Source organism: Ovis aries, chromosome 16, assembly GCF_016772045.2.
Source record: "Ovis aries strain OAR_USU_Benz2616 breed Rambouillet chromosome 16, ARS-UI_Ramb_v3.0, whole genome shotgun sequence".
NCBI classification, from domain to species: Eukaryota; Metazoa; Chordata; class Mammalia; order Artiodactyla; family Bovidae; genus Ovis; species Ovis aries.
Genome location: NC_056069.1, coordinates 30,594,424 through 30,738,602, shown reverse-complemented (window position 1 = coordinate 30,738,602; position 144,179 = coordinate 30,594,424). Strand labels below are relative to the sequence as shown.

Sequence of the window (144,179 nt, the reverse complement as noted above, 5' to 3'; positions counted from 1 at the left end):
TGAAAAAGGAGAGTGAAAAAGCTGGCTTCAAGCTCAACATTAAAAAAGCTAAGATCATGGCCTCTGGTCCAATCACTTCATAGCAAATAGATGGGAAACAATGGAAACAGTGAGACACTTTATTTTTCGGGAGGCTCCAAAATCACAGAGGATGGTGACTGCAGCCACAAAATTAAAAGATGCTTGGTCCTTGGACGAATAGCTATGACAAGCTTAGCATATTAAAAAGCAGAGACATTACTTTGCCTACAAAGGTCCGTCTAATCAAACTATAGTTTTTCTAGTAGACATGTATGAATGTGAGAGTTGGATCATAATGAAAGCTGAGCATCAAAGAATTGATGCTTTCGAACTGTGGTGTTGGAGAAGACTCTTGAGAGTCCCTTGGACTGCAAGGAGATCAAATCAGTCAATCCTAAAGGAAATCAATCCTGAATATTCATTGGATGGACTGATACTGAATCTGAAGCTCCAATACTTTGGCCACATGATGCAAAGAACTGAATCACTGGAAAAAGACCCTGATGCTGGGAAAGTTTGAAGCCAGGAGAAGAAGGGGATGACAGATGATGAGACCATTGAATGAGATCACTGACTTAAAGGATATGAGTTTGAGCAAACTTTAGGAGATGGTGAAGGACAGGGAAACCTGGCATGCTGCAGTCTATGGGATCACAAAGAGTCAGACACAGCTGAGCAACTGACAACAATTAGAAGATTGGAGTTACAGGGAAATTCACTTTCCCTGTATCTGGGGAGAGAAATGGATCCAGACATCTACAGTCAAACAGAATAACCCAAAAAATATACATGTAAATGTATGCTATTCAAAATGCAAAAAACCAAAAGCAAAGAAAACATCCTGAGAGATGTCAGAAGTAATAAACCACCTTAAATATAGAGAAGCAAGATAAAAATTTTAGAAAACCTCTTATCACAAGCCATGAAAGCAAGAAGAAAGTGGGATAAAATATTTAAAATGTTAAAAAACTCATCAACCTAGAATTCTACAACCAGTAAAATATCCTTCAGCAATGAAGGAAACATGAAAGCCCCTTCAGTGTCTCAAATTCACAGCCAAGTTTGAGAACAACTGATTTAGGTAAATTTGTTTAGATGGCAAGAATATATGTAAGTGTTCTTATAAAATATTTTAGTAAAAAATGTTTAACTTAAATTTGTCCACAGGTTCCCTCTACTACTGGCCTTGTGAACCTAGAGAGGTGGAATGTGGTGGGAGGTGGGAGGGAGGTTTAAGACAAAGGGACCATATGTATACCTATGACTGATTCATGTTGATGTATGGCAGAAACAAACAAAATATTGTAAATTAATTGTCCTCTAATTAAGAATAAATCAATTTCAAAAAATGGGATTCATTCATATTTAGAGCACTTACTCTATATCCACTTAATGGTATTCAAATGATTTTAGACATAAGTTGAGGTGGTGTTGTTATTTAGTTGCTAAGTCATGTCTGGCTCTTCTGCAACCCCTTGGACTGTAGTCTGTCAGGCTTTTCTGTCCATGGGATTTCCCAGGCAAGAATACTGGAGTGGGTTGCTATTTTCCTCTCCAGGAGATCTTCATGACCCAGGGATTGAATGTGTATTTCCTGTTTGTCAGGCAGATTCTTTACCACTGAGCCACCCAGGAAGCCCATTAAATTGAGTTACCTTTTACTTATTGCTCTGTGTTCTATCTCTGTTTTAACACTGGACCAGCAGGTTATGGCTCTATAATCTTTTAGTCAAGATATATCCCAGTGTAATTCTCACAAGATTTTCTCCTAGTTTGTTGAAACCATCACATGCTTATTAAGATTGCTATAATTGTACAGTTGATATGGATGAACATTTTGAGTGTAGATTGTGATAGGTTCAGGGATGTCTCTACTTGTTTTTACAAGGACATAGCAAAAACATTTCTTGGAAGTAGCTGCTTCACATAACTTAATATATCATTTGCACCATGTTTATTGCCATAATAGTTTGACCACAGGAATGTCAACAGATTACTCAAAATGTTTCTAGAAAAATCGGACAGTTTTGAAAAAATTATTTATCTCACAAGATGGATTATACTATCATTTTATCTTTATCCAGTTGTACAAATTTATCAGAAAGCTAAAAATACGCCTTGAACTTCAAAGGATCAAAAAATAGACGAATTTCAGCAACTAGTCAAGCACAGTTTCTTTTTCTCTTTTATTCTTTATGATTTAACTTTTTTCCAGTGGATAGCTTGTAGGATTATGGAATACACTGGGCTTGTTTACCTTCAGAGTTTTAAACTTACATGATTTTCTATTTGCTTCTCTTTTTGTGGGAGGGATTGGAGAAACAAAAATACTGAGCTCCTTCCTGGTGATAAAGCTTTCTGTTTGGCTTTTTCTTTATCTTAACCATAGAAAACAGAAGCCCTACCCAAGATACCAAGCTAGAGCAGGCCGAAGAACTGGATCTCTTAGTAGGGGTGGTGCACTGCTAGAATGTCATATTGTCGTCATTGAGCCTTAATCCAGATGGAACTTTTTTTCTCATCACTCAGTATTATCTCAGTACATGATTTATTGAGATAAATTAAGTTGGAGGAATCTGGGAAGTCTGGCCGTATGCTCACTCCCTCTCCATATGTGTGACCTTAGTTGCTCAGATGGGTCCAACTCTGCAACCCTTTTGGACTGTAGCCCACCAGGCTCTTCTGTCCATGGGATTTTCAGGAAAGAATACTGGAGTGGTTGCTATTTTCTTCTCCAGGGGATCTTCCTGACTCAGAGATCGAACCTATATCTCCTGTGTCTCCTGCATTGCAGGTGGGTCTTTACCCGTTGAGCCATCTAGGATTAAATCATGTATTAAGAGAACAACTAAATCTTCTAAAGTGCATAGACACACATACACTCATAATCTTATTTAATTTTTAAAAACTGTTAAATTATATAATTAATATAAACTAAAGAATATATGTGTGAAATAGATTAATTACATAGCTTAATAATAAAGTGCTCAAGTATGAAATCAGAGTCAATGAAGGCTAATGTATTCCTCTCCTATCACAAAACCTTGCTCCTCCTACAAGCACTATCCTGAATATTATCATTACCTTGCCATTGAAAATAGTTTTTCTGCTACGTATGAATCCCCAAACCACTTGAGCTTTATAAAAAAACAATGTTATCATCTATTGTCTTCTAGGATTTTTTTATTCTGTCAGTATTGTATTTCTACAATTTTTGTGGCTTTGTGTGTAGCTGTAAATTCATTCTATAGTGTTCTACTGACTGAGTATGGCATAATGTACTCATTCAACTGTTGATCCTGAGGGGCATTTTAGTTTCTGCTGTTTTGCAATTATAATTAATATTGTTTCTCTGAAGATTCTTGTATATATTTTCTGGAATATATATATAAATATATGTATCCTGGTACTTAGGTGCAAACATTTTTCTCTGGGAGATCACTGTTTTGAGACTAAAAAGTTCCACTTTAAAAGGTGGTGCTTATTATTTTTCAAAAATGTCATAACAGTTTGCTTTCCCATAGGTAATATACATGAGTTCCCACTGATACATCCTGATTACACTCTAATACTTGATAATATTTGACTTCTTAAGTTTTGACAATTTAGTGGATGTAAAAAGATGTCTCACTGTAGTCTTTTTTTAAATGTATGCTATTATTACTGAGGATGTGTACTTTCTTTTTCAATATATATTTATATTCACTATTGTGGGGAATGTCTTATTTTTGATGATTTTTTATTGGCCATTGTATCAATTTATAGTCTTTTGTATATTATGACTATACTATTTCTTTGTTAGTTTTATGCTGCGTAACTTGTCTCAATTCTACTCAGTATTTTTTTTACTGTATTTCTTTTGATTAACAGAAATTATTAATCAGTGTGATCTTATTAATCAACCTAATTTCTTTGTTAATTTTTTCCCTTGTATCTAATTTAATAAATATTTCCTACATCAAGGTTATGGGTATTCTACTATGAAAGTGAAGGGAAAGCCACTCAGTAACGTCCAACTCCTTGCGGCCCTATGCACTATACAGTTTATGGAATTCTCCAGGCCAGGATACTGGAGTGGGTAGACTTTCATTTTTCCAGGAGATCTTCCCAACCCAAGGATTGAAACCAGGTCTCTTGCATTGCAGGAGGATTCTTTATCAGCTGAGCCACAAAGGAAGCCCATTCTACTATTGTTTCTTTAAATTTTAAAGTTCCTTTCACATTAGTCTTTAACCTGTTAGAAATTAACTTTTATAAAGAGCACAAAGTAAGAATTAAATTTTGTTTTCTCATCTTCAGTGGTCCTAGTTATTAATTTTTAAGGGCTCAACCTTTTCTCGTGGAGTTATAATCTACTTCTGTCATTTATCTCATATTTTCATATCCTTATACCTAGGTGTCTGTTTCTGTCATCTCAATTTATTTGTGCTAGTCATTTTGTTTACTTTATGCCAATATCACACTGACTTAATTATATACAGTTTTGAAATAAACATTGCTATTTCACATACTATGTTCTTATTCTTCTTTAGCAATAGTTTGATTAGTTTTTGTTCACATAAACTTCAAATCAGCTTGTCAAATTACTTGTAAAATCCTATTACAAAATAGAAAAATCCAAAAGTCAATTTAAGAAGTAAAATCTTTAAGTCATTGAGAATTCTTATCCAAAAAAAGAAGAAAAGGTTGTCACAGAAGTTCTGATCCAAAATGTTTGTATTGTTGCTTTACATGAAATTGTTGACTTTAAATTGTGTTTAGTGGAGTGGAATTGATTCAGATATTAAAAGCTTATACTAAAAAATTCAAGGAAGAAATAATGTCAATTTTACACAAACTCTTCTAGAACAGAGAAAAGGTGCGAGAACACTTCTTGATTCAACTTATGAAGTCAGAATTACTTTTTGAACAAAACAAAGGCATTACAAGGAAAGAAAGCTGTAGACTGGTATTTCTCATGAACATAGATGCAAAAATCCTCCACAACATTTCAAATTAAATTCAAGAACTTAAAAATATTACAAGACCAAGACTGAGTGGGATTTATCCTGGGAATGCAAGGCTGGTTCAACATTCAAAATCAATGTTATCAATAAATACATCAGCAAACTAAAGAAGAAAATCCATATGATTTGTATTTATACAGAAAAGGTATTTTATAAAAGTCAACATCTGTTTGTGTTGAAACTCTTACTAAACTGGGAATAATTTATTGTTTTAAACCCAATAGAGAAAGGATCAACCCAGAAAATATGGCTAGCATAATACTTACTTGCGAAAGACTGAAATAGTTCCAAGATTGGGAAACAGAAAAGTATGCTTATTCTCACCATAACTCTTATTTAACATCATATTGGAGGTCCTAATTGGTGCAGCAAGGTAAATAAAGAAGGAAGAAAATAAAAAATAAATACCATACAAAATGGAGAGAAAGGAATAGAGCAGTTAGCTCTTCACAGATGAGATTATTGTCTTTGAAGAAGCTACAAAGAATCAACAGTAGGTTGTTAGAATTAAAATGTGAATTTAGCAAGGTATCAGATACAAAGTCAAGATACAAAAATCAATTGTACCGATATATACTAATAATGAACAATTTGAAATTGAACTGAAAACTTATTTTTCTTTGTAAACGATGTTATTAAGAAGTTTGATTGGATGATTTGGGAGAATGACATTCTAACATGTATACTATCATGTTAAAATTGAATCGCCAGTCTATGTCTGATGCAGGATGCAGCATGCTTGGGGCTGGTGCATGGGGATGACCCAGAGAGATGTTATGGGGAGGGAGGTGGGAGGGGGGTTCATGTTTGGGAATGCATGTAAGAATTAAAGATTTTAAAATTAAAAAAATAAAAAACTAAAAAAGAAGAAGTTTGATTGGAATTTTGTGTGAATTTTCATAGACCCCCTCAAGGAAAATCACTTATTTATTGAGTTGGACTCCTCATGTTTCAATATACCCTTAATCTTATTTCAAATCTCTGATGATATAGTGACAACTCAACAATTAAGTAACACAGATTGACAAGAACTATTATTTTCAACAATAGATCAGAAACTGCTATGGTTGAATTCAAATCAATTGTGGATAGAAAAAGCTTGTGACCTGTGTTATGGCATCTTATCACCCCCAAAGCATATGCTTAATAAGTTATGATGAAGGGACAGCAAACAGAATATTTCCTGAATAGGACTGTTGATGGTGACTGTTGAAGGGACCTTTATAGCTCTTGGAACCCAACATGCCACTATGCATTTCATTAAAATGGTCTGTCTTTCTGATTAGCTTATAGGGTGAACCTATTATGCAAGTAAAACAAAGATATGACCTGGTTCATGATATGATATGGTTCAGTTTTTGTTTACTTTTAACTTAACTGTTAAATTTTCTTCAAATCACTGACTTGAAACATGATGAGCTCCTGTCTCCATAATATAGATTTTTCTGTCTGTGTTTTGCAAGGTGCATCACACAATATGGCATTGTCATGTTTGTCACCTGCTAAGCTGGTGTTTCTCTTAAGTTACAATGTTGACACATGTACCATTAAATGTGTTTCCACTAGTCATATGAGGGACTGAAATTTTCTTCTTGGCCACAGGTCTTTAAGGCCCTCAACAGAGGAAGTAATTATTTTCAGGCCACCACAGTGACCTAAATAAAAAACATCTGGTACTTCTACATCCACTATTAAAACAGAGAGGTAATAACAGTAAGACCTACCTATTTGCTGATTAAATAGTTATTTTCAAATGCCATTACATATTCTATATTGATATGGTTGTGATTTTTCTTGAATATTTCCCTATATACATTTTTTCATTTGTTCATTCATTCTTCAAATATGTGAGTACTGAATCAAGATACAGAAATAATTGTACAGGAAGTACTGTAAAGCAAAACAAAATTGTATGGAATTATTTATAAGAACTAGTCAATCCAGAGGCAATGAGGTCTTCAAACCCAGAAACAATGAAAATTCAGATTAGTTCTTTATAGCTATAACCAAGGTTTCCTTTCCCTTCTGTTGTCTAGCTGGGAGAGAATCCATATAAAAGGCTTTTGTCACATAGTCTAAAACCATAACTATTCCAAGATTTTGAATTCCATGGCTAACTTTACTCCCCAGTTCTTTGTTTCAAAGAATAAAAAATTACATATATAAACCGCTTAAAATATAAAATTTTGCCAGAAAGGTAAAAGAATATGTAGCCTCCTGCTGATCTGTCAAAATAACCTAAAGGTAATGTATTTGAGCTGGAAGAAAGTGACCTTGAAGGTTTGTATCAGATTATTACTTATCCGCTGGAGTGGTAGGATCAGCTCAGAAATAGAAAGAAAAGATTCAGAAAGTAAAGTCTAAGAACTTTATGTCAGCAATAGTTTGTATTCATGTCCTTGAATTCTGTTTACCCAAAGGAAAACAAGGTCAAAAAGCCCAGCAAGTTTTTGTGGGCAGCTTTTATTAGTTCAAAGCGTTTATTTGCTTTGGTGGCTAATTCTTTGTGAGCAAATTCTCATGTTTTTCTGTCCACAGTAGCCACTCCATTGTTTGGAGAAGTATACTTTCTGTATTGTAATATTAATAACTAAAAGTAAATTGTTACTGCAGATGTGGAAAGGAGAAGAAAAAAGTTTCATGTTTCTTTGTATGAATGATGCCATTGGAAAAAGGATTTTATAAAATCAGAGGCAAGACTTGGTGCACATAAATGGCATCTATTAGTTTTTACAAGGTTGTTTTGAACTCACACTTTAAGTTTGGAAGTCTTGTTAGAGGAGTGCAGTATTAACAAGCTACAATCTGGTTCTCTTGATTCAGATAAAAATCAATAAAAACATATGGAAATACTAACAGAATATTACTGTTTAAGTATTTGAACCATCTTAGCAGATATGAAGGAAAAGGACATCACTTTGACATTATTTCTTCAGACTAAGGGGTCTTATGTGGCCTAATGGATGTATTTAAATTTCCAGAAATCTTGTAATGGCTAAGGGAAAATATTTTTATTGTTAATTTTAGCTTCAATGAAACAGAATTTGAATCAGCTTAAGTTGTGCCTTAGATCTCCTGTAACACGATGATTCTTAATTTGTCAAAACACAAAATATGAGGTTAATTATATCAAATTATATCGTTTCATTAACCATGAAGCTTCCCAGTTAGCGTTAATGATAAAGAACCCACCTCCCAGTGCAGGAGACATAAGAGCTGCGTGTTCAGTCCCTGAGTTGGGAAGATTCCCTGAAAGAGGAAATGGCAACGCACTCCAGTATTCTTGCCTGGAGAATCCCATGGACAAAGGAGCCTGGCAGACTACAGTCCATAGCATCTCAAAGATTTGGACACAACTGAAGTGACTTAGCACTCACACATACATTGATCATGAGAAGAAATTTTAGTAAGTTAAGAACATCAAAGAATATCTAAGCTCAGGTAGTTCTTTTACATTATGCCAGAGGATATGCCAGGAGATAAGAGGAGGAGGGACAACAAAGAGACTGATGGAAGAGGCAGTATAATATGGGATAATCAGCATGATGGTATTTGGGTTCCATAATTATATGTTGTAGTGTTGGACTGGCCAAAAAGTTGGTTCGAGTTTCTCCACAGTAACTTATGGAAAAATTCTAATGAACATTTTGACAAACACAACATAAGTGTTGACCATGAAATGTGGGTCCTGAGAATACCAGTTCTTGCTTTGGGAAGATATTCTGCCTCTGTAAATACAGAATTGTGTACAGCAAGACCATGAAAGTAAATGATTCAACATATTCATTGGAAGGACTGATGCTGAAGCTGAAACTCCAATAATTTGGCCACCTGATATGAAGAACCGACTCATTGGAAAAGATCCTGATGCTGGGAAAGATTGAAGGCATGAGGAGAAGGGGATGACAGAGTATATGAGATGGTTGGATAGCATCACTGGTGCGATGGACATGAGTTTGAGTAAGACCCCAGGAGTTGGCTATGGACAGGGAGACCTGGTGTGTTACAGTCCATGGGGTCATGAAGAATAGGACACTACTGAGCAACTGAACTGAACTGAAGAATCAAAGATGTGCTTAACTGCATGGATCCTTGCTCCAAAAAACCTTTGTAAGCACTGTATGTCAAACTGATTTTCCTTCTTTCCCATGCTGCCGCATTAGCAAACAAGGTCACCACCAGTGACTCTCCAGAACGCAGAGTTTGCTTCCATTATGTACCAGGCAGTCCTAGCCCCCAAGCAGAGAGATGAATAAGACAGCTAAGGTCCCTGTTGCCATGTCACTTACATTTCAGATGGGGTCCTAACATCAGATGGAGACCTGATTCACCTTTTGTTCTCTGTTTGACTTGTCTAAATCTTGTCTCCATTCTTTCTCTTCCCCAAAAGACTAACAGTTCCATGAAAATAGAAAATTGTCATATACTTCTTCCATAACACTAACACTTGCTAGGAACATGACTTGTTGACTGAACAACAGGAACGCGTGTAAAAGCAGAAGAAAAACTAGTAGTTGGGTAAAACAGTCTGTTTTGAATTCACTGTTCTCTGTCTCATCACTCTGTGTCACCTGCATAGATCAATTGCAAGAAATAGAAATGAGTTATTTAGGCATATTCTTAAACAGGGATGGTTGGAGAAATTGTTAAGAGAGAAATCATTAAAAATCAGACAAAATTACTTAGTGCCAAATAGACAGTAGGTGTTCAATTGATACTTCTCCCAAAATAATGGGTTGTCTTAATTATTGGTGGACTGTACTGCATTCACCTCATATCACACTGTGAGAGAGGTTATAAGAAAAATGGTATTTTTGAATTCTAACTAGTGAATGAATTGATCCACTGAAATTCCAAGATCTAAAGTGGTCCTAACTATTCTACAAGCTATTGAGATACAGCTAAACTCAAATTATGATGGAATGACTCATGGTCTAGAGATTTTTAATTTCATAGGCTACTCATTTATGGTAAGAATGTTTTACAATGTAAAAACAAAACCCAAAACACAAAATTATCTGATAATCACTAAAGTTACTTGGTAATTTTAAATCCTAAAATTCATAAGATTCCTGACAGACTTAAAACACGGAAGCAAGGAATTCCCTGGTGGTCCAGTGGTTAGGACTCCATGCTTCCACTGCAAGTGGCACAGGTTCTATCCCTGGTGGGGGCACTAAGGTCCCACACGCCATTGTGGCTATAAATAAGTAAATAACATTCAATTTGAAAAAAACAGAAGTGTAATGTAATCTTAAAAATCCAAGAAATATTTAAGAGTACTTATATTACTTCAGTGGAAGTTACAACACCCCCATAGATTAGGTTTTGCTCAGCCAATAAGATTTGCTTCCTTGTGGTTTATGTGTGTTTGTGTTTAAATTGCTATAATTCATACAAAGGAATCACAAATGACATAATTAAACACTTTCTATAATAAGATGTTTTGATATAATATGTAAAAGTACAAAGGATATTATTACTTCTTTAATATGTATGCTCATATCATCAGATAGGAAAGAAATTCAATAATTAATTCCATATCTAGTTTTAACTGGTAATGTTTAATAATTTGGGTTGAAATACAAAATACTCAAAATTTTGAAAAAATGACTTCTCTTACAGGATGCTGGAAACAGACTAAAAAGACTGCTTTACTAAATTAAACATAAGACAGATATCAGATGGGTTAGTATTTTGAAAAGAGGTTATGAGGATGGTCAATTTGAAGAAACACATCAGCACCTCACATTAATTACTCAGGGCAAGAGAGAGCTATAGCTTTTTTTATTCTGTTTCCTTTCATTGCCCCTTTAATCATGGGATAATACACTGTTTTCAAAATAAATTATTCACCATGGAAGAAACTCTAGAGGTTGAAGCTGAACATTGGAATTCCTGGAACACAATTGAAACTCTAGTTTTGACTCCTTGTATAAAAGACTAGCATCTGTGAAGGCAACCAAAATAATTACTTGAAGTTACAGGAAATGTCATCTGCAAGAGTAGACAGAAGATGAAGTACTAAGAGGTTTCCCATCTCTTCTTATGGTTTAGGGGAAAATTTGAATTTGAGGAGAAGGAGAATTTGGGTGAAACATATTTCTGCTTCCAGTGTATGGAAATGATCCTTTATGTTGAAAAAAATGTGTAGAGGATGAAATTGAAATGATGTATATAAATAACACTTTCAAATTATATATTTTTAATATTAAATTATATTAATGCAGGTGTATAATAGTGGTTCACACTATTTTAAAGGGAAAGCAAGTAAAAACCAAAACAAATGGCAAGCTTTAAGAAGCACTTACACTCTGGCTTATGGAGGGGAATGGCTCACCACATAAATTGCCTTGACTTAATGAGGGCAGCTAATTTGTATGTAAGGAATGATATGATCATACCTGAAAAATATTTAAATTGGTGGCAGCATTTCTACTGACTCAATTATTTCTTTTCACCTAGGAATTACTATTTATTTTCACTACTTTAATTGAAATGGTGAGTTAAACACATTTCCTTTTTTATTTAAATCATGTATATTAAATATAATAAAAAATACAAATGGGATCTATTCAAATGGTGAATATATAATATCTATTGGCTTCTCGGACTTTGTGGATGTTAAAACACCTGAAGATTATCTTCAAAATGTAAATTCAAAATATCAGCATTCTACACAATTTTTAATTAATCAAACAAAAGTGAGGAAAGGTAATATACTATAATATGATTGCATGAAAAAGGGAAGGAAGACGTGATTGCAAGGATCTACCACAGGGATTTAATGTAAATATTTTAAAAATAATTTTTTGGTATGTAGTTTAAATGGACCCAGAACATGAAAAATGGGTTGTGGTGGAGGAATTAATAATAGAAAGTACTGCATATTTGAAGACATGGAGGCGACAATATTCATGGCTCCTTCAGATTGTTGTTCAGTCACTCAGATGTGTCTAGCTGTTTGCGACTCCATGGACTGAAGGATGCCAGGCTTCCCTGTCCTTCACCATCTCCCAGAGTTTGCTCAAACTCATATCCATTGTGGAGAAGGCAATGGCATCCCACTCCAGTACTCTTGCCTGGAAAATCCCATGGGCGGAGGAGCCTAGTAGGCTGCAGTCCATGGGGTCGCTAAGAGTCGGACATGACTGAGCGACTTCACTTTCACTTTTCACTTTCATGCATTGGAGAAGGAAATGGCAATCCACTCCAGTGTTCTTGCCTGGAGAATCCCAGGGACGGGGGAGCCTGGTGGGCTGCTGTCTATGGGGTTGCACAGAGTCGGACACGACTGAAGTGACTTAGCAGTAGCAGCCGCATATCCATTGAGTCAGTGATGCCATCCAATCATCTCACCCTCTGCCATCCCCTTCTCCTCCTGCCTTTAATATTTACCAGCACCAGGGTCTTTTCCGATAAGTTAACTATTCACATCAGGTGCCCAAAGTATTGGTGTTTGAGCTTCAGCATCAGTCCTTTCAATGAATGTTCAGAACTGATTTCCTTTAGGATTGACTGGGTTGATTTCCTTGCAGTCCAGGGGACTCTCAAAAGTCTTCTCCAATACCATAATTTGAAAGCATCAATTCTTTGGTGTTCAGCCTTCTTTATGTTCCAACTCTCACATTAATACATGATGACTGGAAAAACTATAGCTCTGACTATATGGATGTTTGTTGACCAAGTAACGTCTCTGGTTTTAAGGTGCTGTCTAGGTTTGTCATTGCTTTTCTTCCAATTAAAAGAGCAAATGTCTTTTAATTTCATAGCTGCAGTAACTGTCCACATTGATTTTGGAGCCCAAGAAAATAAAATCTATCACTATTTCCATTGTTTCCCTATTTATTTGCCATGAAGTGATGGAACAAGATACCATGATTTTAGTTTTTTGGATGTTGAATTTTAAGCCACCTTTTTCACTCTTTCACCTCCATCAAGAGGATCTTTAGTTCCTCTTTGCTTTCTGCCATTAAGTGAGTCACTCAGTCGTGTCTGACTCTTTCAGACTCCGTGGATGGTAGCCTACCAGGCTCTTCCGTCCCTGGGATTTTCCAGGCAAGAGTACTGGAGTCGGTTGCTATTTCCTTCTCCATGGGATCTTCCCAACCCAGGAATCAAACCCAGGTCTCCCACATTGCAGGCAGACACTTTACCATCTGAGCCACCAGGGAAGCCCTTCTGTCATCAGGGTGGTGTCATTTCCATATCTGAGATTATTGACATTTTTCCCAGCAATCTTAGCTCCAGCTTGTGCTTCATCCAGCCTGGCATTTCACATGATGTACTCTGCGTATAAGTTAAATAAGCAGAGTGACAATATACAGCCTTAATGTACTCTTTTCCCAATTTTGAACCTGGTATAACAGGCAAGTTTGGCCTGCTTCATTTTGTACTCCAAGGGGCACCTTCAGAAACCTGAATAAGTTCATTGTGGCTAGGACCTATGTTTGATTTAACAGGATATTAAGGATGATTCCAAGTGGATATAGAGCAGAATATTATGACTGTTTTATATTATGATTTGTAAATATTTGTGTGATTACAAACTACATTTTTCTTAAATAACAATTAATAAATTAATCTTAAATTGCTTATCAAAATTTAAGAAGTTTAAGGGTAAGCTCATGTTACCTGGGCATTTTTCTAGTTAGAAACAAATATTTTTATAGATCCAGTATTAATGATTAGGAAAACTGAAGTTAAATAAGAAACATATTCTACTTTGTTTCTACTGAATCATTTATTAATACAACCTTAAAAGATTCATAGCAACATTTTCCAAATAACATTAGTTTGGCTTTCAAAATTCTTGGTTCCCTAAGAAAAATAGATTTTGCTGTAACACTATTCACTGTTTGATAGAATTCACATAATGCTGTTTGACTCTTCATTTATTCACTAGTGTAAGAAATAGTTGTTGAGGACAGACCTTATGTCATGAATGACCTATATACATAGGAAGTGCTAATCTGTATTAATAATTGTGGAAATAATTTAATAAATAATTTTCCATGATTATTAATGGCAATAGTACGTTACCATAAATGCTAACAATGAGTTACCAAGACACAGATGGGTTGTTAAAATATTTTTTAACGTTCTGCAAATATGAAGTGTTGGTGAGGGTATGTTGTGATGAGAACACTATGGAAATGTAGTTATTACCATAGTGTGAAAACCAATTAAGGAGTAAATGTTCATTTCCAAGCAATTCTGCTCTTAGGTGTGTGTATAGTAGAAGATATGTTTACAGGAGCCAAAGACTGAAATAAATAAACAAATAAAACAAAGTCCTTTACTACTAGAATAAATAAATAAAAAGTGATATCTTCATAGAACTATACAACAATGGATATGAATTAATTGTGGCCAATTTATCAACATGGATGAATCTCAAACTGAAATTTGGGGGAAAAAGTAAAAAGGTACATACAATTTGGTTCCTTTCATACATCAAAAGTAAGCTTAACTACACAATAAGTTGCTTGGAGATACATTTATATGTGGTGAAACTATTGGGAAAAATGAGGCCCTGATTACCCCAACATTCCTTTCTCTTAGTTTTTTTCTCTTCCTTCCTTTGGTGGTACTATTATTCTTTTTGCCTTTCCTCTTTCTTTTCTTCTAATAATAGCCTGTTCAAATCTTACTTGTTTTTAATATCCTTTCACCATATTCCAGAATCTATCCAGACTTTTCTGTAATAAGTCTTTATACAATTATTTATCACATTATAACTTTTGCAAGATTATCTTGTTGCCTATGGTTTATTTATTTATTTTTATTGCTAATTTCTCAAAGACAGAGATCATAATGCCTTAATTTTGATTGCCTCAGAGCCTTCAGCAAAGGATAGAGAATATATCCAAATGCTGATACATTTTTATTGAATTATATTTTGACTGAAAGTCACGTATAAAATTATAAAACCCTTAAAGAAAGTCTCATAATGAAATTACAAGTGGGAAGAATTCTTTGTTGTGTGTCTTGTGTCTTCAAAATTTAAAATATAAAGAGAATCATATCAGAGCTAAAGGTACGAAAGTTAAAATAGTGAAGATGGAATTAAGAAAAAGCATTCACAGTGTGTGTCTAGGCATGTGGGCGTGACTTGTTAGAACTAAGTAAAGAAATTTGACATGTGTTGTCTTTATCCTGAAATATTTATAAAAATCATTAAAAACCATGTATCCATCTTAGAGTTAAATTAAAACTAGATAATATAACCTGTAATTCTACTTAATTGGCCACTTGTAAATTCTACAGCATGCTAATATTTTAAAAGCAAATACATTTTCAAGGTTTCACTGTCCATCTTCTTTCTCTGAGGGCACCTCACAATGTAAATGCTTATGACCAATGGACAAAGGGCACTGGGGAAGGTTGACAGGGTCTGTTAGATATTAGGAAACTCAGTTTCTGTTTTACTTTTTCATTTAAAAGATATACCACACAGATAATTTTGTGGCTTGTATGCCCACTTTTGAGAGCTTTTGAATTAATCTAGTGATTGTCAGTGGAGGATGGGGAGAGGAGGAATTACCCAAGAAAAATGTTTATAGTTGACATGCACATACCCTACCACTACCCTTGGTGAGAATTGTGGTAATATATTGTAATGGTCTTTTACTCATATACAGAGAAAAAGAAAGCTCCATTAATGTAAAGACAATTATCCATCTAGAACTGAAGATTATAAAATACAATAATTCCCCCCAAAGAATATACTTTTTCTGTATTCCTTCAATTCCATTTCTTCTTCTCTCACTTATTAAATTACAGACTTTTGAAAAAATCTTGCAAAATTATATGTAGTCTATAATTCCAATACATGAGAAGAAATATCCACGTGAAAAGACTTGGGAAAAATAATATCAAAAAATGAAAGTGCTATGTCATAGAATTATGGATTTTGTCTATTATGAACTTTTCATTATAACTATAAAGACAGGCTGCCAACATCTGATCCCCTGCATTACTTAATTTCTCAGAGCCTCTGTTTTATTTTACTAAAACAAGTGAGTTGAAGTAATTGATGTTTAATGTATTCAAGTGTTAACATCACAGTAAGTTGCATGTGTCTGAAAAATTTAGGGACCCAAATTTTCATTTGAACCAAACACTGGTCAAAAAACAAAAAAACTTGTAGATGTTCTCAGAATTCTTTTGATTTTGTATTTATTGAGCTAGGAGTTTGCATGTGTTACTTCCAATCTTTATAATACTGTTCAAGAACAGAATTACAACCCCTCTTTTATTATAAGCTAGTTGACATTCAGTTCAGTTCAGTTCAGTTACTCAGTCATGTCCAACTCTCTGCGACCCCGTGGACTGCAGCACACCAGGCTTCCCTGTCCATCACCAACTCCTGGAGCTTACTTAAACTCATTTCCATGGAGTCAGTGATGCCATACAACCATCCCATCCTCTGTCATCTCCTTCTCTTCACACCCTCAATCTTTCCCAGCATCAGGGTCTTTTCAAATGAGTCAGATCTTTGCATTAAGTGGCCAAAGTATAGGAGTTTTAGCTTTAGCATTAGTCCTTCCAATGAACATTCAGGACTGATTTCCTTTAGGATGGACTGATTGGATCTCCTTGCAGTCCAAGGGACTCTCAAGAGTCTTCTCCAACACCACAGTTCAAAAGCATCAATTCTTGGGTGCTCAGCTTTCTTTATAGTCCAACTCTCACATCCACACATGAAAAACCGTATCTTTGACTAGATGGACATCTGTTGGCAAAGTAATGTCTCTGCTTTTTAATATGCTGTCTAGGTTGGTCATAGCTTTTCTTCCAAGGAGCAAGCATCTTTTAATTTCATGGCTGCAGTCACCATCTGCACTGATTTTGGAGCCCCCCCGAAGAAGTCTGTCACTGTTTCCATTGTTTCCCCATTTATTTGCCATGAAGTGATGAGGCCAGATGCCATGATCTTAGTTTTCTGAATGTTGAGCTTTAAGCCAACTTTTTCACTCTCCTCTTTCACTTTCATCAAGAGGCTCTTTAGTTCTTCTTCACTTTCTGTCATAAAGGTGGTGTCATCTACATCTGAGGTTATTGATATTTCTCCTGGCAATCTTGATTCCAGCTTGTGCTTCATCCAGCCCAGCATTTCACATGATGTGCTCTGCATAGAAGTTAAATAAGCAGGGTGACAATATGCAGTCTTGAAGTACTCCTTTCCCAATTTGGAACCAGTTTGTTGTTCCATGTCTGGCTCTAAATGTTGCTTCTTGACCTGCATACAGATTTCTTAGGAGGCAGGTAAAGTGATCTGGTATTCCGATCACTTGAAGAATTTTCCACAATTTGTTATGATCCACACAGGCAAAGGCTTTGGCATAGTCAGTAAAGCAGAAGTAGATATTTTTCATCTTGATATTGAATTCAGCTAATAAATGACTGAGCAGGGATTTGACTATAGGTATGGCAGACTCTAATGTTTATATTCTCTCTACTACTTTGAGATTGTTGAGGCTAGTTCTTTAATTATGTGTATGTGGTCATTTGTGCCTGACTCTTTGCAACTGCATGGATTATAGCCTACCAGGCTCCTCTATCCATGGAAGTTCCTAGGCAAGAATACTGGAGAGGATGGCTAGTATTCCAAGGGATCTTCCCAACCCATGGATTAAACCTGAGTCTCTTTGATCTCCTGCATTGGTAAGTGGGTTCTTTACCATTGCACCACCTGGAAAGTTCTTTAACAGGACTGTAAAATAGATAATGAAAAACTGTATTCTCTTTCTTTATTTTGGGTGTGTGTGTTGGGGGCAGAATAATGAGAAGATGCAAAAAATGGTAATGATTTTCATCACTATACAGTATACAATTATATTACTGAAATGAATGAAAGATAGTTCTTTCTCAAACTTGGCTACTAAGTTTGGTTTTAGGCTGACCTGCATGACAAGTAACATGAAAAATATTTCCTACAGGTGTTTTTATTTTCCTATATCTTTGTAAACTATTGTATATGTGTGTATACTCTCATATGTACTTATTTTTGAATCTGTAATTCTACATAGGTGGCAACAAATCTGTTGCATATTTCATGCTCAATTAAAAAGAAATCTTACATGATTTCCATGTATTATGGAAAGATAGGCATCTGTCCCCTATTTAATTATGTCCATCCTGATTATGTTAAATGTGTTCTGGCCCCCATTAAGAAAAAAAAAAAAAAACTTTGTTAAAAATGAATTCCCAGCAAGAAACAGAAGGGACTTAAACAAAGGAATTCTAAGGAAAGCTTAACAGAGAAATATCTCAAATCTGAATTCTTAGACTGAATAAAATAATAATCCTTCCCTTCACCTCTCATGACTAATCCATACCAAAATGCAAATGTAACTTGAAACCAATTGTTTTGGAGGCTTCAGAAGTTTTGGTTAATTTTTCCTTCCTGTTACTTTTCACTTTGAAACACCTTTTGGCTTCTGGAATCTGACTGGAGCTAGGAGGGGAAATGCCAAAATTCTATGGGGAAGGCTTGTTCTTGGGGTAAATTAGACCTGACTTGAGGAAGTCAACTTTTGTTATAAACTTTATGTTAAAAAACTCTGAAATTTCCAGGGATTGAAAAAATGCAGAAATTGCAAATAATAAAACAAAATTTCAGTAATAATGCAAAAGTAGGAAATTGTCAGAAGCTCCATGAGGGTGAAGGGTGCAGTTTAAGCTTTAGAACTTAAAGCTTGGGTCCTCTGCTCTGTTTGACATTAATTCTGCTATCGTTTTCAAACTTTTCCTCTGAACTGCCCCAACTTAAAAATACGAAGCAGTAAGATCTCTTCATGCTCAATCATTAAGGACATACAAAAATTTTCAGTTCAGTTCAGTTCAGTCACTCAGTCATGTCCAACTCTTTGCAACCCCATGAATCGCAGCATGCCAGGCCTCCCTGTCTATCACCAACTCCCGGAGTTCACTCAAACTCATGTCCATCAGTCAGTGATGGCCTCCAGCCATCTCATCCTCTGTAGTCCCCTTCTCCTCCTGCCCCCAATGCCTCCCAGCATCAGAGTCTTTTCAAATGAGTCAACTCTTTGCATGAGGTGGCCAAAGTACTGAGTTTCAGCATCAGCATCATTCCTCCCAAAGAACACCCAGGACTGATCTCCTTTAGAATGGACTGGTTGGAACTCCTTGCAGTCCAAGGGACTCTCAAGAGTCTTCTCCAACACCACAGTTCAAAAGCATCAATTCTTTGGCACTCAGCTTTCTTCATAGTCCAACTCTCACATCCATGCATGACCACAGGAAAAACCATAACCTTGACTAGACGGACCTTTGTTGGCAAAGTAATGTCTTTGCTTTTCAATATGCTATCTAGGTTGGTCATAACTTTCCTTCTAAGGAGTAAGCGTCTTTTAATTTCATGGCTGTAATTACCATCTGCAGTGATTTTGGAGCCCCCCAAAATAAAGTCTGACACTGTTTCCTCATCTATTTCCCATAAAGTGATGGGACCGGATGCCATGATCTTTGTTTTTTGAATGTTGAGCTTTAAGCCAACTTTTTCACTCTCCTCTTTCACTTTCATCAAGAGGCTCTTTAGTTCCTCTTCACTTTCTGCCATAAGGGTGGTGTCATCTGCATATCTGATTATTGATATTTCTCCCAGCAATCTTGATTCCAGCTTCTGTTTCTTCCAGCCCAGCATTTCTCATGATGTCCTCTGCATATAAGTTAAATAAGCAAGGCGACAATATACAGCCTGGACGTACTCCTTTTCCTATTTGGAACTAGTCTCTTGCTCCATATAGGTTTCTCAAGAGGCAGGTCAGGTGGTCTGGTATTCCCATTTCTTTCAGAATTTTCTACAGTTGATTGTTATCCACACAGTCAAAGGCTTTGGCATAATCAATAAAGTAGAAATAGACATTTTTCTGGAACTCTCTTGCTTTTTCCATGATCCAGCAGATGTTGGCAATTTGATCTCTAGTTCCTCTGCCTTTTCTAAAACCAACTTGAACATCTGGAAGTTCACGGTTCATGTATTGCTGAAGCCTGGCTTGGAGAATTTTGAGTTTTTGAATTTTGGGTTTTGAATTAAACCCATTACCAAGGAGGAATTTTGGACTTTCTGATCCTATGTTGTGGGAAGCTTCCCCTAGGGTATATGCGTGGCTCAACCACTGATTTCCATCAAGTTTCTGCCTAAAGGTCACTTTTCAAAAAGGTCTATCCTAACCACTCTGTATAAAATATTTCTGTATGTAGATTTATTTTTCTACATGGCACTCAATAAAATCTAACATATCATATATTTAGTTCTTTGATTTCCATTGGAATTTAAGGTACATGAGCGCAGATTATTTTCTTTTTTTCCCTATTATATACTCAGAACTTAGACTAGCTCTTGGCATGTAGATTGCAAGCAAATATTTGCTGATGGAATGAAAAAAGTATATGCAGGTCAGGAAGCAACAGTTAGAACTGGACATAAAACAACAGACTGGTTCCAAATAGGATAAGGACTATGTCAAGGCTGTATACTCTCACCCTGCTTATTTAACTTATGTGCAGAGTACATCATGAGAAACACTGGGCTGGAAGAAGCACAAGCTGGAATCAAGCTTGCTGGGAGAAATATCAATAACCTCAAATATGCAGATGACACCACCCTTATGGTAGAAAGTGAAGAGGAACTAAAAAGCCTCTTGATGAACATGAAAGAGGAGAGTGAAAAAGTTGGCTTAAAGCTCAACATTCAGAAAACGAAGATCATGGCATCTGGTCCCATCACTTATTGGAAATAGATGGGGAAACAGTGGAAACAGTGTCAGACTTTATTTTTGGGGGCTCCAAAATCACTGCAGATGGTGACTGCAGCCATGAAATTAAAAGATGCTTACTCCTTGGAAGGAAAGTTATGATCAACCTAGATAGCATATTAAAAAGCAGAAATATTGCTTTGCCAACAAAGGTCTGTCTAGTCAAGGCTATGGTTTTTCCTGTGGTCATGTATGGATGTGAGAGTTGAACTATAAAGAAAGCTGAATGCCAAAGAATGATGCTTTTGAACTGTTGTGTTGGAGAAGAATCTTGAGAGTCCTTTGAACTGCAAGGAGATCCAACCAGTCCATTCTAAAGGAGACCAGTCCTGGGTGTTCATTGGAAGGACTGATGCTGAGGCTGAAACTCCAATACTTTGGTCACTTCATGTGAAGAGTTGACTCATTTGAAAAGACCCTGGTGCTGAGTGTGATTGGGGGCAGGAAGAGAAGGGGATGACAGAGGATGAGATGACTGGATGGCATCACTGACTCGATGCATATACGTTTGTGTGAACTCCAGGAATTGGTGATGGACAGGGAGGTCTGGCATGCTGCAATTCATGGGGTTCAAAGAGTTGGACACGACTGAGTGACTGAACTGAACTGAATGGGTTTAAGAAGCCTTGAGAACAGCGTGCTGGGTAGGAGTGAGCATAAAGCAGAGTGATAAAAGACATGGTCAGGGTGTGAGCAAGAAAAAGATACTCAATTTTGAGTCTAGAGTACATGCATATACAGGAAAGTAGTAACCAGCACATTGACTGAAATTTTTAGTATTCTACTGTGATTTAGGAGCACAGTTGAAAGGGAACTGCTACTTGAGTTTAGAACTTCAGTCTTCTCTTCAAATTTGTCAGGACAATTGGCAGGAATGTAGTTTAAAAAGAGGGAACTGAAACACACAGAAAGAGGTAGACAACTTGTTTAAACAAGAGGAGAAGACAATTGGGAAAAATTAATTCCAGCTTAATTAAGCTATATATTTTGAACAGTTCAATCAAAATTCCAAAATGATGCTTCTAATTCCTCTTCTCTTTCTGTTTCCTTCCCTAACATCCCTTCCTCTTTACCTCTCCTCACTTTCCATTTCCTCCCCTTCCAAAAGGTACATACTGTATGATTTCATTATATAGCATCCTTGAAATGACAGAATTATAGAGAAGGAAAGGATATAGATGAGAAAAGTGAGTGTGGTTCTAAAAGGGCAAGAAGAGGGATGCATGTGGTAATGAGATGTTCTCTCATAGTGACTCAATTCCAGTATCATAGTCGTTATATTTTGTACTACAGTTTTGCAAGACACCCCATTCAGGACAATTCAGTAAAGAGATGCATGTTATGTCTGTATTACATTTTCTACAACATCCAAGTGAATCTACATGTCTCTGAAAATAAAGTTTAAAAATTTTAAATAATGAGCATTATGATGCTAGGGAACGACTGACACTCTTCCTCTAGCATCTTCCTGTTAAGGCTGTCCTGACACCAAATATTCTACGCATGTTTATTCCTAAATGCAATAAAGCAATATTATCCGTGACTTAAATTCGCTGGTACTCTCCTAGGTAAGCAAGTTGTGATGTACCTATTTGAGAGTAGAAAAAACATCCAGAAGAATCAAAATAGTTTTTAGAGGAACAAGATAATCTGAAAATTTATATAGAATAGAAAAGGGACACAAGGTACCTTGAAACATTTTTGATGAAGAACTTAAACAGATCTCTGTTTCCTTCCTCTGTCTGCCAAAAGACCAGAAGCAAATGAGAGTGTCCATTACACCAACTCTTCTCTAACACTTTGTGTTATCAGAATTTCTAATTTTTCCTAATTTGATGGGTGTGAAGTGGTCTCTTTTTGTTTAATTTTCTTAGAAAATCTTAGGAGTTTTTAAAATATATTCTGCATACTAAACTTCTCAGTGCTATGTGCTGCATGTTTCTCCATCTGAAAAGTTGAGATTATGTGAAATAGTTTCCATGCTACACATTTTACCTTGCTTAAAATGTTGTTAAAACTTGCCTGAAACTATCAGGCATTCTAAACTTTTAATCATTATGATTGTGCTGCAGTTTTAGGAATAAACAAAAGTTTTAACAGAGAAGGTAGTAAAAAAATAATACACACACATATTTAAATTTTATTTATGATTAAAATGAGGGTATGTCTCAGTTTGCCTGGGACTATTCCTGAGACTTATGCCTATGGTCCAAGTATAATTGTTAATAATGTCCTTTTCAATTTCAAACACTTTTTTGGTTTGGATGAAAAATATATAAAGTCATCCTATGTAAGTAAGATAGGTGGACCTAGAAGTAAATAGAGATATCATTGGCTATCCATATTAAAGAGAAAAAATTTTATCCATATTTGACACCAGAAATATATTCCGTATGAACTGAAAATCTAAATATGAAAGAAATCTTCACAGTTATTAGAAATAATTATGAGAAAATCGTCACAGTATTACGAGAGGGACGAATTTCTTTAAAATGACATGAAACTACAAATCACATTAAAATAAAAAAAAATTCTTCTGAAGAAATTTAGAGAGCAACTTGACAATGTGTGTAGAAGTTCAGAGATGCTCATACCCACCTCCAGATACACAATGAAGAGATCTTTTGGCTTTGTGCTCTAAGGGATATGTATGGCAACAGTTTGAGGATGGATAAATATGTTGTGGTATTTTCATAAAATGGAATGCCATATAGCAAATAAAACAAATAATATACCAAATAAAACTTTGCACAAAATTGTATAGGAGGGGGATATCTGCCTTTTGAAATTGACTTGGTCACTTGTTTCTGTTAATGCATCTGCATCTCAAGGTTGCTGAAGACAAATGCACATCTCATCAAACATTATTTTTGTGAAAGTGAGAAAAAAGGGACATTGTATATTTTTATATTTTAAAATCTATTAGCAAACTCAGAATTAAGAAAAAAACTCTGTGTATAGCATGTAGTATTTTAGCCACCCAGGGTTATCTTAGACATAACAAAGAGTGAGGTCTTCAAAAAATTCAAGGGCACATATTAGAACTTAAAACATTGCCAAAATTGCTAGCTTATTCTATGTTGAACTCATTAAGCAGTATTAAAATATAGTAGTTCATAAAGTATTTTAGAGCCCTCATAAAAGAAACATTGCACATATAAGGTGAGTTAAATATATACTAAGTTTTCTTGGATCAAACTGTGAGTTGTACCATGTGACTACATCTAAGACTCGTTTTAATCTAAGTTTATTTTTACATCAAAAGGCTTTGTAATCCCTATGTCTATTTCTGGCTTTTGCTTATTGAAATATTTCCTCTAATCCATTAAATGAATAAATCCATTAAACTAATATTTACCCTTGGTCTCATGGAGGGTTGTGTATTTCCACTGGGCTTGAGGAGTCTTTCGATTTTTCATCTTTGGTTTCACTACAGGCCGCTGTAAGTTTACCTCAGTGTTAAAACTGTCTAAAGGAATTTCAGTCCTGAAGCATTTGCTTCCTGAAATTGGCAATTTGAATTTGAGGAACCAATCCAAGGACTAAAACTCAAGGATCTGGGTCAGTATCTAAGGTGAAGGGGAGTGGTAGTCTTGTTCTTTGTCAGTTCTGATTTTGCTTCTTCATCTCTGAGCTGAATATCTGTGTCACGTGTCCCCTTATTCCTCCTTTGACCTCTTTTCCTGCCCCACAGATGGTCGAGTGGTAGAGTTAATGGGAGGGCCTTGGGGCAGGGATGATGGTGATGAGGTTTTCAGTAGAATAATTAAGGGCCTATTTCACTCAATTCTCATTGAAATACTTCATATTTCAATGAGAATTGGATTATATTGCTGATACTATGAATGGTTCTTTTTGAGACCAATTTGAATAATTTCTTTAAACATGTCTTCCATAGCCATAACCATACTCTGCATGTTTTGTATTTCTTCAGAGGCATGCAGGGTGTGCTCATCAGAATATAAATATAAACTGACAAATACCAACATGCTAAATAACAGTGTGGAGTGCCCTTTGACTTGTGAGAAGCGCTGTACCTCATTTCTTTGACTGGATTTGCTGTGTGGTAATTGTTACGGAAACATCTGGTTACTGTCACATATTTTAGTATCCGATCTCATTGCATGACATTTTGTTCTGTGACATTTAGTTCCCACTTGGGACTTGGAACTGGAAACCTAAAATTAAGTTTCATTTCCAACATAATAATAGGGAATTGTCCTGGGTAATGATGTTTGAGGTTACCAGTAATGGAATTTCAACATAGCACATTGGAAAAAATAATAGTAAATTGTTATCAGTGATTTTCTTTACAAAGATACAAATACTTACACAGGTTCCAGAAACTGTTTGGAGGGGCTGCTCTGAAAATTTTCTTAGTCCTGAGGCTATAATCCTTGGCTTTTTGAACTCGTAGTAAATAGAAATGAACTGTCTTATGGTGAGGTTCATATACCTACATATCTCTCATTTACCCTTTGTATGGCCTTTTTTGTTTCCTGTAAGGAAACATTTAGAAATATTCTTTTTGAAGTGTTTGGGTATATTTTTCTAAGCTTTAGGTTTTCCACAACAGAATACTGTCTATCATCCTTTCTTTCTGCTAGTTCTCTCATAAAATAAAAAGACTTTAGACAAATTCCCATTTTGCCTCCTCTCAGTTTTGGCAATTAGCTTAGTGCCCGTGCGCCTCTAGTTCATATCCTGGGCTTGATGAGAAACCTGTTCTTATGTTCCTATGCTGTTGACTCAAGCTGGTCCTAAATATTGCTGCTTTCCTCCTCATTTTGTTCCTTGTAAGTGTTGAGTCCTTCACTATTGGACTTACTAGACTCACATGTTATTTAAGTTAAACTGATGCAACCATACTTCAGAAGAAGGGGTAGCTGGTTTGTTGATAGTTTTGTCAAATAGTCTACACCTTGAAAACAAACAAAATGTGCTGACAGGTGTTTTAGATTTAGTTGAAGAGAAGATAGACTCTGTGATGGAGATTTGCATGTAGGGAGTTCATTGGGGAGTGTTCATGGGCCATCTTCGAGAGGTGAAGGAAGCAAGGTTAGCCAGAGGGGAAAAAATTTAATCTGAGATAAAGTCACAACAAATGTTTCAGCTGATGACCCCGCTGAATTATTCCAAACTGAGCAAGAGGACAAGACTTTTATACTTGCATTGAGCTGTCACTGAATGTGGCTGCCACAGTAGGGGCATGCAACTTGCTTTCAGCAGCCGGGGAATGAGTGCCTAGGTACTGAGAAAGGGATCATGGCAGTGCTCCACTCATTCACTATGCAGGATTCTAAAAGCTGAATTGTCTTGGAAACAAAGATGATAGACGTATTTTTCCTCATTTCCCAATTATTTACAAAAGTATTAAGAATTTATCAGAAGATAAGTGACTACACAGTGCAGAATATGTATGATATTCTTATGTGTGTGTGTGTGTGTGTGTGTGTGTGTGTGTGTGCATGCCGTGTTCCCTATACATTTAAGAGCTATCACTTTCATTTTCTAAGAAAATGAGGCTTTGATAGGGGGAAAAAAGCTGAAATATTGCTAAGCTATTGCTTTGGCCACCTGATGTGAAGAGCTGACTCATTGGAAAAAACCCTGATGCTGGGAAAGATTGAAGGCAGGAGGAGAAAGGGGTGACAGAGGACGAGATGGCTGGATGGCATCACTGACTCAATGGACATGAGTTTGAGCAAGTTCTGGGAGATGGTGAAGCACAGGGAAGCCTGGCGTGCTGCAGTCCATGGGGTCCCAAGGAGTCATACACAAACTAAACAACAACATTGCTATGCGAAGACATATATAACTTTTCTAGACACTTATGCTCACAGTGTGTATCCTTACTTCCAAATGAATATTTTAATACATCAATCCCTCTTGATTGTTAAACCAAACTTCCCACAGACAGTGTCATCTCCAAAACTGAAGTAAGACAGCTATGTCCATGCTTAAGTTATCTTGGCCGCCTTTGTTCTGATTCCTCAGATAGCCCATCTTTCCAGAGGAGAAAATTGTGGTTTAAAACCAAACTACCTTTTCATGAGCTTGCCCAGGGCCTGGTAATCCACGGTGCTGAGAGAAGCATGATTTTGGTGTACATTGATGGTCTAGTCAATGGTCAGAAAACGATTTTCTGGGAAGAAAAAAATAATACTCAAACCGAGTCTGAAGTCCATGTAGTGAAGTAATCTCTTGAGTAAACATAGAGATTTTGAAGGTGACACAGACATTATTTACAGACACAAGGAAATTTTTTACAAATGTTCACAATTGACCAATAAGAGGGCAGAAAATCAACATATACTGAGTACTTATGACTTGCCAGTCATTATACAAAACAATTAACTAATATAGTAGCATTCAATTCTTACTACTGTCCCAAGTGTATGAATAATTATCCACATTTTTTGTTCATTCATTTTTATCTTAAATGAGGTAAATTTTGTACATTTGCATTGCTAGAAAGTGGCAGAGCCAGGATTAAAACATGATCTCTTTGATTCAAAAGTACATGCTATTTCTCCCCAAAAAGTATCTATGAAGAGAGATGTGTCATTTAAAATAAAACATCTTAGAATTTCATTTCTGAAAATAATTGAAAAATAATATTGGGCTGTAAATGGTGTGGTTCTGATTTTAATTTTTTTTTTAATTTTGGTAACGTGCCAATGTAATAGAGGGAAGCCCTGGAGTAGGAAATGTCAGCCCACTACAGTATCTTTCCTTGGAGAATCCCCATGGTCAGAGGAGCCTGGTGGGCTTCAGGCCATGGGGTTACAGAGTCAGACACGACTGAAGTGACTGAGCACAATAAGAGTAATTTTGGAATCAGGAGACCTGCATTCATTTCCTGGCAGTAAGCTCTGGGAAAGAAAATTAACTTCGACTTCTCACTTATAAAATTAGGATGTAAAAGTAGTATGTAAATGTAGAATTTAAACTAAGTTACTACAGTCAATCCCTTCACAAAGCTTGAGCAAATCAGAGCTATGGTGTGTCCCAGAACCCATCTGTGATGTTTTGAATGTAAGTACTTCTGTGGTTACATGAATCACTGGGTTAGCACTGGGTTATCCCAGAGTGATTTTATCTCTGTAGCAGATGTCTATTTTGTTAAAGGCTGTTAGCTCCTTGCTTGTTTATTTACTAGTTGTACAAAAGAAGACGGAAGTTCAGATGGTAAAGGAAGCAGGGTAAAATCCTGAGCTCTGTAGAAATCCTGGAAATTATTGGCTTCACTGGTAAGAGAGCAGAGAAGGGAGGATAAACAAATGAATGAAGGGTTGGCAAATGTGACGGTAGTTACAAAACATCCTTGTTGTTTTTTGGTGCATAACACAAGTAGTCCATTGTTTTATACATCATTGGTTCTAGAGATGGATTTACTAAAATTTTTGGAAATGGGACCCTTTATACCCATCAATCTTGTAGTTGCATACAAGTAGGATGACAAGAACAAATTCAGTCATGGATTTGGATTCAAAAGTTGATTCTGCAGTTCTACTGGAAAGATTAAGATTTAAAAGTGGAAGCTAAGATTATAAATTAGAATGCATCTAGGTAACAACCTCTGGTGCAAACTGCTAGGATAGCATGAAACAGAAAGTCACTTGGATCAAAACATGCCCTGGAAGGAGGTAGGATCTGGATAAGAGAACAGCTGATGTCTAAGGTGAATAATATCAGTAATGTAAATATAGTCTCCTAATGTTCTATTCTGAGGTGAGCAATATTCCCTTTAAATATAAATTTTGATATATTAGCCAATTCCATTATTTGATAGTCATATCTCCTTTATTGTTTAATTCCAATTTTTTTGAAATAAATATAATTATGTAGTTGTTAACTCATAAAATTTGTTATAAATTATCAGTAATTAATGGAGGCTAGCATAAATAGGTTTATATTTGTATGTTCTAGTTTTTTATTGTCCCTTTAGTTATAAGGTGTTGATTTAAACAATAAGAACTCCCAGTAGAATATCTATTCATCATTATAGTTTTGGCCTACATCAAGAGATGGGAATACCAGACCACCTGACCTGCCTCTTGAGAAACCTATATGCAGGTCAGGAAGCAACAGTTAGAACTGGACATGGAACAACAGACTGGTTCCAAATAGGAAAAGGAGTACATCAAGGCTGTATACTCTCACCCTGCTTATTTAACTTATATGCAGAGTACATCATGAGAAACACTGGGCTGGAAGAAGCACAAGCTGGAATCAAGACTGCGGGAGAAATATCAATAACCTCAGATATGCAGATGACACCACCCTTATGGCAGAAAGTGAAGAGGAACTAAAAGCCTCTTGATGAAAGTGAAAGAGGAGAGTGAAAAAGTTGGCTTAAAGCTCAACACTCAGAAAACTAAGATCACGGCATCTGGTCCCATCACTTCATGGAAAATAGATGGGGAAACAGTGGAAACAGTGTCAGACTTTATTTTTTGGGCTCCAAAATCACTGCAGATGGTGACTGTAGCCATGAAATTAAAAGAGGCTTACTCTTTGGAAGGAAAGTTATGACCAACCTAGATAGCATATTGAAAAGCAGAGACATTACTTTGCCAACAAAGGTCCGTCTAGTCAAGGCTATGGTTTTTCCAGTGGTCATGTATGGATGTGAGAGTTGGACTCTGAAGAAAGCTGAGCACCACAAAATTGTTGCTTTTGAACTGTGGTGTTGGAGAAGACTCCTAAGAGTCCCTTGGACTGCAAGGAGTTCCAACCAGTCCATTCTATAGGAGATCAGCCCTGGGTATTCTTTGGAAGGAATGATGCTAAAGCTGAAACTCCAGTACTTTGGCCACCTCGTGCAAAAAGTTGACTCATTGGAAAAGATCCTGATGCTGGGAGGGATTGAGGGCAGGAGGAGAAGGGGACGACTGAGGATGAGATGGCTGGATGGCATCACCAACTCGATGGATGTGAGTTTGAATGAACTCCGGGAGTTGGTGATGGACAGGGAGGCCTGGCGAACCGCAATTCGTGGGGTCGCAAAGAGTCAGACACAACTGAGCGACTGAACTGAACTGAAACTCATCTAAATTGCATATCGAGACTTAGATATAGTTATTTGATTTCTGTCATATTTGGGGTCATTGAGCAAACAATAAAATACATTTTTGGAGAAAAATGTGACATGATTCTGGGGCTATTACAGAAATCTATGGGTTAAGTAAAGATTTACTAAGAAAAACTGTATATTGGATTTTGTGGTGATATGACTTAGGAGTTTGTTGTGATTGTGTGATGTGAAGGTTAGAGTCAACAATTCTGTTGTATTGTTATGATTCCCACATGTGCCTGAGCACCTCCTAAACTTGAGTTCTATGGGTCTTAAGTTCAGACTATATTAGTTTCCTCTGGCTACCATAACAAAGTACCACTGTCTTGGTGTATTAAACAACAGAAATTTATTGTCTCACTGTGCTGAAGACTAGAAGTCTGAAATCAGGGACTGGCAGAGTTGATTCCTTCTGAAGACCATGAGAGAGAATAGCTTCTATGACCTCTTGGCAAAATTTGGTGTTTCTTGACTTGTAGACTCATCACCCCAGTCTCTGCCTTCATGTTCATATTGTGTTCTCCCTATGTATGTGTGTTCAAGTTTCCTGTTTTTATTAGGATATCAGTCATATTGGGTAGGTGTCCACCCTAGTCTAGTTTGACTTCATCTCTACTAATCATATCTGCAAGGACTCTACTTCCTAATAAAGCCACATTCTAAGATACAGGGACTTCAACCCTTCCTAGGGCCTATGTTTAAATTTTAATTTTTTTCCCAGTGGTAGGAATGAACAACTCAGATTTCTCAGAACTATTAAGTTTTCACTAGGGAATATTTATAAGCATGGAAGAAATGTAACTTAAAAAACATAGAGGAATATAACAATAATTTCAAGTACTCAATTGCCTCCAATAATCTCTACTAATTTTACTGTAGAGTCTATACTCATTTGATACAGTTGAAGTAGGTATTAGTTTAAAGTCCATACTTTGTAAGTCATAAACTTCTGCAGTTGAAATGTTGTGATTTGACTGTTTTTTTAGGAGATCCTTGAGGGTGGAATGCAGAACTTTCCTAGGGTAGGATGTGGAGGAAGGATGGCAGATACTGACTTTAAAATACTAGTATTTAAAAAATAATAATAATACTTAATTTCATTTGTTTTCTTTAAGAAGGTAAGCTTGCATTGTAAAATGCATTTTATTTCAAATTTTCAATTTATCAGAAAAGCAAGTAAGATGTTTGAATATTTATTTGCAATACGATTTGTCAGTGTTTCTCTTTCATTTTTCCCAGTTGGAAATCTCCCAAATAAACAGACATTTTTATATCATTTTTATAGATATTGGCTAAATATCATTGTCTAACATATTTATTGATCATGTCTCTGAAAAAAAAAAAAAAGGTAGTTGAAAAGTCTAGTGTTTTGGAGAAGGAAATGGCAACCTACTCCAGTACTCTTGCCTGGAAAATCCCATGGAGGGAGAAGCCTGGTAGGGTACAGTCCATGGGGTTGCAAAGAGTCAGACACAGCTGAATGACTTCACTTTCACCTTTTATTCACTTAAAGTGCAAGTTTTACTGCTTTTGTCCTTCACTTTTTAAATTTAAATTTAAAAATAAAGATACTTGACTAAAAACAAAGTCTACTGTTTAAATACCAGATGTTAAAATATTTATGATGTTGAGTTGATAAGTGACCCCTCACCTAAATGCCTCCTGTAGCCATAAAAAATAGCCTTTTTTGATTTATAACATCTTATGAAATACTGATTTTAATTTTCTGTTCCTTGAAAGACCTCTCCATGAATATTTTCATTGTCAGCGTCTTAAATTGACCCAGAAATGATCATTAAATAATTTCAAAAATTGTAAGATTATCTGTGCATTTAAGATGTGTATAAGGTAATTAAAACTAAACTTCAGGAGGGTTAAGACCATACCATGGTTGGTTATTCTACAACTAGGGTCACTGCCTAAGTTGTACAAAGGCATATGTTCAATTTACAGTTGTAGTGAAGAACATGGGATGTTTTGATTCTTCATTTGCTGTTCTCCTCTCTGGAGGATACAGTTGCCTATATTAAATAATGAACACAGGCTCTTTTGTGGAGTATAATAAAAATGTGTAAGATAATACAGGCCACATGCATAGACGGTTGGTATAAGGCTTTTCTCTTTGTGTATGGAATTGTTGCTCTTATCATAGAACAGCCACTATCATGGAACAGCCACATGGAAATATTCAGTATTAGGCACTTAGGAATGAGACCAGCTCCTCTGATCTCATTAGTTTGATCATGATTATTCCATTTTAATGTGGTGTTTGTAAAGGTGTTTCCAGTAGATTGTGCACCTGCAAGTGCATTTTGTGTTTTATTATTTTCTAATTAGCAGCAGAAAAGAGAAATTCATGTTATAAAGCTTTCTTTTCTCTTATATTGAATATATGTAAAGCCTAATGAGAGATATAGAGCAGGTTTTTACTTTTGTCCTTTTTTATTTTACAATTTTTGAAAATTGAATGACATTTGAGTTTCAGATTTTCCTCTTCACATTGACATATTTGAAAATACTAGTACATACTCTTGGGATAAATATAAAGAAATATTTACAATGTCATGCTGTTGTAATATAGACTGATACTTAGTATGAGAGCTATGTTTTGACTTAGTGCAAACTTGCAAAAGTGAAAGAGGAGAGTGAAAAAGTTGGCTTAAAGCTCAACATTCAGAAAACGAAGATCATGGCATCTGGTCTCATTACTTCATGGGAAATAGATGGGGAAACAGTGGAAACAGTGTCAGACTTTTATTTTGAGGGGCTCCAAAATCACTGCAGATGGTGATTGCAGCCATGAAATTAAAAGAGGCTTACTCCTTGGAAGAAAAGTTATGACCAACCTAGATAGCATATTGAAAAGCAGAGACATTACTTTGCCAACAAAGGTCTTTCTAGTCAAGGCTATGGTTTTTCCAGTGGTCATGTATGGATGTGAGAGTTGTACTGTGAAGAATGCTGAGTGCTGAAGAATTGATAATTTTGAAGCGTGGTGTTGGAGAAGACTGAGAGTCCCTTGGACTGCAAGGAGTTCCAACCAGTGCATTCTAAAGATCAACCCTGGGTGTTCCTTGGAAGGAATGATGCTAACACTGAAACTCCAGTACTTTGGCCACCTCATGCAAAGAGTTGACTCATTGGGAAAGACTCTGATGCTGGGAGGGATTGGGGGCAGGAGGAGAAGGGGACGACCGAGGATCAGATGGCTGGATGGCATCACTGACTCAATGGACTTGAGTTTGAGTGAATTCCAGGAGTTGGTGATGGACAGGGAGGCCTGGCATCCTGCAATTCATGGGGTCGCAAAGAGTCGGACACAACTGAGCAACTGAACTGAACAGAACTGAACTGGAACTTGCGTTCATCTCAGTGACCAGTTGCAGAATTATGGTGAGCATGCCTGTATTCAGGACCCTATTCTTGGCTTTGATACAAAAAGAAAGAAAGAATGTTATTTCTCTCTTTTAAAAAATGCCTTTAAAAATCTTGAGATCTCTGATTTGAAGGAAAGGATGAAGCCTAGTTAGCCTTAGCAAATAATGCACGATTAAGTCAGTAGTCTCATTTATTTTTATTTTTTTTTCCATCAACATATCTTTATTTTTTTAATTTTTTTTTTAAGTCTCTTTATTTATTTATTTACTTACTTATTTTTAGTTTTTTATTTTTTAAATTTTAAAATCTTTAATTCTTACATGCATTCCCAAACATGAACCCCCCTCCCACCTCCCTCCCTACAACATCCCTCTGGGTCATCCCCATGCACCAGCCCCAAGCATGCTGCATCCTGCGTCAGACATAGACTGGCGATTCAATTCACATGATAGTATACATGTTAGAATGTCATTCTCCCAAATCATCCCACCCTCTCCCTCTCCCTCTGAGTCCAAAAGTCCGTTATACACATCTGTGTCTCTTTCCCTGTCTTGCATACAGGGTCGTCATTGCCATCTTCCTAAATTCCATACATATGTGTTAGTATACTGTATTGGTGTTTTTCTTTCTGGCTTACTTCACTCTGTATAATCGGCTCCAGTTTCATCCATCTCATCAGAACTGATTCAAATGAATTCTTTTTAACGGCTGAGTAATACTCCATTGTGTATATGTACCACAGCTTTCTTATCCATTCATCTGCTGATGGACATCTAGGTTGTTTCCATGTCCTGGCTATTATAAACAGTGCTGCGATGAACATTGGGGTACATGTGTCTCTTTCAATTCTGGTTTCCTCGGTGTGTATGCCCAGCAGTGGTATTGCTGGGTCATAAGGTAGTTCTATTTGCAATTTTTTAAGGAATCTCCGCACTGTTCTCCATAGTGGCTGTACTAGTTTGCGTTCCCACCAACAGTGTAGGAGGGTTCCCTTTTCTCCACACCCTCTCCAGCATTTATTGCTTGCAAATTTTTGGATCGCAGCCATTCTGACAACTAATCTCAAAAATATACAAGCAACTTCTGCAGCTCAACTCCAGAAAAATAAACAACCCAATCAAAAAATGGGCCAAAGAACTAAATAGACATTTCTCCAAAGAAGACATACGGATGGCTAACAAACACATGAAAAGATGCTCAACATCACTCATTATTAGAGAAATGTAAATCAAAACCACAATGAGTAGTCTCATTTAGATAGATGACAGGGATGCCTGGCATGCTGCGATTCATGGGGTCGCAAAAAGTCGGACATTACTGAGCGACTGAACTGAACTAGCTAAGAATTGTTTCTGATTTTGTATATGCCCAGCACCACCCTCTTTTGGTACACCGTTTTTCACCAGTTCCAGTAGAATGGGCTGCCAAAATCCACACCATGAAACTGTGGGACACGTGACTAAAGCTTGATCAATCATGGTGCCCATATGCTTTGTCCTACTGATTGCTCTAAAGGTTAGTACCTCACCCAAACTTGGCATACCTTGGATGCTCCCATTTTGGAATCCTGAGAAAAAGAGACTTGGGATTTGGGGCCTTTACAATTAGAAAGACATAAAATGGATACAGGCAGTAGTCAAGCAAATAAAGCCAATCAGAGGTAAGAGGAAATGAGTGCCTAGGAGGAAGAGGACTTTAGTTGCTTCATCTCTCAGTTCTGGTGGAACAAAATTGCCCTTTTGTTTCCAGTATCTTTCCAAAATACCCCCATTCCCCCCTTAAATCTTACTTTAAGTTAAAAAGAGTCTTGTCTAGCGAAACTGACAAGAATCCTTAATCAACAGGATACTTGTTCTCATGTAACTGTGTTACTACTTCTAATACTCTAGGAATCTCCTCTTAAATATTTCATGACTTCTACAAATAACTTTATTTAAACAAAGCTTAGATAAGCTAAAATCTTTGCTGATAAGGCAAAGGGAATTTTAATTTTTGCTGAATGATCATAAAACCTGAATTAAGAAACATCCAAATTATAAACTGTGTATATTAGTGATGATATATTTAAATGGTGTCATAACCTTGCTTGGAGCTTCCCTGGTGGCTCAAATGGTAAAGAATTTGCCTGCAATGTGGGAGATCAGGGTTCAATTCCCGGATCAGAAGGATATCCTGAAAAAGGGAAAGGCAACCCACTCCAGTATTCTTGCCTGGAGAATTTCATGGACAGAGGAGTCTGGTGGGCTACAGTCCATGGAGTCACAAAAAGTCACACAACTGAGAGACTAACACACACGTGCACGCGCGCACACACATACAACCTTGCTTGGATCCTGGCCCCAACTTGCAATATTATGTATTTTTTTCTCTCTACTTTTCAAATCAAACTCATTGGCTTACTCCATCCCCTTGAAATCAGATTTTGCAGGCTCCTGGCTTTCCTCCAAAAGTCTTTCATTGTTTCACAAGCCATCCTTGTTTTCAATTCATCCTTCTTTATCCACTGTGTAAACTAGGTGGACCTGAATACTTAGAAAAAATCGAAAAGCATTTGGTTGTTATTAGAGTAAGGATAGCTGACTCACACATGTAAAGCATTAAAGAAACCTTACAAATGTTTAAGTGACTTTTTTTTCTGTTGTTGTTTGGGGCTGTGGGGCATTTAACCACATCCTGCCAAGCACACAACACGTGAGCGTCTCTCTTAATTACCAGGTATAGTTTTAGGCTAATAAAACAAACAAGGACAATATTTTTATTTTCTTTACCCAGTATTTTTATTGATTTATTTAAATGTAACATACTATACACTGTTCAGCCTTTTGGGAGGTAGGAGGAGGGAGGGAATCTATATCTTTATGAGGAGTCTCCTTGAAATCAACACTCAGATGGATACACATTTGTGGCTGATGCACCTTGACACTGTAGTCAGGGCTCACACTTCCTACAGAGGCAGAACTACCAATCTCATGATTAAACAAACAAACAAAAAAAAAATTCAGGACTGGAGCCGCTTTTCCTTCAGTAGCACAATCCAGCTGCAAGGGGACCAGAATTCTATCTCCACATCAAGCAAATATGCCATTTTAAACGCAGGAGAATCTCACTACTCTTTACCAAACTGTTTCTATCTTTTTTTCTGTCCATGTGTTTATTCTGGGGGTGAGACAGGGGAGAGGTATAGGAGATGTTTTCTATTTTTGGCTTCTGCAAGCTTTGATATATTTTGCTAGAAGCTGTTTTAGTGTTTTGAGTACTAAGATGATGACTGTTTACACATAGTCTCTTGGTAATCTAAATGGCTATGTGAAATACGAATCCAGTTTGTGCCCTATTTGCTGTTACCATGGTCATCTAATACTATATTTGTCTCACCAAACATTTAATTTTGGTTGCGGGTGGTCCATGTTCATGTGTCAGGTGCAATTATTATTTTAAAATAAAACAACAAAGATAATCTAGTTCTCATAGGAATGCATTACAGTATAGCTTTCAGACTCAGTTACCAATTAAATTTTAACACACAGATTCCAACCACAAAATTAAACATTTTTAGAATCCCATTTGTCAAAAAGCAAGTTGGAAGCCAAGTACCATAAAAATGCAAGTTTATCATAAGCCAAAACATTCTGCCTCAAATGCATTTCCTTTGAAATCCCAACTTGTTTAAGGAATGAAAAAAATATGATCTTTAATGGAATTACTTTATGGGAAAGTTTCTTAATAAAGCTAATTTTTCAATAACAGATTAACTGGAAGTGCTGGTTAAGCATCGACACAATTAAGTTATTAGAGAAGATGATAAAACACCAGACTTTCTAGAGCTTAAACTTTAGTAAAAAGACACATTTAGTAAGTCTTTCCTTTGTACCAAAATACTGTGTCAAATAATAAAAATAAACAGACCTTTTCAAAACAAGAAATATTAAGATAAAACTGCAGTATCAGTATAATCTTATAGTTATCACTTAAAGTATTTAGAACAGATAGTATTTTTCTACACTTTTAAAAATCACTACAGACACTGCAAATAAGGTTTAAGTATTTATTTAGTGGAATACAATGTGATGATGACTGGTATGCTTTTCTGTACTGTTTTCTATACCTGCTCTAACAAAATGAATTTCAATAAGGTTACATTATGGAACCTTCCAAAGCTCTTAAAATTTACAGAAAATAAGTTTTATTTGGTTTTGCAAAGACTAGATCATACCATTTGAACAAATTTCAGCATATAGTTACACATATACCAGGATATATTTGCTCAGTTTAAGCCCCTGTGGGGGAGGGGGGTTGCACTTCATACCAAATTCCTTGATAGTTCCTGTGGGAGAGATACACTATGTGAGACTTGTAAAGTGTTCTTATATAGGCAGACAGCCTCTTCATCATTTACCACTGGGACATATGGCAAAAAATCATTAGTAAGTAATGAGCCTATGCTACTAAAACATATTTGACAATTAATTTTCTTTCTTTTACTGTACTTTTGGAGGCCCACTGATTTATTAAAAGAGAAGAATTTGGTTTTTTGGTCTATTGCTTAGGAAAGGAAGCCTTAGGAGTGAGGTATGTTTTAAAATGATGGCAAATATCTCTCACTCAGGCCATGTCGTAGTATTGTCATGTTTATTGTGGATGGTTCTTATGGCAGAAGTGCAGATGAACTCAACAGACAGCGCATGGGGCACTCACACTCTTTCCCCAATTTTATTTCCTATTCTTGAAGTGTTTGCCAAGTTTTAAAAACACTTTGTCATGAATATGCATGTGGTGTGCTAAAGAAATAGAAAAGGTAAAACAGAGAGCAGCTGCTGAGGATACTCTTTAAAACCCCAAAAGATATTTAACATCCTATTAAATAAATAACTTAGAAGGAAATAGAAAAGGATGAAGGCAGAATGCACAAGCATACCATTACTATTTGTTTGGTTAGAACAGTTTTACACTACCATGTTTATATTTTATAATCCTATCTGATTCTTCCATGACGTCACACGCAAAGCTCCTTTGGTTGTGCATATGATATGACCCAAGTGCTTTCCAGTAAATGCTTGCATGTCTTACTGCTCATTGAATCATTAGGCTTGAATGAGCAATGAAAGTCTTTGATACGAGTTCGTATTCCATAAATAACTTTCCCGAAGATCATTCAACAGATTGTTCCTTGTCCTTTAAGTTCTATCTCAGAGGATAAAAACAAAAACATAAACAAAAACTTAACCCCTAAACTCAGCCACAATATTGTTCACTTGGGAATAAATTCCATCCATTTGATCTGTTTATATTGTGATCACAAGGCAGGACACAGAACTAATTAAGAGAACATCGTATGTCAGTAGAGAGTACAAAAACCTTCAAAGGCCTCCTTTCTTTCAAGCAAGCAGACATTTGCAGTGTGTCTTTGCCTTGTGAAGTACTGTCTTCATAAAGAATACCAACTATGCCTCATAAAGAGCCTTTGGTTATACTGCATCTGCAAACACTGCCTTCTTCTATGAGTGTACCACCATTGGAAGAAAATGAGCTGAGGTGTTTTTCCTTCGTGTTTTCTGTCCTCTTCTAGGAGCTCCTTTTCCATTCAATGCCACATACATTTGCCTCCCATTGTGCTGCCAGTTAAAAGATGCATAGGTATTGTATCCGTTTTCCTCTATCCTCTCCTTCAGCTTACAGTCATTGTTAAATTCTTTCTGCAAGGGAAAAAGAAAATCTTTTATTTCTGTGGTGATGACACTTGGCTCCATTTTACACAAACCATCCAGAAAACTCCATTTTCTGGGTTTTATTTGCTTTTGTCATCTGTACATAAGTTGTGTGCTTATACAAAACATCAACAACAGAAGAGTAAAACAAAAGGACAAAACATTCTACATTAGAAGGCACATGATTTACTTTAATTGATCACCATAACCACATTTGGGGCCCTTTTAAGGAGCTGATGTGCTTTGAGTACGACATGTTTAAGTGCCTAGAATGATTATTAAGAAACAAGCATTCTAGTAACAATGTTTATGATGAATGAATAATAAAGAATGTTATTATCATCCTTTTCTTTTTCAGAGTAATAATTGAGGTTCCATGGGAAAAACAGAATTACAGGGAAAAGGTGGGCTTATCAAGTTTGCAAATTTTATTTACCTATAAATCCACAATAAATATACATACATTGCTAAGAAAGCAGATCTTAAAACCACAATAGCTCCAGATAAACAAGAGACCCTGGGAGTGGGGGATATCCTTTTCTTTTCCAAATACCAGATTTCTCAATTTTGTAAATTATTCACAATTTTCCATAACTTGGAATTTTGACCAATTTTATTCTGAGGTTTAGGAATAGTTGAACAGTAGGACATGAGACAACCTTGCTTTATGAATTCCTGTGTCAGAGAAACTACAAATCTGGTAACTAGAACAGCTTATATAGTATAAGTCTGAAGACTTGAACCCTGAGAAATTCCACTTTGGAATTTGGCTTCATTTCAAATGGCAAAGTTTTTTTAAGGGGATCTTTTGTGACAAAGATTGATATCTCATTCATTTTAGAAATCTGGACTGCAGAAATCCAGATTTTCTCTCAGGAGGGAATAGCAAAAAGGAGATACCTTACTAATTTCAAAACTCTGACTTTAGAAATATTCTTTTTCCTTTATATCCAATCTAAAGCAGTTAAAAAGGAACTCGGGCTTTTTTCCTTCTGGATCTATCTTCTCTATGGAAACCAAGGGCATCTATATCTATATATATATGGAGACTATAGGCATCTTTCAGTTGAAACCTCTACTGCAGTTCAGTATTTCTCACTTCAGGACTTTTGGAAATTTTGACTATGTGTATATTTAAATAATTCAAGTTTTCTGCAGAGTAGATCCTAATTTTGAACATCATCAGAACCATAATGAGTAGGTATAGTTTAATGTTATCAGTTTAAGCTTTGTTTTCTGGAATCTATCCTCTATGTTTCTCCTCTATAAAGAATATTTAAATGTAATGTTCAAGTGATGACTTATTTGGCTGAAAGTAAGAGGAAAAGGTAAATTATTAAAGGTAATGATTTTAACATAACAAAATATTATGCATTAGAGATGATCTGAATTCTTAATTTGAGTTTATTTTTTCTCTTAATTCATCCTAGTCTGTCTGAAACTATATGGATTTAAAAGCAAAGAGGATTTTTTACATGAGCAATTATATTTTTTCAATAAAGAAGGTATAGTTTAGAGACTATGGAAGAATTTATATTTGAAATGGAGCTATATATAAAAAAGTATGAAGGGATGCTAAATTTATTTTTCCTTAAAAATTAATTTATTGAGAAATGTTTCTGAAAGTGAATTATACTTGTATCAGACTCCTCATCTCTGGTGTTTAGACCACTGAATATTTATACCATTGGTCAAATTTTTCTATCAGAATCTCTGGAGGAGACCTAGGAATCTATAGTTGTTTACAGCATTTAGGTAAATAATAAATATTAAAGGTTTTCAAAAAAATCTAGGCTAAAGCAAGATCTCAAAAGTAGAGTTTTGATAGTTTAAAAAAAGATTTTTAGATTTTCTCAGGATTACCTGGGAAATTTCTTCAGTTTTTAAACCATGCCCTATAAGCACTTATTCTATATAATTCAGTTTTATAATCTATCAGTATTTACTTAAGTCCATCAGTCAGGAGAAAACTCGATATACAATATAATACAATAGACACATTGATCAGAAGGCAAATAATGAAAATATAAGGGAGATATATGTTTCCCAAAAGGGAATCAAGGAAAGTATTTAAGAGAATAGAATTTATAGAGTTGGTTTAATCAATCACTTTGGGCTTTTACCAAATTGCTATTTTCAAGAAGGCTATGGAATCAGTGGAAATTGTCTGGAAAAAATACAGAGGGATTACAAGAGTTGTTACCTGATGAAAAGTGAAAATGAAAATTAGTTGCTCAGTCATGTCTGACTCTTTGCAACCTTAGGGACTGTTGCCTGCCAGGCTCTTCTGTCCATACAGAATTATATAGAACATGTACTCATGAATAATTTTGGTAGCTCCTAGTCCTAGTCTACCCTGAATAAGACATTGAATTTTAGTAGATTTTTAATTTAGTTTTGAAAAAGCATGCTTTTTTACTCTTCTTGGTGGTAACGCAAAATAGAAACAAACAGTGCACAATGGTTAGAGAAAGAGCTCATTTCTGAGACAGGCTAAAAGTGGAGTGTATTAGCTGTGATGAGTTAAACTACTTGGAGAGGTAGTTAGGTTTATGCATTGTACTATCTGTTTATTGTACGGTTCCAAGTGCTGAAAAAAATCATGTGGGACAAGGCAAACCTTCTCCTCTCAAATTTCACAATCTACTCTGAGAAGACAGCCAACAACAAGCACATTATTGAGAGAACTATCTGATAAATGCCATTGGAGATCATTAACATGGTATGATGTGATAGAAAGCAACTGGGCATCTACGTTAGAAGTAGAGAATGAAATAAGTCACAGGCCTTAGAGCTCAAGAAGAGGCATAGACTCAGGGCATGAGCTGTGTTGGAATAGAAGAAAAAGTGGGGGAATGGAAGGAAAAGTACTAAATATTTTTAGGACATTTGACAGTTATCCATTTTTCCTTGATGTCACTTTTTAAAAGAAGCATACTTTATCAATTAAAAATCATTTTAATCTGTTATTGTAATTAAAAATTTTATACTTGCTCTCAATCTAAATTTTTATTAGGTTTTACTTTAAAGCATTGGTTTTGACTGTGTATTAGTATGTCTTCAAAGAATATACACCTGGACCTCTTGCTCAGTAATTCTGATATAGTAGATTAAGGAGGGATGGGACCTCTGCAGGTTTATTGAAAAGAAAAACAGGAATATCTCCGAAGTGGTTATGCTCTGAACCCCCAAATGGAGCCTCATTTTTAAATGGTCCATTAGTTTTCTAGGTTCAGTAGTAGAGCTACAGACAATGAAAAACTTTAACTAAAATTTTTCTGACCCATTCACTCAAAGAGCATTTACTCTAATCAAAGAAACTGACCCAAAATATGCCTGATTCTCCAATTATAAGTGGGTTTTACAGGAATGAAATACAAAGCTATTGTATATCCAGACCAATGACAGGACCAATTTCCAGTGATTCTCAAATTGGGGGTACCAATCAGTAAAACCTGGAAACTCGTTAGAAATGCAAAGTCTTACAGACTTAACTGAATCAGAAAATCTGGGAATGTGTTTTAACAAATTCACCAGGTGATTCTGACACTCAAGTTTGAGAGCTGCTGGCCCTAGGGAGGCACTGCAGTCATCCTTATACTAATCAACAAAACAAGTTTATTTACACATTTTAAAGTAATATTCCCTGATACTTGCTATGGACCACAGGGGCGTATGTACCCAAAGCACTGGCTGGGTAACAGCTCCATCAGTGGATTAATAATTATTGTTCAGATAAATAAAATTTTGAAGTCGACTGAACAGCACAGAAAATTATGAATTTCTTGACTTGTCTCTCCATTTCAGATTTTAACAGAATACAAAACACTTATGCCCCTGTTTTATCTCTTGCTGTAACACACAAACATATATAGCATGTGGTTTTCTGCTCAATCCAAGATCTTTATTTTCAGTGATTCTTCAAGTTGTCTGCAGCATCCATGGCAATTTGGCCAAATGCTTCCGTGAGAGTCTGACTGGTTAGCTCAGAATATTCAGAATATTAGCATTCAAAACTTTGACTGATATGAGTGCCAGCCTGTGTGGTAGACTAATGAGTGAACAACAGAGGGGATTATAGAGTTGGAAGAGCTGCCTTGCCAGCCCTTGAAACTCCTGGTGACCAGCCCTTTGTGGTTCTATTTACTAGCAACAGAATGATAACAAAGCTATTTAATGTCTGGGGAAACATTGCAAAACTATGGTAATAATTTACTGAACTGGATTTTTCAATTAAAAGCAGAATACTTACCGAGCCATAGAGTTTCCCCTTCTTGTTCATGGCTAAATAATAGTTGCTGTTAATAGCTTTCACAGCAACAACTCCGATTTCCACTGAAGTTATCTCCAGGATACCTAAAACATACAATTTAAAAAGGCTGAACTTAAAGAGTCACATATACTTAATTGAAAGAAATAAAGGTCAGAAGAAGCTATTGTTCATTTTTAATGGTTCCAAAATCAAAAAGATGGGGGGAGGGGCAGGAAACACACCTTTTTCACTGTGCCTAAAAACACAGTCACTATATGGGAAAAAAAAAATAGTCTAAATGAATTCCCCTGCATTTTACTCTGAGCATATAGGGGAAAATATTGTTTCAATTAAAATACTTCCTTTGCTAACTCTGCATTTTCAACCCTATAAATATTGAAACAACTCTACTCATCTTAGCCTAGATTTCACAAAAAAATTATCAGAGCACACATCTGTACTATGGTATTAAACTAAATCTATAACATATGTCAATAATATGTCAGATTTACTTCAATCTGTAAAAACACTGGTAAACTATTTCTTCTTTGTAGGACTCAGATAAACTAAATCTCTTGGCTGTATTTAACTGATAAATTTATTTTTCACAAATGTGTTGACATTCTAAAATACAGAGAGACTAATCCCAATGTCCACATTGTCTTTAAAATAGCAGAATTAGTAGTCTGGGTTGGGAGAGAATCCATCAGTACTTTTGAAAGATTTAGTTTCTTTTTTTCTTAGAAAGAATGAAAAACTAAGGGAACTGGGAACTGATAGATAAGAGATCTTTTCTCCTAATACACAAGTTTTGGTTAGTACATCTAAAGATAATTTCCTCTTAAAAGCTGGCAGGTAAACTATCTACTTAAAATGCCGCACTAGCTTAGGCAAAGAGACCCCAGGTATTATACCTGCTTCTTATTTTTAAACTCTTGGGAAAACTGTCTCAGGAAAGAGAAGTACACTGTGATTAGCAAAGGCCTCTGAATCCAGACCGCATATGAAACCTGGCTTTGCACTTAGTGAATGGCCACAGGAGAAGTCACTGAACTGCTTGTGTCTCAATTCCATTTGTAAAATGAGCAGCATATTAGTCCCACCTTTCTAGTTTTATGAGGATTAAATGAGAGTACATATAAAACAATTAGAAGTTGCCTAGAGCTCAGTGCTTTCTTAATTATTATGATAGGAAAGTTTTCCTCTAACAGTCACAGAGTTTGAAACTTCTTCTTCAACAGGCTAGGTAAATCCTGAATAAGACACACAAATTCCCACTGGCTTAGCCTATAAAATCAGAAAGCTGATATAAGTTAGCATTTATCCTGTACTTCCTATCATTAGAAACACCATCCTAAATGTGGTCAGCATATTGTGTGCTTATACTTTTCCCAAAAACAAAGAGTGTCCTTTAGACACGGACACCTGTTTTTCTTTCTTCATATGCTGACAAGCCATGTCATGGCCAGTAGAAGGGCTTTCATGCCCCAGAGCAAAGCTGACATCATTAGAGAGACTTGCACCAGACTACATGCTGTAGACGATTCTGTTCTTATATCCTATAGGAAGCCTGTGACCTAACACAGCACACCTCCTTATTAATAGAGCTAGACAGATTTCTTTTGGCAAGCTCAAACAAGGAAAGAGTGTGAAGAGTGAGGGAGACACTATCTGTACTTTTGTTCTGTTTTGCTTTATTGAAGTGTAGTTGATTTCACAATGTCACATTATTTTCAAGTATTCAGCAAAGCAATTCATATAAATATGGTGTTGCAAAGAGTCAGATACGACTTAGCAACTGAACAACAACAATATATATGCATATGTGTGTGTGTGTGTGTGTGTGTGTCAGATTCTTTTCCATTATAGGTTATTTTGGGCATCCCTAGTAGCTCAGACAGTAAAGAATCTGCCTGCAATGCAGGAGACGCGGGTTTGGGAAGATCCCCTGGGGAAGGAAATAACTACACATGTACATGTGTGTTTTTCAGTTTCTTTTCCATTATAGGTTATTACAAGATATTAAATCAGTATTTGTATTTTTGATATCCCATTCCTTATGCTAGTAGTTGTCCTCAAAGGACAAACACATACATTTATTTGCACATGTTAAAAAGTACTTTTTTTTACTTTATTTCTTTAATTTTCACAATGGTCGTCTAAGAGGCTGGATTATTCTCAATTACAGATGAAAAACTGGATGATGATACTGAAGTTTTATAACTTACACACGAGGTGAGAAAGTGACATAGGTCAATTATGAGGGACCCAATACCTATGTCCTCTCACTTTCAGATTGTTTTTGCCTCTGTCTCTGACTGTGTTGCCTCTCCATCAGATTTCTTGCTTCTTTCCTGTTTCCACAAGGGAATTCTGCTGGAAAAACAACTGACAAAATGACTCATCAAGATAACAGTCTTTAACAACTTAATAATGTGCTTTTCCTCCCAGTGATTTGGCATGCCATGGACGATGATGTCTGAGTCTCAGGGAAGGGAATCTAATATGCTTTATTTATGTCACAAGCAGAGGATATAGAACAAGGCAATGATAGGAATCTGGGACAAATATTTAGGCTGCTATTTGTTTTACCTGCCAAAAAAGGCAAGTAAGTACTATCAGTAAATTATATGATAAGCCCTTTGTTGGCTTTTTAACTGGAAATCGTTAGAATGAAAAAGGTTGATTTCAGCAAAGAATTAAAGTTTTTAAATGAGAACAAGTAGAATTAAGCTCTAGTAACAGACTGAGTTGGCAGAAGCAAAAATGTTCTGGTGAAATAAATATTGGCAAATCCTTGACTGATTATTTCTGAGAGTGCACTGCACATGGTAGATTGTATTTATGCTCAGAAACTCTTGGGTTTCTTTCTGTTTTGCACAAAATAGGAACACAATATTCAAAGAATTCATCAATCAGTTAACCTTTTTTCTTACTCTATAATCAGTTAGGGCAAGCTTGAAAAGCTTCAGTATGCTTCAAAATACAAAGAGGAAGACCTGGATGATTTAAGTTCTTTTGAGTTCTGAAAATAAACTTTTGGATATATCATATATCAGTAAGTCAGAATTCGATAATTTTGTGGGTAAAGGACAGTTCAGTTCAGTTCAGTTGCTCAGTTGTGTTCAACACTTTGTGACCCCATGGACTGCAGCACACCAAGCTTCCCTGTCCATCATCAATTCCCAGCTCAAACTCATGTCCATTGAGTCAGTGATGCCATCTAATCATCTCATCCTCTGTCGTCCCCTTCTCTTCCCACCTTCAAACTCTCCCAGCATCAGGGTCTTTTCAAACAAGTCAGTTCTTCGCATCAGGTGGCCCAAGTATTGGAGCTTCAGCTTCAGCATCAGTCCTTCCAATGAATATTCAAGACTGGTCTCCTTTAGGATGGACTGGTTGGATCTCCTTGCAGTCCAAAGGAGTCTCAAGAGTCTTCTCCAACACTACAGTTCAAAAACATCAATTCTTCGGCACTCAGCTTTCTTTATAGTCCAACTTTCACATCCATACATGACTACTGGAAAAACCATAGCTTTGACTAGAAGGACCTTTGTTGGCAAAGTAATGTCTCTGCTTTTTAATATGCTGTCTAGGTTGATCATTACTTTTCTTCCAAGGAGCAAACATATTTTAATTTCATGGCTGCAGTCACCATCTGCAGTAATTTTGGAGTCCCAAAAAATAAAGTCTGTCATTTTTTCCCCATCTATTTGCCATGAAGTGATGGGACTAGATGCCATGATCTTAGTTTTGTGAATGTTGAGCTTTAAGTCAAATTTTTCACTGTCTTTCACTTTCATCAAGAGGCTCTTTAGCTCTTCTTCACTTTCTGCCATAAGGGTGATGTCATCTGCATGTCTAGGTTATTGATATTTCTCCAAGCAACCTTGATTCCAGCTTGTGCTTAAAGGACAATGACTTGTTATGCATTTCTTTGAATGTGCGAGGGACTTTCTAAACTTTCAAGTCTAAAGGACTTGTCTATTTTTTAAGAAAGAATCTCTCCCATGTTCTCTGTTCTTTATTAAGGATGATCAAGTTTGCCTACAAAATACTTTTGGAAAGTATGTTTCAGAGTTGTTGCATTAATAACTTATTGTTCTACAGGTATATGTTTTAATGCAAAATTGAATGCCAATTCGACAGCCTCCTAGGGGAAAGTGAGAAACAAGGCAGGAAGCTGTAAGAAGTAAGGGTGGGGAGTTGTTAGAGTCAAGGTATCAACCATCTTCTACTGACTCCAAGGATTCTGGCAAATAGGAAATATTTTATCTAAAAATATGTAACAGTTTAAAGAACATATTCAGTTCAGTTCAGTCACTCAGTCACGTCCGACTCTTTGCAACCCCATGATTCGCAGCACCCCAGGCCTCCCTGTCCATCACCAACTCCCGGAGTTCACCCAGACTCAAGTCCATCGAGTCAGTGATGCCATCCAGCCATCTCATCCTCTGTCATCCCCTTCTCCTCCTGCCCCTGATCCCTCCCAGCATCAGAGTCTTTCCCAATGAGTCAACTCTTCGCATTAGGTGGCCAAAGTACTGGACTTTCAGCTTTAGCATCATTCCTTCCAAAGAAATCCCAGGGCTGATCTCCTTCAGAATGGATTGGTTGGATCTCCTTGCAGTCCAAGGGACTCTCAAGAGTCTTCTCCAACACCACAGTTCAAAAGCATCAATAGAAAAAGCTAATTTTAAAGCAAAAATTCCTTCAAGTAAATAATAGCAACATATGGTTTATTTTGAGTGATATGTGAAATCTTAATCAAGTTTGATAATCTAAGAAGAGTTATTGTGACAAAAAAATTAGCTCCTATTAATTGGCAAATTCTACCTAATGGTGCAGCATCGCTGTAGTAATGGGGAGGATTTTGAAAACTGATGAACTCCAAATGGAAATAATCTGGACATCATAATTTTCATGTAAATCAGTTTTTTTTTAACTTTAGGGCAAGAGTTATGTTTTAATGAATCACTGAGTTGTCAATCTGTGGATGCAGCCATTCAGAAACATTATTCCCAGCTTCTGTCTCTCATCCATCTCCAGAAAAGAAGCATCTAACCTGTTTTTTCTCCAGCAATTACACTGGGCCAAGACTACTCTTTTTGGTCCATGATAATACACAAGCTATTGGCCTAGATGGTAACTCTCTCCTTAAATAACTTTTCATGGGTATAACAGGAAAAGGAAAGTAAAAGTGATTTATTAATAACAGAATGGATATATACAAGGGGGCAGTGAAATGCAAAAAATGGATGCGAAATCTGATTATCCTCTCCTGGCTAAACAGAGCTTGCATATATAAATCAATCCTGGAGATTATTTGAGTAAATTAATTCTGCTAGAATATTCAGTTCAGTTCAGTCTCAGTCCTGTCCGACTCTTTGCATCCCATGGACTGTATCACGCCAGGCTTCCCTGTCCATCACTAACTCCTGGAGCTTGCTCAGACTCATGTCCATTGAGTCGGTGATGCCATCCAACCGTCTTATCCTCTGCTAGCATGTACTAAGCACCCATGTGCAGGGCTTGTGATAGCTGTCACTATGGAGGATGAAAAGACAGATGAGACACAATCTTGACCTGCAAGGAGTTTTAAAACTGGTTAGGATAAAGATAGGAAAAATTTAAGTAATTACAACACAAAGTACATATGTTAAGTGCTCTATTAGAGATAAAATATGCTGCCATGGTTTTTAGTAAAGAAGTCATCCTGAAGAAGATGGTTGGTATTTGAGATGAATCTTTCAAGGGGTAGGATTTTAATAGGTGGGAACTGAGAGGTTGAGGGGAATATTTTAGAGGGAGAAAAGTGAATGAGTGATGAAAGGCATGGAGGAGCGGAAAGAGCTCGGTGCGTACCTGAGCCGCTGTGGGGTCTCCCCACTGATTGCACTTTGTGGGGGACACTCAGTACATGTAAGGGTTCTGCTTGAGTAGAAGTGATGCTCTCCTGGATGAGGAATGGACTTTTCAAAATATGATTTGTGAAACATGGAAGCAGCTCAATAAATGTCAGAGACTTATGAATTCAGAATTAGTCATGTATAATTTTTTTCTAAACATTTTAACACAAAATAGATCATAATGCTGTATATGTAGTTTGATAGCTTTAGTCAGTGTGCTGAAGCATGTCATGATTAGTATGTTACACAAATCCCATCCTCTCTAAACTAAACCTGTCTCTTTCTTTCCCATGAATTGTTCAGTGGCCCAGACAGATCTATTATATCCTACTACAGAAAAACCTATAGACCTCCTTGGCTTGTTATCACATTTATACTGCATTTCTCTGAGATTATGGGCCATACCCAATAGCATGGGCCTCAGCCTAACTGGCTCCAAATATGGTATTCAGTTTAGGATCACTCTGGGTCTATCTCCTTAATTGTGTATATTACTCAAAGAATCATAGCAGTCATAGTGATCTTTTTAAAAAAATTATTAGAAAAGTATATAGTTCATAATGTATGTTCAATATGTATTTATTGAATGAACAAATAAATCATAAGTGGTTAGTCCATTACTGGCTGATTAGATAAAATCTGGATATGTATTAAATATATTTTTTGTTTGACAGTAATCTTTGTAAAATCTTGAGATGAATTAGTAATTCCATATCCAAATAAAATGAAAATAAAAGTTAGATGATGTGCCAAAATGTATGCTTCAAAGGAAAAGTTGGTGAATTATAAAATGTAAATGTTTAATATTACTTTTAGGCAAATTATAACAAACAACAATAAAAGTTGTTTTATCTATTTAGATACTTTTCTCCATATTCTAGCAAACACTTGATTATTAGATTTCAAAAGTATTTTAGACAAGCATACCATTTAGTCTGCACAAAGGGATTCACTTCCATATAGAATAATTTTCTTGATAACTAAAGTTTCTAACTTTATTAAAAAAAAAACTTGGGGCCCCTATATCTTCATGTTCTTTCATTTCCTTCTTCATATATGGAGATTGTGTGTGTGTGTATGCGTGCGTGCTCAGTCTTGTCTGATTCTTTGAGACCCCGTGGACTGTAGCCTGCCAAGCTCCCCTTCCATGGGATTCTCCAGGCAAGAATATTGGAGTGGGTTGCCATGCCCTTCTCCAGGGGATCTTTCTGACCCAGGGATTGAACCTGCATCTCTTATGTCTCCTGCATTGGCAGGCAGGTTCTTTAGCACTAGTGCCATGCCAGGCAGTGAACACTGGATTTACTGTCTGCTGAGTCAGAATGGTGCCAAGTTAACTAGTTTTTCAGAACTACACCTGTAGTTCTAAAACTTGAGCATTTGCACCAGAATCATTTGGAAGTCTTGTTTAAACACAGATGTTTTGGATTTTTTATTTGGTAGATCTGGGGTTGCTGCTGCTAAGTCGCTTCAGTCGTGTCTGACTCTGTGCGACCCCAGAGACGGCAGCCCAGCAGGTTCCCCCATCCCTGGGATTCTCCAGGCAAGAACACTGGAGTTGGTTGCCATTTCCTTCTCCAATGCATGAAAGTGAAAAGTGAAAGTGAAAAGTGAAAGTGAAGTCGCTCAGTCGTGTCCAACTCCCAGCGACCCCCATGGACTGCAGCCCACCAGGCTCCTCTGTCCATGGGATTTTCCAGGCAAGAGTACTGGAGTGAGGTGCCATTGCCTTCTCCGAGATCTGGGGTAGGACCAGAAATTTTAAATTTCTAGCAATTTCCCAGGCAGTGCTGATTTTGCTGGTCCCAGAACCACACAGTGTTCACATTCAGAGACAGAGCAGGACTCTGATAGAAACACATGCAGAGAAATAAAATTGCAAAATAATGGTAACAACATCAAAGCAAATTGTTAAAGAATGTGGAAAGAAGTACTGGGTTTTTCTTTTGCTTGTTTTTGATAGGTGTGGGATTCAATGTCTGCATAAGTGAGATAATGTGGATTTAGAGTTTACAAACAGATATAGTATACTGTTGTCTGTGGCCAGTTTTTTGACTTATAACAACATTATTAGCAGAATCTTTATTTTCTTCTCCTCAATAAGGGTATGGAATGCTGGTGGAAACTTAAGGAGAGGGAGAGGGTGGGATGATTTGGGAGAATGGCATTGTAACAGGTATACTATCATGTAAGAATCGAATCGCCAGTCTATGCCCGCCACAGGATACAGCATGCTTGGGGCTGGTGCACGGTGATGACCCAGAGATATGTTATGGGGAGGGAGGTGGGAGGGGGTTCATGTTTGGGAACACATGTACACCCGTGGTGGATTCATGTCAATGTATGGCAAAAACAATACAGTATTGTAAAGTAAAATAAAGTAAAAATAGAAATTAAAAACAAACAAACAAACAAACAAACAAAAAAACTTAAGTGCCTTAAACTATTCCTAAAGAAGTATTTTATAGGCATTTTCATAGGGTAATTGTGTTGACATTGGGCACTCTAAGAATTAAATGATTGTATTGTTCCCTTAAAATTGTGTTGATGGCCATGAAATTCTTACAGATCTGTAGGGATCCCCTTGATCTCCCACCCTCTAAAATAATCTCACTACCTTTAAAGGGATGATACCAGAGTGGGCTGCTCATTGATCTAAAGCTGGTCCAGCTTGTCCTATTATAGGCTCTGGCTGCCTTTTCAGCATAATGCAAAAGAGATATTTAGTTTCTCTATCAGCCACAGTTCTTTCAAATACCCTTGACATTCTTTTAGAATTGCAGACAGAAACAGAACCTACATTAGCAGAAAATCCTTACCACCCCTATGTAATATAATGAAATATACCTTTGTCAATTTGCTACAACACACAATGACCTTTTACATTCTCACCTGGTACTTCAAGTCAGAGGCTAAACTCTGACTAGCTTGGTCTGATTGATGAGTATGGTGGCAAATTCTAAAACATTTCTCAATTTAAAGCTATATTTTAATTGACTTATGCTGTAATTTAACCACTGTCACTGAGCTAACATCAAAAACGTATCAGAAATAATACAATCTAGACACTTTATTCCCTAGTTATAAATAAATGTTAAAGTGTGTTAAAGATTCATCTCATTATGGTATTTTTACAACAAATGAAACATGACTCTGAAGTTTTCCATATTGATCATAAGTCAATAAATATTTGCAGATGACCATCTAACGTGGCTCTGCATGACACTGTGCTAGATCAATAGATTTAGTAAACTTAATATTTTCTAAGATTTTTCCTCACTATCAGAGGTTTTTTGGCTGTTCTTTTAACTTTATTGAACTGTATCAGGACATGGATAATTATTAATATTTTGTGTTTTCAGATATTACCTTCTGTGTTCTTAGGATAGATCGATAATGAGATAAATTACATGTTTTTAAGGATAAGAATTTATTTGAAATTCCTGAGTATTGTCCATAGCAAGTACTGATATAAATTAAACTAATTTGCAATATGAGGAAAAATAGTAAGCCTAGTAAGCCTAATTTTGCATTAAATAAAGACCTAGAAAAGCTTGTGTGCCCCTTGCTCTACTCCCAACTGCCAGTAATCCTGGAAAAAGAACACTGGAAATACTTACATGTTTGAGTCATTTGCTGTGACCCAAGATAATTGACACTGGATCCCATTTTACAATGGAATAAATGGTGGGAAATAGCATAAAACAGAAAGAGTTTAGAAAGGGAGACTGAAGATACTCTCAGGAAAATCCAGCACGATTCATTTGATTGGTAGGTAATACAGCCAAAATAAGGCAAAGAGTAAACATGGAAAATATTTCTTCTTGAAAGGTAAACTTTATTTCTCTGTCAGAAAATATATATAAAGTTTATAAAGCTATTTATTTATTTTTTATTTTTCCCCCACTTCCTTTAGTAAATTAATTCTTCAAAAAAATTCTTAAGTGTTAGAATTCCTGATTTCTTGCCTGGGCATCCAATAACATCCTTCTTTGGCCCTACTCTATCATGTCTCCTACATTTCACATTTTGGGGAAAAGCCTGAGGGAAACCTCATGTGGTTTATGTCTCTTTACTGAGCATTGGAGGGAAGGAAAGTCCGTCATTCTATGTAGAAATGGTGGTCTAAATACCAACCATATGAAAATAAAGGACAATCACTGCAATCTTACTACTGCTGGATAAATCTACAGACAATGCAAAATAATACTAGAAACATGTTATGCACTAGAAAAGGCCAGCCAACTCCCTAAATTAGATCTATTACAATAAGGAGGCTTTGGTAAGCATATCAAATGTGATATTCCCTTCTCTCACCTCCCAGATGAAGCATCATAGATTATTTTGAGAAATATTTTTGGTTCAAACAAAACTTCTGATTAGTTTAAAGCTTTTAAAGCCTCAAAATTGGCTAAAATTACTAAATAAGAAAGCTTCATGTCATTTGTTTTTGTGAGGAAAGTTCAGGTCCTTTAAGGCTTAAGAAAAAGCTAGGTCTTAGTAAATTGTAGAGTCAGAGAAGAGCTTGATGAAATCTAGAGATTGTCTGGTTTATCTCTTTCCCTTCTGTAATAGATGACACCAGGGGACCTAGGGATATACAGGGACTTATCCAAGCACCTCTAAAAGATTACTTAGAGCCTGAAATAAATAGTTAGTACAAGTTCTTTCTACTACAACATGAAGCTCCTATAAACATTTAAAAACTGTTGGCAGCCAGGCAAAAGTTTTCTATCTACTTAATGTTTTATAGACTAATTTATCTTACTCATTACACAGAAACAATTCATTCTAGTTGAGCTTGACCACTGCATTTTATTTATAAAGTAAGAAAAAATTTAAAAGCCAACATAAAGGATTAGAGGAATTGTTCCATGACATATTTTGCTAAATGATCACCATGTCAATATAGATAATTACTCTACAGTTATTCTTATAAAATTCCCATCACATTTACTAAATTTAATAATTTTCTTTAATACAACTAAATGTAATATCTAAATATATTTTTTCCTCAATTTAACGAAAAGAATAAAATGGGTTAGTAGAGCACATCTTAATGTTGGATTTCTAGTAAGAAATAGTCTCACTTGATGCATTGAAGTGTTCACAAATTAGCTAAAACAGCCCTGAGTAACTTAAGCTACTTACTGTACAACAATTTTTAGAGTTCAAGCTCATGCATCACTTTGAACATGTATTTTGTAAATTAATAAAGCTTTTGCATGATATGGAATAGTATATAATGATTCTTTATTCTTTCAAAGATTCCTCCCATAGTTACTTAGATAGTGGATAGTTATAATACTAAGAAATACAAACATGACTATTTAGTATGTAGATTTTTATTTGATTATGCAAAAAATTTACCTATTTATATATACTTGTTGAATTAAAACATTGATTCATTTGTCATATATAAAATTATGCATATCTGTAACTCATCATATTGCAATAAAGAATTCTGGCTTCTGCTGAAAAGGGAAACTTTAATCAAGATACTCAGGGAAGGTCATGGTTCTGTGGGTTTTGACCAAAAGGACTGATTTATTTTGGTCACATACTAAGGTGGTAGTGGTGGTGGTGTAGTCGCCAAGTCGTGTGCGCCTCTTGCGACCCCGTGGACTGTAGCCTGCCAGGCTCCTCTGTCCATGGGGTTCTCCAGGCAAGAATACTGGAGTGGTTTGCTAATTCCTTCTCCATTTACTAAGGTTGAAGTGATTTCATCTCCAAAGTTCATGAAAATGCCCTGTTATTTTCCACACAACTGACAAAGAAAACAGGTTTCTCTCAGGTTGGAAATAGAGGAAGACAGCGTCACACACTCATTACTAGTCACTAGTAATGCACACAGCCAGTATTTTGCAGAGTACATTGGAAGGAATACTTTCATAGAAATCAATATAAGGGATTTCCTTGGTACTTAAAAAGAGTATTTTGAGACAGTATAAACATAAAAATGAGCATAAAAGTCAGACAGAACATGGGAAAAGCAACATTGGACTAGGAAGAGATGTTTTAAGAACAGATATACCTTCACCATGTTGAGGAGTAGATTATTACTCCTTTAGTGAGATGCATCTGATCATTGATATTAGAACCCAACATATATCCTCTCTTATTCTTTGTATTTATACATGTAAGATAAAATATTATGTAAGGGTTTTGAAACTCTACTTTTATTGTTTCACTGTCTTAAGTTAACAGACTATCTATAAAGGTATTACTAGACAGGATAAATTTTACCTGACACATGATTTATGTTTTCCCATGGTTGACAAAGACCAGGGATTATCTTAATATACATCTTATTTTAAAACCAATGCTTAAATTGGTTTAAAATAGTATACTTTTGAGAAGGAACACACACCCTTTAAATGAAAACACTATCTGATCCAGGTTTGAAAGTGAAAACTGTCAGCTAAGAGAACATTAAATGTAGGTGCTGGTCCCAAATAATCAGCAGGACCTTGTAAGAGAGTTTTAAAAAATGTCGAGAGGCAAATAAGTAGACTAATATATAATGTGTGTATGTATAATATATATGCTTTTCAGACAAGTGTTGTTTCATAGTCATATTGATGCAAGTCTTAGTAAACCGTTCTGAATGAAGCACACTGAATGTTCAGTATTTAAGTGCAGATGATAGCTTATAACTACTATGTACTTAAGTTTTCATGCATATAAGATATGCTTTCTTGTATCCAAATTACAGGGGACAAAAAAAGAGAGAAAATCAAAACTAAAAGTTAATAGAGAAAAACTACTGAATTAAAATTACTGTACTGACTTGATTTTGTATATTTTGCATTAAAATACATATCTAAACCATGCTAATTGCAAGTAGCTCATTTTATTCAATTAAATTTTATCCCAAATTGTTAAAATCTTTAAAAAATTGGAAAAAACATTCAAATAAAAGTTAACTTAAACTTCTTTGTAGGGACTTCCCAGTGGTCCAATGGTTAAGACTCTGCATGGCCAATGCTGGGGGCATGAGTTCGATCTCTGGTCAGGGAACTAAAATTCCACATGCTACAAGGTGTGGCCAAAACTTGAAAAAAGTAAATAACAGGTACATTAAAAAACAAAACAAAACAAAACAAAACAAAAACTTCTTTGTAGTATCCTTCAGTTCAGCTAGATAAAATTCCATATATTATAGTTTGAAGAACTGTTTCTACTTGATGTTTATCTGTTGAAATCTGAAAACATTTCCCCCAAGATGAACACTCATGATATTACTTAATTCATATACTAAATTTCAAGGAAGCATTTGAATGGGTTTGCTCAATTCTGACTAGCTTGTTTTGTCAAATAATTATTAAATTCAACAGAAATAAAATAATTTATAAAATTTATGGTGAGTAAAATTTTAGTGCATGGATATAGGTAGAGAAAAACAGAAGTTTAAAAAGACAATGCAAATTTGAAAATAATTAGTCAAATTGTCATCAGATTGGCAAAACACATTTAGGTAAAGTGGTTGATTGTTATTTAAGCAAGACAGGTTAATAAATTACTGGAAACATCTATAAAGAATGATCAACATTTAACATTTTCATACCATTCAAATTCTATTGTAAATGTTTCTTCTCCCACTAATTTAAGAAGGTCAGAAAAAATAACATGATTGTAATATAATTTGATTTAGTACAAACCCTGAAATATTTCACTGTATATTATTCTTGGGAAAAATTCAAAGTAAACCTTGTTTATTTGTTTTCATATAAGAATTTTTATAAATCATGTCCAAATATATGTCAAATTTAGAGTCATGATTTATGAGGGCATATATTTGATGCTTCTATATTTTACCAAAACAGACTCAGAAATTCAAGTGCCATGAGATGATATATATTTCATAGTAACTGTTATTTAACAGATAAATGAAAAGAAACATATATCTATCTTATATAAATAAACCAGTTAGAAAAACAATTTTTTAAATTTCAAAGAGCTAAAAACTAGCCATGCCCTGAAAAGCTTGAAATTTTTGATTAAACTATGGCAGAATATGGACATGGAACTCAGGATTAGAACTCTCTTAGGAAATTTTCACATATGGATAGGTTACAGTCACCATGGAACTGGACTTCTTTCTTTATGCATTTTGATACAAGGACTAGGCATGTCAAGGCGAAGTTCAGTATGCAGATAAGAACTATGGTGAAGAAAGAACTATAATGCCTTTGGCTGGAGGTAGGAAGAGCTTTAGCTTGCCTTTAATTTTTTGAAAGCATGACTCTTCTATTTCTCCAAATGGGCCACATCTGTACTGCCAGCACCTAGCCCATAACAGGTATCCAACATATAATCATGGAACAAATTAGTAATTTATCTGAAGGAACTCACGTGCAAAGTACCAATTTCAACTTTGGCAAACTTATTTTTCTCTGGAAAGAGGAAAAGAAAGCTCTTCTCCATTGGCAAGTATTCTCTCTTTGAGCATGCCAACTCTCCATAGGTTACACAGTGGGGTAAAATCACAAGCCAGTTCATCTTCACCTTCCATGGCAGGAATACAGAGAAACACAGCACCCTCTGCACCCCAACATCCTGCCCCAGTTTGTCTTCTAACTTCAGCATGGTCTCTATCCTGGAGACTGATGCCTCACATTATTTTTGGATGCACAATCAACAAAGTAAGGCACAGGTACCTTGAGGGACTAATTACCAAATGTAATCCTATGAAAATCACATCGACAAGTATTTGATGTTTTCTGTGTATGAAAGCCATCTACTGAACATAAAGAACCACTGTCAAGAGTAAAGTGGAATCCGAAGCCTAAATTGTTCTCCTCCATCTTTTCATACTAAATTTTATTTGCTTCAATCACAGCAAAACCAAAGATTTCTCTGTTTTCTTTCCCTTCACAGGTGTACAATCATGGGAACCTATTTAAAAGTAAAAAAAAAAAAAAAAAAAAGAATCCCTTTACCACAAAGTCCAATATCTCAGTCGATAACCTGGATGTTTTTTTTACCTCAAAAACTTGGTCAAGGATGTTAAGGTAGTGAGGTCTGCTGCAAATGTCCAAACATAAACAATTGCTTGCTGACTCTAAAACCCTGAGTGTTTTCATCTTGAGTGCTTAACAGCCTTCTGGCTGGTGTGATAGGAGATCCTATCTTTATTCTTCCAGCCAACAAAAAGCCATCTCATCCCTCTTTGCTTCTCAGTCAACACTTGAAGTCTGGAGAGTTTGACAAAATCTTTAAGTTGAGAGTTAAAAGCTACTGAGAAGAGTAAAACCATTTCATGCCCTTCCTCTTTCATCATCATCAGCTCCTCTTTTTATTGTTTCTGTAACCTGCCAGTTGACAAAAACAGCCGCTAATAATTATGTCTGTGGTACTAGGCTATGTGATCTAATTTCATAGACTTGTACCACATGTCTTGTCCTGTTACACAAACTTGATTTTCAAAATGAGAGTTTCAGAGACATTTTCTTAGCTGTCTTCCCATTCACAAACTTCAAGGGATATACACACTATGATGTTAAATGGCTATGCTTGAAAATCATTTTCATGGTTTTTTCCTTTCACCTTCATTCAACCCCTCCAAAAATACTGGCAACCCTGTAGACAGAGCAGTGTACTATTCTTTGGAATATGATAGTTTTCTCTTTTTCAATTGCCCTTGCTAGCAATTGAGGTAGCAAGGTAGCATGTAAGGTAATCGCATGAAAAGTCAGAAATATTTTTGATCTTTAAATTGAAGCAAAATATCGACACACTAACTTTTTTGGTAGACAAGATTTTCTGGCAAATTTATTATAGGCAGAAAAAATATATAATATATATATATACCAGTTACTTGCTTTGCAAGATATTTTTTCAGACAGATTCTTTACATTTCATTTATTTCTTACTACAACCTGAAAATTTCACCTATGCTAATAAATAATTTTTAAAAGTCTAAAAAGGAAAAAAAATACGGAAAATTATTTCCAGTAGATTTTTATCCAGAATAACTTGACATATCTGAGGAACTGATATTATTGAAGATTTTGTTCTCACTGTTGGCAATAAGTACACTGGATTGATTTCTTATACGATTTGGACCATATCTAATTTTCATTGTTTGTTGAAGCAGGTCTCTTCCTAAATGACTGACACATTTTGATCATTGGCTTTTAGCTTGATATCACTGTCTTCTACTTTGACGCTACCAATCTAAACCAATACCCATAACCAATGATGATTCAAATGAAAAACATCACAAAAGGAGCATGTACCCAATATCAGAAACGTTTGCTTTGACATTTATGGCTCAGACGTTCTAAGAAGTTCTGGCAAACTTACCATCTAGTAGTCTCCAACACAAAACAGCTGTTTTAGGTGGCAAATCTTGTCAAGTTAAAGCACCCAATCCCTAAGAATGAATAATTGGCAAGATCTTGTTCCAATTCATCTTTAGTCTCTTCTGAATCTGGACAAACAACTGTAAATTTGCGCCAAATTCCTATTCCTAAACTGGACAGCTTGGCTTCCCACGGAGACATAGAGTTTCAGAGCATTAGTGTCCCCAGGGTAACTGTCAGTACAAAGCTAGTCCAGGATAAGCCACATTAATAGCAGTTTCCTCTTGTCATTCTTAAGTTATTTTTTTTAATTCATGAGCTCATCCATAGGAGTTTTTTTGCTCCTTCAATATTTATCTGGTACTTATTCAAAAATGTAAGGTGCTTCACCCTTTAGTAAACAACTTTTCAACATTTCCCAGAATATTAGATTTTCAAAAGAAAGTTGGCTAAAAAAGCATTATAAACAAGGTGAAAGCAGACACTGGTAGTTGATACTTCTCTTTCTCAACATATGGCTTATGTTACAACTGAACATGTTCCCAGCTTTTATCTCTGGGAGCTGTGAAGTTGACTGCTTATAAGGTCTCACTGTCTAATTAATCCTTACTTAAAATTCACCTAAGTAAGTCTAACATGGATAGGAAGTTGGTTTCTGTTAGTTGTTCCACCTTTCACCCTACTACACATCTGGGAAATATTCAGTTAAAGATCAGGTCCAAGCCTTTTGGCATTAAGTACCTCAAAACATTAAGATATCACCAGCAATTTGTCTCTGCTTCAGAAAATTAAAAGCATATTTGAGATATAAACATGAGCATGCCACTAATATTACTGAGAATAATTGAAGGCTATTATTTTATTATAATGTTTATTATGTATTTATATTCTCAGATAAAATAGGTAAAGTAAGTGCAAATGGTAATATTAACCTCCTAAAATAATGCATATATATTTTAATATGAATACTAAAATATAGTCTATTAAATGCTACTGATTTTATTTATGGTTTTTGTACTATTAATGGTGGAGAAAATACATAGCCTATGCAAGTAGTATATAATTTGCTTATCCCTTAGGAAATCAATATTACAATTTAAGTTGTTTAAATTACAGATTATGGATACTAGCTCACTTGATCAGACATCATCATTCTTTTGCTAAGATTATTTCCTTTTCAGTTTAGAATAGGAAGAACAAAACCTACGTAGGCCATTTACTTCAGAATCTGCTCCAATCTTAGCAGCTATGTTTTGGAGTCATATTCTGGATAATTTAAGTGAGCTTGTGGGTAACTCTCATTATAAACAATCATGACAAAGTTCTAACAGTTGATTATGACATCATGTATATACTGTTGCTAAAAGTAAGAGAAGAGATGAGTAAGTCAGGATTCTTAAACATTTATTTGGGAGCTAGATTTAAATTTCTTTGACAAGGCTGAAATTGAATAAGACTGGACATTCCTTAAAAAATGTATGCTGTTATTTTTGGAGTACTTTTATTGCTCCACTGAAACTCTGCTTCACCACGTTTTCTATCCTGGAACTTTGCTCAAAAACTTAACCTCTGTCTAAGAAACTGCTTGTATTATATCCATCAACAGTCAACTGCTTAGGCCTAATTATTTTAATGTGATGTTGGTTTTTATTAAATAATTGCATCAACACGTTAGAGAAAGAAAAAAGGAAGAGGAAATTGAAAATGTGGCTCTTTGTGCCTTTAACTGGAGATTCAGAAATTCTTCTCATGCAATTTCCATGTTTGGCTCAATGTTTTCTGATAAAGTTATGACATTTAAAGCATTCTTTTAAAGGTCATTTTGAAGACATGTGAGGCTGAGGGTGTTGTATGTGCAATTAGGGTTCCTCTTTCTGTAAAGCCTTTCCAGCTTATTAGATGAATGAAGATCCACCAGCTCAGTTTTCATCACCTTCTGTATCTTTGGGTCTGACATAGTGTTGTTGATCCTATTTTGCATGCAAAAAACATATGGGATTGAGAATTAAAAACAGTTACCAGCTAAGCTATAATAACATACATAACTAAAGACCACCAAGAGTAGAAATGATGCTAGCATCACATTAAAAGGAATGTGAAACTGTGCCATGAATATTATAGTTACTCAGTACTTAGTGAGTGGTTGATATTTACATGTGGACACTTATAGAACTGCAGCTGGAGACATCTATGCTGTGTTCTGATGGTAGTACAACTGAATATAAATAACTGAAGAAGAAAAAAAGACAAGTGCCTCCATTGCTATCCCCTCCCTCTAAAGAAAACAACAGCAATATTAAACCCATCATCTGTGTAAAGTACAAGTATGAACTTCATTTTACCATGGAATACTACAGAGATATGTTTTGCATCTCGTTAAAATCTTGTTTTACTCTTGGTAGGGAGTCTGTTGGTAGTAGTTCCAGATTTGGCTTGGCAAATTGCGAGCTGTATGAATTTGAAAGAAGCAGTTAGCCTCTTGGAGTATCTTTCCTCATCTGTAAAGTAAAGAGGTTGCCCCAGAGGTGATTATCAAAGCCTTTTCCAGCTTTATAGTCCTATAATCTATGAAAGAGAGCCAACATTACAATTTCGGATTTGGCACCTGATTTTATACTAGCTAGTGTCATAGAACTGCTTATTTCATTGATCTCACATGTTGAACTTCTCTATGTAATCTGGTTTGACTTGGTTGTTTTCCTTTAAAGGAACTAGGCATACTACCCCTTTGGCAACTGCAGGTAGTTAATCATACTTGGGGAAATACATGTGGTGCCTAGTGGTGTGCATGTCTTACTGCCCTCTAGTGGGTGAAACCATATCTTCCCTCGGCTACCCACAAGATAGGCTAAAGAAAGAGTTCAAGCTTTATGTAAATCACCTGAGGCTGGGTGCCAACTTCTGCATTATAAACTCCCAAGTGATTTCAATGCTGCCAGTCCTAGAACCACACTCTGAGTAGCAAGAGTTTAAGTGATTAGTGTTCTTTGACACATACTTGGTTGAAGGAAGGAAGGAAGTATGTTGAGAAAGAAGGACGAGGAAAAGGAGGAAGAAAGAGAAGGGCAGGAAGATAAGAAAAAAGGATGAAATCAGTCCACCAGACTGAAAGGTCTCATGTGGCAAAGCCACACTGCTCTTGATCTGGCCATCTCTAGAGAGTTTCTAAGTCTTAATGTGATATTATATGCATTTGGGTTTACATAGTCTCCCTCCTAATATTTTATTGTATTTAGGTTAATTAGCAGAAAGTGAAGTCAGCAGATAGACCTATTAAAAAAACTAGAACTAGTGGAACTTAAGTCAGGATTTTCAATTCTATAATTATGTGAAAACACGCATTAAAGTCAGTCTAGACAGAAAATAGTCACCATATTTATGTAATTTACTGCAGAAGTAAGCTGCATTGATGGAACAATGAATACATATGGCAGATGAACTAAACTCTTGCATAGTGGGATTTCTTTCCAGAAAGCAGAGTGGTCTAAGTTTAGCAGCAAAAAACTACTTATGTGCAAAGCACAGTGCTAGGTACTAAGAGTACAGATCTGAATAAGACAGACGACAGTGGTGTTTTTGTCCAAAAGTTCATTTCATAGACAGGAAGAAAGAAAAATGAATATGTAACTATGATAAACTCCAACTTATAGTGTATCCCCTTGTACTGGACCCTATGTTTAGAACACTGTGGTCATAAACATTTATGGCTCCATTATATATCCTGTTGTATACAACAGGAAGCTAACATTGAAACAGCTTAGCATCAAGGTGCAAACTCTTATATGACATCAAATATGCAGGCTCTTAAGCACTACGTGATGTTGCGTTTTATTGGTTTTCAAAATGTTAACTAACAGACTCCCTCTGTGTGATTTGATTTCCATATTGTCAACAGCTGCCTCCTTACTCTTAGCAATGGAAGGAGATAATGCTGAGCCTGCCAGTTTGAATAATAAAAGATGTGTGTTGGATTCCACTATCTCTATGTTTGTGTTCTATGTGTGGGGCGTGTTATTGTTGGAAGAGGGAGGAGCTGGCAGGAGGAGGGAAGGCACAGCCTGACATTCTCATCTGTGTTTCAGCTCTGGTTTCCCACTCCATCAGAGCTTTCCTTCTTAGTAATTCTTCTTGGTCTCACTTTTTTCCAGAAACTAACAGTCAACTAGTACAAAAGGTGATTCTCATCCCTTCCTCTTTCAACTAGGGCATGCAGCCCAAAGCAGATGGTAAACTCCATTAAAGCTAAATACCAAAAGGGCACTATTTCCTCTCAATAATAGTAAATGTTACTTCAAGTTTTTTTTTTTTTTACCAGTATTTTGCTTTAGTAAACCTCAGTTGCTCGAAACTTTGTGATGCTCTAAACCATTTTTCTGAATGAAGACATAAATGCCTTATTGTTATGTCTACAACTTCAGTCTTTCCATCTTCGCCCACTTTAACTTGTTATCCTTGCATTCTAGAGTGAGAATCCATTTGAAAGATACTGCTTCCACTGGCCTTTCTTCAAGTGTGTTTGGAATATTCCTAGGCCACCTCAATAAAAATTTCACGAAATCCAGCAAGAACAGATGTTTTCTCCCAATTCATTAAAAAGGAATGCTTGTCACTGCCTCACCCCAACTACAAAGGGGAATGTGGTCATTTCATACAAAATGAACTGAATTCAGTAATGTGCTTATCAATAGACATGTTATTAGAGGTCTTATTAAAGAATTTAATAATTTGGATTACACAGAATGACCTAATAGTTAAATGAATTATCTGACTTTACACAACTGATGGTTAGCACAACTGAAATTCCAATGCAGATTTTTTTTCAATCCAGCTGAAATTCTTTTCACCAGCTTTAGAAAACAAAGGTGTTCTGCAGGGTAGCTACCATCTGAAGTGGCAATGCCAGGCAAACAGGAGTGCTAATGCCTGGTATTGCTTAGTTGATTAGAAAATAAAGATGTGGTCATAAACAAACCAGAGAAAGCTCAGTGGAAATTGATCATAAATACTGGGGGTAAATAACTGTCTGTGAGAAAAATTACTATAGCAAAGAGGACCTTTCCTCACTTGAATCATTCTCACTTCAACACTCCCCCCTGTTAACAGTAGAAGATTTTAATCATATGATATTGTATTTGGTTTAATTTAATCTCTTCCACATAGTTCCAGACTCAGAATTTAACTTCAACATAAAGAATAATGAATAGCAAAGGGATAAGTTAAAGACCGAAATAGCTTTTATTTTTCTTACAATAAGTTATAAGAATATACCTATTCTTATATAGGTGGGACCATGTAGATTGCAGCATGATAAGAATTATTCACAACAATGGTTGCTCACCAGAGATACTTAGGCATCTTAATTATAAGAGGAAATGGCCTACTCTATTTTCTCTTTAAGTAAGTGCTATCCCACTCAAAGAGTTTCCAGATTTCTTTTTGGATCAAGAAGTGTTAAAAATGTTAATAATTGTAAAGCCTCCATTTGGCTGCATCTCCAATCCTGTTCCTAGCTAGTGTTCTCCTTAGTATATATCTTAGCACATAATAAAAACTCTCTTTTTATATTAAGGATACTTTATCAAATAAAATTTAAACAAAGGTCTTGGGAATTTTACTGTGAAGAAACATTCAGATTTTATGATCCCAGAGCTACAGGCTAAATATAACTTCTGGCATACTAAATTTATTCAGTGATCTACATCTTGAACATCATTAATAGGAATCAATGAAGTTCTATTTAGGTCACTATTTTAATTCATTGCATAACACAAGCTAAGCATGCAAAACAAATCCTCTATGCAAATTTACATTGCAGTTAAGTTACATGTTTATACTTTGCCTGTATGTTTAGCTTTAATTTACTGTTTTCTTCCGTATTTGCATATTGGAAAATCACATATTGAGAAAATGGAAAAAATTCTGTAAACAAACACTATAGAATATTCTATATTACTTATGCATACCAACTTAGGAACTCATATAACTGTTCACACTCTTGAATACTGTCAGAGTATAACAAATGTTAATAGTGATGAAAGACTTCAACACTAAAAATGACCCTCAAATGTCCTTAGGACCTATATTATTCATCACCTGAGTCAAATTGAGGAGAGGGTCTATTTTTAATAAAATACTACCATTACTACCACTACTACTGTAAAACAATTTCTCCAATCCTAAAAATGGCTCTAATTTCTGCCGGTTATACTTGTGAAAGTTGTTAAATATTCTAAAACATGTTAACCAATTTTGTATTAATAATTCAAATTTATTTTGCAAAAAGAATATATCTCTGATGCCGAAATATGATGAAGAAACATAAAACTACAATTGAATCGTAAATAAACTACTAATTAGCTGATTTTAATAGTATAGTACAAGAAGATGCCATTATGATCAAGCGAGAGTTATTTAGCAATTCAAATGCAGTTTGATATTAGGTAAACTAAACCTGCCTGAGTAACAGGCAAATTTGGCCTTGGAGTACAGAATGAAGCAGGGCAAAGGTTAATAGAGTTTTGCCAAGAGAATGTATTGGTCATAGCAAACACCCTCTTCTAACAACACAAGAGAAGACTCTACACATGGACATCACCAGATGGCCAACACCAAAATCAGACTGATTATATTCTTTGCAGCCAAAGATGGAGAAGCTCTATACAGTCAGCAAAAACAAGACCGAAAGGTGACTATGGCTCAGATCATGAACCTCTTATTGCCAAATTCAGACTTATATTGGAGAAATATCAATAATCTCAGATATGCAGATGATGCCACCCTTATGCAGAAAGTGAAGAAGAACTAAAGAGCCTCTTGATGAAAGTGAAAGAGGAGAGTGAAAAAGTTGGCTTAAAGCTCAAGATTCAGAAAACGAAGATCATGGCATCTGGTTCCCTCACTTCATGGAAAATAGATGGGGAAACAGTGGAAACAGTGGCTGGATTTTTTTTTTTTTTTTTTTTGGCCTCCAAAAATCACTGCAGATGGTGACTGGTAGATGGCTGGTAGTCACAGCCATCAAATTAAAAAACGCTTACTCCTTGGAAGAAAAGTTATGACCAACCTAAACAGGATATTAAAAAGCAGAGACATTACTTTGCCAACAAAGGTCCATCTAGTCAAGGCTATGGTTTTTCCAGTAGTCATGTATGGACGTGAGAGTTGGACTATAAAGAAAGCTGAGTGCCAAAGAATTGATGCTTTTGAACCGTGGTGTTGGAGAAGACTCTTGAGAGTCCCTTGGAGTGCAAGGAGATCCAACCAGTCCATCCTAAGGAAGATTAGTCCTAGGTGTTCATTGGAAGGACTGATGCTAAAGCTGAAACTCCAATACTCTGGCCACCTGATGAGAAGAGCTGACTCATTTGAAAAGACCCTGACACTGGGAACGATTGAGGGCAAGAGGAGAAAGGGAGGACATAGGATGAGATGATTGGATGGCATCACCGACTCAATGGACATGAATTTGGGTAAACTCCAGGAACTGATGATGGACAGGGAGGCTTGGCATGCTGTGGTTCATGGGGTTGTAAAGAGCTGGACATGACTGAGTGACCGAACTGAACTGAAACTAAACCTGTTGACAGAACTAGTATTTACCATTAACTGAGAAGTTCAGGTCAAATGCAACACAGAAAAATTAAACAAAGATTAGAAGGATATATATTGAAAAGAGTAAGCAACATCATCACTACTTTTGAACGACAGGATTAGCTAACTTAAACAACAAAACCTACTGAAAATCTTCATAGTTCTTTAATTTAGATCATTATAAAATATTTAAAATTAATAGTTTTTAAATACTCCAGCCACTATTTGAAAAGAAAATGAAAATAATCCCTTTGTAAAACCATAAGAAATAAAAAAACAAGAAATAATTATGAGACATATACAGAAGCTATAAGAAAAAACAAAATTTTGAGAGGTATAAAGGAAAGATGAGTATTAAAGATAGAAATATTGTAAACATTTCAGTTTTTCATTTATTATGTTTTTAAATTTTATACAGTTTAACCACAATTTCAATGTTTTAATTTAGCAAAGTGGTCTTATGATTCATTAAGAAAAATAAATAATAAAAAATGGTCAAATTTTACCTTTAAATATAAAATTGAGGAGAAAATTTTATTTTCAAATAAAATATATTTTATAGATACAATAATTTTCAAAATGTAAGTGGTACAATGAAATTGATAGATGGGATAAATGGCTCAGACACTAACTTCTGTATGTATAAAAATTTCCCTCTAAGAAGAGGAGACATGGACTTCCATTCAGAAACTCAGCAGGACCCTTTAACACTCTTCTATGTCTCAAGAAGATGTCAGTTTTCCTAACTCTTAAAATTGTTAATTCTTGTTCTGCCCTCAACTAGATGGATTCACTAGTGTCGCCCCCCGCCCTCTCAACGAGGCTGAATACTCTTGAATTATGGCAACTCTATATCTGTCAAAAGCTTGTATAAGAGTATCAATGATTATGAGGGATATGGAATACATTCTTAGAAACATTTCAAAAACTATACTTGAATTAATCAAAAGCCATTGGCTTGAAATTAGCAAGTTAATACAACAAATTTCTTTTTGCATATTGTTCTGTTTGTTATAAAGATAGAGCAAAAATGTATTTCAGCATAGTACACAATATCCTTCTTATTGGTTTCATTGGGTGGATAATTTGTCATTTTAAAAAAATTTGTGATGTTTAAGGTAATTAGTTTTTTTAATATCTGTGAATTCTGATTTCCATAACACACTAAGCTTGTCTCACTAAATTGAAAATCTAAGGGGCACTATTTATGGTCTACTCTTTGCATAGGTATAACATCTGAAGGCAGAAAATTTGCGTTAACTCATTATTGAATCCTAAAGGAGATCAGTCCTGAGTGTTCATCGAAAGAACTGATGTTGAAGCTGAAATTCCATTAAGCTGGCTACCTGATGCAAAGAGCTGACTCATTTGAAAAGATCCTGCTGCTGGAAAAGATTGAAGACGGGAGGAGAAGGGGACCACAGAGGATGAGATGGCTGGATGGCATCACCAACTCAATGGAGATGAGTTTGAGTAAACTCCGGGAGTTGGTGATGGACAGGGAGGCCTGGTGTGCTACAGTCCATGGGGTCTCAAAGAGTCGGACATGACTGAGCACTGAACTGAACTGATTCTTGACTCTATCTATGACTTCATTTTTTTTCTTTGCTTCATTTTACTTATTCTTTTTGACATTTTTTAACCTTTTATATTTCTTTGTAAATAATTTGAAATGACACAGTATAAAGAAAAATAACAGTATATCAAATATAGTTTGCAATTAAGATAGTATATAAATTAGAAATGGGCTCACTATATTTCTAATGGATAATTAGATAATTACCAATTTGGTAATTACTGATTTGGGCAAAAAGATGAATGATTGGATCTCTTTATCTTAAATCAATAATAAACTCCAAGTTAATGAAATATTACCTATGAAGAACAATATCATAATCATAAGTAAAATTATAGGAAAATAGTCTGATCTCAGGTTGTAAGAAACATAAAACACATAGACAAACTCTCAAATTGAAAATTCTGAATTTGAATATTAAAAATTAATGATACTCTACATCAAAATACATAATAAAAATAAAAGATATTTAAAAATAGAACATTTTCTACCACAGGTTTGACAAGGGAAGTAACCTAAGTCTTTTAAGCACTCACAAAAATTGGTGAAAAAATAATAAACTAAAACAACAGAAAACTGAGCAAATGACATAAAAATACAACTTGAAGAAAAACACAGGTTTTAGGCAGTGGGCTTCCCAGGAGGTTTGGTGGTAAAGAAGCCACCTGCAAAGCAGGAAATGTGAGTTCAATCCCTGGGTTGGAAAGATCCCCTGGAGAAGTAAATGGCAACCCACTCCAGTATTCTTGCCTGGAAAATCCCATGGACACAGGAGCCTGGTTGGCTACAGTCCATGGGGTCGCAAAAGAGTCAGACACAATTTAAGGACTAAACAACAACAGTTAATGAAATAAATCCAAATTAAAACAAGATAAAATACTTTGCTTATCAAATGAGCTAACATGAAAAGAGTATGATGATAGATAGTATTGATGTGGATTTGGTGAAACTGCTGATAGGCCTGTGTGTGTGTGTGTGTGTGTGTGTGTGTGTGTGTGTGTGTGTGTGCGTGTGCGCTCAGTCGTTCAGTCGTGTCCAACTCTGAGACCCCACGGACTGTAGCCCGCCAGGCTCCTCTGTCCATGGGGATTTTCCAGGCAAGAATACAGGAGTGGGTTGCCATGCCTGTAAACTGGAACATTTTTAAAACAAGCAGCTTACTAGAATAACCTTCAACCTTTGCCTTTAACCAAATAATTTTAGTTTTAGAAATCTATGCTGAAGTAATGGTTGCTGCTGCTGCTGCTAAGTTGCTTCAGTCGTGTCCGACTCTGTGCCACCCCATAGACGGCAGCCCACCAGGCCCCGCCGTCCCTGGATTCTCCAGGCAAGAACACTGGGGTGGTTTGCCATTTCCTTCTCCAATGCATGAAAGTGAAAAGTGAAAGGGAAGTTGCTCAGTCGCGACCCCATGGACTGCAGCCCACCAGGCTCCTCTGTCCATGGGATTTTCCAGGCAAGAGTACTGGAGTGGGGTGCCATTGCCTTCTCCAGAAGTAATGGTTACAGTTGCCAAAATCAGATTTATGTGTTAAATATACATTGAAATTATTATATAACACTGACAAACTGAAAACAATCCAAATGTCCAACTAAAAGTGTTCATTAAGTCATTCTTCTAACTTAAAAGGATGTGTTTTATTTCCACTGGCAATCATGAAAATGTCAGAAAAATGTTAGAGATACCAATACTTATTGATTTGAGGAATTGCTAATAATGTACTCTTTAAATATGGTACTGCAAGATCACAGTTCTATAAAAATGGCAATTTGGCATATAACATACAGTATACATCAGAAAGGAGGAAGATGATCTAAAATAACTGATTATTTCTGAGTGATGGCCTTATTGGTGATTTTTATTTTTCTTTAAAACCTGTATTTTCTACAACCAGTATTTAAAACTTTTTTCCCAAGCATAAAGTCAACTTTCAGAAAAGATGACTTAATAAAGTAGAGAGATATTAAAAGAAACAGAAATCATGAAGTTCCATGTAGACCCTGTAGGGTTCCTACAGTGACAGGAGCTCCTGTCTGCCTTTAGAGGAGATACGGATCTTCATAGGAAGACAGGGTACAGACACCATACAGGCTGACAAAAGTCAGTCAGTATGGTCCACTATGCTTAGCTTCCTAAGGCTTTGACATGTTTAAAAGATCAGCAGAGCTTCCCCTTTGCTTTCCCTCACTATAGCACAAGTTCAAAGAAACATTTGTTATGAAGAGGCTACATTGCAACAAAACCTCTCTCTAGCTTTGAATTACAATGTAAAGTTGATCCATAACTTTATTTATCAGAAATGCCCCAACAGCTGAGTTAGAGCACTCTATTAATTTTCATTAACCACTTGTAATTTATGTGTTCTGTTTCAAGTATCAAAGACAAATAATAGAGACATTTTATTGTTCTTCAGGGAGGAATGCAAGAAGATAACACAGAGAATTAATGTAGAAATGAAAGCTATATTTAGGTTGAGATTATCTAACCAGCTACTTAATAATAAAGCATGTTAAAAACGTCAGTTAGAATTTGGATAGATGTTCACGTAAAGCCAAATTAATGAATCTAATTTCCTGTTTTTTAGGACCAAGTATATTTAACTTTAAAAAGCCTCTTTCTGTTTACTATTTTTCTTTCAAAAAGTGACCCAAGAAAACAATAAATATGATTTAAATAGGGTATTTTTGAAAATTTCCAAAATATCTAAAGTCTCAAAACTGAGATTAAAATCCAAGCACATAGAACATTTTAAAAATTAATTATTTTTATTTGAAGCTTGTACATCTAAGAATCTACATATTGCAAAGTGATGATCAAAATAGATAAATCATTTTAGAATTTAGTAATACAAGTAAATGTAGATTGGCCCACCCTTCAAATATATCACACATAATCTGAGTAGTGTTTAACTTAAAGTACAAATCATTCTGTCCTTAAAATATATTAAATAAATGTGAGGTTGGGGAAAATAGAAAAACAAAACACAAAATAAAACTTTAGTATAAGGCATTCTATTAGTATCTCTTTTTTAAATGAATGGCTTGTGCTATGCTGTAGCAAAAGAATTTTCCATGTTGTGTATTTGCAAATGATCTAAAATGCAGTGATAACCTACTATCAACACTCTACATGTGAAACTGTAACTTATTAGGCCCATGCTGAGAAATTCCACTTATTTCTTCCTTTTACACTTTGAAATTCACTGAAAGGTGGCCTCTTATCTGAAAGATCTCCTCTCATCATTTGACCCCTATCTTTAATACCTTATTTTCTGCTCTTTGCTCCTCAGCATCCCACTTTCTCACTTTGACTGCATTCTCCCCCTCTTACATACTACTTATTATTTTGAACAAAAGATTCTACTCTACTCCAAGCCATCTGCTCCTATTCTTTTTACTCTCCTATCAACACCTATCTTTGCCTCTGAAGACTTAGGTCTCCATTCTTCCACACTCTTTAAAATAAGGTAAAACTTTTTCATTTCCCTTAACTTTACATGTCTTTCTCCAGTATTTGGTTGATAAGACAGAAAATGGTTAAGAAATCAGAATTCATGGGAAACTGGGAGTAAGAAATTTTAGACAGTAGTCAGGCCTTTGCCCCAGTCCAATTGCTAGTCTTGTCAAAGTAATCATAAAATTTTCCATTTCACACATATTCCTTGTGGCTCAGCTAGTAAAGAATCCACCTGCAATACAGGAGACTTGGGTTCAACCCCCAGGTTGGGAAGATACCCTGGAGAAGGGAAGGGCTATCCACTCCAGTATTCTGGCCTGGAGAATTCCACGGACTGTATAGTCCATGGGGTCACAAACAGTTGGACATGACTGAGCAACTTTCACTTTCACCAGTTCACACAATTAAGGAAGAGTGGCAATAAAAATGAGAAGGATATCTTTTTTTTCTTTTTTAACATTTTTATTTTTACTTTATTTTGCTTTACAATACTGTATTGGTTTTGCCATACATTGACATGAATCAGCCACGAGTGTACATGAGTTCCCAATCCTGAACTCCCCCTCCCACCTCCCACTCCATATCATCTCTCTGGATCATCCCCGTGCACCAGCCCAAGCATCCTGTATCCTGTATCGAACATAGACTGGCTATTCGTTTCTTACACGATAGTATACATGTTTCAATGCCATTCTCCCAAATCATCCCACCCTCGCCCTCTCCCACAGAGTCCAAAAGACTGTTCTATATATCTGTGTCTCTTTTGCTGTCTCACATATAGGGGTATCATTACCATCTTTCTAAATTCCATATATATGTGTTAGTATACTATATTGGTGTTTTTCTTTCTGGCTTACTTCACTCTGTATAATAGGCTCCAGTTTCATCCATCTCATTAGAACTGATTCAAATGTATTCTTTTTAATGGCTGAGTAATACTCCATTGTGTATATGTACCCCAGCTTACTTATCCATTCATCTGCTGATGGACATCTAGGTTGCTTCCATGTCCTGGCTATTATAAACAGTGCTGTGATGAATATTGGGGTACACGTGTCTCTTTCCGTTCTGGTTTCCCCAGTGTGTATGCCCAGCAGTGGGATTGCTGGGTCATAAGGCAGTTCTATTTGCAATTTTTAAAGGAATCTCCACACTGTTCTCCATAGTGGCTGTACTAGTTTGCATTCCCACCAACAGTGGAAGAGGGTTCCCTTTTCTCCACACCCTCTCCAGCATTTATTGCTTGTAGACATTTGGATCGCAGCCATTCTGACTGGTGTGAAGTGGTACCTCATTGTGGTTTTGATTTGCATTTCTCTGATAATGAGTGATGTTGAGCATCTTTTCATGTGTTTGTTAGCCATCCGTATGTCTTCTTTGGAGAAATGTCTATTTAGTTCTTTGGCCCATTTTTTGATTGGGTCGTTTATTTTTCTGGAATTGAGCTGCATAAGTTGCTTGTATATTTTTGAGATTAGTTGTTTGTCAGTTGCTTCATTTGCTATTATGAGAAGGATATCTTAAAAATGGCAGTAGCAGTTCGAGACCAAAATAGTTCAGTTCAGTTTAGTCGCTCAGTCGTGTCCGACTCTTTGTGACCCCATGAATTGCAGCAAGAGTAGGTGCCAGGAAAAAGCAGAAGTATGCATGAACATAGAATTGGAAGGTGACATGAGAGTGATCCAAAGAACAGGAAAGATATACCTTAGATCTGTTTCTTTTCCAATTTCATCAAGGATTACCTGAGGGTTATAAACTTGAGTAAGAGTTATTGACCTTTGAGGTCTACTCTCTATCCATACAGTACTCATCTTTTAGGTTGGTAATTTCCTTTAACTCTTTCAAAAAAACATGCTTCATTCACCTAATATCAAAATATTATGAAACAATAAAATTTTGAAAGTTTAAGAACATATCATATACAGGCATTAAGACAAGGACTGTTAACCCTAGGACACAGTTTCTTTATCACACTGGCTATAGGTATTAACTTTGTCAATGTGATAGTTTTTCTTTTTATTATTCTAGCAATATTAACATATTGACTGCTAGCTTATAGAATTTACTTTATGACTGGAGAGTATCATAAACATGAAATTCATTTAGGCTCCAATGGAATAGCTGTCCTATTTCTAGGATTTGGGATCTACCATCTTGAGTAAATTCAAAAGAACAGAAAAGAAAACAGAATTAGAATACTAAACAAATTTAGTATTCTCCCTTACTGAAAAGGGAAAAGAAAATTTGGAAGGCAAAGGCAGGATCAGCCCAGGAAGAAGAAAATGTACTTCTGTATATAAATCCTAGAAGTTAATATGAGAATCATCCAAATGGGTTTATATGAAGATCTGAAATATATTGTCCATCTAACATGAGAAAAATTTATTCTAAACAGTTCTTCCTTTGCTCTTATTTTTCAGCATCTCTGGGTTCTGTATGATCTCTAAGGTTCCAGAGCAAAAGTTTGTACCTAAGTTCTAGGCGAAATAAATGGCAATAAATGTTTATTAATATGATTGTTTTTGTTGTTATTTAGTTGCTAAGTTGTGTCTGACTCTTTTGCAACCCATGGACTGCCAGGCTCCTAGGTCCATGGGATTTCCTAGGCAAGAATACTGGAGTGGGTTTATATTTCCTACTCCAGGGATCTTCCTGACCCAGGGATCAAACTTGTTTCTTCTGCATTGGTAGGTGGACTCTTTACCACTGAGCTGCCGGGAAGCCCTTATTAATATCATAACTATTAAGTAATGCTTTATAATGGAAGGTATCAATACTTTTTTCTATTTATATTATACAGATTCACTGAACATGTGTTCTTAGAAATTTAATATATGTAATATTAGGCTAGATTAAAATTGATTGGATTTAGCTTTTAAGGAATTCTTAGAAAGAAGCAAAAATTAAAAAAAAAACTATGTCACTCAATTCTACTTCATTAGGTTATGGATATGATTTACCAAATAAATGAAAGATCAACAACATAGTTCATTATTTTACATATCCAGGCAGGTATATGAATTAATAATACAACATTTAGCAGAGTTTATAACTAAGTGAATTACTTTAAAACTTAAGATTTTGGACAAAACAATGAAAGCTCTATGATGTCCACATTACAGACCAACTCTACTATAAGAGAATAATCTTGGAAGAGATTTCATACCATTATTAGAAGACCTAAATCGATGAGGGAACTCTTGGTATTGCTCAGTACAGTCTGTATGTTGGAGGGCTAGTTATAGGAGCCATTGTGGATGCTGAAATCAGCAGATGCTCAAGTCCCATAGTTGTCCCTGACAGTTGGAGCTGATTGTCCTGCCATTCATTGCAGGACCCCAAAAGAAGAATAGAAACAAGTGTGAATATGACCTGTAGTGACTGGGGGGAAATCATGGGATAGGGGATTGAACACAGAAATTAAAATCAGATAGACCTGTCTGCTTTTTATTATTTTGGGTGATATTAAACAACCCTACTTCACAGGGCGTACAGAACAGATTAAATTATTTAATGTGTTCAAAGTGTTCAACAAATAATGGATATTATTTCAATATTCTAACTGATCCGGTGAAAGTGAAAGTGTTAGTCGTTCAGTTGTGTCCCACTCTTTGCAACCCCAGGGACTGTAGCCCACCAGGCTCCTCTGTCCATGGGATTCTTCAGGCAGGAATACTGGAGTAGGTAGACATTCTCTTCTCCAGGGGATCTTCCCAACCTAGGGATCAGATCCAGGTCTCCTGCATTGCAGGCAGATTATTCACCATCTGAGCCAATGGAGAAACTGATTCAGTATTGCAAAACTACTATTTGGTGATGACAAAGGCAGATCTGGGAAGGCAGCATGGTCTAACATAGACTTTAAAAGCTAGGTTTGTATTTCTTGAAAATGAAAGTTGCTCAGTCATGTCTGACTCTTTGTGATCCCATGGACTATACAGTCCATGGAATTCTCCAGACCAGAATATTGGAGTGGGTAGCTGTTCTCTTCTCCAGGGGATCTTCTCAACCCAAGAAATGAACACAGGTCTCCTACATTGAAGGTAGATTCTTTACAACCAAAGCTAGTGGAGGTGATGGAATCCAGCTGAGATATTTCAAATACTAAAAGATGATACTGTGAAAGTGCTACACTCAACATGTCAGCAAATCTGGAAAACTCAGCAGTCGCTACAGGACTGGAAAAGGTCAGTTTTCATTCCAGTCCCAAAGAAAGGCAATGCCAAACAGTGTTCAAACTACAACACAATGGCACTCATCTCACACACTAGCAAAGTAATGCCATAAATTCTCAAAGCTAGGCTTCAACAGTACCTAAACCGTGAACTTCCAGATGTTCAAGCTGGATTTAAAAAAGGCAGAGGAACCAGAAATCAAATTGTCAACATCCATTGGATTATCAAAAAAGCAAGAGAATTCCAGAAAAACATTTACTTCTGCTTCACTGACTATGCTAAAGCCTTTGACTGTGTAGATCACAACACACTGTGGAAACTTATGAAAGAAACGGAAATACTAGACCACCTTACCTGCCGCCTGAGAAAACTGCATGCAGGTCAAGAAGCAACCGTTAGAACCAGACATGGAACAAGGACTGGTTCCAAATTGGGAAAGGAGTAGATCAAGGCTGTATATTGTCACCCTGCTTATTTAGCTTCTATGCAGAGTATATCATGAGAAACACTGGCCTGGATGAAGCACAAGCTGGAATCAAAACTGCTGGGAGAAATACCAATAATCTCAGATATGCAGATTTGACAGCACCCTTATATGGCAGAAAGCAAAGAGGAACTAAAGAGTCTCTTGATGAAAGTAAAAGAGGAGAGTGAAAATGTTGGCTTAAAAAACTCAACATTCAAAAAACGAAGATTGTGGCATCCACTCCCATCACTTCATGGCAAACAGATGGGGAACCAATGGAAACAGTGACAGATTTTATTTTCTTGGGTTCCAAAATCACTGCAGATGGTGACTGCAGCCGTGAAATTAAAAGACGCTTGCTCTTGGAAGAAAAACTATGACCAACCCAAACAGCACATTCAAAAGCAGAGACATTACTTTTCTGACAAAGGTCCACATAGTCAAAGACAATGGTTTTTCTAGTATTTGTGTATGGATGTGAGAGTTGGACCATGAAGAAAGCTGAGTGCCGATGAATTGATGCTTTTGAACTGTGGTGTTGGAGAAGACTCTTGAGAGTCCCTTGGACTGCAGGAAGGTCAAACCAGTCCATCCTAAAGGAAATCAGTCCTGAATATCCATTGCAAGGATTGACACTGAAGCTGAAGCTCCAATACTTTTGCTACCTGATGGCAAGTGCTGACTCATTAGAAAAGACCCTGATGCTGGGAAAGATTGAAGGCAGCAGGAAAAGGGGATGACAGAGGATGAGATGGTTGGATAGCATTACTGACTTGATGGACATGAGTTCAGCAAGCTGTGGGAGTTGGTGATGGACAGGGAAGCCTGAAGTGCTGCAGTCCACTGGGTAGCAAAGACTCAGAAAGACTGTGTGACTGAATGGATGTATTCCTTAATAATCCTATTATATCTTCATATGTGTGAATTTTGTTCTATTGCAAAGTTAGTGAACTTATACCTTCAGTTGATACTACCTTTAGTTATTCTTTAATTAATTGTCTCCTCTATAAAGTTATATTATTTTAGACTTAAAATTTACATTCATAAGCAGCACAGATAAATCAATGACCACCTGTGAAGTAACATATAGGTATTATTTACTACAGGATACAAAGAAATGGAAGTCATATTCTAGCACATAGATCTTTTAATTCACCACTCTAATTCGCTGAACATTGTATTGGGCACATTCTGGGAAAGGGCAAAAGAATTTGTGAAAAGTTCATAAATATTAGATATAGATGTCCATCTGTTATGTATGGTGAAAGTCATTCAGTCATGTCCAACTCTTTGCGACCCCACGGACTATAGAGCCCATGGAATAGTCCAGGCCAGAATACTGGCGTGGGTAGCCTTTCCCTTCTCCAGGGGATCTTCCCAACCCAGGGATCAACCCAGGTTTCCCGCACTGCAGGCAGATTCTTTACCAGCTGGGTTATCAGGAAGTAATATATAGGATGCTAACTAAATCGCGTAAGCAAAAACTTCACTAGGGGTTCAAGAGAATGAGGATTTTGGATTTAGGAATCTTACAGAATGTTTTATGGGAAAAACAGAATCCATTATTCAGAGTATTTACTGACTGCCAGCTTTAGGTCAAACATTCTTGCAAAACACAGGCAGAAGGAGGGAGGCAAAAGATCCCTATGGTAAAGGAAATGAAAATATTATGAAATTCTTTACCACTTCACACAGGTTAAAGTTCATCTACATTTTTTTCAAATATCAATTATATACTTCGAGATATTTCAAGGATTTTAGGTTAGGGAATGTTTCTTAGAGGAGTTCAATGATGTCTGCAAATTTAATGACATCACTTTTTATTTTCTAAGAGTAAAATTGCTGCTCTGTGCAGACAAATCAAGGCAAGACGATGATCAAGGAATCAGAGGTGGAAAGATACAAATCCAGACATAGGGACAAACAGGATGAGCTAAGTTGGGTGGTCAGACATCTGACAGAGAGCAAAGGGACAGCCAAAGAGAACAATGAGAGAGGTGAGCATGAAAACACAGGAAAGTTCTGAGGCTCAAGCAAGTGGCTTTCTCAGCCTAAGTACGTCAATACATTCCATTGTCATAGTCCAGCTTTGAGGCTTAACCAAACTTCATCCCTGCATTGTGATAAATTCAGGCAGATATGACAACATGTCCGGTTTAAGACAAACCATTAACAGAACAGCATTTGGAACAACTGTACTTCGCACTAGATTTGCTATAAAACTACAGGATATATGATTGGAAAAACTTAAAAATATTACATGAATGGTTTTTATTTCTTAATAAAACACAGTAAAAATGACAGATTTAAGTTGAGTGATAATTTGGGTAAAAGTTCATTTTTTTTTCTTTTTAACAAAATTGGAGTTTTATAGGTTTTCTTTTTTTAAGTGACTCCCATTCCTGACTGACTTCTGCTTCTAGGGACAAATATTTTGTATTTTCAGTACTTAGGATTGAGAGATTACAAGTTTTCCTCTAAGCTTTTCTTTGAAACATTTGCTAATAATAACAGTAAGTTTCAGCATTGTTCTGATTTTATGGTATGTGCTGGGTCAGTGGTTTCTAGGGGTCAGTAAAGGAAAGGAAGTTTTTGGACTTTCAAAGGATTTCATTTGAAAAATAACTTTTTGAATTTGGATAAAAGCACTCACATATTCCTAGCAACTTCCCTGATTCAGGCTACAGCAGTATATATAATTATTTATTGACTTCTTTTCATACTGTATATAGTTTTGTCTGTTTAGTTGCTAAGTCATGTCCAAATCTTTTGTGACCCCATGGACTATAGCCCACCAGGTTCCTCTGAACATGGGATTTTCCAGGCAAGAATACTGGAGTGAGTTGTTTCCTTTTCCAGGGGATCTTCACCCAGGGATAGAACCCACATCTCCTGTGTCTCCTGTGTTGGCAGGCAGATTCTTTACCACTAAGCCACTTGGGAAGTCCTAACTTCCCTCCAATCAGTGTGCCTAAAGAATTTCAGTTTTCATGGTCAATGATCACATAACACATTATCTGTAACTTGAAAAAGCCTCATATTGAATGGATATACACTATTCTTCAAATACTTGTGAGTATTTTGCAGTGGTAAAAATTTATTTTAAAGCATACCTACTAGCTTTCTATCATTAGGTAGTTATAAGATTTCATGTGGGAGTCTAAAAATATAGTACCCTTAAACATAGTCTGCAAATGATAAAAGGTTGTGAATTACAATATATTATTTGATTATTGAAAAATAATTAATGATAAAATGAGAAAATTTGATTTGAAGATATTTTGGAGAAAATAAGCAAAGTTAAAATGAACTAAGATTAAATTGTCTGAGAACATTAGATTTCAACCAGATTTTTCTGTTTGTTTGTTTGCTGTTGTTTAGTCACTAAGTCAAGCCCAACTGTTTTGCAACCCCATGGGCTGTAGCCCGCCAGGCTTCTCCGTCCATGGGATTCTCCAGGCAAGAATACTGGAGTGGGTTGCCATTTCCTTCTCCAGGGGATCTTCCTGACGCAGGGGTGGAACCCACGTCTCCTGCATTGGTGGCAGATTCTTTACTGCTTAGCCACCAGGGAAGCCTTCTGTTTATAAGAATATTAATACATTAAAATTTTGCATTATCACTGAACTTCTATTCATGGTAACTAAAGTGAATAACCATTATCATCATCCAAAATTTCTGCCTCAGTACAGGATCATTGTCTATAGTGTGTTTGGGAATTTTTAATCTTCAAATAGTCCTTTGACTTCAAGCTTTTCTCCAATTTCTTTTCATTTTTTTTCCTTCTCAGCAAAACATAATCTGTCTCTATATACCCATTTTTCCACTTTTCATTCTCCTTCTCAGCTCAGTAAAACTGGATTTCTACTTGACATGCTTTCATCAGGTACCAACAGATTGAAAGTGAAAGTGAAGTCGCTCAGTCTTCCATGCTGCTAAATCCCAGTGGTCTCTTCTAGGCTCACCCCTCATCTGCATTTGAAATAACTGTTCCACACTTTCACACTTGTCTTCCAAGAATTCACTCCTGGATTTTTCTTCTATCTTTTTGGCACTCTTTCTAAGTCATTCTTGTAGTTTCTCCCCTTGCTTTACAGAATATGGAGATAACTGGGTTGACTTTGGACTCAGACCCAGCCAGGTATTCTATGCCATCTCCTTGGGGATCTCTCAGCTTCATGACTTTAAGTTCCATACATGTGATGATGCCCAAACATACTTCTCCAGTGCTGACTTCTTTCCTAAGCTCATAAACCTCTAACTACTTGCCAGCTGCTCTTAAATTTTAATAGTGATCTTAATATCTCCAAAATTAAACAAACAATTTTTCCACCCAAAGCTGTTCCTTGCCCCCACAGATTTCTTCATCTCAGTACAAAGCAATACCAATCACTCTCTCGCATCTCTTCACCTTCCACCCCCATTTACTGTCAAGCACAAAGAATTGTTTGTTCTTCCTCCAAATTGTGTCTGGATCCTACTACTTCTCCACAGCTCTGTTGTTAGTGCAATCCAAGGCACTAACATTTTTTTCCATCAACATAATGCTTCCATTTCCCTCCAACTATTTCTTGTCCCCAAAATAAAGTGATTAAAATAACCATAAATCCCATCATGTCATAATGTATATTAATTCCTTCATGGGCTTCCTCCTAAGTTAGAATAATTGTCAGGCTTCCCAGTATGGTCCTTGGGAACCACAGACTACTTTTTAAACTTTTCCCACCACTCTCTCCTTCACACACCATCCTCCAGTCCTATTGGCTCTCTTTCTTGAAAATATTGATTTAATTCTTCAGGACTGTTGCACTTGCATCCTCTGCCTGAGGCTTTATTTCCCCTGATTTTGACATGGCTGACTTGATCCCATCATTCATGTTTCTCTACAAATCATAGATAAATACTTTTATATAAAGAAACTGCCTTGAGGTAGCTCCATCCTGAACTTTTTGCAGTGACAGAAACGTTTGATAATCTATATTGTCCAACATATTAATGTAAGTGAGCGCTTAACATGGGGCTAGCGATATTCAGAAATGGAATAATACAATTTTCATTAATTAATCTAATTAAGATAGCTACTTATGGCTAGCAACTACTGTATTGAATAGTGCAGTTCTAGCACAGAACTTTGCTCTATTTTTTAACATACAATTTCATATCATAGTATTATTCTTAAACTTATTGATATACTTTTGAGAAAATTTTTTCCTTCTATGCAGTGTAAGCTTCACAGAACAGGAACGATTGGGTCTGTTTGCTCCTCTGTACTCAAAGCCTGGAAGAGGGCCAAGCACATAGTAAGTACTCAATAAGTATTTCTAGAAAACATAAATGAATGAATGATGAACCCATCTCCTCTGTTGCTGGTTGAAGTTAGGCCTGTGGTATAGTATCTTTAGTTCAGACTATTGGTAGTAGTGTCCTCCCTGGCACCCTCATTCTACTTCTGCCCCAACTTGAATCTCTCCTTCATGTCACTAAGTGATCACTTGGAATTACTTCTGTGATCACGTGATGCCCTCCTTGAAGTTCTTTCTGGTGCAGGTCACTATCATGAGCATCCCTTAATGATATGGTGACTTCTACATACAAGGCTCTCCCTGCCTCTCATCTAACACTCAAGCAACACTGAGGAACTAGCAGTTTTCACACATCTTGAAGTGAAGTGAAGTTGCTCAGCTGTGTCCGACTCTTTGCGACCCCATGGACTGTAGCCTACCAGGCTCCTCCCTCCATGGGATTCTCCAGGCAAGAATACTGGAGTGGGTTGCCATTTCCTTCTCCAGGGGATCTTCCCGACCCAGGGATCGAACCCGGGTCTCCAGCATTCCAGGCAGATGCTTTAATCTCTGGGCCACCAGGGAAGCCCTGCTGTAAACAACCATTCCTTTTCATGTTTGGCAAATCCTTATGTATCCTTCAAAAACCCAAAGAAATGTTTCAATTTGGGTGATGATTTGCCCACGGCACATGTTGATTTACCCATGGCAAATCTTCCTTCTCTTGCTGAGAACAGCTCTTGTGTGTGTATGTGTGTGTGTGTGTCTGTGTGTGATCTATATTTAATACCTTATTGGTGGCTCAGGCTGTAAAAGCGTCTGCCTACAATGCAGGAGACCTGGGTTCGATCCCTGGGTTGGGAAGATTTCCTGGAGAAGGAAATGGCAATGCACTCCAGTATTCTTGCCTGGAAAATCCCATGGATGTAGAAGCCTGGTAGGCTACAGTCCATGGAGTCTCAAAGAGTCGGACACGACTGAGCGACCTCACTCATGCTTTTATGGCTACATGAATATACGGTGCTTGGTTAGGGACTGTGGTTTACTTTTATAGCCTTAGCACAGAGCAAAATTCTAGCTGTAGCACTTAGTAAGTGCTCCACTGATGGTTGTTAATTAAATTCAGCTGGTGTCTTTACAGTAGGATTCCATTGTACTGATGGGTGGGACTCAGTGGCTCTGACTCTAGGCTTTTGTTTTTCCCACAGAAAAGTAATTTCTTTCATTCCATTTTTATTATATAGAACAACATGATTTTATGTATGTTAGGGCTGTATCATATTTTTATTGAATGTAGAAGGTAAATATAGGAGTCTTCCATACAACCACTCTGCAGTATGCCATTTTTTCTCAAGACTGTCAGATTTTGGTATAAAATGTATATAGAATCTGTCAAAGTGAAAATATTTTACAAATATGAGGATAGTTGACAGAATTCTACCTACCTTGTAGCTGTACCATGGATGAAGTGGTTAGTAAGGCACGGATAGTCTTGCAACATTTCTTTAAGAAAATGTGTGAACTATTCCAAAGGTGGGTCAGCAGTTAACTATAATTTTAATTATATTAAAAATATAATTTTCTTATATGCAATCACTGGTGATAGAAGGATGAAATATTCTGTGAGTATTAAACAAAACTAATGCTAATAAAATGTACTATTGGAATAATCCTGCCACAGTGAAAGGAGATTTAGAGACAGAAAAAAGGACACTGTCTTACTCTGGTCAGGCTGCTAACAAAACATTACAGCTCTGGATGGCATATAAACAAGAAATTTGTTGCTCTCAGTATTGGCAGCTCGAAATCTGAGATCAGGGTGATGCTAGTGTGGTTGGATGAGGGCCCTCTTTCCAAGTTACAAACTTCTCATTTCCTAACATAAGCTAGGGAATATCTTATGATCCTTTTATAAGAGCACTAATCACATTTATGAGGGTACCACCCTGATGACCCCATCACCTCCCAAAGGCCTTGCCTACTAATGCCATCACCTTAGGGGCTTAGGGTTTCAATATATGAATTTTGAGGGGATACATTCAGATCATAGCAAGCACTTAACATGGGATCTATACTTCACTAGTTTTGACACTAACTATGCATATTTGTGTTTGACCTATCCTCTGAATTATAGAGAAAATTCAGCACAAATTTCTATCATTCCTGTCCCAGATAAGGTGGAACCTGTTATCCTTGCTTTTATCTCTGGAAGTTATTAGGAGTAGGTTGTGGATTTAGTTAATAAAAACATGGAATACTCAATTAAATCTGAATTTCAGATAAACAATGAATGACATTTTTTTAGTGTATACACATCCTGTGCAATATTTAAGGCACATTTATACTAAAAAACAAACCACTCACTGTCTGTCTAAAACCCATATTTAATTGGGAGTTCTTATTTTATCTGACATCCTTGCCTGGGGAGGAGGCTGGGTGGTGGTGAATTGTATTCTCCATGACTTATGGCTCTAAATTCTTGTTTGCACTAAACTCTCAATTGTATGTGCCCACTAAAAGTTTAACCACACCTTCCATGAGTCTTCTCTATGCTCATATCACTCATGTAAGCTGTTTCACACTGTGAAACAGAATTTCATTTCTATAACGTTCCTCTAAACTTATTCAACGCATTTGTGTATACTGCAGGCTTCACTTAACATTTGCATTTGCAGCTAGGGAGAGGATACAGATCTTAGTTTAAATACTTTAAGATTAAATAAAAGATGTATTTATTCTTCAGAATATTTTAACCACACTCTCTATCCGTCTCCTACGTTCCACTATGACTGGTTGCTCACTAACCACTTGTCCTATAGTCTTTTGTTTCCTCTTTTGTTTCACCTCCTCTTTGATTTCTTAAACCTTCTCTCCTGTCTTGCTACGCAGCCCAGTAGTGATTTCTATTAAGTTCACATGCAATGTGATTTCACCATCTTATCTTTTTCACAATCACTTTACAGATTACTTTTTTGTGGCTATGGTATATGTATAAGTCAGAATCTTGTAGGAGTCTTAATATTCATGAATATTTTTAATGATATGAAAAAGTATCCATAAAAAGATAAAGTTATAACTGGGATAAAATATACTATGTACAGTATGATATCCATTAGGGATATCACATAATATAGAATTATGTAATCATAGATACAGAGAAAGGAATGAAAAAAAGCTAACCAAAACCAAACAGCAGTCACCTCTGGATTGTGAAATTATAGTGATCATTATTTTAATACCTTCTTTGATATTTATAAAAATGTACAAGCAATAACATTAGCAATAAGAAAATCATATATGTGATCATATATGTGTATATATAAACTTATAAATAACATACATATATGTAATGCAAAATTGAGGATACATAATATATACATGCTCTTAAATTATATATAAGAAATACATTCAGTTTAAAATCATTAATAGAGATTTTTGTGTTTTTTTTTTTCTATGTATTTATTTATTTTGCCTTTTTTTTTTTTTTCACGTTACAATACTGTGTTGGTTTTGCCATACATTGACATGAATCTGCCACGGATGTACGTGAGTTCCCAATCCTGAACCCGCCTCCCACCTCTCTCCCCATATCATCTCTCTGGGTCATCCCAGTGCACCAGCCCCCAGCATCCTGTATCCTGTATCGAACCTAGACTGGCGATTCATTTCTTATATGATACTATACAGGTTTCAATGCCATTCTCCCAAATCATCCCACCGTCTCCCTCTCCCACAGAGTCCAAAAGTCTGTTCTATCCATCTGTGTCTCTTTTGCTGTCTCGCATACAGGGTTATCATTACCATCTTTCTAAATTCCATATATATGTGTTAGTATACTGTATTGGTGTTTTTCTTTCTGGCTTACTTCACTCTGTATAATCGGCTCCAGTTTCATCCACCTCATTAGAACGGATTCAAATTTATTCTTTTTAATTGGTTAAGTGTATATATACCACAGATTTTTGAAAGAAGATTATTTTTAATTTTTCCATGGTTCATTACATGAAAAAAGTCATATATTTGTTTAGATACTATAAGAACTTTAATAAGTTATTTCATAACTTAATTATTTAATAACTATAGTGATTTATGAGTTTGATTCATGCTTTAGATGGGAGTGAAGTTTTTTGTTTTTATTTTTTTTGCAAGAATGTTTTTACTAATTTATATGCTAAGAAAACTTGTTTACATTTGCACCATTAAGTAGCTTAGAAAATAATGCTAAATGAAAACTGTTGTATGTACAATATAACTCCAAGAATTTAGAAGTATTTAAGTAAATATCCATTTGTTGAAATTAATCTTCTCAGGTCAAATTGCTTACTTTGGTTGTTACATTACCAAAAAAAAATAAGGTACTTCAATTTAGCCCATGCTGAAACTTGAATTCTCTTTGATTTTAAATATTTTATTTTCTTTATCTTAAGATAATAACCTATCATTCAGTTCAGTTCAGTCACTCAGTCGTGTCCAACTCTCTGTGACGCCATTAACTGTAGCACGCCAGGCCTCCAGGTCCATCAACAACTCCTGGACTTCACCAAAACCCATGTTCATTGAGTCGGTGATGCCATCCAGCCATCTCATCCTTTGTCGTCCCCTTGTTCTCCTGCCCTCAATCTTTCCCAGCATCAGGGTCTTTTCAAATGAGTCAGCTCTTCGTATCAGGTGGCCAGCGTATCCGAGTTTCAGCTTCAACATCAGTCCTTCCAATGAACACCCAGGGCTGATCTCCTTTAGGATGGACTGGTGGGACTCCTTGCAGTCCAAGGGACTCTCAAGAGTCTTCTCCAATACCACACTTCAAAAGCATCAGTTCTTCAGCACTCAGCTTTCTTCACAGTCCAACTCTCACATCCATACATGACCACTGGAAAAACCATAGCCTTGACTAGATGGACCTTAGTCGGCAAAGTAATGTCTCTGCTTTTGAATATCCTATCTAGGTTGGTCATAACTATCCTTCCAGGGAGTAAGCGTCTTTTAGTTTCATGGCAGCAATCACCATCTGCAGTGATTTTGGAGCCCAGAAAAATAAAGTCAGCCACTATTTCCACTGTTTCCTGATCTATTTGCCATGAAATGATGGGACTAGATGCCATGATCTTAGTTTCCTGAATGTTGAGCTTTAAGCCAACTTTTTCACTCTCCTCTTTCACTTTCATCAAGAAGCTCTTTAGTTCTTCTTCACTTTCTACTATGAGGGTGGTGTCATCTGCATATCTGAAATTATTAATATTTCTCCTGGCAATCTTGATTCCAGCATGTGTTTCATCCAGCCCAGCGTTTCTCATGATGTACTCTGCATATAAGATAAATAAGCAGGGTGACGATATACAACCTTGACGTACTCCTTTTCCTATTTGGAACCAGTCTGTTGTTCCATGTCCAGTTCTAACTGTTGCTTCCTGACCTGCATACAAGTTTCTCAAGAGGCAGGTCAGGTGGTCTGTATTCCCATCTCTTTCAGAATTTTCCACAGTTGATTGTGATCCACACAGTCAAAGGCTTTTGCATAGTCAATAAAGCAGAAATAGATGTTTTTCTGGAACTCTCTTGCTTTTTCCATGATCCAGCAGATGTTGGCAATTTGATCTCTGGTTCCTCTGCCTTTTCTAAAACCAGCTTGAACATCTGGAAGTTCACGGTTCATGTATTGCTGAAGCCTGGCTTGGAGAATTTTGAGCATCACTTTACTAGTGTGTGAGATGAATGCAATTGTGCGGTAGTTTGAGCATTCTTTGGCATTGTCTTTCTTTGGAACTGGAATGAAAACTGACCTTTTTCAGTCCTGTGGCCACTGCTGAGTTTTCCAAATTTGCTGGCAATTGAGTGCAGCACTTTCATAGCATCATCTTTCAGGATTTGAAACAGCTCAGTTGGAATTCCATCACCTCTACTAGCCCTGTTCATAGTGATGCTTCCTAAGGCCCACTTGACTTCGCCTTCCATCATGTCTGGCTCTAGGTGAGTGATCATACCATCATGATTATCTGGGTTGTGAAGATCTTTTTTGTATACTTCTGTATATTCTTGCCACCTCTTTTTAATATTTTCTGCTTCTGTTAGGTCCATAATATTTCTGTCCTTTATTGAGCCCATCTTTGCATGAAATGTTCCTTTGGTATCTCTAATTTTCTTAAGTGATCTCTAGTCTTTCCCATTCCTTTTTCTCCCTCTATTTCTTTGCACTGATCACTGAGGAAGGCTTTCTTGTCTCTCCTTGCTGTTCTTTGAAACTCTGCATTCAAATGAGTATATCTTTCCTTTTCTCCTTTGGTTTTTGCTTCTCTTCTTTCCACAGCTATTTGTAAGGCACCCTCAGACAGCCATTTTGCTTTTTGCATTTCTTTTTTATTGGGGATTGTACAATGTCTGACACCTGTACAATGATCCCTTACTCCTATACAATGTTACAAATCTCCATCCATAGTTCATCAAACACTGATGATCCTGTACAATGATCCCTGACTCCTGTACAATGTCACAAACCTCCATTCATAGTTCATCAGGCACTCTGTCTATCAGATCTAATCTCTTGAATCTATTTCTCACTTCCGCTATATAATCATAAAGGATTTGATTTAGGTCATAACTGAATGGTCTAGTGGTTTTCCCTACTTTCTTCAATTTCAGTCTGAATTTGGCAACAAGGAGTTCATGATCTGAGCCACAGTCAGCTCCTGGTCTTGTTTTGTTGACTGTATAGTGTTTTTCCATCTTTGGCTGCAAAGAATATAATCAATCTATCGGTGTTAACTATCTGGTGATGTCCCTGTGTAGTCTTCTCTTGTGTTGTTGGAAGAGGGTGTTTGCTATGACCAGTGCATTCTCTTGGCAAAACTCTGTTAGCCTTTGCTCTGCTTCATTCTGTACTCCAAGGCCAAATTTGCCTGTTACTCCAGGTGTTTCTTGACTTTCTACTTTTGCATTCCAGTCCCCTATAAAGAAAAGGACATCTTTTGGGGGTGTTAGTTCTAAAAGGTCTTGTAGGTCTTCATAGAATCGTTCAACTTCAGTTTCTTCAGCATTACTGATCTGGAATAGACTTGGATTACCGTGATACTGAATGGTTTGCCTTGGAAATGAACAGAGATCATTCTGTCATTTTTGAGACTGCATCCAAGTACTGCTTTTGGAATCTTTTGTTGATTGTGATGGCTACTCCATTTCTTCTAAGGATTCCTTGCCTACAGTAGTAGATATAATGGTCATCTGAGTTAAATTCACTCATTCCAGTCCATTTTAGTTCACTGATTCCTAAAATGTCAATGTTCATTCTTGCCATCTCCTGTTTGACCACTTCCAATTTGTCTTGATTCATGGACCTAACATTCCAGGTTTCTATACAATATTGCTCTTTACAACATCGGACTTTGCTTCTATCACCAGTCACATCCACAACTTGGTTTTGTTTTTGCTTTGGCTCCATCTCTTCATTCTTCATTTTTTCTGGAGTTATTTCTCCAGTAGCATATTTCTACACTATTTCTCCAGTAGCATATAGGGCAACTACTGGCCTGGGGAGTTTATCATTCAGTGTTCTATCTCTGAACCCCATAAACAGTATGAAAAATCAAAAAGATAGCTGAACAAGGCAGGCTTTAAAGATGTGACAATTTATAACAATATTCTTACATAAAAGAGTAGCTTAGTTTATCATCCACTAATAGATTAGAGTGTGATACATAGATGGATAACAGATGAGTCAGTGATTTGTTCTTATATTTGAATGCTTAGAGACTGTGCCCAATGGGATATAGTCTCTGATTTATTTCAATTGATATGATCTAAACTTGTTTTTAAAGCTAGATGGTTTCTGAAGTATTTAAAACAAAAATATTTGAAGAATTGAGAATTATAATTAAAACTTGAATTAGAGAATCACAAATACTGTGTGTACTTAATTAAACAGAGTTATATGCTGAAATGAGTGCTTCCCTTCTGAAAACAAATATGTAAAGTCTAGGCTAGGTTATCATTGGAATCTTGTCTTCTCTAAGCAGGAAGTCTTCCAGGTTACCAATGGCTAAATTTCTATGCCATTTCTATTGATATTTTGCTATTACTAATAGTTTGGTATTTTGGAGGTACTAGGCTAAATAACGGCTTCCCTGGTGGCTCAGACAGTAAAGACTTTGCCTGCAATGCAGGAAAACCAGGTTCAATCCCTGGGCTGGGAAGATCCCCTGGAGAAGGAAACAGCTACCCACTCCAGTATTCTTGCCTGGAGAATTCCATGGACAGAAGAGACTGGCAGCTACAGACCACGAGGTTGCAGAGAGTCAGACATGACTTAGCAACTAACACTCTGACTTAATAATGTAAATTTCCATTTTTGTGCATAAGACTTGGAGGAATAAAGTCAATAATCTATTATTCAACCAAATCAGTTTAGTTCAGTCACTCAGTCACATCCAACTCTGTGATCCCATGAACTGCAGCACACCAGGCTTCCCTGTGCATCACCAACTCAACTTGCTCAAACTCAAGTCCATTGAGTCAATGATGCCTTCCAACCATCTCATCCTTCATACCCTTCTCCTCCTGTCTTCAATCTTTCCCATCATCAGGATCTTTTTTTCACATCAGGTGGCCAAAGTATTGGAACTTCAACTTTAGCATCAGTCCTTCCAATGAATGTTCAGGACAGATTTCCTTTAGGATTGACTGGTTTGATCTTCTTGCAGTCCAAGGGATTCTCAAGAGTTTTCTACAACACCACAGCTCAAAAGCATCAATTCTTCAGTGCTCAGCTTTCTTTATGGCTCAACTCTCACATCCATGCATGACTACTGGAAAAACCATAGCTTTGACTAGACAGACCTTGTCAGCAAAGTAATGTCTCTGGTTTTTAATATGCTGTCTAGGTTGGTTATAGCTTTTTTTTTCCAAAGAGCAAGCATCTTTTAGTTTCATGACTGCAGTCACCATCTGCAGTGATTTTGGAGCCCAAGTAAATAAAGGCTGTCACTGTTTCCATTGTTTCCCCATCTGTTTGCCAAAAAGATTTAACCTAATAATGTGTACCAAAAGATGCACAATGGGTATATTCCTTCTTTCAGCACACATCATTCATGTGGATACATAATCTAGAGCTAAATATTTGTTGATTTGTCTTTTTTTTAACTTTAGGGTGTATAATTTAAGTCTTTTCTTTTTACTTTAAATGTGAATTTTCCAAACCATGCTTTAGTACTAATTCAGTTATAAAAATTTAGAAGCTAGTGAGTGTTTGTAGAATCAATTAGTTTATTAATAGTGATTCCTTCTCAGTCTAAGCAGAGCCAAAATTTTTATAGTCCATGTAAGAAGAGTGCACTATGATACACTGACGTGTGGTACATAGGTGTTATTCCGCACTGGTTACAACATTGGGCTTGATAACAAAGAGAACACCATGCTAGTGACCCATTTAGCAGGATGAGGGCTTTGGCTTTAAGTAGATGTTCTGAAGTTTCTGATGCAGAAGTGCTCAGTGTGCTGGAATCTATTGTCAGAACTCACAGGTTCAATGAAAGAACTACTTGCTTACAATGTAAAAGTTGCCACAGAGGAAACTCATGACTGACACTTCATGCCTCCATTCAACACCCACACGAAGGTGGCATAACTCTTTCCTGGGCTGAGGTACAAGCTAGGTTCTTCGGTTTTGGAAACAAAATATGAACTGTGCATTTCAGGAACTTTACCCGCCTCTTACTGAGCTCCTAACTGAACTTCGACTGAGATAACTTATTTTTGAAATCAGTAGTCTAAAGTCCCAAAGACTCACTACTGCAATAATCCAGATCAACAGGAGTATATGATTTGGACATAGCCCAGTAAATTTTTAGGTTCTGCAATTACGGGAACCTGGGCCAGATGATCTCTCTGTGACTCCTTTTTGTCACCGTTAAAGTAGGGATATTGATAGTATTTAATGTAAAGATTTTTCTAAGGTTTAATTGAGTTAACATATATAGTATGTGCTAAAGAAATGCATGTTATTTTGTTACTATTAAAAATAAAACTTTCAGACTTCTTACTTAGGCTTTTTACAAAACTGGATAATAGAGACTTTCTTAGAAAAAAATGTTTTGGATTTAAGAAAAAAATTTCTAACATGACATAGTGCCATGTGTAGGTAGAATGAAACCACTTAACCTTAGTGATTTCATTTTTCGTATGAAAATAATACTACTCACCTCATAGAGATCTTGTGATGATTATAAATTAGATTATTCAGCTAAAGTATCTAGGTCTAGTCAATGCTCTCTTACCACTTGTCAACAGTTTCCATACCTGTAATCTAGCCTCTCTCTACAGTATTCACAAAAGAATCCAAAACCAAGAGGTATACTTACTGTCCAGATGACCTCTCTGTTATTGATGTTGTGGTGGTGGTTGTTAGTTTCTGTTCTGTTTGTTTCACTTTGTTTTTTTGTTGAGAGCTATATGCTTTATATATTTTTTCTTTTTTCTTTATATTTTAATAGGCTTAGAGTGAAACGTTACATTCAATAGCAAGCCCAAGCATAGTTTCTAATAAAACAATAGCAACTAAGCCCTTATTATATAATTCCTATATATTTTTATTTCCTTATTTTAGTGGTTTTGTTTTGCATTTGTATTTTATTTTAAATTACGTCAAATCCTTTGGTAATTAGGTAGAAATAATAAAAAAAAATCCTGAGGGTACTTTCCAAATATAATGAGAGCTTCTCAGATACCTTCTAAATTGGAAGATTCTGTTCATAAAATTGGATGTATCTGGAAAATTTTTCTCTAGCAGAAGTTGGGGAGTGGGAACTTTGTGGAGGCTCTACAATCTCTTCCTATTAGCTTTAGGAATAAGAGAACTGTCTACTAAACCATCACTGGGGGAGAAAACAGTAATGTATCATGAAGAAAAAAAGCTCTTATTTTTGTTGCTAGAATGCAGCTGAACTTGAAAGGGGTACTTCTAGTTTACCCAGCTAGCTCGTATGTTTCCATTTATGAAATAAAATGAAATTGTAACAAATGCACTTATTCCATAAATAATTTGAGGATTTCCCCCTCTATCTTTGTCTCTCATACTGGAGCAATAAGACCAAGTAATAAAATAAAGAACAGGATAAAATGGTGAATAACAAGCTATAGCTCTCTGGGATTCTTTTCTTAGTTTAGATGGATTAGAGTATGTTGAATTTCCTTTCTTATTTAATGTTAGAGTTTCCTTTTTCTTAGAAGAATACAAAAAAAAAAAGAAAAGAAACAGACTGCTTAACAAAAAACATACAAGATTCTTAAACTGCATCTCCAGTAACATTTAAATCTTTTCAAGTAAAACTCTTAGTAGGTGACATGTTAAATGTCTATGTTCTCAGATGTTATATATTTTTCTTTAGCATACATGTTACCTAAATATTGTTATGAATGGCATTTCTCAGAATGGCTAAGGAAGGTACATTCTTAATTAGAAGTGCTTATGAAATATAAATTAAATATAATCTGTACTATATTATGCTTAAAATATCTTCCCTGACTCCAACTACCTCATACTAAAGGGAAGTTACAATTAATTTGTTCTTAAGTCTAATTGTATCTGAAGACCTTGCTGCTGCTGCTGCTAAGTCGCTTCAGTCGTGTCCGACTCTCTGCGACCCCATAGACGGCAGCCCACCAGGCTCCCCCGTCCCTGGGATTCTCCAGGCAAGAGTACTGGAGTGGGTTGCCATTTCCTTCTCCAATGCATGAAAGTGACAACTGAAAGTGAAGTCGCTTAGTCATGTCCGACCCTCAGCGACCCCATGGACTGCAGCCCACCAGGCTCCTCCGTCCATGGGATTCTCCAAGCAAGAGTACTGGAGTGGGTTAGGAGCTCTCAAATTTTGCTCATTGTTATTGCAGAGCTGTAAACATCACCTAATGGATGAATCTAAACTTTTCATCCAGTTTAGAAGGTATTCAAACAGACTCTGGTCTTCATATAATATTAAAATCTCTAATAGTGGTAGTATGTTTGGTTGTAGCACCAGATTCTGTATGGAAATTTGTTGCATTAGAAAAGTTATAATGCAGCTGGCATTTTAATACTAAATCTGTGATGGATAAAACCCAGGGCTACTGGTTCGGCTACTGCCTGCCCTGAGTCACACTATCTCCTCTCCAAAACACATGTAAGACATTAACAGTCCGATAATTAGTGCACATTCCTGACTGCTCCTTAAAACCTCACTCCCAGATGCAGCTTTGGTCGGATCTTGGTTTTATTAGCTTTCATGATTCACTACTGCTGTAAGACTAGTTCCCTTTTCCATTCATTAAGCTTTCTATCTGGCTAGGCAGTGTTGATGTAAGCTCAAACCTTAAAAAGGCAATGACTTCATCCTCTTTGCATGTACCCAGTCTCCAAATTATGTGTCTATATAGTGCAGAACTATTGTTTCAATGGCATGAACAGGAAGACAGGACTTATAAGGACATTTACTTCACTTGTATTTAGAATTGGAACCATGGAGGGTAGGAGACAATTGATTCAGGAAGCATAGCTATTGTCTGTTAGACTCCTCAGGATGTGCAAAGCGTCATGTTACCAAAAGACTCTGATATATGTGGCCCCAATCTAACATTGCAAATGATCTAAAAGGGATATATTTATAGAAAAATCAAAGTATATTCCTTTTCTACATGGGATAAAAATGTCTTTGTTGTAGACATAATAAAAGATTTAACAGAAAGAGGAAACAACTTACAAGGATCTGATATAAACACAACCAGGTAGAACAGAAAATTTGCTGAGGACTCAAAAGTGTGGGATATTCTGGTATACAGTTACAATCTAATGATACATTAAAATGGTACCATTTACCAAGAAAGTAGAGAATCAACAAGCATCTAAGATTCCTGAATCCAAAAACAAACAGTGACTTATCAGGTATTAGTGCACAAAGGGAGCAGAAAAACAAGGAGAGCCCAATGGCCCATATTTTTCTGTAATTCGTTTACAACACTAACATGAAAACAGTAAGTACAACATAGCAGAGAAGAGAAATCTTATATATGAATCAACGTGCCTATTTTGAGATTAGAGTGTGTTTATACTTAAAACATCATGATTCTGTTCTCCTAATCTGAATTTTATAGTAGGATAAATTGAGATAAATTATCTTACGTGGTACTTTTGAGCCAAATATTCAATGCACATCACTGCTTTCCCCAAGAGGCTTGTATCACTAATGCTTTAACAAGGGAATGCTAATCACACAACTCTCAGTGTCATAAAAGGGTGGGAGGTAAAACTATTACCATCTCCCCTAGGAAATCAAAGATTGGAATCTAAAGATTTAATTTCATCTTCATTCCTAAACTTTCACCAACTCCATTGTGGCTCAGAGTCCAGAGGTCGGCCAACAAGAACAATAAAGAATATTCTTTGCCAACTTCATTTTAACAAATTTGAGAATCAAAATCAATTAGGTAGATGACCATCAGCAATTCAGTTGAGCTTGGCCAACTACTCCCACTAAAAAGGAGTTTTTCTCATGGGCAACATCTAGATAAGAGATCTCACCCTCTATTATCAGGAAAAGTTGAGTATGTTTCAGCTTATCGAAAAATCAACTCTCTTTGGCCCCTTTGGGGGAGAGAATTAGACCCAAATTCAACTTAGATTTAAGTCTAAAGTAATTTTATTAGCTGATCTACCTAACACTTTATTACACAATACATTCAATGTTGTAAACATGATTTTTGGCAATCTCTTACTTTAGCTCAAGAACTGAGTTGGAAAACACTGGACAACATTTGGATAATGACAATCTCATCTTGTCTCCCTTGGAGAGTAATAATGTAAACAAAATGAGCTCTTTACTAGCAGCCAAGTTCAGTGGAGTTTGTGTCTGTTCCTTTTCTAATATCAATGTCTCAGGGATATTTTCTGTGCATGTTTCTGGAGACAGAAATGTTCCATGTCTTTATTCACTAAGGAGATCTTATATGGCATTATCAACTGTTTCTCAGTCAGACTTTTCTAGTGAAAAGAGTTTCTCAAGAAAATCATTAATTTATCTGCTATTTTTAAAAGCAGTTCTAAAGTTCTCTGATACTTTAATGGAGGGAGTGTCCATGAAAAGGTGTCCAGGATGGTTTTAGTTGTTAGGAAGGGCAAGTGAGCCTTATCAAACTCATGCAATATTACTCAACTGCTACTCTGAAGAAGCAAGAATGAGGTGAGAGAGAAAAGAATTACACACTTCAGACTAACCAGGTGACCTTATAACCCTGTCCCTGCAATATACTTTGCTTTCACAAATCTAATGTTTCACTTCTTCCTGCTTCAACTGCCAAAAACTTTAAAAAAGAAGACTGTTACAAAGCAAAATAAAACATCATGTGTGGGTAGGTGAGGGGTGCCATTTAGATCACTAACACTTACCTGTAATTTCCTAAGATTTTATGAAAAAACAAACATTCTAATGTAACTTGGAAACATGATGAGTTACTTTGGCTGGACAACAACAAATCTCTCAAGTTGGAGTAATTGGACATTAGACCTGAAAGGGGCCATAGACATAATCTATTTCAACCTCCTCATTTTACAGCTGAAGAAACCCAAACCCCCAAAGATCAAGTAATTGCATCTTCACACAGCTCGCAAGTACTGGGATAGGGCAGAAGCTATAATATCTTGTCATCTGTGCCTGTTCCTTTTCTCACTAGTTTACAGACATAAAAGTATTGATATATATGTGAATTGAAACAGTGAACTTGATATCAGGGAAGTGGGTGAAATTGAAAATTTCCAGTTGCAATTATGCTTAAAACAAAACTGTATAACATAGATCAAGTCATTTAACCATCTAACAGCCCACTTAGTATCCTACTTTACTGAACAGGCACCTGAGGTTCAATAATGGCACAGTGGTAAAGAATCCAGCTGCTAATGCAGGATACACAAGAGATGCGGGTTTGATTCCTGGGTCGGGAAGATTCCCTGGAGTAGGAAATGGCAATCTGTTTGAGTATTCCTACTTGGTAAATCCCATGGACAGAGGAGCCTGGCAGGCTGCAGTCCATGGGGTCACAAACAGTCAGACAGGACAGAGCAACAGAGCACAGCACTGAGGTTCAGTGATATGCCCAAGGTCACATATCTCATTAAGGTGAAACCAGGATTCAAGCTCATCATCAAAGCCTGTGTCCTTGCTCTTAATCATATGGTATTTCACCTCTCTCATAAGGTGCTTAAGTAGCTCAATGACAAAGATGTCAATTAAAGGCAAAATTTTCCTGCTTGCTCAACATCTTGGTGGATATAGGTTTCTCTTTATAGCTAAGTACAGCACTTTTTTTCTTATAAAGTTATCAGGACCCTAAAGCCTCCTAAATTTTTTCTGCCATGGAGGTTCTTAGGAAGACCTGTAGTAATTATATATTTCCCTCCATTGACTTCAGAACTTATCATACCCACCAAATTATAAGATAATGAAATGGAGACCATATGAGGAAAAATGGAACTGGTGTATGCCAGAGGCTGAATGACTTCAAAAACAGGAGGCTTGGTGGAAGACAAAGGTATTTCCAGGTCAGCTTAGACTACTGGGCCCTCACTGATGGGGTTTTGTTTTTTTTTTTCCTTACCCTTCCTTTGTTTAAGACCTCAAAGAGTGTTACAGATAAGCGGATTGTGACTCACCGAGAATTAGGAGGCTTTTATATGGCAGAAGTTCCAATAGATAAGGCAGAACATACTCAAGGGAGATGATCTTTAACCTATGCTTGTTGGCTAATTTCTTTATAAAACTTCTGCAATTTAGAAAGGCTCTCAGCACTATACTATAAACTTTCAAGTTTTGGTAATCACTGGGATGCTTTCCCTGTGTGCAGTGTCCTGGGGCACATAATCTTAAATTAAGAACTGTTCCTTGAGATGGAGACTTTCTATTCAAGATTTTGATCCCCTTGGCTCTTCATTATTTGGCTCAATAAAGCATACATTAAGCAAACAGGAAGGCTATTTGAGTCAGAAGCTCTAAAAAACAAAAGGACATTATTGAACACAGACAGCTAGCTGCCTTCTTGCTCTGCTAATAAAGGATCCCTCCAGATTGTTTATCTAGTGAGCGCAGAGTGTCAACTGATGTAAATTGTCCTGGAAACTTTCAGATGTAATTAACCTCAGTAGCCTCATAAGGCAGTTTCACCTATAATCCACATCCCAGTCTGTACCCCCAGAAGAATCTCACAGTTAACTCACCCCAGGATTGCAACATTTCATGAAGACTTTGTGATTAAAGCCAGACATATAGACAGTAAGAAACCATGTGGTGTATATTATCTCCACACATCAATTTTAATGGTGCATGCTCTCCCCATGACAACACTAAAAGTTAGTACATTTTATCTTAAATTGATATATCTATTTTTAAAGCCATGAAAAATGGAAGTTATATAATTAATAGGAGTAGCTCTCAAAAAATACAAAATTTCAGGCTGATGTTCTTCAAGAAAGACTGCTTTTGCATACATTTGTTTTTCATGTGGTACAATGCATACAGCCCAAACCTCCAAACCTCAGTATGCACAAAGGCTCAAGGCTTCCACTGGTTGATTATGTGCAATTTTATTATACCCCAATGAGAGCCTCCTACTAAGATTTGAAATCTTGTAAAGGTCAGGGTACTATCTTACACTGCTTTTGAACCATCCGCAGTAACTTGCAAAGTGTTTATGTATATTTTATGTGCTAGTAGAATCTTAAGATCTTCTTCCTGCTATTGCTCCTGCTCAGTCTCTCAGTCATGTCCAACTCTTTGAGACTCCATGGACTGTAGCCTACCAGACTCCTCTGTCCTTGGAATTTTTCAGGCAAGAATACTGGAGTGGATTGCCATTTCTTTCTCTAGGAGATCTGCCTGATCCGGGGATCAAACCTGTGTCTCTTGTGTCTCCTGCATTGACAGGTAGATTCTTTAATACTTGCCACCTGTGAAGTCCAAGTATGCTCGGAACATGCACATTTTTACATAAAGGATCTTGTGATGAAAAATTATATTGAAACACATTGGCAAGATAGCATTGCAAAGATTAGATGCATACTCAAAGACACTGACATATGATATTCTGGATCTCCTAAGGAAAATAATCCTTAATTATTCTATGTGGCATTGTATAGCTTTCCAAGGAAATCACAAAATCTTCCACATTGTCTGGGAGATGGAAAGTCTATATAAGTCTAATAAGACAAGGCCTTTTTGGGCCAGTCCTACAGACTGAATCAGAGGGAGAGTGTTGTTCACTGGACTTTTATGTAGAGACCTATCCAACGGCACACATAATCATTTGCATACGGACACAGTTACTCTTTAATGGTTGGTTACTTTACCCCTTATTTCCCAAGGTATCTTGTGTTGGATAAGCAGTGGTGGTCTAATTTGACTGGACTGGAAAATCTAATTCCATCCTGAAAACTTGTGATCTACATTTAAGCCTGTGATTTTTTAGAAAGTGCCACCTTCCTGGACTGAATCCCCTTCTTGGAATACCTGGATGCTTTTATGAACCCTAGGTGCTTCCCTCTTCAAATTATTCCCATCCTCACAATCCTGAAAACAATAAAAAGGCTTATGATGACTAGCATTCATTTGGTTGTTTGGATTATAGTGACATATCGTGACTTCATGGGAGGATGTTTCTCAAAGACACATGTGGAGAATTTTGAAGTCCAAATGTTACAATTCATTATTCCACTGCCAGTTCAGTTCAGTCGCTCAGTTGTGTCCCACTCTTTGCGACCCCATGGACTGCAGCACGCCAGGCCTCCCTGTCCATCACCAACTCTCAGAGTTTACTCAAGCTCATGTCCATTGAGTCAGTGATGCCAATCTCATCCTCTGTCATCCCCTTCCCCTCCTGTCTTCAATCTTTCCCAGCATCAGGGTCTTTTCCAACGAGTCAGTTCTTCGCATCAGGTGGCCAAAGTACTGGAATTTCAGCTTCAGCATCAGTTCTTCCAATGAATATTCAGGACTGATTTCCTTTAGGATTCACTAGTTGGATCACCTTGCAGTCCAAAGGACTCTCAAGAGTCTTCTCCAACACCACGATTCAAAAGCATCAGTTCTTTGGTGCTCAGCTTTCTTTATCCAACTCTCACATCCATACATGACTACTGAAAATACCATAGCTTTGACTAGACGGACCCTTGTAACGCTGTCTAGGTTGGTCATAACTTTTCTTCCAAGGAGCAAGTGTCTTTTAACTTCATGGCTGCAGTCACTATCTGCAGTGATTTTGGAGCCCAAGAAAATAAAGTCTGTCACTGTTTCCACTGTTTCCCCATCTATTTCATCCCCATGAAGTGATGGGACCAGATGCTATGATCTTAGCTTTCTGAATGTTGAGTTTTAAGCCAACATTTTCACTCTCCTCTTTCACTTTCATCAAGAGATTCTTTAGTTCTTCATTTTCTGCCACTATATAAAATGACATTATCTTCATTCTGTGAAGATCATCTTTAATGAAAACAGATTCCATTTAATTGTTTAAAATACTCCATCAAGAAAAGTGGTTTTGAAGGGTAAGACATTTAGTGTGTTGATTGAACTTTCCTACTTAGCTTCATATTTGAGTTTTCCTGATGCCTCTTGATATGCTCGTCCAGCTTTTCCTGCAACCTCCCACACTCCTTTCCCCATGGCAACTGCTCATTCTCCAATAAACATCTGTCCTTGATCGCTGATCATCCTGGCCACATTTCTTCTTGAGGCCATGGCCAATACCTTAAGGCCCATGCCATCACAGACACTTGTCTAGATTGGATATTTCCTTCAAAGAAAGAGCACCTTTTGAGTGTCTGCCTCTCTGGCTCCTTCGTGCCTGCCTCTCTGTTGATTTTAGATACCATTCCATTTGTACTTAGTAATTAGGAATTTTTATAGGTACTTATTGCATTACAAACCTTGTCTTCTAAACTAGATGGAAGACTCTTTAGCATGGGGGCTGGAATATTATGCTTCTTTACATTACACCTTCAATCATTATTATCACTGCCCCTAAAAGTAGCAAGACACCTCTAGCAACTCCATTACCAATTGACAGACTGTCAAAGAATATTAAAGCTATGACTTTCTTTAGAAAATATTCTGTCTTAATGATTTACATCTTCTAAAGAGATCTGCTGCTGATGAAAAGATAGGTGCATTCCTAATTCTTCTTCCAACTTTTTCTGAATAAATGACCTCTTAGTTATCTCATTGGTCCAATACAGAATGCCCTGAAATGTCTATATTAAAAGGTACTTCATGGACTTACAAGCAATAATAAAAAATTTTAAATGGAAAGGACTGCCTTGCAGAGGCAACTCTGTGTCAAGATTATTCTTCAGTGTTGAAATCTTGACTGGAATGATGACAATCAGAGTTTGCTAGTTCAGCTAAAAACAGCTTCTTCTGTCCCACAGAAGCTCTATGGGCCTTTTTAGCTTGTAGTTTATTGCTTTCTGAGTTCAATTTTTTTTTTTTTAAGTTGGAGCAATAACAGCTGAGATTTTTCAGACACTCACGAGAGACTTCTATTTTAATACTGAGGCATTCGAAGGCCACTCAAAGGGTCCACCCATCCCTCTCCTCCCCAGGGGCAGTGTCATAGATCTGAGAATCTGACAGTCTCCAAGAACTACTGGGTGCATGGAGATGACCCATAGTGTTAATTAGGAGAGTAAAGCTTGGTGCATCACCCTGAAAATCCGACTGAGAGTAAGAGTTCCACTTCAGATGACTGTTCATCAAGTAAGAATTTGGAAAGGGTCAAAGCATCCGGAATTATCTCTCCAGATAATAGCTCTGTTTAGGAGCTGAGCCAGGGAGGAGAGAGAAGTCTGTCTTACATAGTCTGGCAAGCCTTAGAAATGTTGGGCTTCTACAGATTCTTTGTGCCTTACAAACTCATTATTATGTTGCACTTAATAAATCTGCATTTGATATTTTCTGTAAGTTTACTTGAAATTTTACTAATTTTGGTTTGTCTGCTCAGCATTTTTGTAATTTCCACTTCCTAAGCACCTAGATACTATTTCTCATTCCCTTCATCTGAATTTTCAAAAAGTTCCTCAAATATACATAAATAATATATACACACAAAGCCACCTCTTATCACTCTCTCAGTTGCCCCCTTTACTAGAAAGGCGATCTGTATTTATTTTGTTCAAACAAATCCCAAACTTGTATGCCTTTGCCTTCTGCTTCCATTCCCTTCAGGTCCCTTGAGAAGACTACAATCTCTAAAATACCTTAGTATCTCAGGTAATACATATAGAGAAAGAATAATTTTCCATAATGGTTAGATTTGTACAGATCAAGTTTGACATCATGGCTCTGCTACTCACTGCCCTCATCTCACCAGTGATCCTTTAATTCTTCTGAAAAATGGGAAAATACCAACTCTTCCATGTTTTTGATAGAATTAACCTAGATATACATAAAGTTCCTGTAAACCCAGAATACAACATAGTAGCTATTCTTATATTTCCTCATATTTGATAATACTGATACTATTTAGCAGCCCATCTTGTAAATGTTTTGTTATATTCTCTATTGTAGGTAGAGATATCAGCATATCAATGAATACTATGTGCTAGAGGATAAATACAAAGGCATTTTTAATTTTCCTAGATATGACAAATTGTTTCAATGCTGTCTTCCCTTATGTGAGCTATTCTCCCTTTATTTATAATGCCTCTAAAATGTTGGAGATATTCTATATAAGCTTTGTACTTGTGTGCTCAGTTGCTTGAGTCGTGTTTGACTCTTTGCGATCTTATGGATTGTAGCCCACCATACTCCTCTGTCCATGGGATTCTCCAGGCAAAAATACTGGAGTGGTTGCCATTTCCTCCTTCAGGGGATCTTCCCCACCCAGGGATCGAACCTGGGTCTCTTATGTCTCCTGCACTGGCAAGCATGTACTTTACCACTAATGCTATCATCCTCCGCTAAAGAGATACCCCTTCAAGAAAATGGAATTAACATTACTCATTTTCAAATGTTCCCACCCACTTATTCCCTGTTTTTTTTTTTTTCCGCCTCCACTGCACTGTTCTTTTCACTGACTATATTATATGATTATGTGTTTATGTGTTTATGTGTCTGTTTCTGGTTCTAGACTGTGAGTTCCATGTGGGAGAGAGAATAAAGCCTAATTTTGTTGTCCCCAAAATCTTTCACAGAGTTTGGAATAATAGGTACTCACTAAATATTTGTTGAATAATGAATGTATTCCCGAATAGGTGTGCTCTGTGAATAAGTGTGCTCTGTGAATAAGTGTGCTCTGTGACTCTTCCAATTTTCCATGACAATATCAATTTTTCTGGACTTCATTTTGGGGAAAATCAATAGATAAATATAATGTGCCTAAAAATTAATGTTATAAAAATTTTTGTTTCACTTGCCTCAGATCTCTAAATGCCCATCATTTAATGCACTATTAATACAGTTTTCAACTTGTAATACAAAAGATAATGGCTCTTCAAGTGAAAACTTTCATTAAATAACTGGTATATCTCAATTAAACATAATTCATATTTAATACCTAGTTGTGAATGTCACCAGGACACTTAGATAAGTAGAAATAATGAAATGGGTATTTAGCCTGTCTTCTTGTTCAGTCACTCTGTCATGTCTGACTCTGTCATGTCTGACTCTTTGAGACTCTATGGACTGCAGCATGCCAGGCTTCCCTGTCTTTTGCTGTCTCAAGGATATAAAATTAGTGCTTTCAGTGAACCAGCAAGATTTAGCCAGTAGCCATTCTCTAAATCAATAGCAAATTTTAAAATATACATTGGAAGCTTTTAAAGACATCTCAAATAAAGCTTGACTGCTCTAAATTTTGTGTGAGAACTTGGGGCAAAGCAAGTTTCACAGAGTTTGGAATTTCACACCAATTATCTTACACACTCAAGGAGCACCAAAAAAGATGTTTGTTGAAAAGTAAAAAATGAATGTAAAAGGTTTGTCCACTTTAAATGTGATTTTCCAAAGAGGTCATTGACACTATATTTCTTCACTGATTCATCAGACCTCTTTACCATGTGAAGGAAGTAATTTTTGGCAATCTAATATTTGTCTATGTTATTAGAAAATTTATTATTATCTCAAAAGATAGAGCGTCACTGACTACATATTTACTTGAAATCACTCAAACGTATCTACACTTGCAGTCTATAGGAAATCTTTATTCTTTGCGCTTTTGTTAGTTATTTTCTAGGTCACCCTAGATAAATTTTTCCTTCACAGTTTGTCTCTTTAGCTCTTTCATATACCTACTTACACAAGTAAGATAGCCCTGGATCACATAGTAATGAGGCAAAAATTAGCAACTGGACTGCAGATGGTGACTGCAGCCATGAAATTAAAAGACACTTACTCCTTGGAAGAAAAGTTATGACCAACCTAGACAGGATATTAAAAAGCAGAGACATTACTTTGCCGACTAAGGTCCATCTAGTCAAGGCTATGGTTTTCCCAGTAGTCATGTATGGATGTGAGAGTTGGACTGTGAAGAAGGCTGAGCGCTGAAGAATTGATGCGTTTGAACTGTGGTGTTGGAGAAGACTCTTGAAAGTCCCTTGGACTGCAAGGAGATCCAACCAGTCCATTCTGAAGGAGATCAGCCCTGGGATTTCTTTGGAGGGAATGATGCTAAAGCTGAAATTCCAGTACTTTGGCCACCTCATGTGAAGAGTTGACTCATTGGAGAAGACTTTGATGCTGGGAGGGATTGGGGGCAGGAGGAGAAGGGGACGACAGAGGATGAGGTGGCTGGATGGCATTACTGACTCGATGGACGTGAATCTGAATGAACTCCGGGAGTTGGTGATGGACAGGGAGGCCTGGAGTGCTGCGATTCATGGGGTCGCAAAGAGTCGGACACGACTGAGCGACTGAACTGAACTGAATAAACCCAACTTACTTTTGTTTGAATTGAATTGTAGACTTCACTGTATATTAATATGTCAGCAACTGATAGCTTCAGTGCCTTTGTGCATGCTAAGTCACTTCAGTCACGTCTTAACTCTTTGCGACAATTTGGACTGTATCTCACCAGTCTCCTCTGTCCATGGGATTCTCTTCTTCAACCCAGTGGAGTGGGTTGCCATGCCTCTCTCCAGGGATCTTCCTGAACCAGGGATCAAACCCACGTCTCTTGTGTCTCCCGCACTGGCTGATAGGTTCTTTACAACTAGTGCCACCGGGAAACCAATAGTTTCAGAGAGTACTGCAAAATGGAAAGAACACTTCAGGGCTCAGATCTTGGCTCAAATTTTGGCTTTGGAGACTTTCTAAGTTCATCTGAGTTACATCTTCTTTTTTTTGTTGTTTAAACTTTTAAGAAAAACCGTTTGAAGAAAAAAGGAGTTTACTGTGACTCTTTCTAAAGTAAAAGATGGAAAAATACTTTCAGATGGGAAGCTAAAGCCTTTAGAAATATTAAAGGAAGGTACAGGATTATATCCTCTGTGAATGGATAGGTGGTGGTGGTGGTGGTGGCTAAGTCACTTCAGTCATGTCTGCCTCTGTGCAACCCCAGAGACGACAGCCCACCAGGCTCCTCCATCCCTGGGATTCTCCAGGCAAGAACGCTGGGGTGGGCTGCCATTTCCTTCTCCAGAATGGATAAGTACTCATCATCAAAAGATGACAACTCAACAATCCTATCAACAGTAATAGAAAGATACACATCTAGGGAATTTCATGATACCTAAGAGTAATTAAATGCAGTCATTCTCAAGATAGGATCAGGCTGTCAGTCTCCTAGCCCATGGACTATGACAATGACAATTTTTGATTGTCACAACTGGGAGAGGAGTATTACTGGTATCTAGTGGGAAGAGCTCACGGATGCTGCTGAGTATCCTACATCTCACTGGGCTGCCTCCCACAGCAAAGACAACCCAACCCAAAATGTCAGTAGTGCTGTGGCTAGGAAACCCTACTCCAGCAGAAATATAATAATGCAGTGGAAATATTATCAATTAGTAACCACAGGAAGAGAATCCTAGCATAAGTACAATATGGTTAGTTTTTTCACATATATAACAAACAACCTACCCTGCCTAATTCCAAAAGGTCTTCTGAAAACCAAATAAGATCATATATATACATATACACACACACATATATATATCCTATAAAACAAATAAAGTATTTGAATGAATTCAGCCACAATATGAGTGAATCCTTTTGATTCAAGGAAATCAAGATAGAAACCTGGCAAAATAATCTTCGTGAAAGGCTTTCAAATTGAAAATGCAAAGTTGCAGGATATGAAACCAACATAAAAAAATCAGTTGCAGGAGAGGACAAATGTATACTTATGATTGATGCTTGGCAGAAACCAAAACAACACTGCAAAGCAATTTTCCTTCAATTAAAAATAAATTTTTAAAAATTAGATGAATTTCTATACACTATCAACTGACTATCTGAAAAATAAAATGATTCCAATAAAAATAGTACCCAAAACAATAAAACATTTAAGAATAAATTTAACCAAGGAGAGGACTGAAAATGATAGAACATTAATGAAAGATTTGAAGACACAAATAAATGACAAATGTAAGGATTTTAAGTAGGTCATTGTAAAGATATTAAGTAGGTTACTAAGTTATCTCTCATGGTCAATAAGAAACCAAGACAAAATGAGCTAAAGAACCAGAACTTTAAGATAAAACGTCAATATATGTTCAGATATTATATCCAAACACTAGAATTGGCTATTAATGAGTGTTGTAGATACTCTAATTAAGGTAAGTATTGTTAAATACCAGTGTAGGAGTGAGATGTCTAAAATGACATAGAATGTGTTTTGTAGAGTGAGACTGGAGATGACATAAATGACCTCAGAAAGCTTCTTCCATTCCTCCAACCTCCACTCAGACTTTATAACCCAAGATAAGCTGTCAACAGGCTCTGGCTGATTGTCTTGTAGGATTCCAGACACTGCCACATTAGGAAGCTCTTCAATCAATTGACTCCCTTTTGCCTCTTGCGCTCCTTTCCTGGTGGTCAATCTAATTCTCAAATAATTGGCCAAAATAAAAAGCTTTCTTTTTGTTACTTTCTTCCTAAATCCTGATTCAGTAATGTTCTTTTAAAAATACATTTGGAAGGAAACTCAAAACCTTCTTCTTGCACCTCCCCCTTCTTGCTCCATAAAATTCCTACTGCACTGAGCCATGACTAACATGTACAGTATGCCTGCAATGAAAATTGTTTTTTTCCCCCAAATGTCCTAACTCCAGATTTTTATTTTATGACTCTAAGCCTTGATTAAGACATATGTTAAAAGTAAAAATCCATTTCATCCTAGGAAGTTTTCATCCCATTCCTAGGTTCCTTCCTTTGTCATTAAGGCACTTGATAGGAATATCTAACTTTACTAAATATTGCAGATAGTTTCAGCATGGAGAACCACAAACAGATAATGCTATTAACAGGGGAAAATACACAAGATTAGAAGGAGGAAACTAACTACAGATATAACTAACTAAAATTGTGTGGCCTGTATATATCTGGACAATAAGAGATAACATTTGATGCTTCCTCAAAATCACAGAAATAAATGAGAAATGTTAAAAGTGATATAGCTTGGGCATAATTGCCCACAGTCAGATTTTTGGAAGTGCAGAATCAATATAGAGTCTTCCCCTTCCTCCTATCACTATTATAGCAATCATCTTTGATTTGATCCTTTTGAAAACTGCTCTTCTATCACTCTGACCATAATATTTCCAGATTTTTGCTAACTGTAACAGTTCACTCTGGCACCTCTGTAACAATTATTTCCTATTTTGTCCTGCTTTAGTTTTTCCTTCCTCCCATAATGGAAACCAATTAGGACAATGAGGGCAAAAGGTTATATATACATCTGTCCCCCTTCAATTAACATCTTGGTTTATCTTTTATGCTTTGTTGAGAACAATGGAGAGAGGTGGGCAGAAATACCTCCTTGCACATATTTTCAATGTCAAAAAAAGGATTCTACATTTTGTACATTTGTGACATCTGAAATGACTCAGACACGGCAACATTAAGGAAATCACTGCTTCTTAGTTTCACGTTTAATTGTCAGAGCCAGGAAAGAAGGAGGTGAAGAAAGAAGGCAGGACTTTCATGAGCTGACACTCTTTCAGGGACTGGTCTAGGGAAGGCATGGCTTTCATTATATTTAAGTGAATTAGTCTGTTTCCTTTAAACAGGAGAGATTAACAAGCCACCAAGGGCTTGCTGTGGGATTCTGACACTTTTAGTGGCTTGTGACATATGATTTGTGAGTATCAATTCGTCTTCAAAAGCAGAAAGCAAATCTACCATTAGCATGAAGTATGTCAAAAGCTGATTCTAGGTTGGTTTGGTTGAAATTCATTAGGAAAGACATTTTATAAGATGAGAAAATAAATATTTTATTTGATTCAATATTTGGATCATTTTAAAGTTCTCCTTTGAGCTTAAAAATAGCTACATGTAGATATAGGAGTTTAATATGGATGACTTTCTTTAATAAAGAGAATACCTGAAGTCTTGTTCTTTTAATAAAGAGAATACTTCAAGTCTTGAACTTGGGAACTGTTGAGACATTAAGTAAAATGGAAAAGATCAGCAATTCTAAATAAACCTCTCTTAATATTTTGATTTCTCAGTGAAAGAGAATGTCTTCAGGCAGTTTGGCATTGAAACAAATATTTCTGAAACTGCAAGAAAACAGAAAAAATATTTTATTTTCATATGTGATAGATCAAAAGTATCATCTTTGATATTAAATGATATAAAGAATTTTAAGCTGAGAGAATTGATAGAAAAAAATGAACTCATAGTACAAAACTTTATTTTTGAAACATTTCCAGTTTATCATTCTTTAAAAATATTACTCCTAGAAAAGTTCATACATTTTTTGATCTGTTTCTTATTTTAGTCATTGTAAAGACAAAAGTGATCACAGGTCAGATTTTTGCAGCTGCAGGTACAAATTTGGCCAGAGGAGATATTTTTTGGTCTTAATGCAGACAAAGTTGTCAAGGAGCATAAAATACTATATAAGGCTTTTGCAGCTATAAAATTTGATTTGCTGATGTCACACAATGTTGTTCACCTCTGCTTGATTGAAGGATTTCAAATGGGACTAGTTATAGTTTATATCTTATTGAAGAGTACAATGTTATAATGATTGAATATATGTGCATGACAACCACTCTACTAGGGTTCAAAGCCTAGTTCCACCACTTATTAACCATAATACTTCAGTGATGTTACTCAGTCTCTTAGTAGCTTCAGATTTTTTCACCTGTAAATTGGGATAACACTAGTATCCACATCTTATGGTTGTTTGAAGATTAAATGAGTACACATGTGGAGAAATATCAATAACCTCAGATATGCAGATGACACCACCCTTATGGCAGAAAGTGAAGAGGAACTAAAAAGCCTCTTGATGAAAGTGAAAGAGGAGAGTGAAAAAGTTGGCTTAAAGCTCAACATTCAGAAAACGAAGATCATGGCATCTGGTCCCATCACTTCATGGGAAATAGATGGGGAAACAGTCGAAACAGTGTCAGACTTTATTTTTCTGGGCTCCAAAACCACTGCAGATGGTGATTGCAGCCATAAAATTAAAAGACGCTTACTCCTTGGAAGAAAAGTTATGACCAACCTAGATAGCATATTCAAAAGCAGAGACATTGCTTTGCCAACTAAGGTCTGTCTTGTCAAGGCTATGGTTTTTCTTGTGGTCATGTATGGATGTGAGAGTTGCACTGTGAAGAAGGCAGAGCACCGAAGAATTGATGCTTTTGAACTGTGGTGTTGGAGAAGACTCTTGAGAGTCCCTTGGACTGCAAGGAGATCCAACCAATCCATTCTGAAGAACAGCCCTGGGATTTCTTTGGAAGGAATGATGCTAAAGCTGAAACTCCAGTACTTTGGCCACTTCATGTGAAGAGTTGACTCATTGGAAAAGACTCTGATGCTGGGAGGGATTGGGGGCAGGAGGAGAAGGGGACGATGGAAGATGAGATGGCTGGATGGCACCCCTGACTCAATGGATGTGAGTCTGAGTGAACTCCAGGAGTTGGTGATGGACAGGGAGGCCTGGCATGCTGAGATTCACGGGGTCGCAAAGAGTCAGACATGACTCAGCGACTGAACTGAACTGATGTGGAGTACTTAAGACTAGGTATTCAGTATCATTACCTGCTATTATGATTTTATCTCATTCTAATAACAAAGCTGAAATGATATCTAAAACCATGGAGCTTGATATCAATAGTTGAGGATATTCACCCAGTTTGCATCAATCATTCACTGCTGCCTAATAAAATCCCTGTTACATTAAAAAAAAAAAAAAAAAACCTTTACCTGTTTTTTCAGTGGATTCTGCTGATGTCCAATATAATTTGTAAAAAAGCACGATGATGTCATATGAAGAAACCATATGTTAATCAAAACTGAACTGCCTCACAACATTTTCCATGGTCAAATAGAAAAATAAAGATTTTTATGTAGTCAGATTTTTAAAATATTACTGAATGCTTCATTTATTTTTAATGAAAAATAAGAATGAAATTAATGAAACTTAAGTTCTAATTTTTCTCTTTCTAGTATTCAGCTCTGCTCCATCAAAAAAAATTCACTGTTACTAGTTAAAAACATCATTAGTTTGATTAAAATGTTAGTCACTGAATAAAGACATGAAATGGTAAGGAGCTCTAGAACAATGTGCCTTTACTCTATAATCACTGTCACCATAAAAGAAAATAATATGACAATTGATGGTGAATAAAATCAGCAGTGCTCAATTTCAGATTCTTTAATAGTTTAAATAATTTGATGCCTTCTTTTGAGCACAAAACATTACGGCAAAAATGCCTTGGGCCAATTGCTTCATATAGCACAACAGGATATAACAAATAATTTCAAACCCCAGGAAGTCTTTTTGGATTGTGAAAAGCCCAACCACACTAGTTTAGGTTGCTCAGAACAATAGCCATCTCAAACCAATAAATTGTGGTCAGTGTCAGTAGTTATACACTGTTAAGCTTGGCTGAACATATTCTGATTAATCTTATTAAATGACTTTGAAGCCTCCAGTACAAAGAAAAAATACCAAAAAAAGGAAAAAATAATGGAGGAAAAAAAAGATGTGTTGATGGGTGTGCTAGGTATTCTCACTCTTTATTGACAATTCCAGATTCATATTCTCTGTGACTTAGCGGAAGACATTCAATTTACATTCTATATGGACTGGAAATCTGGTCCAAGGGGTCTTTTATGATATAAAGAAGTGTAACTGATGCCTGGAGGAAACCTAAAGTTTGCGTACTCTGGAACATCTCAAGTGGGCACAGTCTCTTTTACTGTAGTGCCAGTCTTAGATATACGAAGAGAGGGTCATATACAGGAACTGATATAAATGTACTTTCCACAGCTGGAAGAAAAATTTCCTCCCGATAAAGAGAGAAGTTCCTCTCAGTAACACAGAAGACTTTAAGGAGCTATGTACGTTTGAATGATGATTCCTGAGGAAACTACAGAATCTCATCAATATTCCCTTTTCACGTTTCAGCTTTGGAAGCTGTACTACAAACTCAAATGACTACTTTGAGGGCTAGTTTTCTGCCAAGACTCTTAGGATTAAAGGTGCTTGTGAACAAATTCCTGTGGCTTAAAAAAAAAAAAAAAAAACAAGTGAGGAGCCCTGAATCTCTAAAAGTTTGTTTACTCAACTGTCATTTGGTGTAGCCTCCCCAGCTCTCCCTCATAAATAGTAGTGGCAGAGCATTCTGCATGGTGCGAACACAGACAGCTTTACATGGGTATGGTGTCTTCTCTTCCCTCACCCCACACGTAGCATGCACATAGCTCATACACTTCCTGTAGTGAACTGAAAACTGACTAACTTCAGATCTATCAGAATATCTACCAACCAAGGGGGATTTAACATTAACATATGTCTTAACTTTGAAAATACTTTCTTTTTACAGAATACATTATCGCTTTCTTCTTTCTGAGAAGATGTGCAAAAATGGGAAACATGCAGACATGGAGTATGCCCATGAAATTCATTCTGGCAAAATTTTCAGATTATCCAAAACTCAAAACACCTTGACCTTTCATTCCTCACCTCTACACTAGGCATGATGTCACACGTAATTCTTTTGTTTCTTAGAGGTTCACTGACATTAAGAATTGCTCGGGGATGTTTATTAAAGTTCAAATTCCTTGGTATCTTCTCTTATCCATCCCCTCTTCTCTTGTGCAGTATTTCTGGAATAAGACTCATAAATTGCCTTTTGAGCAAACATCTGGTTCATTCTCATCATGTGGTCCATAGGCCCAGCTTTGAAAAATACCTAGCATTGTCTATTGTTATTAGCTGTTTGAAACTGGGCCTCACTTTTTGCTTCAAACCTCTTTTCTAAGGATTTATTAAAAGGTATCTTATTTTCATTAAGAGAATTGGGTAGAGAATGGATTTCAAATCATAACTCACAACTGTCTCTGTGGCCATTCTATTGCTACCAAAGCTTAAGAAGACTGTTGTCGATTTATATGGATCTGTATTATTTGCTTGGTTTCAGAGACTACAAGTAAAAATCTTTGCTGCCAAGGCTAATGGGATTGATGCCCCCTTCAGCATTCTCACTGTGCTCAAGAAAGTCCTGGGTCAGATCTTATCCCCAGTTTTCATGCACTAGTGCCCTATTCCTAATTGTACGCACCATTTCCATTTCACCATTATTACCTCTCTTCTCAAATTACCGTAACCCCAGTTAACAATGCTTCCCTGGTGGCTCAGATGGTAAAGAATCTGCCTGCAATGCAGGAGACCCACATTCAATCCCTGGATCAGGAAGATCCTCTGGAGCAGGGAATAGCTACTCACTCCAATATTCTTGCCTGGGAAATCCTGTAGACAGAGGAGCCTGGCTGACTACGGTCCATGGAGTCACAAAGAGTCAGACACGACTGAGCGACTAACACTTATTCGTGTATTCAGTTAGCAATGAGTACTAAGGATAAAAAGGAGTAAGCTCCATAACCTCTAAATTAGGAGATGCCACTGTCAGCTTCCACTTGGAAAAAGTCCCATTATCCTAATCAATCAATTTGATTCAGTCGCTCAGTCATGTCTGACTCTTTGTGACCCCATGGACTGCAGCACAACAGGTTTCCTTGTCCATCACCAAATCCCACAGCTTGCTCAAACTCAGTCTATTAAGTCAGAATTACCCTCAAACCATCTCATCCTCTGTCATCGCCTTCTCCTCCTGCCTTCAATCTTTCCCACCATCAGGGTCTTTTCAAATGAGTCAGTTATTCACATCATGTGGCCAAAGTATTGGAGCTTCAGCATCAGTCCTTGCAATGAATATTCAGGACTGATTTCCTTTATGATTGACTGGTTGGATCTTCTTGTAATCCAAGGGACTTTCAAGAGTCTTCTCCAACACCACAGCTCAAAAGCATCAATTCTTCAGTGCTCAGCTTTCTTTTTTTTTTTTTTTTCAAAAAAGAAAAATTTATTTGAGGACCCCCTTGTTAACTCATCTATTTTTTTTTTAATTTTAAAATCTTTAATTCTTACATGCATTCAGCTTTCTTTATAGTCCATCTCTCACATCCATACATGACTACTGGAAAACCATAGCTTAGACTAAACAGACATTTGTTGGCAAAGTAATGTCTCTGCTTTTTAATATGCTTTCTAGGTTGGTCATAACTTTTCTTCCAAGGAGCAAGCATCTTTTAATTTCATAGCTACAGACGCCATCTGCAGTGATTTTGGAGCCCAAGAAAATAAAGTCTTGTCACTGTTTCCATTTGTCTCTCTGTCTATTTGCCATGAAGTGATGAGACCGGATGCCATGACCTTCGTGTTTTGAATGTTGACAATAAAACATTTATCTATTGTCTACCACTTCACAGGGCTTCCCTTGTGGCTCAGCTGGTAAAGAATCCACCCACAATGCAGGAGATCTGGGTTTGATCCCTGTGTTGGGAAGATCCCCTGGAAAGGGAAAGGCTACCCACTCCAGTATTCTGGCCTGCAGAATTCCATGGACTGTATAATCATGGGGTCCAAAGAGTTGGACACAACTGAGTGACTAAACATCATTTCATAGCTTCTATTATTGTGACAGAAATTAATTTTCTGGAAGATGAAATGCCAATTTTGGCATCATATGTTCCCAGGCCTTAAAATTTCAAGATATAGAAACAATCATGATAATAAATTTAGAGTTATACTATTACGGAAACATTTTGAGATGTGAGAGGCTTAAACGTGGCTGTTATATGAATTCTATCCACAGTGAAAGAGGATAGATGATGCAGGGTATAGTTTCAAGGAGAATACAAGTTTAGCATGTTCAACATATTGAGACATTGAAATATTTCTTAAAGTACCACTTGCTTACATGTTAATTACATGAGATGGTTGGATGGCATCACTGACTCAATGGACAGGAGTTTGAGTAAACTCTGGGAGTTGGTGATGGACAAGGAGGCCTGGAATGCTGCAGTCCATGGGGTCGCAAAGAGTCGGACACAACTGAGCTACTGAACTGAACTGAACTGATCCATTTATAAAACAGATCTTCTATTATCCTTAACCATAAGCCGGGAAGGTTCTCATGGGTTTAGCAAGCATCTTCAGGACACTGGCTCTTGGACCAGTGAGGAGGATGAAAACATTCTTTAATCCAGACTGAATTTATAACCCAATGGAAAAACAGGCCACCAGTATAGCCTAGTTCTGCATCAAACATTCAAAGCTCTTCTTTGCCTTTGGTAGTTCCCAGCAGTCAAAGTACTAGATGCAAATAAACTCTATTTTTAAAACAATGTTTTATAGATATATAGTCATTTAAACTTGTCATCAATTTAAATTCAACTCAAATCTGGAGTTCCATTATAAGCCTAATACTTTGCTTGATATAATAATTTACATAATTATTACATAAATAATTTATATAAATTATTTTAATCTTCATTGATCAGTTGAATCATGAGATTCTTGGAAACATATTTCAGTCACACAGCTAGTAAGTGGTGGATGAAATGTTGTACTTTACATCTATTTGAGTAAATAGATGCTTTCTATTTACTCAGTGCTTTCTATTATAAAATACTCTTTTTGTCAAATCACCATTAATTTGGGCCACATAAATCTGTCAGAGTTTACTATATGATTTTCCCAGGGCTGCTGGAATAAGTCAGCACAAAGTTGGTGACTTAAAACAACAAAAATTATTCTCTCACAGTTCTGGGAGGCAGAAGTCCATTATCAGTTTCACTAGACTGAAATCAAGATGTTAGTGGAATCATATTCCCTCTGAAGGCTCTCCAGACAGAAACCATCCTTACCTGTTCAAGCTTCTTGAGGCCTATTTCTTGGCTCATGGCCTTTCCTCTGTCTTAAAGGCAACAGTATAGTATCTTCAGATCTCTCTCTGCTTCCATTATCAAATCACCCTCTACATTCTGTGTGTATGTAATCTCCCTATGATTCTATCTTATAAAGACATTCATGATGGTATTTAGGACCTACTTGGATAACCTAGGATAATTTCAGTCTCCTCATCTCAAGATTTTTCATCTAATCACATTTTTAAAAATTTATAAAATTCACAGGTTTCAGTGATTAGGTCCTGATATTTGCATTGGTCATTATTCAGCATACTATAATGCCTTCTACACAGTCCAAATTTACATCCATTTCACATGTAAAGTATACTCTACCCCAACACCTCCCCAACTTCCACATATCACAGCATGAATTTTAGTCTGAAATCTCATTTAAATATGATGAGCTTAAAAATCCCACATCTCATTACCAAACTAATCTAAATTAAGTATCCGTGAGACTCTAAGCATGATCCTGAAATCTAGAAAATAAAATATCTATGCCCAACATACAATAGTGGGACAGGCATAGCACTAGTGTTATAGTCATTCTGATTACGTAAAAAGGGAAAGGTAAAAATGGAAGGAAGAAAAGTGTCAAGAGTCCCACCTAATTTCAAAATGCAGCAGGACAAATTCCATTAGGTTTCAAGACTTGGGATTAGTCCCTTGTGGCTTGAAGGTTCTGCGTCTGTACTTGTGATTCTGCCTTCTAAGCCCAAGGTTCTGCCCTCACCATGATCCCTCCTTTCTTGAAAGCTAGTATGTGTTTGTAGCTGAATGGTTTTACCAGCCTGCTTGTAGAATCTGAGGAGTCTGACAGCTTCCCTTCATTTGGTCTTATTTCAGTTTTTTCAGTCCAAGCAGGCAGTGTTTCTGCTGACATAACATTCTCAAAAACTTTGTGGGTCTCCTGTGTATTTGTCACAGGCATTCATGTAAATAAACAAAAGGGTCCTCCCCAGATCTTTGAAATCCTCTATTCCTGGCTTCTGTTATGATGGCTAAGGGAACTCAAGTCACAGGCACTAGCATAAGGCTGTTCAGTCACACCATTAGCCTTTTCTTAAACTACTTTTCTTTTCTTTTTTAATATAAATGTATTTATTCTAATTGGAGGTCAATTACTCTACAATATTGTATTGGTTTTGCCATACATCAACATGAATCCACCACAGGTATACACGTGTTCCCCATCCTGAACCCCCCTCCCTCCTCTATTTTTCAAATAGTGAAGTCGCTCAGTCATGTCTGACTCTTTGCAACCCCATGGACTGTAGCCCACCAGGCTCCTCCCTCCATGGGATTCTCCAGGCAAGAGTACTGGAGTGGGTTGCCATTTCCTTCTCCAGGGGATCTTCCTGATCCAGGGATCGGACCCTAGTCTCCTGTATTCCAGGCAGACACTTTAACCTCTGAGCCACCAATACTGAATCCTTTAATTTAGCATCTTTTGCCATCTGGATAGACTGATTGGTTCCATTTCACTTAATAGTTCTTTCTTCACTTTATCTCTCTCCTCTCACATTTTACTGTAAGCCACAAGAAGAAATCAGATGGCACCTTCAACACTTTTGTTAGAAACTTTCTCATTTATATTTCCAAGTTCACCACTTACAGCTTTCCATACAACTCTAAGACACAGTTTATGTTAAGTATCTGCCACTATATGACATGAATTGTCTTTTCTCTGGTTCCCAATAACATGCTCCCTATTTCCTCTATCTCTCACCAGAAGCAGTTTTAATATTTATATTTCTACCAACATTCTGTGAAGATACATATATTCTCTAAGATGATACAAGCTTTCTCTACTGTGCTCTTCACTTGCTTTGGAGTCTCACCAAAGGGCTTTTAATATCTATATTTCTACCAATGCTATATTTAAAGCAATCAAGGCTTTTTCTATCACATGACTCAAAACTCTTCCAGTTCATACTCATTACCCAATTTCAAAGTCTTTTGCACAATTTTAGGTTTTTGTTACAGCAGCACCCCACTCTGCAATATCAAAATTTGTGTTGATTTCTTGTAGCTGCTATAACAAGCTGCTATAACAAGTAGCTGCTGTAAATTTGGTGTCTTAATAGAAATTTACTCTTTCATAGTTCTGGAGGCTAGAAGCCTAATATTAGTTTCACTGGAGCTAAGTCAAAGTATTAGTAGGGTCAAGCTCCTTCCATGCGCTTTAGAGGAGAAATCTGTTTTTCTCCTCTTCCAGCTCTATAGCCACATCCCTTGGCTCTTGGCTCCTTCATCTGTCTTCACAGCCAGAGCACTGTATCTTTAAATATCTCTTTCTGTGCTTCCATCATCAAAGTGCCTTCTGCTGTCTATATGCGTCTAATCTCCCTGTCTCCTTGTACAATAACAAGTGATAGCATTTAGGACCAACTTTGATAATGCAGGATAATTTCCTCGTCTCAAGATCCTTAACTTTATTACATCCGCAAAATTTTATCATATAAATGTAACATTCACATACTCCATGGATTAAGACCTGATATCTTTGGGTGGCTGTTATTCAGCATACTGTATTTATTATCTCTCCTAAAATAAATATGCTCTTAGCATCTGGTCCTTAATCTAGGAAACGGTCAGACAAAAATATTTTAATAATTGTATTTGGTTTAATACCCTCATTTCACAGATTAAGTTTCTGAGGCCAAGATAAAGTAAATGATGTGCCTAAGATTGCATAGCAAATGTTTTGACATAGCCAAGACTATGAACCATATCCCTTTACTCCCATTCTTTGGCAGTACATTCTTCTTCTCTAAATGAATTACCAAGAATTGCTCATTTCTTGTCACCAAATTACCCCAGAACACAAATACAACTCTGAAGCCATTAATAACTATCCCACAGTCAGCATCAGTTTTAAGAGCGTAAATTTATCATACATATCCACTGAACATAGTCAATAGTAAACAGGCAAATTGGAAAAAGATGGGAAGCAACCAATTTCAAGGATTACACAAACTTGCATTCAGAAGTTTGTATGAATGTATGCACTTCACACTTAGTTAAGTAATGATGCCTCATTTAGTGTCTAAGTTCTCAGAATCGCAGAACTTAGAACCCTATGGAATTTAGAAGATAATTGACTTCAACTCTATTTTTCAAGTAGGTAATATGTTAATCATGCTTTCCAGACCAGGTGATGAAACCAAAGAAAGGCTTAAGTATACTGACTCAAGGACATGCAGTTAGAAAAATAATTTTATCTAATAAATGTTAATGGGAAGACCCATTATATGCTAGACAGTATATTAAGGGTTTGTATGCAAAGGTCAGTGTGAGGCCTATAGTGCTCACCCTCAACAAGTTTCCTGTATATAAGGAAACTAGATGGGTAAATTAATCAAGTATGAGATTGTGTTAAAATACTAAATACAGGGTGCCTGGGAGTGCAAGTTTTGTGGAAACAATAGAGTGGTCAGAAAGGTTTCCTAGAGCTGACATCTAACTGGGACCTGAAAGAAAGGGGACTAGGGCAGGAACACCACTCCAATCAGACCTAGGAGTGTGTGCAAAGGCTTCACGTGAAGAATAAGGCATGTTCTGGAACTAAAATCAACTCAGTATGTCTATAATGGGGCATGTATTAAGAAATGAGGTGGGGCTGGGGGGCTCCATAGGCAACAATCTTGAAGGCCTAAAATGCCATGCAAAGAAATTAAGATATGATTCTGAGAACACTGTGAACAAGTGGAAGTATTTGAGAGGGAAATGGCTTGTGTAGATTTGTGCTTTACACAAACCAGAATGGCTAAGACTAGGGTGACTTTGCAACGAAGTACTTTGAGAGTGAACAAGAGTGCTGTTAATGACATGCCAGAACAAGAGGCACATACTGAGACTGGGCCAGGCCAATCAGGATGGAAGGTCACTTCCAAGACTGTCCTATGTTTAAACCCTGACTCACTTCTTCTAACAATATAACTTCGGTCTGGTACCATAACTTTTAGACTGAAGTCTGTCATTTAAAGATACTAAGGTGGCTCAGTTGGTAAAGAGTCTGCCCGCAATGAGGAAGACCCAGGTTTGATCTCTGGGTTGGGAAGATCCCCTGGAGAAGAAAATGGCAACCCACCCCAGTATTCTTGCCTGAAGAATTCCATGGATAGAGGAGCCTGGTGGGCTACAGTCCATGGGGTCACAAAGATTCAGACATGACTGAGTGACTAACACTAAAATAAATATTTATTTATCTATTGAACCATGACTTTTATGTTATCTTTGCTTTGTCTTTGGGTGGCCTAACCTACATTAACTTGAAGGTTGAAGATTTTTAAGCTTTTTCCCCAAAATTATAATGATGATATACTTTATTAATAAAGTTCTGTAATTAGGAAAAAAAAAAAAAAGACCTTCCCAGGTGGTTCAGTGGTAAAGAATCCTCCTGCCAATACAGGAGTCGCAGGTTCGATCCCTGGGTCAGGAAGATCTCCTGGAGAAGGAAAGAGCAACCCACTCCAGTATTCTTGCCTAGGAAATCCCATGGACAGAGGATCCTGGTGGGCTATCTAGTCCATGGGGTCATGAAAGAGTCAGACACAACTTAGCAACTAAACAATAACAAAAAAGATAGTAGGGGGGTAACAGTGACCCATTTCACAGAATTTTTCTGAGAATCATCAATTAATGAAAACATTAAAATTCTGTATAAAGTGAAGTAAGGTGGTGAAAAGTGAATGTGAAAGTGAAGTCACTCAGTCATGTCTGACTCTTTTCGACCCCATGGATTATAGCTCCTCTGTCCATGGAACTCAGGCAAGAATACTTGAGTGGGTTGCCATTTCCTTCTCCAGGGGATCTTCCTGACCCAGGGATAGAACCCAGGTCTCCTTCACTGCAGGCAGATGCTTTACCATCTGAGCCACCTGGGAAACCTGAAGTAAGGTGGTATGATACAGCTTTTCTGTTTAATTTTTTATTATCCTATGACTTCGAGATCTTTCCAGAAAATGGGATAATTAAAAGCAGCACAGTAGTCATAGCATAAAATAGTAATAGAAGCTAACAGTTTTGAGCTCTTAAAATATACTGATCCTATGTCGAGTTTACGTTTATAGTCTCATATGTAACTTTACAGACTTATCCTTCCAACAGTGATGAGGTAGGTGATATGATTATTCTCACTGAACAGTTGCACAGGCCAAGTCCCTCCTTGGAGTTCTTTGTCAAGGCCATGGGTGAAGCCTCACAGTTTCAGAGCCCAGATTCTGCATGAATCAGTTTGTCTGCGAAGCTCATGATCTGAATAGTAGGTGCAGTTGCATATATGCTGTCAGTATCCTGCTCCTTTAGAAATATTTAAGTTTACTCTTCTGCAAGAAACAGAGCTGTAGTCAATTTTATTTTTCTTCCTAACGCCCAAACCAAGTAACTCTAAGACAATTTAGAACAGCAACGAGAAAAAAATATACAGGTAGAGCAAGCAACATTGAGGGTTCAGTAGTTCCCTTTGGACTAAGGACTAAGGACTTCCCTGGTGGCTCAGACAGTAAGGCGTCTGCCTACAATGCAGGAGACCTGGGTTCGAACCCTGAGTGGGGAAGATCCTCTGGGGAAGGAAATGGCAACCCACTCCAGTACTCTTGTCTGGAAAATCCCATGGACAGAGGAGGCTGGTTAAGTGTGTGTGGTCGCAAAGAGTCGGACACGACTGTACGACTTCACCTTACCTTACCTTAGAGCAAAATTGAGGGTGCAGTAGTTCCCTTTGGGAATCTGCTGTGAAATTGCAAAAATCTCTTCCCAGGGGTGGGTATAAGTCAAGAAGTTCTGCAGGAGAAGCTATTTTGAATTTTTAAGTAGCGATCATTTAGCAAATCAGGAATGCTAAAGATGATGCCATTCGGTGTAGATAAGAACTGCTTTTTCCTGTGCATGAGTGTATGCTAAGTCGCTTCAGTGTCCAACTCTTCGCGAACCCATGGACTGCAGCCCACTTGGCTCTTCTGTCCATGGGATTCTCCAGGCAAGATTACTGGAGTGGGTTGCCATGATCTTCCTCCAGGGACTTTTTCCTGTACCTAGTACAAAAGTTCTTTCCTGGAGAATCCCAGGGATGGGGGAACCTGGTGGGCTGCCGTCTATGGGGTCGCATAGAGTTGGACACGACTGAAGCGACTTAGCAGCAGCAGCAGCAGCAGCAGCAGCACGAAAGTAGTTCAGAGCTTTCTTTCTTTCTTTTTTTTTTTTTTTTGGCAGATTAACTTACTGTTTTAATATTTTTAGGTTGTGTCAATTGTACTATAATTCATACTCTTTTCATATATCTCTTTCTCTCTGTTTTTTTTTCTTTACCTCAAAAAATAAAACAAATATAAAATAGAGAAGGCCAAGTTTAAATGCAAACTATGTAAATGTAATATTTTAGCAGAAAACCTAGTTCTCAAATCTAAGGATATCTACATGTTTCCCTCTCCCATGATGGTACACTCTGGCATATTTTGCTTGTATATCATAAGATACCCACTGATTTGCAAATTCTGCTCCACCCCATTGACCTACCTGCCTGTAATTTTCTGAAAGTCTCATGTCAGGTTCTGTGACCACATGGTTCCATGCCTTCTTTTAGGATATTTCTTACTCTGGTTTTCTTATCTAGTCTATCTGGAGTTCCTTTTTCTCAGTGTGACACTCCCCTTGCCATTCATCCCTCCCTAGTTACAGGCTACTGTTTACTTAAGTTCCACCCTGCTTCTTTGGAATTTAGTGTAAGCTGCCTTGTGTTACCTTCTAACTGTCTGCGAAGATCTCCTGTTTCCCCCTCTAGATTGCAAACCCTTTGAGGGTATGGGTCAAAAAGGTCACAGGCATGGGATAAGAAATAGAAACCTAACTACAGAATTTCCTGAGAGCCGAGCATCTGGGATTATCCTGATTCAAAACCACATCATAACTTAAAATATAAGATTTATTGTGAAATATTTAAGAACTGAGTCACTTACTTTTCCATTTAATGCAGCCATCTGTCTTCTAGTCTTTATGGTTACCTGTTTTGTCCCTACTGTCTTTGCTGTTGGTTTCCTTTTGTTTGTTCTCTTTTATTGTTGCATCCTTGAACACAACTGTTACCTTCTTTACTCTTTATTTTTAGCTCTTCACTCTCCTCTCAAGTTATCTTCAATTTTATTTTTAAATTTTATCTATTTATTTTATTTTTGTCTGCACTGGGTCTTTTTTCTCAAGTTGCAGAGAGTAGGCTCAGTAGTTGTAGCTCACAGGCTCTAGAACTTGGACTCACAGACTTAGTAGCCCTGGGGCAAGTGAAATCTTCCTGGACCAGGGATAGAATCCATGTTCTTGCATTGGCAGATGGATTCTTAATCACTGGACTCCTAGAGTCCTCTTCAATTTTCAAATGTCTGTTGGTCTCTTAATGTGCCTAGTCTCTTAATGAACCAGACTTCTAGGCTTTTCCCCAACCTTCAGAACATTATGGATACTACAATTCCAAATCTTAAATTACTTCAGATGTTCTAACATTTCTGCTTTTTAAAAATTCCAAGTGCATCCCTCATCCCTTCTTCTTTCTTCTGTTCTATTATTTAGCTCTCATTTCCTCAAATAATCTGCTTGTTGCTTTCCTGATACTTACCCTTGCAATAAGAGGATTCATTATACTTTTTCTTTACATAGTACTCATTTGACGAGGGCACCATTAAGCTCTTACAAATACCAGCTTTTCCAATCTTCTCACTAAACCCTGGGCTCAGTGTGCATTTTCTGTACTTCTTGGAGGAGACACCAAAGTCTCTCCATGCTTTACCCATCTTCCTACCTCTCACCTTCAACAGGCTTTGGCTTCTCTAGCCTGGAACAGTTACCAACTGTTTTCTGTTAGAGTACCATGCTTTCCATACAATTTCCCCAATTTTTCACCATATATCTTTTTTCTTTTTTTCTGATACTGTCTGTAAAGTGAAGCTCTGCAAGATCAAAACTATCTTTGTTCAGCATGTATTTAAGTGTCCGATAGTATCTGACACAATGCAGGCACTTAAGACATTTCTGTTGAATGAATGAGTGATCGCATTTCATCTTTACTATGGAGAAAAGAGGTAGGTATTGTTACTACCCTTGTTCTACTGATAACAACTTGCCCAAGTGATACACTATTGTCTGGCAGTTTGGAGCCTCAAATGCACCCACTTCTGTGTCTACAAAGCTTACTTTTGATCCAGGCCCATAGCTGTAATCATTTTTAATCAAAGCCCACACTTTTAACCCCTCTACCCTTTTGCCTCTTTAACAGGAACTCAGATTTAGCCTTCCTTACTCTGATATCATGGCTGCGATTACTTCTGTGGGATTTCTTTTAGATCGCAGGTTCTCATTTCAGTTAATTTAACATCCAGTTGAATGCCAGGGATTGGGCTATATTTCCCTCACACCTTTCTTGTCATGTCAGCCCTTTTGCAGCGCTACTCATTAGCTTGATCTCCTTCCTGAGAGTTCAGAACCCTTGTCTTCATCACTCCAGCAAACCATCTCCTCTTCCTTTCACAGTCTGTGTCTAAATGCTCTATGGACTCTCTGCCTTTCCTCTGGCTTCTAACATTCTAATTTTATGTTCTTTACCATCCCTCTTGATTCAGCTTGAAAGCATTTATGTAGTTTCATTTGTCAACTTCTTAATCTTAGGGATTAATATCCCTAGCACTTTTTCTTTTCATATTTCATATTTGAGGAATCACATCTTTCTACAGAGACATTCCAAAAAGTGCCCTAGAAATCTGGTAATCTGGCATGCTGCAGTTGATGGGGACCCAAAGAGTTGGACACGACTTAGTGACTGAACAACAACCTTGTTAATTACTGTTATTAATCACACTGTAAATATACCTCACTTCAAAACATAAATAGTATATAAATTAGTGTCATGTTTCCTCATGTTGCAGAATATTAATTTGTCTTTTAGTAATTCTATCAGTAAATCAAAGCTATTTAGGGTTTGGGAATCCATCTATCTATATCTGCCTATCTATATAATTTGAAACTAATTGTAGAAAGAAGCTTGGCTTTTAATTATTATCATAGTAACAAATCAATCAAACATATGTAAATAGTCAGATTCTGCATATAATAAAAATAAATCTAATTCAGCAATCAGTGCCAAAAGTTCTTTCTTGAGAGAAGTATTTGAGTACACATATGCTATGAATTTAAATTTTAGCTCCTATCAGTTTCTCAGTATCTTTCTAATAAAGCTATGTGCATTTCTACATTTGGTCAACCTAAAATACAAATGCACATACATTTTACATTTTTCTTCTTTGATAACCAGTATTAAAATGAGAACATGGGTTTCATTTCAGAGAGCTACAATTGGCAGGGTTATACAGAGGCACTTTATAATTTAAGTAAAATTCTGGAATTTAGAAATATTGAAGACACCCCCAAGGGGCTTTCCAGATGACGCTAATGATAACGAACTGATTTGTCAATGCAGGAGATGTCAGAGATGCAGGTTCAATCCCTGGGTCGGAAAGATCTCCTGGAGGGAGAGCATGGCAACCCATTACAGTACTCTTGCCTGGAGAATCCGTAGAAAAGAGGAGCCTGGCGGGCTACAGTTAATAGGGTCACAGAGTCAGATACTACTGAAGCAATTTAGCACACACGCATACGCACAAAGACCTCCAAAACAGCATTCAACTTTTTGAAGTAAATGATGATTAAAATATAAGTAATATTTGATTTCCTAAATCATCTTTACTTTCTCTTATAGAAGTCCAGACAAAAGGAAGAAGTTCACAAAGTTGACAAAGTATTTAGTAAATGTTGCATATACTAAGACAATTTTCAGAAGATAGGTAAAATGAACATGTAGGGAGTGTTACCGGAACAGAATATTTAACCTGAAGGGAAAAAGCAAATTGATGACTTAGTAACCAGACAATTACCATCCATTGTCAGAAGTGGTTTGCTCACTTCACTAATGGCAAAGCTATAAGAAACTGGCCTGCGTGCTGGGATAAGGGAGAGTTTATTGGAGATTCAGTGAGGAGAGGCACCTGCTAGAGTATGTGGAGTTTGCATTGCTGAAGACTTTTATGCATAGAATATAAACTACATGTTTTGGATGTTATACATCCAAAAATGACTAGGCTACTGGCTCTAAACATAACACAGGATGCTAGGGAATGACGATGGATGACTTTCCCTTGCTTCAGTGAAAAATAAGGGGTTTAGAAACCAGGGAAAAGGGGGGAAAAAAGAAAACTAAAGAAGGAGGAGAAAATAGTGAAGTAGTGAAAGGATGATAATGCATCAAGGATTCACACTACTGATATTTCAGATATATAACTGCCTCAATATAGAAACGTTAGAAAGCAGTTGATGGGCCTTGAATTGTAGACTCTGTGAAAATGTCAAGTTATCTTCAAACAAGGGCAGTGCCTCAAAAACAAGTTAAGGATGAACTAACATACATTTATTAACATATTAATATATGTTGATTAGAAAACATGTCAACATAAGGTTCTTGAAAGAAAATAATAATGATCATAAAAAAATACCTGTTAAAAAATTCTTAGGTTTGCCATTATGATTATTTAATTAGAATTTATTTTTAAAGTTCTTAAATTTTGCTGTTTAGAATTAAGTTCCAGTTAGCCCACACTATTCATAATTAAGTTGTAGCAATATTATTAGGTTATATTTAGTTGACAGTTACTTGAAGTTGGGGATATATTGACTTAATCAATACTTTACCTCATCTATTATGGTTAGTTAAATGATTCATTAATATCTTAATGTCATCGTTCATTGTAGGAAGCATGCTAAACATTTGAAAATTCCTCATTAATGATAACACACGTAGTGACAGATTAGATATAGGTAAAGGTAGACAGGTCTAGGTTGAAGAATTATTAGGTGAATTATAAAATGAGGCAATGCTTTACTGCCAGCACCATGAATCTATCAAATGGTAATTGGATGCACGTGTTAGCAGCAGTAAAAAGTCACTGTCCAGTTGTCCACCTTACATGGGAATCTACTCTGAGTGTCGTGTTTGATTTATTGTCCCAATTAGAACATAGCGTTCAAAGAAAAGAACACAACTGACCTGATTTAAAAGGAAGGGGACCTTTAAAGCCATTATTTTGTGGGTGACCCGGCTCCTATTTAGATATCCGGGAACATTTTATTTGTGCAAAATCTGACTAAATCAATACTTGATTTTAAACTAATTCTGTAAAACATCAACACTTTTTGTTTATTAACTGGGTATCAGAGTGTCACTGGTGGCTTCCCAAGATGCTGGTAATATATTCTTACACTGATTTTAAAGGCACGTTTCTAGGTTATCATTCGTTATAAGTGACTGACTAGCACAGGTAGAAGTAACAGGCACTGACAAAAAAGAGTGCCGATTATGAAAAGCAAGTGCTTTTGGTATGCAAAGCCAAGCAACAAGCACCATTTTTCAAATGGCAAATGTAAATGATCTTAATACTTTGCAATATACATGAAAAATTAAGATACTTCTGCATAAAACAATTTAAGACAAAATGAGGTTCATTACTTTTCTAGATTGTAATAAAACGGTGTTAAAATTACAGTAACATAAATTGATGCCCAATTTTACTGGAAAATTAAAGGAGAACTTTAATTTCTGGGAGGGAAATGCTAATATTTTACTTACATTAAGCAAACATCAACTATGAATCCTGACAAATGTTGGAATAGTAGTACTAAAAATGTCATCTGAATTACTCTTCATTGCTAAGTTCGTAGAATTAATGTTAAGATAGATTAAAATCACTTTGAACTAATACACATGTATGACTCTTCCTTCTGAAGCATAATAAAGAAATATCATTTGTACTCAATTTTGGATAAGTATACAGACATTTAAGGCTTAGGAGAGACGGAGATATTCATACACAGCTCATAAACGTGAGGAATATTAGCTCCATTTCAAATGAGCCATCAACTTTTTTCCAACATTTTGGCTTGTGGAAAGTCAGACATTTGAATAATAAATGGGGTTTGCCTCTGAACATTAAGGTAATTGTATAGGAATTTAAAATGCCCATTCAGCTTCTACCATAAATTTATTAAAAATGAAGAAATCACCTGGATTGATGCTTTTCTCTCTAAATTGAGTAGTAAAAAGTGCAGAAGAAAAATGCATGCAGTAGGGTTTCTTTCACTGTATAAAACACAATTCTTCTTTTAAGTTCTGTGCTTAAACAATACATTGAAAAGACTTATTTTTAAAGAATGATACATACTTTTTTGGTACTAGATTACTAAACTACCCAAAACCCTAGAGATTGAGGTCTCTAAATTCTCAAACTCCTTTATTAGCATGTGATTTCTGCCAACTGTTCTCTTGAGTTTCTTCTAGTAGATGGTTATAAATTAGGTTTATAAAGAGGAAACTCTCTGTAATTGTGTATTTTTAATGGGCTTATGATAAATCCATCAAAGTGGAGGGTCCATATGGTAGGAATGCAGTAAAGGTAACAGGACAGTGTCATGTAAACATTAAATAGTGCCTTCCATCTTCATAAATCCTCAATCCTCACGATTAAATGCCACCAGTTGTAAATTATGCAACCAAATTTTAGAAAAAAACTACAACTTAAATAAGTTATCAGTGGAAATCATAGCTGTGTATGTTTTCTTCCCAGAAAACTGTTACATATTTATTAGGAGATAATATTCAAGTCCTTATTTTCCTCAAAATTGATATCCTTACCTTATTTAACTTCTTCCTAAAATAAGCAAGAACACTGGAGTGGGGTGCCATGCCCTTCTCCAGGGGATCTTTCCAAGCCAGGGAACGAACCCAGGTCTCCTGCATTGCAGGCGGATTCTTAACTGTTTGAGCCATTAGGAAAGCCTACAAAATAAGCTCTAATCCTGATTAAAAAGTCATAACATAAACCTTGATTGAGTATAGGGCAATAATCTATCATTTCTATGCGGTGAAGTACCTTTTGATTTGTAGTCGTTTTAAAACTTCAGGTCTCTAAGATTTGCTCCTATTAGAGTCATACATCAGAAGTTTCTTCAACAGCCCAATTTCACACTTGTATTTACAATCAAATTGTTTTATTACATGTGGAAACCATGAAACATTTGGTCCTCAGCTGTAAACTATTACTATATTTATGATATTCATGGATTTTTCTTAGTCATGTATTTCTAATGCCTTCTGTGAGATGGATGTATGTGTATATTGTGTGCCCTAAGCAATTATATTCTCAAACATAATATTAAAAGCGATATTTCACACAGAGAATGCACTACCATTGTCTGATACCATGTTGCCACCTGCAATGATAACTTTAACATAGTTCATTCTGCTCCACTGAAATTTTACGTATCTTTCAATTTCCTTCTAATGAAAAACTGGTATACATAGCAAGAAGCAATTAAGGATATGGATAATTTGTTTTTCAGAGTTTCCTGTGGCATCTACTTCTGATATATTGACATCAAAGTTGCCAGTAGTAGAGAGGTAGAAGAAATGCCATAAATCCAAATCAACTTTGGCTTGAATCTGGCTCTGTCAATTTCCAGTTGAATGGCCCTGGGCAATTTACTTTTCTTGAGGGTTAGTTTTCATATTTGAAAAATGAGGATTTATCTAAATCATAGAATGATTATGAGTGTCAAATGAGGTATATATTTAAGACATAGGGCACAGCCTGCATACTCAGTGCACACTGATTTCTCTAATATCTTCCATACTCCTTTCCTGAAAGTACTAATTAGTGGTATGGCTTTCCATTTTGAAAATATCTATCTTCGACTGTCTCAAGTTTAGGGATGCATTTTCTTTTCACTAGACTCCTATTGTCTATAAGTGACAATCATGGGAGTAACCCACAGCTGTTTTACTCACATCCAGAAATAAGACCGTCAGTCCCAGTTGCAAGGGCACCTAACAGCTGTATCCAGCCTTTCTAGTAGGCCAGAACTGGAGCTGAGTGGTAATGTTTCAAGGGCAAAGCTCTAGATATAAAGAATGATAAAACAAACCTAAATGAGCCTGAGCATATCTAGTGACAGATACACCACAGCTATTCTAAATTATTCAGGCTTTCTCAGACTTCTAGCAGGAGAAACATAATTCATCACTGTTCCCTTTATTCTGCTCTCACATAATGGCAAAGGAGCAAACAAAAATTACCCCACCACTAAAAAATTATAATAGTCACTTGAAATGGAGAAGAGTTTCTCTAGCATATGTATTATTTTTAGAACCATCCAATTTCTGGGAGCCAACTTTGGAAGTAGAAGCTAAAAATGATTTTGCAGTGCTAATGGGTGATTTCCTTACTTCTCTTTTGTTAGCATTTTGCTGGCAGAAAGCCAGTAAAACAGTCATTTAATTACTCAGGACATCACAAACATGTAGCCTGTGAGATAAGCTATTACTGTATTTTAGCAGCAATAATACTAGGGTCAAAAGCAATAAAGAAAATTAAGCTTCAAATAATAATAAGCTTCAAATAAGCAAACCTTAAAAGAACAGCTTTGTACATTGAGAACAATTAATAACTTGTTTAGGAAAATGTTACTGAAATGTGGTTTTGGACAAGGAACATCAGAGGTTGGATACCCCAATATTTAACAGGCTACCATTTGGTGGGCTGGCTGGCTGATTACCCTGTAGGCATGGCAAAGTTTGTTCTCATGTAATTATGCAACATTTAGACAATATCTTAATGATACCATGTAGTTCAGCTGAATCAGTCCAGCTGGAAATTATAGCAGCATTCTGATTACCCAGCCACATGTGAAATTAAAGCTTTTTCAACCTCTACTATTCACTTGCTATGTCTTGATACAGATGTTCTTGGAAAGCTTAAATTATTTATGGTTTGCCATTAACAGAGCAGGCTCCACCTCCTTTCATTTCAACCATTGATTAGGATTGCATTACTATATAAGGTATTATAATTTTAACGAGGACTATCAGTTATAATTTGTCACGTAGAAGATGTATTAGTGTACTTTAGACAAGGTGAATAATTTCCACTTGTTTTTATGTGATAAAAATCATATACTTTTCTCTTTGCAGATAATTCTTACTGTAAAAATATATTTTAATGTGCACCCTGGAAACCATCTTACTAAATGGTTAATCACACAGTGTACATTATTTTAGAAAAGAGTAATTTAAGACACGTAAATAAACTACTATAATTGGTCCTTATATCACATTATAAAGACACTTAAAATACAACAATAACATTGTTATTTGTAAAAAAGTTTTGCTCAAGAATAACACTCTGAAATTTTATTATATTTCTTTTGAGTTATTTCCATGAAGTAAAAATACAAAGAAAAATTTCAGTCCCTGTTCCAGCTTACTCTTCAGTAAGTGTTGGACCACTTCTTCCCCATCATCCTACCTGGATGGTACCATAACTATTTTGTTTTAGAAGTGAATAAAAATACTAAAAATTCAAATCAATAACCTAATATCTATATATCATATGTACTAAATTCCTGTAACAAATTATGGCAAAAAGAGTCATCATAACTGACTTTATTTCAGTTATTTCTAATGAATAAGAACAGGAAAAATATAGATAGGTAGTGGAGTACAGGTTCATCTCTGGTGATAACCATAAGATGGAATACTTTAAAACACTTATACAAATATTTTTATTACTTGTAAACATATTGCTAATTTTAGGACATGGAAGTAGCAGCTGAGGAGGAACATAAGTTAATTTAGAATGTGAGCCCACAAATAAGAAAAGTAAGTCTTACTCTTATAAATCTTTATTTTCAAAAGATAATGCTAAGTTCTGGTTAACTGTCTTTCCCATTAATACCAGATACTTTCTGGGCTAAGGAATCTGAAATCTATGACTCTCATATTTAAGTTAGCTAGCAAATATTAATATATGCTTGGAATTCCCAAACAATTGACACAAAAAAGTCCCTTGAAAAGGTGACTTGGAAGCACCATGGAGATAATGCTAAATGGTCATTAAAGACGTTTAAAGTCATTGTCTACTGTCTTCAGTGTGCCATTACATAGCCTCCAGACCCTTTCAAATTGCAATCAATAGAGGATGAATAAGTCTCACCACTTGAAAGTAAGCAGGAAAGGAAGCCAACAGTGTAATCTGGCTTTGCTCGACTGATTCAAGAAGAGACACAATGTCCACCCCTCCTCTTCTAATTCTTTCTCCCCCTACCCAGCCCACATCCCTGCAAGAAAGAAAGAAGAGAAACAGCTAAGGAAGGAAAGAAAGAAAGAAGGAAGGAGAAAGGAAAAAGGCAAGAAATCAAAGGATGGGGGCACACTTTGTACCGAGGAGGAAACCTCATCCTATGGGATAAACTATAACCATGGAAACAGACTTATGACTTTTACTTTGAAAATGAAAGAATGACAATGAAATTTGTGTGAGGTCTGTGTGACTCCAGTCCCAGATGTTTATAGCACTGTAGTACTATGCCTCTGCAATATGAGAGGTTTCAGAAGAAACGAGTACAGCAGGACACCACAAAGCAGCGCATATGCTATTGACAATGCAGACATGAGCATCATGTTACCAAGAGAGAAGGCAGGCAGAAGACAAATAGCAGCGGTGGTGCCTGCAGAGCTAACTTCATGAACTGCAATCACTCAAACCAACAAGAGGGACCAGCGACAACACAAAAAATCAAAACCAGAAAAATGTTTTCCTCCTGTCTACACTGGTGGTGGGGTAAAGAGATGGGGGTGGGGCGACAGTGAATTTGACTTTTCTCTCTTAAATAAAGTTCCCATAAAGTCCCTACAATTGACAGCGGATAATTATTTTCAGCTTGAGGAAACTGTCCTGAAACTCTTAATATGATTGCCAGCGAAAAGAACAAAATGTGTTTACTTGAGCCATTTCCAGAAAGGAGGGAAAGGAGACCTTGGGGTGAGGTGGGGAAGGACTATGGAGCAGAGAGAGGCATCTATGCACTGAGGGAACTCTTGGGCGCCCTGCGTGGTCCCGCGAGTGGCAAGCCAAGGAGACAGGGCAGATAGGGTGGCAAAGAGAGTGGGGGTGTTGAGGGAGCGCGCCGTGGGGAGGGCGTGCGAAGCACAATGTATACACGGGGTGGGGGGGGTGATTTAGTGTGAAAGTATTCCACTTAATCATTTTACAGGAGTTGGGGACGTAAATATTTAGCTGGCCACATCTGGAACAGATTTTACCCCCCTTGTGGGGTGGGGGTGGATAATTGGAAGGAGGGGAACACGCATTTGTTACTTACTGTACGGGCAGTTCTCCTTCTTGGTACCGCTGACCTTCCCGTTCTCAATCTTGAGAAAGTACTTGGTGAAAGAGAACAGCTTTCTCCAGCGGACATCTCCTTGGAGGTGATTGTAGCTCCGCACATGCCTCCCCGCACTGGAAGGCAAGGAGACGGACGAGGAGGACGAGGACGAGGAGGAAGAAGAGGAGTTGGTGGCCCCTGGTGACACCATGTCCTGATCGAGGGCTTGGCAGGTGACAGGGACGGAAGACACCAAGAAGAGCAACAAGAAGCAGCAGCAGCAGCCGGACAGGTGGGGAAAGGCTGAGGCACAATGTGTCAGAATCCATTTCCACATTGTACTGAAACTCTCGGCACTGGAAATTGTCTCATCAGAAGGAACATACTGGAAGGGTAAGACCTGGTGCGAGGCAAGGAGACAGCTGGAGGTGGCGGCCACTGGTTAGCTCCCTCTGGGCTCGGATCTGGCCAGAAGTGAAAGCACCAACATCCATAACTCCGCGGAAGGGCCGGCTGCCTCTCCTCGCTCCTTTCTCGGATCCGCCGCCGCGCGCGCCCTGGGTCTCCTGATGAATGTGGACGTGGGTGGCCGCAGTAGCAGGAGCTGGTGGTGGTGGTGGTGGTGTGGGTCAGTCTCCCTCCTCACTCCCCCAGGAGTTTACTTTGTTCTCTTCTTCACTCCTTTCTTCACCATGTTAAATGCAGGGGGAAAAAAAAAAGTCTGAAAAGCAGATGACAGCACGGTGAACAAAACCCAAAAGGGTTGGGGTGGGAGGCTGGGGGAGCTATCTGCGCCCCGGTGCGGCTGGCAGTGTCCAGTCCCTCTCCGCACCAGCCCCCGTTCGCTAGCCAGCTCTGAAAGTGTGTCCCTCGGAGTTGTCAGAACCGGAGGCGGCTGCCGGGGTAGCCGTTGTTTTCTTCTCCCTGTTGCTTTCTCTTTTTGGTGGTGCCTGTTGATTTGAAGCCTCCAGAAAGTCACTTCTTGTTTGGGGTGGCGGGGGGGATGGCGGTTGGTGTTTTGTTTGGCCCTCTTTCCCTCCCCCCGCACCCCCCTTCCTTTGGAAAGCCCGCTTGTAAACAGGTTGAAGCCTGGAGTCTAAATGTCAGTGATTCTAAGCCAGAGGTGGGCTCTGCCTCCGCTGGTCAAACCTCATTTGCAGGGGTGGAGAAGCGGAGGTGGGGGGGGGGGGGGGGGGGGGGGGGGGTCAAACGGCGGTGGGACATCTGAAACCCTCGGCTGCTGGGAACGCCAAGAAGAGGGAGGGGGAAGGGGCTGGGAGAGCGGGGGAGAGCAGGGGAGCCGGGAGAAGGGAGCGTGATGCCTTTGCCCGGAGCTTGGGGGCTGCGGGACCCTGCCCGGCCCCCGGGGCCGCCGCAGCCTGCAGCCTCCGCCAGCGCCTCCAGCTCGGGCTAGTTGCAGCGAAAGCGTCCCTGTGCTCGGCGCGCGGGTGACCGGTGTGAGCTGTATCCTCGCGCTTTCCGAATGTTGCTGCCTTCCAGTCTGAACCAGTCTCCTCTGGGGAGCCCCTTTCTCACTTGTTTTCCACCGTACGATTTTTTTTTTTTTTTTTTTCTTTTGGCAGTGAAGTACTTGAGAGCCACCTGGAGCCTGGTGCTTGGCTGACTTTTTTTTTTTCCCCTCGCTCCCAGGAGGGGAGGGGTGAGGGAGAAAGCAGAAGATGCTGAGGATAAACCTTTTAAAGCAGCAGATTATAAACTGGTGGGGCAAGCAGAGAAAAGGAAGACATAATTAGCTTCCTTTCCTCCTCTTCTGCCAGCTTCCAAGGAGGTCTCTTGCTTTAATGAATCTCTGATTTCTCGCTTCCGTTGCTGAAGTAAAAAGTTCACACTTTGGCCCTCTCTGCCTTTTAAGCTCAGGGAGATTTATCACCACCCTTAAAAGTCACCCCTCTCAGCGCAAATGAAATCAGGAACCGAAATGACCGATTTCTAATTGCTCACAAGGGTCATTTACAGAAGAACGCGTGCACTTCAAAGCGAATTCGCCTTTATTGAGATTGCGAAGATTTAACCTTAGGATTTGGCAGAATATTCTGTTTTGGTAGGCAATTTCCTTTGCACTTTGCCATGAAGGGGTATTTTTTTTCTCCTTCTGGCTTCAATTTTAATGTTTAAAAGGCTCTATTTTACAATAATACTGCACCACCAGTCACCCTCTTTTTTTTTTCACTCACCACCGCGACTCCTTCATCGCTGACAGACTTGCTCGTGTCTCAGGTACAGACGGAATCAAGTCCCAGACTAGGAAGCCTTTGCCAAGGATTAAGAGGCACAAAGAAGGAGATACTGTGATAATCCTTTCAAATCTGAGAGAATTCCTGCAGATTCTCTTCAAGAACGACTCTAAACTAGGGAGAGCCTGACCGGGAGGAGCCACTGAAGATAAATCATATAAAGTATTTATGTGAGGCAGTTGGACACATGAAATTGCCAATATTTTATGGTTTTTGACCTTCAGAAGTGGCAATTTCATATGGTTCAAACTAATTTTTAGGCAGTTATTTTAAGAGGGAGAATCACTTCAAGATGAACTTGGGAGTTTGACTTCTGAAACTGTAATTTGGAGAGAATTAATCAGGCGAGCTTGTGTATATACTACAAACCACAGCCCCTACAATGTGCGTTTGGTCTCAGTCTACACTGAACAGGAGCAAATGCAAAGGAAAAAAAAATCTAGCTTTGGAAATGGGATTTAGGTATATTGCAAATCATTGTTTGGTGACCTGATAAATGACTTTACACGCACGCTCTTCTATTTTCCTGTGCATTCAGGGTCTTTGAAACAGAACATTTTAATACTAGAACCAGGATTTTAATTGCATTATTAAAAAAAAAACACTACAATGCTTATTTAGAAGACTTTAACAATGTGGTTGACACAGTAGATTTTCATATTTAATATAATTAGCTCTGATTTCTGTAGCTCTTAATTAGAGAGTTAAGCAAATAAACAGCCTGTATCAAACAGGTCTGGTTCTTTCATTAAAGCTTGGATATTTAAAAAGAAAAAAAAGCTCATGGTACTAATTTCAATGTTCTAGTTCACGGTTTTATACCTGAGCTGAAAAAAATGCCTGAAAAAAAAAAGCCTAATGTTGCTGAGGAACTAGAGTTTCAGTTCAGTTGTTCAGCAGAATCCAAATGTTTGAATGCACAACTAATTAAAACTACACTTTTTTAACAGTTATGTTTGATGAAACCATACAATAAAGATCCTGGCATGAAAAGTTACAAAACACAGGAAGTTATTATTTTGAGGTTTCTCTACACTGGACATCAACAATATTGGTGCCAGCTTAAGAGACTTTTTTTTTTAAACTGACAATAGACATCTCCCCCCACCCCACCTTCCAATCTCAAAATAGTGTCTGTGTCTCTCTGTCTCTTTCACACAGGCAGCACACATACAGACATCTTTCAACTTTCTTATCCAGGAGAAGAGGCTGTTCAAACCTTTAAGCTAGAACTTTGTGTTTTTATTCTGTCTTAAGTGGGAAAAACACATCTTGAAAACTCCGTATTAAAACCTGGTTGCAGCAGGTGCAGTGTTTAAAAGTTCTAGAGCCCTTTCGCAGCTCTTCTGTACATCGTGATGACAGGAAGGGCATTTAGGAAACAGCCCAAAGGAAAAGCTGACATAGCTTTTTAGATTATATCTCATTCTTCTCTCTCTTTTCTGTACAGCCTTTCTTTTATAGCACAGTCGAATCCCTAAATACTCCACTGCTTTGCATTGTTAGGTCACCTCTTAGGTTAGCTGGAGAAAGCCTGAGAAAAGTTCCACAGGAAAGATGCACTATTTAACGGAATTCAATCTCTCCCAACAGATTTGAATCACTAACATAAATGTATGAATGTAGATTATATCTCTGTAATGAGGCCCGAATCATTCTCAGTTACTTCAAAGGACTGAAATTCTACCTTCCTTTTTTAGCATCAATAATCAGGTCTTAATGGATTCCTTTATTAATTGTTTCTCTGCAAGGATTGAAAAGGACAGTACAAGCTTCAGAATAGTGGTACCAACTAATTCTAGAAGGCTGTTTTTCTCTTTTTTCCAACCTCTGGAAGGCATGCTTTATTTCTGTGCCCTAAAAATATCCAGTAATGTTAAACTAAATCTTTATTGGGGGAAATAGATGTGGCCTTTTGTTAAACATGATGTCTTGTGAAATTATGGAGGCTTTTAAAAGCAAGACTATGGCAGCAGCCATTGAGGAATCCTAAAATGTGGTTACTTAACCTCAGAGAAGCAGCTTGTGTGTTTGCTTCCAGATCCTTCAGTAGCTATTCTGTTGACACAGTTTACATTTTAAGTGTGTATTTCCTGAATTCTTTATGTTGCCTGGCACTATCTGTGGTTCACTTACAAGATGTGTGTTCTATTATGTGTGATGTTATTGGCAATGTCAGTAAGCTGCTTCAAATAATACTAAGGCAGGTCAAAAGTCAGAAAGGCTGTTTTACAGAGTAGACATGTGCAGGCCTCATTTCTAAAGTCTGCCGTGCAGCCCTTATGAGTATGTGCTCCAGCCCATTTTTTCTTTTGGATACAGAAGATGCCAGTTTAAGGTATTACAGGGCTTGTGATCTCCTAGGTTGCAGCTAGAGATGGTGTTAATAGTCATGATATTCGGGACAGATAAAATAGTGATATGTTGTTTTTAACTAGGAATTTCAGGTGAAAGGAAAAGAAGTCTTACCTCATGGAAAGTCATATAGTACTGCAGAGCCAGTGGGACTCTTAGCAATGTTTGACTCTGATATTCATTTTATAGGTGAATGAACATTGATGCCCGAGTCACTTAGTGGTAGAACAGAGTTTGGAGCCCAGGTGCTAGGTTATGGGCTGTTGTCCTAATTTTTTGGTAACACCTGTTTTGTCTATTTTCTCTTTCCTCCTCTCTGTTCTTCTTCTCCTTATCATTGACCACTCATCACTCTAATTTCTGAGATGCCAGCAAGGAAGTGATAAGAAGGACTAGGAGGCTTTACTTATGAAAAGCCAGTATTTCTTTGTTATAATAGATTAGCCAGAGAAAAATAATAAAATAGTTTAGTATTGAATTAAAGAATACCTGTTGTTTAGTCAAATAAATATTCATATACATATAGCTATATATATATATATATATATATATATATATAGGCCAGGGGGCTATTTTATCTAAGTCTGTGAAATGAACACAAATGGAAAGCAATGTACATATGTATTTCTAGAATATTCAAGGATAGTTTAAAATATAAAATCTAAGTCTATAAGTTATCTTCCAAAATATTTCAGCATCTTTTAGAAAAGTAGATTTATAATTTGATTTTGCTTTCTGTATTCTAATATTAAATTTCCAGAAAGCAGTATGATATTTCAAAGCATAGGTATTGGTATAGGTATTTTTTTAAAGTTTGAAACTAAGGTAGATTTCCTATTCCCTAGCTCAGTCTGCCGTCTATGGGGTCGCACAGAGTTGGAAGCGACTGAAGCAACTTAGCAGCAGCAGCAGCAGCAGCAGATTTCAAATAGACTTAATGATCTCTTATTGAGAATTAAAAAAATGGCCAAGATGGTAAAAAGGATCTTTAGAAGGAAAAAATATTCTATATAAGGATGTTTAAATCATATACTAAACCTCCCAAAATTCCTGGAAATTGAACTCTGCAGCTTGGCAGCAAATACAACAAACATATTTCCACCACGCTGCTGTCTGTCTCCTCCCAGCTGATGGTAAACAGAACCTTCCTTTGACAAAGCTGTGAAGTCTCTGCAAAGTTCTGTTTGTTTTCTGTGTTCTCAGCTGTCCCTTTGTCGAGCCATGCCTCTTTCCACTTCAAGCTCTCTAGGTTTCTTAGTCCTGTATCCTAGATCAAAGTCTTAACCATTCTGATTGCAGTCATTTATGTTTGGGAATCAATTGGCAGGTCATAGTGTTTTCTTTAAAGCTGCAGTGTTTTGTAACAACAGACATTTATAGTATCTTCATTTCTTCATTCTTTCACTAATTGGTTTTTATTCAACTGATGTTTATTGGTACCTATTGTTTGCCGGCTGGATGGCACACATCCTACATGTTGCAGGATTTTGCCAATAAATTAGACGGAGCAGCTTACCTTGTGAAGAACATGAATGAATGATTGGATGAACGAATGATTTTAGGCACTTTTTTACTGGTGGACAAAACAGGGTTATTTTAGGACTCAGACAGCAAATGAAGAGAATGAAAAGAGAAAGAAGAGCCCCTGAAATTGCTTTCTGGTTGTTTTACTCCTTAAAAGAAGAGCCAAAGGAAACCCTAACCTGTATTCTCGACTTGATGGGAGAGCCAGACTCCATCTTTGGCTGTTTTATGGTCCTGGCACAATCCCTCGCAGTGTCGCCTGCTCTCTGGGATTTTGGCTGAGTCCTTTCCACTAGCTAAACCTGACTCAATTTCCTTTCCTTCTGTCCTTAAACTCCTGGTTGTATATTTTGTGCTTTCTAGTGCATCATTTTAGTTACTTCCCAATAAGAGTTCCCTATTCTATCTGCTACCTTGTGTTCCTCACATTAAAATATGAAAAAAAAAAAAGTGAATGTGTGAAAGTGTTAGTCGTGTCTGACTCTTTGTGACCCCATGGACTGTAGCTGGCCAGGTCCTCTGCCCATGGGATTTTCCAGGCAGGAATATTGAAGTGGGTTACCATTTCCTCTTTCAGGGGATCTTCCTGACCCAGGGATCAAACACGCATTTCCTGTGTTGACAGGTGGATTCTTTATTATTGAATCACCTGGGAAATCCCACATTACCTCTGTAACTAGCTATTTTGTTCATATGGATCAGTCAGGGTAAATTTTGTGTCTTAATCAGGACACTGACTATGGTATAAATCTTCTGTAGTAAGTAACCAGTGCAGAATACTGTGGGTTTTATATATATGCAAACATCCATAGGGGACTGTAATTTAATACAAAGTATGTTGAGAAGCATTTGCTTGATGTGCTATATTTCTTGAGCTGTATGAAAAGTAATGAGACATGTAATCTGCCTTTAAGAAGGGTAGCATCTAGTAATGAGTTTTGGTTGATTATTGCAGAAGTTTTTTGATTTGGTGAATGATTTTGAAGTTCAAAATTAAAGAGTAGAATGTTTTGGTTACCAAGTGTGCAATAAAATTGTTGTTGTTCAGTCCCTTAGTCGTGTCCAATTCTTTGCAACCCCATGGACTGTAGCACTCCAGGCTTCCCTGTCCTTTACCATCTCCTGGAGTTTGCTCAAATTCATGTCCATTGAGTAGGTGATGCCATCTAACCGTCTCTCCCTCATTGTCCCCTTCTCTTCCTGCCTTCAATCTTTCCCAGCACCAGGGTCTTTTCCAATGAGTTGGCTCTTCACATCAGGTGGCCAAAATGTTGGAGCTTCAGTATTGGAACTTTCACATAAATAACTTTAGAAAAGGAATTCAGTAAAGTATAAATTATGTAAATGATATGTATCTGTGGAAAGCTGTATTAAAAGATCTATATAAAATTAACTTTCTTCTTTTTAGTTTTGCTATGAAAATTTAAATGTTTTCTAATACAGATTTTTACTCAACTTTTAAATTATTAATTTTTGTGAGTAAATTTGTTGTACTGACTGACCTTTGCTTATGGTTTACTACAGAAAGGAAAGACAGGAAATTAGTATAATTGTTTTTTGGCCTACTTTGTTTTTATATAACCATAATTCTTTAAGAGTAGAGATATAGGCAACCTTGAAAGATACAGTTGGGCATAAAAGCTGGGTATGGGAAAAAAACTTCCAATATAAAATACATATACAGAAAATTTTGTGGGTTGATCACTGTTTAGACAATTCCACAAATTTCACAGAAGTGTAACTTCTTTAAAAAATCAATATAGCCTAGATTTATGGAGCTCAGCTCAAGGATTTCTCTTTTATCCTCTCACCTTATCACCCTGCAAATGATAAAACTTTGAAACTTTATAGCTGGAAAAGACTTTAACTTCTTTAGGTCTTTGCCTTACAGATTAAAAAAAATGAAGAAAAAAAGAAGGCCTGAGATGACGAAGCAACCTGTCCAAGATGACAGTAATAAGCTAGTACATATGTTTGCTCCCTGGGCCGAGAAGATCCTTATAGAAGGAAATGGTAACTCGCTCTAGTATTCTTGTCTGGGGAATTCCATGGACAGAAGAGCCTGGTGGGCTACACTTGCAAAGTGTTTGGCACAACTGAGTGCATGCATGTGTGCATGCACACACACACACACACACACACACACACACACACACACACACACAGTTATACACTGAAGGTAGCAAATTGCAAGAATTTCGGCATTCACAGCCTTAATGGGTGTAATGCCCTTGCAGGAAGAATTAGGGCCCCTGCTGAGGCTGTGGAACGGTGAAGGAGAAAAGGAACATTTCAGAATCTCCAGGGCATTTAGCAAGTCCTTTGGAGAATTCTCAGATTTTATTCCAACGTGTGCCTTTAGAAAAGCATGCCCTTGTGGTTGAGAACATATGAGGTTACCTCTAAATTAAGAAAGCTTCTACATAAATCCTACCTAAGGGATAAACCGTTGGAATGAATTTCAAATTATGTCATTTTAAATTAATTTCTGCCTAAGAATCTATAAAGGCTTATTCTCATCTATGTCATTCTGGCTTTTATATTTCTATTGAGTTAATCATTGAGGAACCCCTTAGAAGAAATGGATAACCATCATAGTCAACAAAAGAGTCTGAAATGCAGTACTTGGATGCAATCTCAAAAACAACAGAATGAGCTCTGTTTGTTTCCAAGGCAAACCATTTAATATCACGGTAATCCAAGTCTATTCCCCAATCAGTAATGCTGAAGAAGCTGAAATTGAATGGTTATATGAAGACTTACAGCACCTTTTAGAACTAACACCCCAAAAGATGTCCTTTTTATTATAGGAGACTGGAATGCAAAAGTAGGAAGTCAAGAAACACCTGGAGTAACAGGCGAATTTGGCCTTGGAGTACAGAATGAAGCAGGGCAAAGGCTAATAGAGTTCTGCCAAGAGAACACACTGGTCATAGCCCTCTTCCAACAACACAAGAGAAGATTCTACAAATGGACATCACCAGATGGTCAACACCAAAATCAGATTGATTATATTCTTTGCAGCCAAAGATGGAGAAGCTCTATACAGTCAGCAAAAACAAGACCGAAGCTGTCTGTGGCTCAGATCACAAACTCCTTATTGCCAAATTCAGACTGATATTGAAGAAAGAAGGGAAACCCACTAGACCATTCATGTATGACCTATATCAAATCCCTTATGACTATATTATGGAAGTGAGAAATAGATTTAAAGGCCTAGATCTGATAGATAGAGTGCCTGATGAACTATGGACAGAGGTCTGTGACATTGTACAGGAGACAAATCCCCAAAAAAAGAAATGCAAAAAAGCAAAATGGCTCTCTGAGGAGGTCTTACAAATAGCTGTGAAAAGAAGAGAAGCAAAAAGCAAAAGAGAAAAGGAAAGATATATGCATTTGAATGCAGAGTTCCAAAGAAGAGCAAGGAGATAAAAAAGACTTGCCCAGTGATCAGTGCAAAGTAATAGAGGAAAACAATAAAATGAGAAAGACTAGAGATCTCTTCAAGAAAATTAGAGATATGAAGGGAACATTTCATGCAAAGATGGGCTGAATAAAGGTGAAAAATGGTATGGACTTAACAGAAGCAGAAGATATTAAGAGGAAGTGGCAAGAATACACAGAAGAACTGTACAAAAAAGATCTTCATGACCCAGATAATCATGATGGTGTGATCACTCACACTCACCTAGAGCCAGACATCCTGGAATGTGAAGTCAAGTGGGCCTTAGGAAGCATGACTACGAACAAAGCTAGTGGAGGTGGTGGAATGCCAGTGGAGCTATTTCAAATCCTAAAAGATGATGCTGTGAAAGTGCTGCACTCAATATGCCAGCAAATCTGGAAAACTCAGCAGTGGCCACAGGACTGGAAATGGTCAGTTTTCATTTCAATCCCAAAGGAAGCCAATGCCAAAGAATGCTCAGACAACAACACAATTGCACTCATTTCACACCCTAGTAAAGTTATGCTCAAAATTCTCCAAGACAAGCTTCAGCAATATGTGAACTGTGAACTTCCAGATGTTCAAGCTGGTTTTAGAAAAGGCAGAGGAAACAGAAATCAAATTGCCAACATGCGCTGGATCTTCTAAAAAGCAAGAGAGTTCCAGAAAACATATATTTCTGCTTTATTGACTATGTCAAAGCCTTTGACTGTGTGGATCACAATAAACTGTGGAAAATTCAGAAAGAGATGGGAGTGCCAGACCACCTGACCTGCCTCTTGAGAAACCTGTATGCAGGTCAGGAAGCAACAGTTATAACTGGACATAGAACCACAGACTGGTTCCAAATAGGGAAAAGAAATGTCAAAGCTGTATATTGACACCCTGCTTATTTAACGTATATGCAGAGTACATCATGAGAAATGCTGGGTTGGAGGAAACACAAGCTGGAATTAAGATTGCCGGGAAAAATATCAATAACCTCAGATATGCAGATGACACCACCCTTATGGCAGAAAGTGAAGAAGAACTAAAGAGGCTCTTGATGAAAGTGAAAGAGGAGAGTGAGAAGAAAAAGTTGGCTTAAAGCTCAACATTCAGAAAACGAAGATCATGGCATTCGGTCCCATCACGTCATGGCAAATAGATGGGGAAACAATGGAAACAGTGGCTGACTTTATTTTGGGGGGCTCCAAAATCACTGCAGATGGTGGTTGCAGCCATAAAATTAAAAGACCCTAACTCCTTGGAAGGAAAGTGATGACCAAACTAGACAGCATATTAAAAAGCAGAGACATTACTTTGTCAAGAAAGGTCTGTCTAGTCAAGGCTATGGTTTTTCCAGTAATCATGTATAGAGGTGAGAGTTGGACTATAAAGAAAGCTGAGCCCTGAAGAATTGATGCTTTTGAGCTGTGGTGTTGGAGAAGACTCTTGAGAGTCCCTTGGACTGCAAGGAGATCTAACCAGTCCATCTTAAAGCAGTTCAGTCCTGGGTGTTCATTGGAAGGACTGATGTTGAAGCTGAAACTCCAATACTTTGGCCACCTAATGCAAAGAGCTGACTCATTTGAAAAGACCCTAACACTGGGAAGGATTGAGGGCAGGAGGAGAAGGGGACGACAGAGGATGAAATGGTTGGATGGCATCACCGACTCAATGGACATGGGTTTGGGTAGACTCCGGCAGTTGGTGATGGACAGAGAGGCCTGGCATGCTGCGGTTGATGGTGTCACAAAGAATTGGACATTACTGAGCAATTGAACTGCAATGAATCATTGAAAGTTTGAATATTTTGGCTTGATATATTTAAATTTTATGGGCAGAGAGAAAATTAAGCTCATTTGGGCATGGATTAAGCTATGCTCTTCCTACTTTATAGCATTAGGTAGCAACATTTTCTGGTTTTATGTATTTATCTGGTATTGTTTTTA

At 37.0% G+C, this 144,179-nt stretch overlaps 1 protein-coding gene across 1 annotated transcript; it reads right to left on the bottom strand.

Annotated features, from left to right (window-relative positions):
* Nucleotides 1-37,965: 37,965 nt before the first annotated feature.
* Nucleotides 37,966-134,387, bottom strand: FGF10 (fibroblast growth factor 10). The gene is given in 3 exon segments (NM_001009230.1): nucleotides 37,966-38,962; nucleotides 43,227-43,330; nucleotides 132,664-134,387. Coding segments are annotated over 3 exon segments (642 nt in total). The 5' UTR covers nucleotides 133,004-134,387; the 3' UTR covers nucleotides 37,966-38,764.
* Nucleotides 134,388-144,179: the final 9,792 nt, after the last annotated feature.